Below are 144,179 nucleotides of genomic sequence, written 5' to 3' on the forward strand. Positions count from 1 at the left end.
ACCGAACCGAGTGGCATTTGGAGCAGGAGGCCCAGCACATGTGGCTGTGGCTCAGTGTGACTAAAAGGGCTTGTTAGAGGCAGTGTCCTGAAAGTGGGCTGTGACTGGCTCAGGGTATGGGCTCCAGGCAGGGCTTTTCTCCCTCCCCCTCAGGCCCACCCTACAGAACACAGGCACACAACAAGTTGAATGCTTTCAATTTAATTGCTCTGAGCCGTACACATGATTAAGGCGTTAAGTTCCCAGATCCCATTCTTTACAGCTTCTCAATGTAAAAATATTCCTGGACTCCATATCTCCTTGAGTCCTTCAATACTTTCTGGAAGAAAGAGAGATGAGAATGAGGCTTGAAGGCCTAAAGCACCACCCACCCATTCCATCCTCAACTCAACCTTTTTTCCAACCTCCCTGCTCCCCTGAGGGCCTGACACAGAAGTCAGAGGGAGGGAGGTTAGATTCACTGGAGTACAAAGGATGAGCCCTATTCCCCAACCTGGGCAGGAGTGAGAGGAAGAGAAATGAGCAAGCAGACACTGCAGTGGGAAGGTTGGGGGTAGAACCCCAGGGGCTTCTGATATCAGACAACCATGTATTTTGAATGTGGATGAGAAATTTGAGCCATTTGAAGGCACAAATGAAGGAAATTTCAATGGAGAGGATCTGAGGTAGTCCCAGATCTCCTGTGTAAGGTGCTGGTGAGGGCATGATCTTTCCCACCTCCCCAGTTGGCTGGTGGCTGGTGGCTGGTGAGTACTCCTGTTCCCACAAGGCTTTGTCTTAGGATGCACTTACTTGTAAGTAGTTGTTCAGCAACTTTAATTCTTTTTTCAGCGTCTCTAATTCTTTTTTCAGTACTTTTTTGTACTCTATCAATGACATTTTGTAGGTCCGATCTACCTTTCTCTATCACGGATTCTAATTTTGGAGCAGAAGAATCACATCAGCAGAAAAGCCATGTCATTTAAAGAGAGTTCCCACCTCTTCCCCTCTTCCCCCATTATCCTTGTATAAATTCCTAAAGTGCAGAAGTTTTGCTGAGGGGCCCAGCTTCTCTCTTATAGGAACGTGAGTGGGCCAGGAGAGAAACCATGTATAGTGCAGGCAGCAAAATCTACTATTGCAGAGACTCTGTGTTTGGGTGCAGTGTTCACCTCATTTGTGCGTTGTGTTCAGGTGAATGAATGGATGTCTACTTCTTCTGGGCTTGTCTTTGTGCACAGAGGCATCATGTAGACCTGCTGCCAGAGATTTCTTTGGGTTGTATCTGTTATAGAGACAGAGACTTACCCAGGAGACTTTGTCTTTCCTCGGTGCTTGGCTCCTCGGCTTCCGTCGGAGTCTCCTGGGCGGCCGCCGGAGTCTCCGCTGCTATGGTTGTCTCTTGGGGTGCATCAGATTGCACTGAAGTTACAAACACACAAATCTGTTGATTTTAGCAAAGTCAGGTGTGTTTTTTTCTTCCTTAGGAATGGGTCGCAGGGCCTCAGATACCTAATATGTGCTGGGTGCCAGGATACAGAAATGATATGGCATAAACTCTCCCTCTTAAGAGAAATGGGATTTCTACACACTATGTGTTCATTATAGATGAGTGTTTGTCTCTCCGCCCGCAAACCCCGCCCTGCCCCAATGCATCTGGTGAAATCTTAACATCCAACAGAATGGTATCAGGAGGTGGGGCCTTGGGGAGGAAATTAGGTCATGAGGTGAATCCCTCATGAATGACGTTAGTGCCCTTGTAGAGGGGACCACAGAGAGCGCTCTCCCCTTCTTTCCACCATGTGAGGATATGATGAAAAGTTGGCAGCCTTCAACCTGGAAGAGGGTCCTCACCAGAACCTCACCGTGCAGACACCCTGGTCTCAGACGTGTAGCCTTCAGGACCATGGGAAATGCCTTTCTGCTGTGAGAGCCAGTCTATGGTTGCTTATTGTAGCAGCCCGCCCGAATGGACTAAGACAGAGCCTCTCGGGAGATGGGCAGGCTGGGCACTTGCTCTGGGCAGGGTTGGGGAGGAATTGGGAGAGGAGTGTGCGGGCAATCAGGGAGCAGGGGAGAGAGAAGCTGGGTCTTGAATGCAGGATTTTGGCAGGGAGGTTGTTCTAAAGGGGCTTCCTTGGGGGCAGGAAGTGAGTCAGCAAGAGCTCTGGGGAAGGCATGTGTGGGACAGGTGGGCGGAATGCAAAGAAGTTAAGTTTAGCAGATATGGGTGGTACATGAGGGAGAGGCATTTGAAGAGGGTTGGAAATGGGGTCTGAGGCCAGATAGCGGGCACCCTGCAAAGGAGCTGGGAGTCACGAAAGCTGTTTACAGGTAAAGGTCTGCATACTGCATGGGACATTGCCCTTATTATTTTACCTTACCGTTTTCTCCCTTTTATTCACAAAAGCTTTTTCCCCATTAACCATGCCCGTATGAGTTCTCCTGCTTCTTCTCTACACCTGTCCCACCCCAATCCATGCTCTTTTATTACCACCAAGATCAGGACCCAGTCCCCTCTCCCTGAATTCCTCCCACAGCCTCCACTGACATCCCAGCTGTTTGACCCTTCCCCAGGGCAAGGACCAGAGGGAGAGAACTCACAGCTCGCAGGGTCCTCAGGAGCTTGTGCAGGACCAGTGGTGGCATCTTCTGTAACCGAGAAGAGAGACAATTATGAGGACTGAACCTGATCCACACCAGAGCCATCCTCCCTCTCATTCCCAATCCTGAGCTCTCAGGAATGTTTGTGGACACAGGAGGGCAGATTTCACTGTTGGCTGAACGGTCCTTCTGCCACACCAGTGGGTCCATCAGAGCATTCTTTCTGATGATTAACTCCTTCTGCAGTTTTTTGAAGCAGGTTCTCCTCAGAAAAGTGGGATATTCCTCTGAAAACTGCCCTCCTCCTGTGCCTCTAGCTTGTGAGGTACCCTAAGCTAGTGTCAGGGAACCAGCCATGGCCTGTGGTGGTGGAGGTTGGTGCAGAGGCCCTTGGGTCACGCTCATGTGGTTTATGGGATAGGACTCCAGCTCTAATTCCCCGTATTCTTTCAACACAACATTTATGCAAAGCTCTCTGCTAAGTGAAGGGGGTTCCATGATGAAGAAGGTAGATAAGACCCCGCCCTGACAGAGCTAACATTCTAATGTAATTATTTAGTTCCTGGTGAGATGGTGCAATATGGGCAAAAGAGGTCTAATTGATCCTTCATACATTTTTTTTTTTTTGAGGAAGACTTTCTTGAAGAATTCGTACCTAAAGTGGGATTTCACAGATGAGAAAGCACCTGGTTGGATGATATTCAGAGTTAGCTGGGGAAGGGGACAGGCAGAAGGAAGAGCAAGAAGGAAGGTCCCAAATTTTGAGGAGTGTCATGGTTGTCTTCGCCCAAATAGTGCTTTTGCGCAATTGGAAAAGGCATCCTGAGAGATAGCCATGGGCAGGTTACGCTGCTTGGCAAGTGGAACATGGGCTCCATCACCTTCTCTGCCTGCTACCCCTGTGCACGGGACAACCTGCTCAGCTATATTCAGTGGCCCGGGGGCCCTGCAATAAGGCCAGTGTGACCATTATAGGGGGTAAAGGAGGATGTGTGAGGAGATGGCCAGAGGTTTCCTGCCCCCCAACCCCCCAGCAGTGAGGTAAATAGGCCACATGTGGAGAATTGGGGCGGCGGGGGAGGGGGAGGGGAGGCAGGAGTCACTTGCAGAGGGAAGAGAAGCCAGCACAGCACTAGGAGATAAAGAGAGGAATAAAGGCAGGAGCTAAGGCTTCCCTGGATTATGACAGCTTTGGTGGGTGGAGGGAGAGGGCCATACTCACGGGCACAGACCAGGGCCCCAGCCAGAGCTGCCAGAAGGAGAAGAGCTGTGAATCTCATGGTTGACTCTCAGGAATGAGTATCACCACAGAATCCTCAGAGGGTCCCAAATACAGTGCTGGGACTGCTGGGCCCTTTTAAGGATACCAAGAGCCAATGGGAAACAAACTAGGAGGGGTGTGACTTCCTCCTCCTCCTCCCCTTCTTCCCCAGATTGTCACCTGCTAAATCCACAAGGAGGAGCTGGGGCTGGCAGATACCTGGCACCAGCCTTCTCTTTCCTTGTTCACCCCACCCGCCCTCTGGGTTCACATCTCTGGGATCTCAGGGACTGGAAGCAGCTGTTTGGTTTGGGTAGATTTTAAAATGTGTCTGTTGAGGGTACTGGTAGGACTCTTAGTCCTGGCATCTCTCCTGGAGGAAGTTGGGGGCTTGGGAGACCACATTGCCCACCTCTTGCCTAGATCTCCACTGGACTCAGTGCAGGGGCTTGAAGGTTTCTCCAGGCTAAGTGAGCCCTGTTCCGTGGGGAGGCCACACTCAGAACACACTTGGGGACTGAGTTCATGGCTCCTTTATCCTCTTGAGAACATGGCTTTGAAAGCACTGGTGCCTTCTCTGGAGTTGTCCTCTGTTCTTGCACTTAATCCCATAGGAAGAACTCCCCCAGCCCCACATGGGCCCCTGTGAGTCTCTATGCTCAGGTCCAAGCAATGGGATCCCACATTTCTGAGAGGATCTCCTGGTTAAAGGAAGCTGGTCATTCACTGAAGTTGGACTTTGGCTCTCCCTTCCAGTAGGGAGCTGACACAGTCAGAAAAGCAGATAATTCTCTTTGACTTGGGAATTCTTCTTGCCCTGAGTTGGTAACCAAGAAGGCTGGATTTTGAGTTCTGACTTTGTCATATACATAAGACAGTGTACTCTCATATACTAAAAATCTTTTGGATTTTCATTTGTCATTGAGGAGTTATGGGTCCTATATAGGAGAATGGTGAGATAACATATGGCAAAGCATTTTATAGACAATACATTTCTATGGAGATGTGTGGGATTCTTGAACTTTGAGAGGGTTCATCTTTTTGGGTAGGTTTGATTCAAGCTGGTGCTAAGAGCTAAATCGAATGGGGCTGAGGAGAAACAAGAGCCACTTGAGGAACTGACATGTGGAGAATAGGGTACTGGATATCAATTTGTGATTTTCCATTAGCTGGGTGCTTGTTCTCGCCAGCCCTGGGTGCTCCTCCAGGCTTCCCTGCCTCACAGCTGTTCTCCAGACCAGTGTGGACAAGGGGGTAGGACGGTTGCAGTGGTCCAGGTTCAGAGCATTAATCTTCTCAGGAGATAGAGGTAGGCTATTACTGGCATGAGGAGTGAGTTCTTTCAGGCCATTTCACCCATTCTTAACCTCCAGTAAGATAACCATCACATTCAGGCAGCTGATCTGCTCCACACATGGAGTGTGGGACCTGGGGTAAAGTAATTGTGCCCCCACTAACTCCCTGTGTGGTTTCATATTTGAAATTTATCGATATCTAATGGTGATCAGTAGGTGAAGAAGAGGAATGCATTAAATTAGCATAGGGACAGGACTTGCCAATTGACTGCCTACCTGAGGAGGCTTGAAGGTGATGGGGAAGGCTGAGGGACAGGAGAAAGTGCTCTAGGGTATGTGTGCATGTGTGTGTGTCTATGTATGCACTAGACAAGGAGAAGCTCTGACTCAAGAGCCCTTACTGTCTACCTGAGCACATTAAAAAAGCCAACAGAAGCAAACTATGATATTTGCACAAGTTTTTTCTAAGAGGAAATTAGAACTCTGGCATCAACATTAGTGCTGTCACAGAGCAAGGTCTTTCCAAATGTCACTGCTCATTCCCTTTCCTTTCCTAATCCCCCTCTTTGCTCCAGGCATTAAAAAGGCAAGTGTTGACATAAATGGCGTGGGGGGGAGAGGGGGTGGAGGTGTAAGGCAGGGACACTTGTTCTATAGAAAAATTTCATAACTTTATAATAGGGCCAGTCCAATGTTACCCCAAATTGTAGGGCCTTTGAAAGAATTGGATTTGTATATTAAAGAAAAGAGATGCATCCCATGTATGTGGGTGAGGGACTTGTCTTCTAGGGTGTTTGACCTCCATGATGACTGTCGGTTTGCCCATCTATCTTTTATCATGTGCTGGTAATTTTCTGTCCATCCTACTTCCCTTCCCTTTCTGTCTCAGATCCATTCTCTGATGATCTCTCCCCTGGTCTGGAAGGATGACCTTTGTGGGCGGTGTCACCTGGGCTTCCTTGCCCTCTAGCCTCTGGTTGAATTTGGTCAATGGCAGACAATGGTGGGTGATCAGAGGATGGGAAGAGAGATTGGTCAAGGATTTGTTCCTCCTGCTACCTCCCTGCTTTGTTATGTGCGGTAGGTAGACTGCTAACATACCCTGAGTAGTCCCTATTGCCTAAACTTGGGCTGGATCTAGTGATTTGCTTCTAACAAAAAGAAAATGGCAAAAGTGATGGGATGTCTGTCACTTTTGAGATTAGGTTATAAAACACTGACTGTTGGATGGACCTGGAGAGTTTAATGCTAAGTGAAATAATCCAGTCAGAGAAAGACAACTACCATATGATTTCACTTATTTGTTGAATCTAATGGACAAAACAAATAATGTAGAAACAGACTCACAGATAGAGAGAACGGACTGACAGCTGTCAGAGGAGAGGGATTTTGGGAGGTGGAGTGAAAAAGGAGAAGAGATTAAGCAACATTAGTATGATAGTTACCAGAGGGAAAGGGGGGTAAGGCAGGTAGAAGAGGGTAAAAGGGGGAATAAATGGAGACGGAAGGACACTTGATTTTGGGTGGTGAACTACAATACAATATATAGATGATGTATTAAAGAATTGTACACTTGAAAGCTATATAATTTCATTAACCAACATAACCCCAACAAATTCAATTAAAAAATTTCAGAAAACTATAACTGTTACCTTGCTTATTCCCTCTCTCTCTCTCTCTCTCTCTCTCTCTCTCTCTCTCTCTCTCTCTCTCCCTCTCTTCTCAGCTTGCTTTCCCCAGTGAAGTGAGATGCTATGGTGTGAGCTGCTGTATGGAGAGGGCCATGTAGTAAGGAACTGATTGCAGCCTTAGCCTGAAGCCAGGGAAGGATAGAGGCTCCCCAGTCCAGCAATCTTTGAGAAAGTGAATTCTGCCAACAAGTGTGAGTGAGCTTGGAAGTGGATCCTTTAGTAACTAACCTTGATAACTTCAAGCAGGCTTGTCAGTAGAGGACCCAGCTAAGCTGCACCTGGACTCCTGGCCCACAGCAACCGAGAGATAAGAAATGACGCTGTTTGAATAGCACTAGGCTTTGGAATAATTGGTTATTTAGCCACAAACATTAATACTGCATGGTGTGGCAATGGCGGTGTTCCTTTATGACTACAGCTTCTATCTAGTGGCCCTGGTTCCACAGTTCCTTCTCCTAACTGGTCTCAGGGAAAACCATTTCCTCCCTGTGCCACTTCAGTTATAGAGATGGTAATGGCTCCCTGCTGTTGTTAGTCCTTACTTGAATATATATATATATATTTTTTTTCCATTACAGAACCTCTTTAATAAGCTCTTCTGAATGGGCCATTCCTTTTCTTCTAGGACTCTCACTGATATACGCCACCTCATCTGACCTGTGCTGAATGTCTTTTCCCTGTTCCCCTTTGTGAAACCCTGTCCTGGGGTAGGAGGGATATCAGGGATTAAAAATGGAAGAAGTGACCCAGAGTTCTTGGGGTAGATAGTTCACACATACAAGACACCGTCATAAGCTGTGTCTATAAGACCATCTTATCCTGACTGCTATTGTTCACATGGCTGGTCTCTGCTGAGCTCTGTGGGCTTGCCCAAGCTCTACCGCACTCCCCTGTTGTATTTATTTGTTGAAGGAATTGGTTTTCACGCTTATGGACCCTGGCTAGTCCAAAACCTGTAGTTCCAGCTTGAAAGCTGTCAGGCTGAATACCCAGGAAAGAGATGTTGTGGTTCAAGTTGAAAGGCCACCTGCTGGCAGAATCCCCCCTTCTTCCAGGGAGGTCAGTCCTTTGTTCTATTCAGTCCTTCAACTGATTGGATGAGACCCACTCATATTATGGAGGGCAATCTGCTTTACTCAAAGCCCAGTGACTTAAATATTAATCTCACCCCAAAACACCCTTAAAGAAAAATCCAAAATAATGTTTGACCACATATCTGGGCACTGTGGCCCAGCCAAGTTGAGACATAAGATAAACCATCACAGCCCTGGCCAGTGTTACTCAATGGTTAGACTGTTTGCCGCGCACCAAAGGGTTTTGAGTTCAATTCCCAGTCAAGGGCATGCATATGGGTTGCTGGTTTGACCCTGGCCTGATCAAGGTACGTGTCAGAGGCCACCAATTGAAGCATCTCTCTCACATCGATGTTTCTCTCTTTTTTCCTCTCTCCCTTTTTCTCCCTCCCTTCCACTCTCTCTAAAAATCAATGGAAAAATATCCTTGGTTGAGGATTAACAAAACAAAAGAAAACAAGCCCCCACCCCACCCCCAACCATCACAGTACCCTTTAATATTTTCATTTTGGAAGGCTAGTGAGCATCAGGTAGGGCCCAGAGAGAAAAAGGTATGTTATGTGCAACTTCAGAAAGGCTTTTTCAGACCAAAACATGAAGAACTCCTATTTTCTCTTCCTGGTTCACAGGTGAAGTGGTAAGCTCCAGGAGCCACAGAGTAAGTCCTCAAAGAACCAAGAGCCAGCCCTCCTCCTGCCTGTGGTGGGGTTGCAAGAATGAGGAAAATGTATAGGCAATTTAGAAAAATCTCTGAGATTCAGAGGTGGTAGTATTAATATTGTTATTATTAGACTATTGTATAATGCAGGATAATGTAAATGGTTAATTATGGGGCCATTCCATCATCCTATGTTTTCAAGAACTAAGATTCTTTTTTCTCCAGGAGAAAAATTGACTGGGACTTTTATTGGGATAGGATTGAATCTATAGATCAATTTGGAGATAATAGACACCTTTACAATTTTGAACTTTTTGATCCATAAATATCATCTTTCCCTTCATTTATTAATATTATTGATTAATAATAGAATACTTAAAAAGATGTTGTGGTTTCTGTGTAGAAAATTTTCTTTAGATTTATTCCAGCAATTTTGACTTTTTGATGCTATTTTTAAAGTAAACATTGAAAAACTTTTACTTTCTAATTATTCACTTCTTGTATGTAAAAATACAACAGATTTTTCCAAATTGGCCTTATATCCAATGACCTTGCTAACATTACCCAAGTCTGACTGCAAGATTTTTTTGAGTTTTCTATACATACAATCATGTTGTAATTGTGTTGTGTGAGAATTACAGTTCTACTTTTCCTTTTCCAATTTTTATACTTTTACAATGGCTAGGACCTCTAGTAAAATATAAACAGACCTGGTGAAAGTAGGTCTTCTTTTTTTATTCTTGATCTCAGGTGGAAAACTTTCAATAATTCATCATAAATATCATATTTGATGTAGGTCTTTTAAAAAAGATACTCATCAGATTAAGAAAGCTCTTCTTTATTCTTAGTTTGCTAAAGCTTTTATTATGAATATGAAATTTTATCAGATGATTTTCTGCATCTATTAAGATGATCACATAATTTCTATTTATTCTGTTAATAGGATGAATTGATTTAAATAATTTCCAGCTGTATTGGGGGTATAATTGACAAATTGAAATTAAATATATTTAAGGTTCACAATGTGACGTTTTGATATATGTATATGTTGTGAAGTAATCAACATAATCAAGCTAGTTAACATATCCACCTCCTCACATAGTTACAATTTTTTGTTTGGTGAGAACACTGAAAATTTACTCTCTTTGCAAATTTTAAGTACACAGAATGGTGTTGATAACTACAGTCACTAAGCTGCGCATTAGATCTCAAGCAATTTATTTACCCTGCATAACAGATACTTTATACTCTTTGACTAAAATCCCCTGGCAACCACCATTCTACTCTGTGCCTCTATAAGATTGACTATTTTAGATTCCATATACAAGTGATACCATGGAGTATATATCTTTCTATGTCTGGCTTATTGAGAACTAGAGGCCGGTTGCAAGAAGAGATTTGTGCAATAGGCCTTCCTTTCCCCTGGCTGCTGGCACTGGTTTTCCTCCAGCACCCGGGGCCCAGGGCTTCGCTCTGGCCGAGTTCTGGCTGGAGACAGCCCTGGAAATGTCCGGCTTCGCTGCTCCTGCAGTCCTGGATTCATGAGGCCTCGCTGCTCTGCCAGCCCCGGGGCCATGAGGCCTCACTGTTCTGCCAGCCCCAGAAACATCAGGCCTCGCTGCTCTGCTGGCCCCAGGCCATCAGGCTTCGCTCCATGGCTTGGAGCTTACCTATGCAAATTAACCGTCATCTTTGTTGGTGGTTAATTTGCATATCATGCTGATTAGCCAATGGGAGGTGTAGCGAAGGTACTGTCAATTACCATGTTTGTCTATTATTAGGTAGGATGTTTGGAGGATGATAGGAAATTAATTTATTATCTTTAACACTGGTAAATAAAATGAGAGAATTGAGCATTTATTTTTCCTACATGAACTGTGTAACCAAATAGTAGATGAGGGAAGTGTCTGAATACAAGCATTCCAAGTAATAAATTTAAAAAAATGTTAGACTGTCACCACTTTGCAAACCCCAATTAATTAATGGTCTGTGACACTGGACAGCAATAACTGCTACCATCACACACCAAAAAGAGAGATTCAGATATTATCTGCTTCTTGTTAAAAGAACACACCACCACCTAGGTGGTTTTACTAAAAGGTCAAATATCAGTCTGACCCAGGCTCTGGATACATCTGTCAGTTTGCTGAAAATATAGAGGAGAGAAACATATTGAACTGAATCATGAATATGGAATCAACAAAAATCAAGACTGCTAGAAACTATGCAGGTCAAATGTGTATCTGCAGGTCAAATGTACATCTCCTCCTTCAATAGATATATTGAACGAAAAAGCAAGGAGTAGAAGGGGAATCTTTAGATTAAACAGGGCTTAAAGAGCATCTATAATAATAAAAGCATAATATGCTTATTAGACCGGACACCCTTCTGGATGACCTTCTGGACGAAGCCGAGGCTGCGAGGGCTGAGGCAAGCTGCCGTGACTGCGAGGGCCAAGCCCCTTGCATGAATTTCATGCATCGGGCCTCTCGTCTATATCTATATAGTAAAAGCCTAGGTGGCATCTCACCCTCGTGACATCATAAGATCGCCACCCCCACATCGTCACAAGATGGCCACCCCATGTCATTACAAGATGGTCGCCCCATGTCATCACACGATGGCCACCACAAAGATGGTTGCCCCATGTTGTCACAAGATGGCCACCCCCACCTCATCACAATATGGCCACCCCCATTTCATCATAAGATGGCCGCCACAGGATGGCGGGCTGGGGAGGGCAGTTGTGGGTGACGGGGCCTGCAGGGGAGTGCAGTTAAGGGCAATCAGGCTGGCAGGGGAGGGCAGTTGGGGAGATTAGGCCAGCAGGCGAGGGCAGTTGGAGGATAGGGCCTGCATGGGAGAGCAGTTGCGGGTGATCGGGCTGGCAGGGGGGCAGTTAGGGGTGATCAGGCTGGCAGGCAGAAGCATTTAGGGGCAATCAGGCTTGCAGGGAAGAGCAGTTAGGGGTGAGATCATGCCGGCAGGGGCGGACAGTTAGGAGTGATCAGGCTGGCAGAGGCAGTTGGGGGTGAGATCAGGCCAGCAGGGGAGAACATTGGGAGCAAGATCAGGCCGGCAGGGGAGGGGAGTTAGGGGCAATCAGGCAGGCAGGCAGAGAGGTTAGAGGCAATCGTGCAGGCAGACTGATCGGTTAGGGGCAATCAGGGAAGCAGGCAGAGGCAGTTAGGGTTGACCAGGCAGGCAGGGGAGCGGTTAGGAGCCAGCGGTCTCAAATTGCAAAAGGGATGTCCTACTGCCAGTTTAGGACATCCCCCAAGAGGTCCCTAATTAGAGAGCGTGCAGGTTGGACCGAGGACCCCCCCCCCCCACCTTCGTGAACAAAATTTATGCACTGGGCCACTAGTATATATATATATATCTCCTATATAATAAAAGGCTAATAAGCAAATTGACTGAATGGTGGAATAACCGGTCACTATGACACACACTGACCACCAGGATGTAGATGCAGGAGCTGCCCCCTGGTGGTCAGTGCCCTCCATAGAGGGAGCGCTGCTCAGCCAGAAGCTGGGTCACAGCTGGCGAGCGCAGTGGCGGTGGTGGTGGGAGCCTCCTCCACCTCTGCAGCAGCACTAAGGATGTCCAACTAATGGCTTAGGCTCATTCTCCATGCTAATGGTCCTAAGCTGTCAGTCAGACATCCCCCGAGGGTTCCTGGACTGTGAGAGGTGCAGGCCGGGCTGAGGGACCCCCTGAGTGCACGAATTTTGTGCACCAGGCTTCTAGTATATATATAAGCCTAAGAAGCCAGCTGGTAGCTATGACTTGCACTGACCACCAGGGGGCAGATGCTCAATGCAGGAGCTTCTGAGTGACAGCAACTTTGCAGAGTGCCCTCTCGCACTCAGGGACTCCTTGGGGGATGTCCGACTGCTGGTTTTGGCCTGATCCTCGCAGACCAGGCCGAGGGACTCCACCTGCTGGAGGGACCCCACTCACTTCACAGATGCCCTTTGAGCCCACGTGCCGTTCCAGGTGCTGCCATCCAGGGAGGGACCACTGGAGGTTGGCTCCTGGGCATATCCAGCCCATCTTGCCCAGTCCTGTCCTGACAGCCACCTTCTGATTAATTTACTTTCAATGTGCATGAATCTGTGCACCGGGCCTCTAGTTATAAGATAAAAAAAGAAATTTTAAACTATGGCAGACAGGGATGCACATATAGATGATAAAATCATAAACAAACATAAGGAAAATATCGTCAACATCAAGAAAGTGGGCACTTTTGTTTGGAAGAAGGCAGCTGTGATTGGGATGAGAGACCTGGAAAGGCTGCTACTGTGGCCAGCAAAGTTCTATGATGTGTGTGGTGGGGTAAGTGGTGTTTTAAAAATAACTCTGTAAGCTATGCATTTATTTTAAGTGGATTTCTGCATCTGTATTTTATTTTACAATAAAAAGTTTCAAATAAGTTTAGTCCTTTTCTAGGAAGTCCTTCTATCCATATCCAGTCTCCTCGCACCATTTCATTTCTCCATTCTGAGAACTCCTGCCTCTGAGAAGTCAGTGCTCTTTGACACTGAATGATCAAGTCGCCATCTTTGTGTGTCCATTTAGTATTATTCCCATTTGGGGTGAAGGTGGTAAGATGGCTGCCCGTCTCTATGCCCCCAAAATGGGTATCAGCCACAGCAAGAGGGGCAGTGTCAGTATGAGAGGCAGACTCTCCCCAAAGAAGAAATGGGATGCACAGAATGGGGGTATGGTGAGGTCGGGCAGTGTTTCTCAGGATAATCCAGTGGCGTCTGTTCTGGTGACATTTCAAGGTCCCTGGCACTACCAGTCCCACGTGTGTGCACTCCGCATATATGCGTGCACCGCACAAACATTAGCTGAGTCCATCTCTAGCTATTCCTGGTTCAAATGTGCAGGGTGCCAGCCGGCAGGCATGTCTGCTTCCTGTATGTGGGTGGGGCCCACCCTCCTCCTAGGAGGGGACTCCTCTCCAGTTCTCTCTTGCTCTGCGGGAGGGGCTGGCTGTGAAAGAGACAGGGAGAGGGAGGGTGCGGATTAGTGGGAGTTGGGAACCTGAGAGGGAGACTTTGAAAGGGCAGCAGGGTTCTGTGATCCCTTCCTTACCCAATTTCCTTGCCTTGGACAAGATTTCTAAGCACTCAGTGTCCTTGAGAATGGTGAGGGAACAAAGTCAGACTTCCCGAAGCACCTCCCAGACACCTGACCTATGCTCTTTTCTTTCTTCCACGCATCCCACATCTCAGCTCTCAAGGACACTTGGTGCCTTTGCCTCTGATTTCTCTTCAAACCTGTCACGCCAACGACCTGGTAGTTGTGGGCCCCTCACCCCCTGCTGACCTGTGCTCCCTAATGCAGATCTTCAGAGCGTTTTTTGCCTTCCCTTGTCAGTCTGGGATAGGAGCTCCTGCCAAACCTGGAGCTCTTTGCCTGCACACGTGGATAACACAGCAGGAGGGGTTGGGTTAGACTGCAGGTAAAATTTCAGGCTTGGCAGACAGATTTCTGAAGATTAGAGAAAAGCAGGCTCAAGGCCCAGCTCTCATTTTCCCTCTGGCTCCTTAGCACGGCCTTACCCTTCTCCTCTGCCCCTACACCCCCGAACCAGCTGGCCTCCCCCTCAATGCCCAACACACACTGCACCTGCCTCCTCTGACACCACACTGAGGCAGGTGTCACGTAGTGATACCTGTTTGTGCCAATGGAAGGCATATCTGCTGGAAACCTCACCCCTAACCCCCATGTTCCACACTCTTGGGCCCTTTCTTCCTGGCTCTGTGGTTATCTGTGCGAGTCCCCTGCCTGCAGGCACCATAGCCTTTCTCCTGACCCCAGCGAACACTCCCCATGCTCCTGGCTCTCCACTCTCCTCATCCTCAGGAGCTTGGAGGTCTCCCCACAGTCCCTCCCTCTACCATTCCACCTCAGAGATCTGGAGATGCAGCTCCCCCAGGCCAGAGAGAGGATGGGGACCCAGGGACCTAACCCCTTCCCACACTTGGGAAGCTGAAGTTATAGGGAGGGAGTGTGTACCTTCCATTCCCCTTCCCATCCAGACTTTGTTCTACCAACCAGCTGGATCAACAGGAGGAACACTGTCAGCCCCTCCTGAGAGGCCAGTGTTTTTTCAGGTGGGGAGGCCAACAGGGCCTGGCAGCCAGTTGGGGGACGTAGGGAACTGACCTTGTGGGAATGGATATTCTTTAGGAAGAGCGATGCCTAGGCAAATGGACAGAGGACACAAAGGAGATGGAGAAATGAACAATTATCTGGCAAACAGGCTGTAGTATGGACCACGGGTGGTCACCCTCTCCATTCACGCTCACTTGTCCCTGAGACACACACTTGCTCACACACTCTCATAGGCTGCTGCTGCCTCTGCCAGGCTGCTCAGAGCTAAAAATAGGCCAGGCCAGGAGGCTGGGCCGGGCTCTGGACTCCCACCCCTCGAGCAAAGGCCAGCACAGTGCTTCTCCCCTGCCTGTCGCTCAACTTGAACCCCAGTCCCTCCAAAGCCCCTGCCTGTGGCTTCCCAGTGCCGTTCTCTCCACGCCACCACTCACTCCACGCTCCAAACGGCAGTAGTTGGGGATAAAAGGACCCACGTGTCCAGACTTGCAGCCAGGGGAGCCTCAGTCTGCAGACGAAACCACCCCTAATGTTATGGGTTCAATCAGAGAGATAGACCACCAACTCAGAATTTAAATTTAAGAGCCTTTATTAAGCTGGCCAGCTGGCTAAAGCACGTACCTCTTCTCAGAGAGGCTCGCAGCTGCAGTAGTGACCAAGGGTACAGCAAAACTTTTATTTGCAGCAACTACAAATCATTTCATTAGCTGTTCCTAGTAGTGGCAGGGTAAAAAGTGCACAAAAAGTTCACAAGTACAAATGGGAGGAAAACGGGGTTATACCTGGCTGGGTTTAATCATAATACATTGTTTTTCTAAGACAGTCAATAATTTTTCTATACGACGGTCCTGCCCCTAGCACATTCCCTACCGGACCATGTCCAATGGGATGATTTATAAGATCAAAATAACATTTCTATTGTTAAGCCAAACAGCAGGGTTAAAGTGAAACTACAGTTTCCACCTGAGATGACTGCTACTATACTTCATTCCCCACTAGTTTTATGTACATGAGTCAAATCATGGACTCTTCCTTATTAGTTAGGGAATTTTACTGCCCCCCACTTCTTTTAGGGGCATTCTCTAATTTGTTCTTGCTCTCCTATCCCGTAGCACATCTAGCCCCACTTGGCCCTGGACTTTCTCACTGGCCAGCAAAAATGTTCTTACAGTTACCAAGTCCCCTAGTGCCACTGTCCCTGTCAGTACTTGTCCTCACTGAAGCCCATTTCCACTCCTGCAGTAGTCGAGCCTCCTCCTGGCCTGAGTGGAGCTCAGGCTAGGGATCTCATGGGTGAGGCCACTGGCTGCTAGGATCCAGGCCTCTTCCTGGTGCAGGAGCTGGGAGTGGTGTAGCCAGGTCTGGATGCCATCAGCAGGACGACAGTGTATAGTCCTTTCCAATTTTGGGTGAGACCTTGGGTAGTGAACTTCTTTGCCCATACTGAGTCCCCAGGCTGGAAAGGATGTACAGGGTCCGAGGTTGGCACTGGCAGGGCGTCTCGCACAAGCTTACGGGTGGCCCTCTGAGTATACTGCAGAGCCTGCAAGAACTTGAGCAAGGACTGGCTATGACTTTTAGCTTTTAATTCCTTCCCTAACTTTGGGTAGGATAGGGGGAGGTTTACCAAACATGATTTCAAAGAAGAGAACCCCTCCCGGTTGGGGGTACACCTGGCCTGTAAGTAGGCAAAGGGCAGGAGGTTGGTCCAGTTTTCACCGGTTTCTGGCAAAATGTACCTCCCAGTGCTCTCCTGGGGAGTTTCCCTGGGCCTAAATTCCTAGGGGGACCCCCTTACCTTGCATGTTACCTGTGACCTGCCTCACAAAAGTTCAGAAGTCTTGGTGACACCTGTATGGATAGCCTGGTGCAACTGGGAAACCAAAGTCTGACCTAGAGCCCCTGGGACCAACAGTCTGCCATCTGGTAGAGTCTACCAACCATTTGGTCTTCTGGTAGCTTGTTTCTGTTCTGCCAATTCCTCGTCTTGTAAAGGCCCCACTGGTTTTTGGGTGGCTTCCTTGGCAGCTTGGTCTGTAGCTTGGTTCCCTTGGGCGGTCTAGGGCGACTACCACCACCCACTGTATACCAGATTTCACAGGAGTTCAAATCTCGCTGGAGCCTCCAAATGTTATGGGTTTAATCAGAAAGATAGACCACCAATTCAGGATTTAAATTTAAGAGCCTTTATTAAGCTGGCCAGCTGACTACAGTGCGTTCCTTTTCGCAGAGAGCCTCGCAGCTGCAGTAGTGACCAAGGGTACAGCAAAGCTTTTATTTGCAGCAACTATAAAGCATTTCTTTAGCTGTTCCTAGTACTGGCAGGGTAAAAAGTGCACAAAAAGTTCACAAGTACAAATGGGAGGAAAACGGGGTTACACCTGGCTGGGTTTAATCATAATACATTGTTTTTCTAAGACAGTCAGTAATTTTTCTATGCCACGGTCCCTGCCCCTAGCACATTCCCTACTGGACCATGTCCAGTGGGATGATTTATAAGATCAAAGTAACTTTTCTATTGTTAAGCCAAACAGCAGGGTTAAAGTGAAACTACAGTTTCCACCTGAGATGACTGCTACTATACTTCATTCTCCCCAAAGCCCAGCCCTCTCAGTGTTCCCCAGCCCTTTGAGTTCTCACTCTCTGGGATCCAGTAGGCTCGCTCCTAGTTGAGAGAGCACTGGGCGGGCTATTGCTCTTCTTTCCACTCCTACACCTACAGCACAGGGCTCCCTCCATTACCCCCCTCTCCCTGGACCCCTCCCCAGTGGCTGCGAGGACCCTTCCATGCAGTGTCCCCGCAGAGCTCAGAAACCTGCAGGGTTGGCTGGGTGGAGGACCACACACTGGCAAAGGTCGAAGGCCAGAGGGGTCGTGTCCTCAGGCAGCCCTTCCTCTGGGCCTGGGAAGGCAGAGAGCAACTCTGGTGGGGACAAGCTTCCAGGGAGGCGCTGGTCCTTCTGTCCATCTCCAGAGAAGCAAGGATAGGGATGTGTGGCTCCAATAGTGGGGGAGGGGTTGGCCGGCTCCCAAACTGAGCGCATCTGTCCTTATAGGCGCACTGCTGGGGAGGACCACGCAGGTATCTGGGATCAGACAGTCCTGGGGTCCCTCGTCCTTGGCTAGGCGAGTCCCTTCCGCGCCGCTGTGCTCCGCACCTGCTCCGCCGCCTCGGGGTCAAGGTGCGGCTCCAGCAGCGGGACAGTGAACTGGATCTTCCGAGGGCTGTTGTCCGGTTCCATGGTTGGGCGGTGGCCGCTGGCCCGCGCTGTGGCGGGGAAGGCGGCTGGACTCGGGGCTGGGGCGGGCGCACTCCCTCTCTGCTCAGCTGCACTTTGGCCTGGCCCCAGCCTGGCGTGCTCAGCTCCAGGCTCCTGGATCTGCTCTCCCAGCTGGAGGCCTCAGGGACTCTGCAGCCGCCTATTGGCTCGGCACCGCCCCTCACCCCCCCGCCCCCCCCCGCCCCCCCCCCCCGCCCCTAGCCTTAACCCCATCGTGGCTGCTCCGCTAGTGGCGGGGGTCCCCACCCCAAGGGCGGGAGAGCAGCGTGTGGCCGGCGCCAGTTCTGGTGGACAGCCCAGGCGCTTGTGCAGGTGTCCCCGGAGTTCTGGACAGGGAGGGGTGTGGCTTGCAGCTACTTAGAACTTCTCCAGGCCAGGAAGGGTTTAGGGCTGGGAAGGTGGAGGGGCCCTGTGCAAGAGAGGAGGCAGTAAACGCAAAAGATTTCATTTCCTTTCATGAGAAAGGGGGTTGTCTCCTAAAGAAAAGCAGGAAAGGGGATTTGGGTATGCAGCAGGAAGGATTAAGGCTAGACATGGAGAGGGACTTTCCCCTGAGAGAAGACATTAGGGCGGAGGTGGAAACTTGGAGCGGAGGTGTGGGTCTGGGCACAGGTCCTGTGCTCCCTGGGTGGCAGGGAGGGGGACTGAACACCTTAGAGGGTCTCCAGGGACCAGAGCCTCTTCTCCAAGTGCTGATGGCAGTGGGTGCAGGGCCCAGGGAGAGAGGACCATCTGGGACTCAGCAGAAGGAGTAACGGGGGTGGTGAGCCAAGAGTGCTTGTGAAACAGATTTCTGTTTCTGCCTGCTAAATTATGGGGATGGAAAAGCAGGTGAAAGGCCTGCAAGAAGAGGATGCTGGGGAATGGAGAGGGAAACTCCTTGGTGGTGTGGCTTGCTTACAGATGGCCTGGGTTTCCACTTTCATTATTGGCAGAATATGAAATAATCTGCTGTAACTGAAGGGATGGGAGTTAGACTATGTGAAGAACTTACTAGTTTGATGTAGGACCAGCATGTCAATCAATACTAGAGAGTAAAGGAGATAGAATATTCATAGGAGCTGTGGGCGCTATGCTAGGTCTGGGGAACACTGGATAGATAGAGGAGAGGTGCCAGGGCACTGGAGAGGGGAGGGCTGGACATTCTGGGGGCGGGGGGATTGGAGCGAGGAGGAGAAGGACTGGGGTGGGGAGGACAAGGGACAGGGTATTCTAAGGGAAGGTTCCATCAGGGACTAGGGCTAGAGATCTGTTCCTTTCGCTTTAAACTGAACAACTGGAAAGTCCCATGCAATCCATGCCTGCTTCTCTGGGGACCACATGGTCAGCCTCTCCTGTAAAGGGTCAGCTGTAACCCTCAGTTGCCTCTTCTGCCAGGCAGCCCTTCTTTGGCCTGGATTTCACATGGTCCCTTCCCGTGTTACCTCCCAAAATAACCTCCTCTGCACCCCCCCCCACCCCCAGCCATATCACTTCATACATGCCAGGCCCAGCTCAGTTTTCTCAGGGCAGTGCTTGGTTTATAGGGGCTCAGTGAGCCAGCCAGGCCTCCTTTTGCCGTAACTAGCTCTGTTTTGCAGTCATTTGGACTCCAGGACACCCTACACCCAGCCTGCATTTGCAGGGCTCCCTTGCTCTCTCTTTGATCTAGCAGGGCCAGCCTGGGAAACCACTGATTGGAGTTCTCAGCCCCTCTTCTGATCAATTGCTACCCACTCCCTAGATGTGATAGCAGTGGGAGGGGGAGTGAGGCAAGAAGCCAAGAGAAAGATGGAATGGGAGATACAGGTGCTCGCTCTGACTTCCTTTGCACTCACGCACCTCCTAAGCACACATGCACAGAGCAGGGTCCAAATTATCCTATCTAATAAAAGAGAAACATGGTCATTGGCGTATGACCGCTACCCTTCCCATTGGCTAATCAGGGCAATATGCAAATTAACTGCCAGCCAAGATGGCGGCCGGCAGCCAGGCAGCTTAAACTGAACATGATGCTTGTTTGCTTCAGTGACAGAGGACTGCAACGTTCCCCGCCTGCCTTGCCGGCCTCTGAGCTTGCAGTTTAAGAAACATTGTAACATATAGAAGGTAAACAAAACCCCAGAAACCAGCTTTCAGCGAGTTGGGATCTCAGAGCTGGAGTTGATACAAAGTTTCGATTATAGAACGTAAACAAAGCAAATACCTGCTTTCAGGAGCAGAGGTCTAAGAGCTGGAGCCTCAGAGCTAAAGCTGGCCCAGAATAAAAAAAAAAATAATAAAGAAAAAAAGGATTAGTTGGGAGCTTCAGTCCTAGTGTGAAAACAGCCCTCAGCCCCTCACCCAGACTGGCCAGGCACCCCAGTGGGGACCCGCCCACCCTGAAGGGTGTGTGACCAGCTGCAAACAGCCATCATCCCCTCACCCAGGCTGGCCAGGCACCCCAGTGGGGACCCCCACCCTGATCCAGCACACCCTTCGGAGCAAACCAGCCAGCCCCCACCTATGCACCAGGCCTCTATTCTATATAGTAAAAGGGTAATATGCCTCCCAGCACCGGGATCAGCGTCACAGGGGGCACCGCCCAAACCCCCTGATCACCCTGCTGCTCTGTGTGTGACAGGGGGCGGGGCCACAACCTCCATGGCTGCCCTGCTCTGTTCCTGACAGGGGAAGGTGCCCCAACCCCCTGATCGGCCCTGCTCTGTCCCTGATAGGGGGGAGCTCCCCAGCCCCTTGATCACCTTGCACTCTGTGTGTGACAGGGTGCAACGCCCCAACCCCCCCACCCCATGGGCCCTGCTCTGTGTGTGATGGGGTAGAGCCATAACCTCCCCATCGGCCCTGCCCTGAGTGTGAGAGTGGCGGTGCCCCAACCCCCTGATTGGCCCTGCTCTGTGGGTGATAGAGGGTGGTGCCCCAACCTCCCCCCACACAAGGGCCCTGCTCTGTGTGTGATGGGGTAGAGCCATAACCTCCCGATCGGCCCAGCCCTGCGTGTGACAGTGGCAGCGTCCCAACCCCCCAATCGGCCCTACACTGAGGGTGACTGGGGGTGGCATTGCAACCTCCGGATCTGCCCTGCTCTGTGCATGACAGGGGACGGCACCACAACTCCCCAATCGGCCCTGCTCTGAGCCTGACCAGGTGCTGTACCTAGGGATTAGGCCTGCCCTCTGCCACCCGGGAGCAGGCCTAAGCCAGCAGGTCGTTATCTCCTGAGGGGTCCCAGACTGCGAGAGGGCACAGGCCAGGCTGAGGGACACCGCCTCCCCCCAAGTACACAAATTTTTGTGCACTGGGCTTCTAGTCCTATATAATAAAAGTGTAATATGCAAAGCAACCAAACAGTGGAACGTCCTGTCTGTGGGGGGCAGGGCCAGTGAGCAGGCGGTGCCAGCAGGCAGAGGGAGGGGATAGCACTTTCAGCTAATCCTTTCACCTCATTTTATCCATTTATCTCTTGGCTGGCTAGAGTTTATAATCGAATCGTTTTTTTTTAAAGCGTCATAGGAATGGAATGTCTTGAATTCTTGCATGCTGAAAATATCTGTCACTTTCAGACTGGTAAAATAATTTGAGGAAGTACAAAATGCTTGGGTCCCATTTTTCTTCTTCTAGAGGACTTTGTAAGGATTTCTCTATCCTTTTGGTGTTAGTTTGAAGCCAGCCTGAATATATATATACACTAGAGGCCTAGTGCACAAATTCATGTGGGCCTGTGGGATTGGGCCGAAACCAGCTCTCCAGCATCCTCCAAGGGGTCCTGGATTGTGAGAGGGTGCAGACCAGGCAGAGTGACCCCACCTGTGCAAGATCGGGGTTGGGGAGGGACCCAGGAGGTTGGCCAGCTGGGCAGAGACTGGGGGATGGCTCCAGAGCGTGTCTGGCCCATCTCACACAGTCCCGATTGGCTGGACCCCAGCAGCAAACTAACCTATGGGTCTGAGTGTCTGCCCCCTGGTGGTCAGTGCATGTCATAGCGAGTGGTTGAGCAGCCTTAGCATATCATTAGCATATTACGCTTTGATTGGTCGAACGGCCTACTGGTCGACAGGACACTTAGCATGTTAGGCTTTTATTATATAAGATTCTTCCCCTTCAGTTCCTCAGTAGCTATGGTGATAGTTTTACCTGAATGCCCAATGGTTCTCTTTTGTAAAATTTTAATTTTTTATTATAGTTGAAATGCAATAGGATATTAGTGTCAGGTGTACAACATAGTGATTAAACATCTTTATACCTTACAAAGCGATCACCACAATAAGTCTAGTATCCACCTATCACCGTACATAGTTATATTCCCTGTATTCCCTAGGCTGTACTTTACATCCTGTGACCTATTTTACTACTGGAAGTTTGTGCTTAATCTCCTTCCCTCTTTCTAATGATTCTTTTTTTAAATTTTGAATATAAGAAATTTTATTAAGCTAGTTCTAAGCATTTGTCTTTTTGAATCTGTTTTTCCTTTCAATCTGTAGATTCCCATTTTTTATTTTATATTTATTTTAAAAATATTTTTATTGATTTCAGAGAGGAAGCAAGAGGGAGAGAGAGATAGAAACATCAATGATGAGAATCATTGATTGGCTGCCTCCTGCATGCCCCCTACTGGGGATTGAGCCTGCTACCCGGCCATGTACCCTTGACCAGAATCCAACCTGGAACCCTTCAGTCCTCAGGCCAAGGCTCTATCCCCTGAGTCAAACCGGCTAGGGCTCACATTTTTATTATTAATTTTAGGTTTTTTTTTTGTGGTAAAATACATATAACATAGAATTTACCATCTAAACCATTTCTAAGTGTACAGTTCAACAATGTTAAGTACATTTATGTTGCTGCACAACCAATCTCCAGAACTTTTTCAACTTGCAAAACTGAAGCTCTTCATCCATTAAACAACTCTCCATTTTCCCCTTACCCCAGCCAGATTCAAATTTTCTTTTATTTTTAAGGAACACTTTAATTATGTCTTTAATTCTGCTTTTCTTTTCTAGGTGCTCAGTTCTCTTTCTCAGGAGCAGTCTCATACATGTGGTGGATCTAGTTACAAACAAGGTGTCTTTGATTTTGTTCCTCTGAGTATATCATGCACTTTAGAGAAGTTGTATTTGTCTGCTGTGCCCATGAGCTGTCATCATGGGACATTGTGTCAGCATCTTCCCTCAATCTGGTTCCAGTTTCACTGGAATGGGCAGAAGTTCTTCATAGAAAGTGTTATTTGGGCCCAGCTGGTGTGGCTCAGTGGTTGAGCATTGACCTATGAACCAGGAGGTCATGGTTTGATTCCCAGTCAGGGCACATGCCAGGGCTGCAGGCTTCATCCCCAGTGTGGGATGTGCAGGAGGTGGCCAATCAATGATTCTCTCTCATCATTGATGTTTCTATTTCTCCCTGCCTCTCCCTTCCTCTCTGAAATCAATAAAAAAATATTTTTTAAAAAGGGAAGTATTATTTGGGGTTGTAAGTCCTGTCAATTTTCATTCAAAATGGAATTTATAGATCTGTATTTATTTTTCTTGTGGTAAATCAGTTCAATTGGTGTCAGAGATAAGATGATGGTGGATGTATCTTTATTCCTTCTCATTATATTTGGAATTGTGTTATTGAGTGTTTCTCTTATTAATTTGTATATAACTTATTTAGAACCGTGATTTTCAGCTCATGGAACATATAAACTAATTACTCAAATTCTGCAGCATACCGAAAAATATATATTTTGTCCATCTGACCAAAAAAAAAAGAGATATATTTTGATTCACTCACACTGGATGGCTGTTGTTGTGTTAGCCATTGTTATTTTTTTTTATTTGACAATTTAAGGGAAAAGAGGTTAGTGCTCTTGACTAAATAGTCAGGTATTGCATGTTTTAAAAATTCTTTTGGCATACCAGTTGAAAATCAATGATTTGGAAGATCACTCATAGCTGAACATCAAACTTCCATAAACTTAGACTTCGGAAAACAATTGCAAACCCAGAAATAATCCTTTGAAAATTGTTTATTATTTCTTGTCATTTCATGAAATTGGAGGTGGGAAGTGGGGTGGAAAGCTATGCTTGGCCTTTTAGCTGGACACAGATGCGTTTGTATGTGTCTTGAGTGGTTTGTGTCAGAGAGACCACCTTCTGCTCCCCACACCCCAACAAAGGTAACGTGTTAAAGTAACATCCACAAGGGGAAGCTGCCTATGCCTTTTTTCCTTGTTGGCCTGCTAGGGCCTTTGGACTGCTGCCGTTGTCTGTGGGGATGAAAGATTTCACTGGACCTGGGTTCTTCTCTGAAACAGTATCTGGGAAACTGCTTCCTCTTTACCAGGCTTTGTTATGGTCACTGTAGCTTCCAAAGCACAGAGATTAGGGTGTGAGGTGGTTAAAGTTTTCTCTCCTTGGAAGGGGGAGGACCTGGGGTGTGTTGGAGTGCGGGAGGGCAGATATCACCAGAGCCTGGGGGGTGCTGTCAGTGGGGAGGATGGGAGAAGAGTTGTGCGCAGGTATGGGCCTGAGTGGACAGTGGCTACATGGATCTCCATCGTTCAATACACAAGCCATTTGTGAAGTAAGCATCTATTATCCATTGAGTATCAGGATATTGAGATGGATCGCACATAGACTTGATTCTGAAGAGTTATATATCTGGTAAGAGGTAGCACAAGTGGAGACATTAATTTCACAGGATGAGAATGGAGAGGTGGGTGGAAGTGGTGTAATACTTTCAATAATAAAGATAAATTAAAAAAAACATACTGAAAAAAAGAATTAAATACTGAGAAATAAATTTAACCAAAGAGATCAGTGCAGTAAAAACTAAAAGACATGTATATCAATGTAATGGACTATTATTCAGCCATGAGAAAAAGGGAAATCCTGCTATTTGCAACAACATGGGTAGAGTTGGAGGATATTGTGCTAAGAGAAATACGTCATAGTAGGACAAATACTTTATGATCTCATTTATATGTGGAATCTAAAAAACCCCAAACTCATGGAAACAAAGTAGATTGGCAGTTGCCAGGGCTTAGGAGGTGGGGGAACTGGTGATGGTGGCCAAAGGCTGTGACCTTCCAGTTATAAGAAGAACCAGTAGCCTGCTGAGATGTTGAATATGGGAATGGGGGTGTGTGTTAGTTTCCTACCATAAACTGGATGGCTTAAAACAACATAAATTTATTGTCGCTTAGCTTTGGAGGCTAAAAGTTCAAAATCAAGGTGTCAACAGGGCCGTGCTCTCTCTGAAACCTGTAGGGAAGAGCCCTTCTCTACCTCTTCTTGTTCCTGGTGTTGGCATCACACCAGTCCCTGCCTCCTTGGTCACATGGCCATCTATCCTTGTGTGTCTTTACATAATCTTCCCTCTGTGTATGTCTGTGTCCCAATTCTCTCTCTCTCTCTCTCTCTCTCTCTCTCTCTCTCTCTCTCTCTCGTTCTCAACTTTTTTTTAATTGATTTATAAAGAGAGAGGAAGCGGGAGGGAGAAACATTAATGTGAAAGTGACACATCAAACGGCTGCCTCCTGCACACCCGCATCAGTGCACAGGACGATGCCCAACTCACTGACAACACCAGCCAGGCTCAGTAAATTAATCGGCCCCGTGTGGAAATTGTGAGTGGAAGGCAGGAGGGATGCATTTTTTTACTAATGCCACAAGGAAGTGGCTTTTGTAGCAATAACTCAGGATTTGACTATTTTCAGGATGACAAATCCTGGCTCTTTGGGGGTTGATTTAATTTTTGGAACTGCTCAGATGTCACTAGGAACCGTGTGTGAAAAAGAAGGAGGCAGACCGAACCGAGTGGCATTTGGAGCAGGAGGCCCAGCACATGTGGCTGTGGCTCAGTGTGACTAAAAGGGCTTGTTAGAGGCAGTGTCCTGAAAGTGGGCTGTGACCAGCTCGGGGTATGGGCTCCAGGCAGGGCTTTTCTCCCTCCCCCTCAGGCCCACCCTACAGAACACAGGCACACAACAAGTTGAATGCTTTCAATTTAATTGCTCTGAGCCGTACACAGGATTAAGGCGTTAAGTTCCCAGCTCCCATTCTTTACAGCTTCTCAATGTAAAAATATTCCTGGACTCCATGTCTCCTTGAATCGTTCAATACTTTCTGGAAGAAAGAGAGATGAGAATGAGGCTTGAAGGCCTAAAGCACCACCCACCCATTCCATCCTCAACTCAACCTTTTTTCCAACCTCCCTGCACCCCTGAGGGCCTGACACAGAAGTCAGAGGGAGGGAGGTTAGATTCACTGGAGTACAAAGGATGAGCCCTATTCCCCAACCTGGGCAGGAGTGAGAGGAAGAGAAATGAGCAAGCAGACACTGCAGTGGGAAGGTTGGGGGTAGAACCCCAGGGGCTTCTGGTATCAGACAACCATGTATTTTGAATGTGGATGAGAAAATTGAGCCATTTGAAGGCACAAATGAAGGAAATTTCAATGGAGAGGATCTGAGGTAGTCCCAGATCTCCTGTGTAGGGTGCTGGTGAGGGCATGATCTTTCCCACCTCCCCAGTTGGCTGGTGGCTGGTGGCTGGTGAGTACTCCTGTTCCCACAAGGCTTTGTCTTAGGATGCACTAACTTGCAAGTAGTTGTTCAGCAACTTTAATTCTTTCTTCAGCAACTCTAATTCTTTCTTCAGCCTTTTGTTGTACTCTATCAATGACATTTTGTAGGTCCGATCTACCTTTCTCTATCACGGATTCTAATTTTGGAGCAGAAGAATCACATCAGCAGAAAAGCCATGTCATTTAAAGAGAGTTCCCACCTCTTCCCCTCTTCCCCCATTATCCTTGTATAAATTCCTAAAGTGCAGAAGTTTTGCTGAGGGGCCCAGCTTCTCTCTTATAGGAACGTGAGTGGGCCAGGAGAGAAACCATGTATAGTGCAGGCAGCAAAATCTACTATTGCAGAGACTCTGTGTTTGGGTGCAGTGTTCACCTCATTTGTGCGTTGTGTTCAGGTGAATGAATGGATGTCTACTTCTTCTGGGCTTGTCTTTGTGCACAGAGGCATCATGTAGACCTGCTGCCAGAGATTTCTTTGGGTTGTATCTGTTATAGAGACAGAGACTTACCCAGGAGACTTTGTCTTTCCTCGGTGCTTGGCTCCTCGGCTTCCGTCGGAGTCTCCTGGGCGGCCGCCGGAGTCTCCGCTGCTATGGTTGTTTCTTGGGGTGCATCAGATTGCACTGAAGTTACAAACACACAGATTTGTTGATTTTAGCAAAGTCAGGTGTGTTTTTTTCTTCCTTAGGAATGGGTCGCAGAGCCTCAGATACCTAATATGTGTTGGGTGCCAGGATACAGAAATGATATGGCATAAACTCTCCCTCTTGAGAGAAATGGGATTTCTACACACTATGTGTTCATTATAGATGAGTGTTTGTCTCTCCGCCCGCACCACCCGCCCTGCCCCAATGCATCTGGTGAAATCTTAACATCCAACAGAATGGTATCAGGAGGTGGGGCCTTGGGGAGGAAATTAGGTCATGAGGTGAATCCCTCATGAATGACGTTAGTGCCCTTGTAGAGGGGACCACAGAGAGCGCTCTCCCCTTCTTTCCACCATGTGAGGATATGATGAAAAGTTGGCAGCCTTCAACCTGGAAGAGGGTCTTCACCAGAACCTGACCATGCAGACACCCTGGTCTCAGACGTGTAGCCTCCAGGACCATGGGAAATGCCTTTCTGCTGTGAGAGCCGGTCTATGGTTGCTTATTGTAGCAGCCCGCCCGAATGGACTAAGACAGAGCCTCTCAGGAGATGGGCAGGCTGGGCACTTGTTCTGGGCAGGGTTGGGGAGGAATTGGGAGAGGAGTGTGCGGGCAATCAGGGAGCATGGGAGAGAGAAGCTGGGTCTTGAATGCAGGATTTGGCAGGGAGGTTGTTCTAAAGGGGCTTCCTTGGGGGCAGGAAGTGAGTCAGCAAGAGCTCTGGGGAAGGCATGTGTGGGACAGGTGGGCGGAATGCAAAGAAGTTAAATTTAGCAGATATGGGTGGTACATGAGGGAGAGGCATTTGAAGAGGGTTGGAAATGGGGTCTGAGGCCAGATAGCGGGCACCTTGCAAAGGAGCTGGGAGTCACGAAAGCTGTTTACAGGTAAAGGTCTGCATACTGCATGGGACATTGCCCTTATTATTTTACCTTACCGTTTTCTCCCTTTTATTCACAAAAGCTTTTTCCCCATTAACCATGCCCGTATGAGTTCTCCTGCTTCTTCCCTACACCTGTCCCACCCCAATCCATGCTCTTTTATTACCACCAAGATCAGGACCCAGTCCCCTCTCCCTGAATTCCTCCCACAGCCTCCACTGACATCCCAGCTGTTTGACCCTTCCCCAGGGCAAGGACCAGAGGGAGAGAACTCACAGCTCGCAGGGTCCTCAGGAGCTTGTGAAGGACCAGTGGTGGCATCTTCTGTAACCGAGAAGAGAGACAATTATGAGGACTGAACCTGATCCACACCAGAGACATCCTCCCTCTCATTCCCAATCCTGAGCTCTCAGGAATGTTTGTGGACACAGGAGGGCAGATTTCACTGTTGGCTGAGCGGTCCTTCTGCCACACCAGTGGGTCCATCAGAGCATTCTTTCTGATGTTTAACTCCTTCTGCAGTTTTTTGAAGCAGGTTCTCCTCAGAAAAGTGGGATATTCCTCTGAAAACTGCCCTCCTCCTGTGCCTCTAGCTTGTGAGGTTCCCTAAGCTAGTGTCAGGGAACCAGCCATGGCCTGTGGTGGTGGAGGTTGGTGCAGAGGCCCTTGGGTCACGCTCATGTGGTTTATGGGATAGGACTCCAGCTCTCATTCCCCGTATTCTTTCAACACAACATTTATGCAAAGCTCTCTGCTAAGTGAAGGGGGTTCCATGATGAAGAAGGTAGATAAGACCCCGCCCTGACAGAGCTAACATTCTAACATAATTATTTAGTTCCTGGTGAGATGGTGCAATATGGGCAAAAGAGGTCTAATTGATCCTTCATACATTTTTTTTTTTTGAGGAAGACTTTCTTGAAGAATTCATACCTAAAGTGAGATTTCACAGATGAGAAAGCACCTGCTTGGATGATATTCAGAGTTGGCTGGGGAAGGGGACAGGCAGAAGGAAGAGCAAGAAGGAAGGTCCCAAATTTTGAGGAGTGTCATGGTTGTCTTCGCCCAAATAGTGCTTTTGCGCAATTGGAAAAGGCATCCTGAGAGATAGCCATGGGCAGGTTACGCTGCTGGGCAAGTGGAACATGGGCTCCATCACCTTCTCTGCCTGCTACCCCTGTGCATGGGACAACCTGCTCAGCTATATTCAGTGGCCCAGGGGCCCTGCAATAAGGCCAGTGTGACCATTATAGGGGGTAAAGGAGGATGTGTGAGGAGATGGCCAGAGGTTTCCTGCCCCCCAACCCCCCAGCAGTGAGGTAAATAGGCCACATGTGGAGAATTGGGGCGGCGGGGGGGGGGGGAGGCAGGAGTCACTTGCAGAGGGAAGAGAAGCCAGCACAGCACTGGGAGATAAAGAGAGGAATAAAGGCAGGAGCTAAGGCTTCCCTGGATTATGACAGCTTTGGTGAGTGGAGGGAGAGGGCCATACTCACGGGCACAGACCAGGGCCCCAGCCAGAGCTGCCAGAAGGAGAAGAGCTGTGAATCTCATGGTTGACGCTCAGGAATGAGTATCACCACAGAATCCTCAGAGGGTCCCAAATACAGTGCTGGGACTGCTGGGCCCTTTTAAGGATACCAAGAGCCAATGGGAAACAAACTAGGAGGGGTGTGACTTCTTCCTCCTCCTCCCCTTCTTCCCCAGATTGTCACCTGCTAGATCCACAAGGAGGAGCTGGGGCTGGCAGATACCTGGCACCAGCCTTCTCTTTCCTTGTTCACCCCACCCGCCCTCTGGGTTCACATCTCTGGGATCTCAGGGACAGGAAGCAGCAGGTTTGGTTTGGGGAGAATTTAAAATGTGTCTGTTGAGGGTACTGGTAGGACTCTTAGTCCTGGCATCTCTCCTGGAGGAGGCTGGGGGCTTGGGAGACCACATTGCCCACCTTTTGCCTAGATCTCCACTGGACTCAGTGCAGGGGCTTGAAGGTTTCTCCAGGCTAAGTGAGCCCTGTTCCGTGGGGAGGCCACACTCAGAACACACTTGGGGACTGAGTTCATGGCTCCTTTATCCTCTTGAGAACATGGCTTTGAAAGCACTGGCGCCTTCTCTGGAGTTGTCCTCTGTTCTTGCACTTAATCCCATAGGAAGAACTCCCCCAGCCCCACCTGGGCCCCTGTCAGTCTCTATGCTCAGGTCCAAGCAATGGGATCCCACATTTCTGAGAGGATCTCCTGGTTAAAGAAAGCTGGTCATTCACTGAAGTTGGACTTTGGCTCTCCCTTCCAGTAGGGAGCTGACTCACAGTCAGAAAAGCAGATAATTCTCTTTGACTTGGGAATTCTTCTTGCCCTGAGTTGGTAACCAAGAAGCCTGGATTTTGAGTTCTGGCTTTGTCATATACATAAGACAGTGTACTGTCATATGCTAAAAAACTTTAGGATTTTCATTTGTCATTGAGGAGTTATGGCTCCTGTACAGGAGAATGGTGAGATAACATATGGCAAAGCATTTTATAGACAATACATTTCTATGGAGATGTGTGGAATTCTCGGACTTTGAGAGGGTTCATCTTTCTGGGAAGGTTTGATTCAGGCTGGTGCTAAGTGCTAAATCAAACGGGGCTGAGGAGAAACAAGAGTCACTTGAGGAACTGACAGATGGAGAATAGGGTACTGGATATCAATTTGTGATTTTCCATTAGCTGGGTGCTTGTTCTCACCAGGCCCTGGGTGCTCCTCCAGGCTTCCCTGCCTCACAGCTGTTCTGCAGACCGGTGTGGACAAGGGGGTAGGAGGGTGTTTGCGGTGGCTGGGTTCAGAGTATTAATCTCCCCAAGAGATAGAGGTAGGGCATTACTGGTATGAGAAGTGAGTTCTTTCATGCCATTTCACCCACCCTTAACCTCCAGTAAGATAACCATCACATTCAGGCAGCTGATCTCCACACATGGGGTGTGGGACCTGGCTAAAGTAATTGGCCCCCACTAACTCCCTGTGTGGTTTCATATTTGAAATTTATCGGTATCTAATGGTGGTCAGTAGGTGAAGAAGAGGAATGCATTAAATTAGCACAGGGACAGGACTTGGCAATTGACTGCCTACCTGAGGAGTCTTGAAGGTGATGGGGAGTGCTGAGGGACAGGAGAAAGTGCTCTAGGGTGTGTGTACATGTGTGTGTGTCCATGTATACACTAGAGAAGGAGAAGCTGTGACTCAAGAGCCCGAACAGTCTACCAGAGCACATTAAAAAAGCCAACAGAAGCAAACTATGATATTTGCACAAGTTCTTTCTAAGAGGAAATTAGGACTCTGGCATCAACATTAGAGCTGTCACAGAGCAAGGTCTTTCCAAATGTCACTGCTCATTCCCTTTCCTTTCCTAATCCCCCTCTTTGCTCCAGGCATTAAAAAGGCAGGTATTGACATAAATGGGGTGGAGGGGGGGAGGTGTAAGGCAGGGACACTTGTTCTATAGAAAAATTTCATAACTTTATAACAGGGCCAGTCCAATGTTACCCCAAATTGTAGGGCCTGGGAAAGAATTGGATTTGTATATTAAAGAAAAGAGATGCATCCCATGTATGTGGGTGAGGGACTTGTCTTCTAGGGTGTTTGACCTCCATGATGACTGTCGGTTTGCCCATCTATCTTTTATCATGTGCTGGTAATTTTCTGTCCATCCTACTTCCCTCCCCTTTCTGTCTCAGATCCATTCTCTGACGATCTCTGCCCTGGTCTGGAAGGATGACCTTTGCGGGCTGTCTCACCTGGGCTTCCTTGCCCTCTAGCCTCTGGTTGAATTTGGTCAATGGCAGACAATGGTGGGTGATCAGAGGATGGGAAGAGAGATGGGTCAAGGCATTTGTTCCTCCTGCTGCCTCCCTGCTTTGTTATATGTGGTAGGTTGACTGCTAACATACCCTGAGTAATCCCTATTGTCTAAACTTGGGCTGGATCTAGTGATTTGCTTCTAACAAAAAAGAAAATGGCAAAAGTGATGGGATGTCTGTCACTTTTGAGATTAGGTTATAAAACACTGACTGTTGGATGGACCTGGAGAGTATTATGGTAAGTGAAATAATCCAGTCAGAGAAAGACAACTACCATATGATTTCACTTATATGTTGAATCTAATGGACAAAACAAATAATGTAGAAACAGACTCACAGATAGAGAGAACAGACTGACAGCTGTCAGAGGTGAGGGGTTTTGGGAGGTGGAGTGAAAAAGGAGAAGAGATTAAGCAACAATAGTATGATAGTTACCAGAGGGAAAGGGGGGTAAGGCAGGTAGAAGAGGATAAAAGGGGGAATAAATGGAGACGGAAGGACACTTGACTTTGGGTTGTGAACTACAATACAATATATAGATGATGTATTAAAGAATTGTACACTTGACACCTATATAATTTCCTTATCCAATATAACCCCAACAAATTCAATTAAAAAATTTCAAAAGAACTATCTATGACTGTTACCTTGTTTATTCTCTCTCTCTCTCTCTCTCTCTCTCTCTCTCTGTCTCTCTCTCTCCCTCCCTCCCTCTCTTCTCAGCTTGCTTTCCCCAGTGAAGTGAGATGCTGTGGTGTGAGCTGCCCTATGGAGAGGGCCATGTAGTAAGGAACTGATGGCAGCCTTAGCCTGAAGCCAGGGAAGGACAGAGGCTCCCCAGTCCAGCAATCTTTGAGGAAGTGAATTCTGCCAACAAGTGTGAGTGAGCTTGGAAGTGGACCCTTTAGTAACTAACCTTGATGATAACTTCTTGCAGGCTTGTCAGAGATTCTGAGTAGAGGACCCAGCGAAGCTGCACCTGGACTCCTGGCCCACAGCAACCGAGAGATAAGAAATGACGCTGTTTGAATAGCACTAGGCTTTGGAATAATTGGTTATTTAGCCACAAACATTTAATACTGCATGGTTTGGCAATGGCGGTGTTCCTTTATGACTACAGCTTCTATCTAGTGGCCCTGGTTCCACAGCTCCTTCTCCTAACTGGTCTCAGGGAAAACCATTTCCTCCCTGTGCCACTTCAGTTTTATAGATGGTAATGGCTTCCTGCTGTTAGTCCTTACTTGAACATATATATGTTTTCATTAAAGAACCTCTTTAATAAGCTCTTCTGAATGGGCCATTTATTTTCTTCTAGGACTCTGACTGATATACCCCACCTCATCTGACCTGTGCTGAATGTCTTTTCCCTATTCCCCTTCTGTGAAACCCTGTCCTGGGGTAGGAGGGATAGCAGGGATTAAAAATGGAAGAAGTGACCCAGAGTTCTTGGGTAGATAGTTCACACATCCAAGACACAGTCATAAGCTGTGTCTATAGGACCATCTTATCCTGACTGCTATGGTTCACATGGTTGTTCTCTGCTGAGCTCGCTGGGCTTGCCCAAGTTCTACTGCATTCCCCTGTTGTAATTATTTGTTGAAGGAATTGGTTCCAGCCGTGGGCATACTATGGCCCGCGGGCCTGATGTGGCCCGTTTGAAATGAATAAAACTGAAAAAAAAAAAAAAAGAGAGACCGTACCCTTTTATGTAATGACTAGAGGCCCGGTGCACAAAAATTTGTGCACTCAGGGGGAAGGAGAGGTCCCTCAGCACGGCCTGTGCCCTCTCGCAGTCTGGGACCCCTTGGGAGATAACGACCTGCTGGCTTAGGCCTGCTCCCGGGTGGCAGAGGGCAGGCCCAATCCCTAGGTGCAGCCCCTGGTCGGGCTCAGAGCAGGGCCGATCAGGGTGGTTGGGGAGCTCCCCCCTGTCATGCACAGAGCAGGGCGGTTCAGGAGGTTGCGATGCCACCCTCAGTCATGCTCAGGGTAGGGCCGATTGGGGAGTTGGGGCGCCGCCCCCTGTCATGCACAGAGCAGGGCGGTTCAGGAGGTTGCCATGCCACCCTCAGTCATGCTCAGGGTAGGGCCGATTGGGGGTTTGGGGCACCGCCCCCATCACACTCAAGGCAGGGTCGATGGGCAGGTTGCGGTGCCATCCCCTGTCACCCACAGAGCAGGGCCAATCAGGGGGTTGGGGCACTGCCACTGTCACACACAGGGCAGGGCCAATGAGGAGGTTATGGCTCTACGCCGTCACACACAGAGCAGGGCCCATGGGGGGGGGGGTTGGGGTGCCGCACCCTGTCACACACAGTGCCACAGGGTGATAGGGGGTTGGGGAGATCCCCCCTATCAGGCAGAGAGCAGGGTTGATCAGGGGATTGGGGTGCCTTCCCCTGTCATGAACAGAGTAGGGCCGATAGGAAGGTTGTGGCCCCGGCTCCTGTCACACACAGAGCCGCAGGGTGATCAGGGGGTTTGGGCGCTGCCCCCTGTCACACTGATCCCGGTGCTGGGAGGCATATTACCCTTTTACTATATAGAATAGAGGCCTGGTGCACGGGTGGGGGCTGGCTGGTTTGCCCTGAAGGGTGTCCCGGATCAGGGTGGGGTCCCCACTGGGGTGCCTGGCCAGCCTGGGTGAGGGGATGATGGCTGTTTACAGTTGGTCACACACCCTTCAGGGTGGGGGTCCCCACTGGGGTGCCTGGCCAGTCTGGGTGAGGGGCTGAGGGCTGTTTTCAGGCTGGCGGGTGACTGAAGCTCCCAACCCCTCCTTTTTTTCTTTTTTTTTATTCTGGGCCAGCTTTAGCCCTGGCTCCAGCTCTGAGGCCTCCACTGCTGAAAGCAGGTTTCTGGCCTTTGTTTACCTTCTGTATTTGAAACAATGTTGCGACCCTGCTGGCTGAAGCCCGGCAGACTAAAGCAGGTTTCTGGGGTTTTGTTTAGCTTCTATATTTGTAACATAGTTGCTTAGAGTTGCAGCTCAGAGGCTGGCAGCGGCAGGCGGGGAACGTTGGAGTCCTCCATCACTGAAGCAAGCAAGCCTCATGTTCACTTTAAGCTGCCTGGCTGCCGGCCTCCATCTTGGCTGGCAGTTAATTTGCATATTGCCCTGATTAGCCAATGGGAAGGGTAGCGGTCGTACGCTAATTACCACGTTTCCCTTTTATTAGATAGGATGTTTACTTTGAATTTATATTAGTTCACACAAACACTCCATCCATGCTTTTGTTCCGGCCCTCCGGTCCAGTTTAAGAACCCATTGTGGCCTTCGCGTCAAAAAGTTTGCCCACCCCTGGTTTCCGTGTTTATGGAGCCTGGCTATTCCAAAACCTGTAGTTTCAGTTTGAAGGCTGTCAGGCTGAAGACCCAGGAAAGAGATGATGTTGTGGTTCAAGTTGAAAGGCCACCTGCTGGCAGAATTCCCCCTTCTTCCAGGGAGGTCAGTCCTTTGTTCTCTTCAGTCCTTCAACTGATTGGATGACACCCACTCATATTATGGAGGGCCATCTGCTTTACTCAAAGCCCAGTGATTTAAATATTAATCTCACCCCAAAACACCGTTAATGAAATATCCAAAGTAATGTTTGACCACATATCTGGGCACTGTGGCCCAGCCAAGTTGAGACATAAGATAAACCATTACAGCCCTGGCCAGTGTTACTCAATGGTTAGACTGTTTGCCCCACACCAAAGGGTTTTGAGTGCAATTCCCAGTCAACGGCATGCACCTGGTTTGCAGGTTTGATCCCTGGCCTGATCAGGGCAGGTGTCAGAGGCCACCAATTGATGCATCTCTCTCACATCGATGTTTCTCTCTTTTTTCCTCTTTCGCTTTTTCTCCCTCCCTTCCACTCTCTCTAAAAATCAATGGAAAAATATCCTTGGTTGAGGATTAACAAAACAAAAGAAAACACCCCCCCCAAAAAAACCATCATAGTACCCTTTAATATTTTAATTTTGGAAGGCTAGTGAGCATCAGGTAGGTCCCAGAGAGAAAAAGATATGTTATGTGCAACTTCAGAAAGGCTTTTTCAGACCAAAACATGAAGAACTCCTATTTTCTCTTCCTGGTTCACAGGTGAAGTGGTAAGCTCCAGAGAGCCACAGAATAAGTCCTCAAAGAATCAAGAGCCAGCCCTCCTCCTGCCTGTGGTCTTAGCAATTCTCATTGACCCCATGTGGTTCTGCCACTTCACTTGGTAATGTCTAGATAGGGACTTGGAGTCAGAGGGCAGAGTTTGGGGATGCAAATTTCAATGCCTATAGGAATTAGGCAAGTAACAAAAGTGAGCCAGGCAGGCTAGGTGTAAGGCTGACAACAGTGCAGGTGCAATGATACATGATAAATGTCCCTTCCTACTGCCAGACATTCCAATTCTTCAAGTAAAATTAGGTATCTGGATTTCCAGGTGAATTCTCCCAGTTTTCTTCCTTATTCTTTTTATACATTTTATGTAATATTTTTACTTTTTATTTTTAAATATCTTCAGACTTACAGAGAATTTGCAACCTCCCCCGCCCCCCTTTCTAGATCCACTGGGGACTGGAGTCCCATATGCTAACATTTACTCATGCTTGTGTTATCATTTTCTATCTTTGTCCTTGTCTCTTTCTCTGTTTTTTTCCTAAAATTTCTTGAGAATAGAAGCTGGATTTTTTTTATTTCTTAAAGTATTACAAAGAGTATTACACATGTCTCATTTTTTCTCTCCCTTGACATTTCCCCGGCTTCCCCCACCCCTCAGTGTCTTGTGTCCATTAGTTATTCCCGTATGCATGCATATAAGTCCTTCAGTTGATCTCCTACTCCCCCCAACCCTCCCCAGGGTTCCCACAGTAGTTTGACATTCTGCTCAATGCTGCTCTGCCTCTGTATCCATTTTTGTTCCTTAGTCTATAATGTTTCTTATCATCCATAAATGAATGAGTTCTTGTGGTATTTTTCTCAGCTTCCCAGGGGCTGTCTCAGTCTCACAAGGGCCATCTCAGCCTCACAGGGGCCGACCCCACCTCACATGGGCCGTCACAGCCTCACAGGGGCCATTTCAGCCTCACAGGGGCCACCTCAACCTCACAGGTGCAATTTCAACCTCATCGGGGCGATTTCAATTCCACTGGGGCCGTTGCAGGTTCATTGGGGCTGTCCCAACCTCACCGGGGCTGTCCCAACCTCACTGGGGCTGAATCAGCCTCACCGGGGCCGTTTCAGCCTCACTGGGGCTGTTTCAACCTCACCAGGCCCGTCTCAACCTCACTGGGGTCGTCTCGACCTCACCGGTGCCATCTCGACATCACCAGGGCCATTTCGACCTCACCGGGGCTGTTGCAACCCTACCAGGGCCATTTCAACCTCACTGGGGCTGTCTCAGCCTCACCGCGGCTGATTCAGCCTCACCAGGGCCGATTCAACCTCACTGGGGCCGTTTCAACCCCACCGGGCTGTCTTGACCTCACTGGGGCCGTCTCCATCTCTCCAGTGCCAATTCAATCTCACCGGGGCCGTTTCAACCTCATTGGGGCCGTCTCAGCCTCACCGGGGCTGTCCCAGCCTCTCTGGGGCTGTCTCAGCCTCACATGGCTATCTCAACCTCACATGGGCCATCTCAGCCTCACTGGGGCCATTTCAGCCTCACCAGGGTCATTTCATCCTCACCGGGGCTGATTCATCCTCACTGCGGCTGTTTCAACCACACTGGGATGGTCTTGGCCTCACCGAGGCTGTCTTGACCTCACTGGTGCTTTCTTGACCTCACTGCGGCTGATTCAACCTCACCGGGGCCATCCCAGCCTCACTGGGTCTGTCTAGCATCTCAGGGGCCTTCTCAACCTCTCAGGGGCCGTTTCAACCTCACTGGGGCTGTTGCAACCTCACTGGGACCTATTCAACCTCACCAGGGCCATTGCAACCCCACTGGGGCCGTTGCAACCCCACCGAGGCCGTTGAAATCCCACCGGGGCCATCTCAACCTCCCTGGGGCTGTCTCAGCCTGACTGCGGCTGTTTCAGCCTCACCGGGGCCGATTCAACCTCACCGGGGCCATCTCAGCCTCACCGGGGCCATCCCAGCCTCACCAGGTCGGTCTCAGCCTCACAGGGGCCGTTTCAACCTCACAGGGGCCATCTCAATCTCACAGGGGCTGTTTCGACCTCACAGGGGCTGTTTCAACCTCACTGGGGCCGTTCCAACCTCACCGGGGCCATTTCAACCTCACCGAGGCAGTTGCAACCTCGCCGGGGCTGCTGAAACTTTACCGGGGCTGTTGCAACCTCATCAGGGCAATCGCAACCTCACCGGGGCCGTCTGAACCTCACCGGGGCCATTTCAGCCTCACTGGGGCTGTTTCAGCCTCACTGGGGCCGATTCAACCTCACCATGGCCAATTCGACCTCACTGGGGTTGTCTCAACCTCACCAGGGCCATCTTGACCTCACCGAGGCCGTCTTGACCTCACAGGGGCCGTTTGAACCTCACAGGGGCCATCTCAACCTCATGGGCCGTTTCAACCTCACTGGGGACGTTTCAACCTCACTGGGGACGTTTCAACTTCACCAGGGCTATTTCAACCTCACCGGGGCAGTTGCAACCTTGCTGTGGCCGTCATAACCTCACTGGGGCCATCTCGACCTCACCGGGGCCGTCTCGACCTCACCAGTGCCGTCTCAACTTCACCGGGGCTGATTAAACCTCAACGCGGTCGTCTCAGCCTCACTGGGGCCATCCCAGCCTCACCGGGGCTGTCTCAACCTCACAGGGGCCGTTTCGACCTCACCAGGGTCGTCTCAGCCTCACCGGGGCTGTCCCAGCCTCACCAGGGCCGTCTCAACCTCACAGGGGCCGTTTCAACCTCACCGGGTCAGTTGCAACATCAGCGGGGCTGCTGCTACCTCACCAGGGCTGCTGCAACCTCACCAGGACTATTTCAACCTCACTGGGGCGTCTCAACCCCACGGGGGCCGTCCCACCCCTGCTGGCCATCCCAGCCTCACCGGGGCTGTCTCAGCCTCACCAGGGCTGTCCCAGCTGCTCGGGGGCTGCCTCGGCCTCACGGGGGCTGTCTCAGCAACAGGAAGTTTGGCATTCGGTCCTTTGTTGGGCGGTTCCTTGCTGGGCAAAATCTCCAGGCGTTCCTGGTGGCTGAATATCTGGTATGATTGCTTGGATTTCATTTTCTACCAAATGCACAGATTGCCTGTCTGCCGTCTCCCAGCATCCCATGTGAGACTGGATCTGGTGGGCCTGCCTGTGTGTTTGCTGGTACAGCGGTTCCATGTCGCCGGCCCAGGTGGGTCAGGCTCTGGCTTCCTCTGAACCTGATTCTCCTTCTTTATTGTGTCCCTTTTGTATGCAAGGAGTTGAAATCTGCATTCTGCTGGGCTGGGCTGCAAAAGTGCCTGTGGTTCTCTTTGTGCCACTAGCACAGTTTGGTTTGGGATGTAATTTGAGTAGGGCGGGGTCCCCGGGAATCACCAGGGCGGGGCCAAGGGCAATGGCATCTCCCCATCTATTCGCCTCTCCACGAGTGCCAGTGAGCAGTTCCGAGAGGCAGCCACTCTTGCTCTTCGGGTCATTGCAAAGCCATCCCGCTTCTCCCCGTAGGGGTCTGGGACCATAGGATCCACCCCCAAACACGCTCAGTGGATTTGAGAGTCCACATCCCCTTCTGGTTGAAAAAAACCACGCATCCAGTTGCAGCCAGCCTGGTGTGCGATTCCGTACCTCTGTTCTTGGATCTTCTGCCCAATCTACTCAGTCTCAATGCTCTTCTTTCTTTCCTTCCAGTTGTAGAGCTTCCACTGGGCCAGCTTTCCCATGGTTCTGAATGACAACTGTTTCTTTTATAGTTGGTAGTCTCGATGATGTTGTGGGAGGCAGCATGCACAGGTCTGTACCTCACGCCGCCATCTTGGTTCCCCAAGCTGAATTTTTAGTAGACATGACAGATGACCCCTTTGGAAATGGGTGTGCAGCTCTTGACTGTCTCCATGATGGCAAATCCTGGCCCTTGTGTGTTAACATTATCTTTGGAAACAATGGTTTATTGACTAGTCAGGACTTGCCGGATTTTTTTTTTTTTCAGATAGTGCTTCCATATATGCACTGTCTAATCTCCCTTTCCCATTTTTGAGGACACATGAAGCAGATTCCACACTTTTTAAAAAATATGTAATTTATTAATTTTTTTACTGAGAGGAAGGGAGAGGGATAGAGAGTTAGAAACATCGATGAGAGAGAAGCATCAATCAGCTGCCTCCTGCACAACCCCTACTGGGGATGTGCCGGCAACCAAGGTACATGCCCTTGACTGGAATTGAACCTGGGACCCTTCAGTCCTCAGGCCGGTGCTCTATCCACTGAGCCAAACCAGTTAGGGCAGATTCCACACTTTTACAGTTCTTTTTGGTTATAAAGAATCCACCTAGTTTAAAACCCTTAAGGGGAGGTGAGACAGGGCAGGCAGAGATTCTGAGATACCGGTTACTGCAATGTGGGGAGAAGTCCTGATCTCTTTCTGTCCGGGTCTCCATTCATCGACTCCCCTGAGGGCCTCCACTGATGCATGGTATGCTCATCTTCAGGTGGCTGGTGTTCAGTTTTACCTGAGCTCCAGCCATTGCTGTGGAACCCCTCAAAGGTGGCAGTTCCCTTAAGCCCTGTCAGGGACCCACACTTCAACTTTCTCACCAGGTGCTCCCTCCCCTCATCTGGCCTGGAGACCCCATGCAGCCTCTGGGCGTCTGACCCCTCTCCCACATGCATTCATAGACGCAGTGGGAAATCCCAAGGTCTCTTCCTTTCCCTCCAAAGCCTCAGGCCATTGAGGTATGTCTCTTGGTATCTCTTCCATGGCCTATCATGAAAACATCCTGCCTCCAGAAGTTTCAGATGAAAAACACACACTAGTTTCTTTATTCTTTCTGCCCTGTGGCAGAAGTTGCTACAGGGACACCAACCATCATTCTGATCATCTGTCTGAGAGACATTTAAACATCCCTCAGAGTTAAGTGTGGTCATGAGACTGCGTTCTTGCCAACAGCATGCATCACCTGCTAGAGTAGTCCAGACAAACCTCCAATCTGTTGCATGTTTCTTCCCCACATTTGTGATTGGAATGGTGGTGAAGGTGAAACAATGACTTTGATGCCGTGTATTGAAGATGTAGAACAATTTCCAGCCTGAATCCCTAAACAATTACATGGAGAAGATTACTACTGTTCCCTTATCCCAAATCTGGTACATAAGAAAGATAGAAATTTTTACTGTCTTAGAGTCATTATACTCCAGGTTATTGTTTTTAGTAGTTAAGTCTTTCCTAGTTAACATATTCCTGATGCCTGTGGACATAGGTCGGCTTTAGTCTGGGCAGCTCCTGGTCAGTCTAGTAGTGGTTCTCAACCTTCCTAATGCCATGACCATTTAATACAGTTTCTCATGTTGTGGTGACCCCCAATCATAAAATTATTTTCGTTGCTACTTCATAACTGTAATTTTGCTACTGTTATGAATCGTACTGTAAATATCTGATATGCAGGATGTATTTTCAGGGGTTGCGACCCATAGGTTGAGAACCGCTGGAGAGCAAACATCCCTCTGGGGAGGGTGACTCCAGTCTCTTCTTGGACGGGAACCTCCAATCTATGAGTGATTCTGATAACCCCTCACTCAACTTGGAGGGTGGGAGAAGCATCTCCTTCCCTTCCTCCATGGGGGCCATCAAGAAAATCCTCTTTGGATTCTCACATAGCCAGTCTCCTTCTCCACAGGGCAGGCAATGGTAGTCCTGAGACTGATTTGGGTAGGGCTGGCTTTTTAAACTCAGTCAGTTTCAGGTTGGAAGTCAGGGTGGTATAAGGTTTCAGGTATCAAAGTTCTCCGTGGAATGCGGGGTACTTGTGCATGGCCTGTGGTATCTGGCTGTGCGCTCTAGTGCTAGTGCCCGGTGTGCTAGGGTGAGGGACTGCGGCATGGAAGGGTTACAGAATGTTACAGAATGTGCTGTGAGGAGGGACTGACGTATGGAGGATTGTGTCAGGATTAGGAACCTTAGAAGAAAAATTGCTAGATTGTCTTAGAAAAACAATGTGTTATGGTACGCTCCAGCCAGGTGTGACTCTGTTTACCCCCCCTCCCCCCTTTGTGCTTATGAACTTTCCATGAACTTCTAAGGTAACACTGTTGTGCTATAAAGGATCATACTGCACCCTTGATCTCTGCCACATGCTCTGAATCTCCCAGAGGGGGAGATAGGTGCTGTGGTCAGCTGGCCAGCTTAATAAAAGGCTCTTAAATTTCAATTCTGAGTCAGTGGTCTATCTCGTTGAGCCAACCCATAACATTTGGAGGCCCACAGCGAGATACCCGGCAGGGAGGAGAGGGACCCCTTGTTTAGGGCTGGAGGCTCTCCCCTGACGGGGAGGAGAGGGACCCCCTATTCAAGGCAGGAGGCTCTCCCCCGGCAGGGGTGAGAGGGACCCCTTGTTTAGGGCAGGAGGCTCTCCCCCGGCAGCGGTGAGAGGGACCCCCTATTCAAGGCAGGAGGCTCTCCTCCGGCAGGGGTGAGAGGGACCCCTTGTTTAGGGCAGGAGGCTCTCCCCCGGCAGGGGTGAGAGGGACCCCCCTATTCGAGGCAGGAGGCTCTCCCCCACTTGCCGCCGGGCACTCAGCGAGATACCCCACACCTGTGGAGAACGACTACCAAGGAGGCCTCCAGTCCACCCAAAAACTTTCAATTCGGAAACCGAGCCACCTGGACTCTCGAGAGAGGTAAGGACCGGTCATTAAACAGGAATTGGGACGTCCCACGGAAGGACCTATATGGAGGGCTGGACGCAGCGGTACTCCTGGTCCTGACCCGCGGCCACGACGGTGGCCGGGGTCCCTGGTTCGTGCGGCTGTAGGCTGCACTGGGTTTGTCTGTCTGGTATTTGTTTGTCTTGGTGTTTATTGTCAAAAAGTTGTCTGCTTCTGTGTACACCCTGCTGCAATGTTTTTTGAAAATTTTCAGGACTTCAAGGAGCGAGCTGCAGGTTCCGGGCAACCTTGGGTTGCATTTGGCTGATTTATTTTGTCTTTGTCCTTTGTTGTCTTTGTCTTTGTCAAATGCAATAGGGTCAGTCATCTTCGTCGACCTCCTATCAGTCAGGCCCACTCCGGGTGAGTGGAAGGGGAGCTTGATCACCTCCCGGGAAGCTATAGAGCTCCCTCAGGAATTGGGAAATTGTTAGGAATTGGGTGGATTGTTTAAACTCTGAGTGAATGTCTGGTGAAAGTGTGTGAGTGTGGAGGGAGGGGGCCTGCCCTTTCCTCTCCTTTATGTGGCTCCACGACTTCGGTTACGGAGTCCGAGTGGGCCCCAACCTGCGGTTCCGCGATTCGTCATATGGCATAACGGTGACTCACCCCCATGTGGAGGTGACCAGGCCTGGGGTTTATACGGGTGCACCTTAGCTACGACGAATCTAAGCTCCCAAGGGACACGGCCAGGCGGGCATCTGCGTGAGGATCTGTGAAAACAGGTCACCCCCTCCCTTGTCTGTCTCTCGCCACCGATCATCATGGGGTCGGGAAAAAGTTTGTTTGCCAAATTACTACAGAGAAGGAGGACTAGATACAGCTCCAGCCTGGGTTGGTCTACCAAGAAAGTGTAAATCATTACTGGTCTGTGTAAAGTAAAAGCTACTTTGATTTATTCTGCTTTCTGTTGATATGCTTGGCTGAACGTTTGGGCTGGCCCCTTTAATAGTCTTCAAAGCCTCTTGCAGCTGCGAGTATTATTTTTTCTCAGAGTCTTTTGCTCCCTGTTAAAGGGGAATCAGCCTACTTAGTTAATAAAGATTTCTGTCTATCAGTTGCTCTTACCTAGGTTGTAATTTACTGTATTAAACTGAAGTTCTGGGGTAGATTTAAAAGTTATAATGTTAATGCTTTTGATTTACAGCGATTCTGTGAATAGGAGTAGCCCACTTTCCAGGAGGGGTGGCCGGATGCAGGGTCTTTTGATCTGACCGCTGCCTACTGGGTCCATTATGTCATATACAGCCGCCCAGGGCATCCTGATCAAATTCCTTATATTCAGGTTTGAATTGACATATTGTCCAAGAAACCCCGGTAGATGAGGGCATGCCTCCCGAGGGGAAAATTGGGACAGAGACAGACAATTCTTTTGGCCGGGCCCCAGAAGGGAAAGGCTCCCCCGGTCCTTCAGGGAGAGCAGGAAGAACCCATTAGCCGGCCGCCCCCTATGGTCCCCAGGCGCCGGATCTGGGTGAGCCCTGGCCTCAGGCCCAGGCCACGCCACCAGCTCTTGACAGAGAGAGAGGGGAGAACCTGCAGGACCTTGCGACATCTGCCAGTCCTGCAGTTCCTATGTTGCCACTACGGCAGGCCAGCCCTCTATAGATCTGGGGCCAGACAAGCAGCCCTCTGGCGATGCAAGGTGGATGGAGGTGCTATTCCCCAGCTCCAGACCAGATTGGGGAATGAATGATCAAAGAAGGGGGGCTGGATGCCTGAGCTGCCTGCAGTGGCCCTGAAAAAAAAAAAAAAAAGAAGCAGCAGCAGCAGCAGCGAGAAAGTACTTGGGCCTTTGGCTTGCAGGCTACAGCAGTTAAGCCATAAGCCAGTGATTGGTACTAGCCTTCCTACAGCCCCAGAAATAGAGTAGCAAGCCTGAGATCTATGAAAACTGCAGATAGAGCTAGTAAAAGCTCCCTGCTTGCAAATGTTCTGAAAGGGTTTAGTACCTGTTGCTGCTGGAAGAGGAGGGGCTTATATCCCCTTCCAGTACACTCCCTTCAAAGAGGCCTGGTCGCTGCTCTGCCATAAAGGGGACTGGTGGGAAGACAAGGAAAGCAGGGCCCTGTAACTAATAAACAGAGTTAAGAAAAGGGCACTCTCCCTGGACCTGGGAGCCATCAGGACTTTGAAATTCTCCAAGAGAGGAGGAGTCTGACTCAGAGACTGGCCGAAACCTCATTGGGTTAGGAGGACCGGAGGCTGCATATTGAACTTATAGACTGCAGTTTGCTAGGCAGAGGTCTGAGCCCAGTTGTATAAGGGTTAAGCTACCTATGTACAGCAAAACAACTTTCTCCTGTGCCAGAATACATTTTAAGGAAATTGGACAAACTGTATTTATGGCTAGAAAGAAGAACTGGCCTATGTGTAAACTGTCCTGGAAGAAGGCTATATGGGGTGAACCCAAAAAGTAAAGGGTGTCTAGCTGCTGAGAGGGCAGTTGCCCAGGTGGGCAAAGAAGAATACCCATTAAATTTTGGTCTCTATTGAGAGACAGTTGACAGTTAGCAACCTGTATACTGTCTTACAGGCCTGTGCGACCATGCCCATGTCAGGGGTGGCACAAAACCTCAACTGTAGGAAACTGGGGAAGGCCTGTCTAGAACAGAGGGGGTTAATAAAGTGGTAAATACTAGCCCTCTGTTACAGGAATTACAGACCCTGTGAGGTCCTGTGACATGTAAGACCCTGTAAGGAAATAAAGCTCCTTTAGTACAGATTAAGGGCTGTGTTTCCCTCCAGGCAACCCAACTGGAACCCCTATAGTGACAGGGGAAAGGAGGCTCTCGATCCGTATCGCCAGACTCTATTAGGGGGCATCCGAGCTACTGCTCGGAGACCCACAAACCTCTCTAAAGTGACAGAGACAGTCCAGGGGCCTAACCCTGAGGCCCAGAAAGTCGGAGGGCTGTCAATGTTGCATTTGTTTCCCAGTCGGCCCCAAATATTAGGAAAAAAATGACAGAAGTTAAAAGGCTTTGAGGGGAAATCAATCTCTAAGTTGGTTGAGGTGGCCCAGAAGGTTTTTGACAATCGGGAGGACCCGATGGCAGATTTAAACACCCGGATGGCCAAGGTCCTCCTGGCCCTGAGCGAGGAGGGAGGCCCAAGAGGCCGGAGAGACAATAAGGACAAAGAAAAGCCTCGCAGAAGAAAAGGAGTCCAACCCAGGCTTGGGAAAAATCAATGTGCATTTTGCAGAAAGGAAGGACATTGGAAAAGGGAGTGGCCTGAACATGCGGGGGAACCGACTCCCTCCCATGCTGGTGGAGGAGGTGTATTGGGGTTGTCGGGGCTCAGCTAGCCCCCAGGAGCCCAGAATGACCCTGACAATGGGGGGTCAAAAGGTGGACTGCCTTGTGGAACTCATAGCACTCACTCAGGCCCTCTGATGGGGAAAGGAAAAAAAAGTAAACATTTTAGCTTCCTGAAAACAGCTGCCTTAAACCCGGTCACACTCCTCCCTGAGGAGAAGGCAGAGGCCCCTATGCATGACTGCGAGGAGACACTGACTACCCTCACTTCCCTCCGCGAGGACCTTGTGGACCAGCCCCTGCAGAATCCGGATGAGACCCTCTACACCGATGGGAGCAGCTTCGTAGAGGAAGGTACCCGGTATGCGGTATGCGGGGCGGCAGTAGTGACATGAGGAGGAGCCAGGGGAGATCTAAGAAGCCCTGGTGAGTGCCCCGGCACTCGTCCTGCCAGACCTACGCAGGGACTGCAAGGATATATCTCCTCACACTGCCCTTACAGGAGGCCAAGGAAGTGGCTAAAAGACCAGTAGGGCCCCTAGAAGTTCTCGTAGCCCTGCCAGCAGGAAGGCTCCCAGAGAAGCCTACTCATCTGCCGGAGGAGCAGAGGCTAGCTGAGAAACTAAGGGCCCGGGAAGGAGAGGCTGGATGGCTAATTCTGCCAGACGGGAGGCCTATAGTGCCAGAAGCCCTGGGGTGGACCATTGCTTCCCAGACCCACTAGAGCACCCAGCCTGGGGGGGGGGGGGACGAAGCTATCAGAACTACTGGGAAGAGAATTTTACATCCCAGGGCTCCAGAAAATATCGCAAGACTTGGCTAGAAGGTGCCAAGTGTGTGCCCGGGTAAACCAAGGGCCCCCTGTTGTGGCTGCGCCGGGACAGCGATTCTGAGGACAGAACCCTGGAGAACACTGGGAAGTGGACTTCACCGAGATACCAGGAGGACAAGGAGGATATAAGTACCTGCTGGTTTTCATTGATACCTTCTCTGGCTGGCCTGAGGCATACCCAACCAAGGCAGAGACAGCATAGGTAGTAGTTAGAAAACTCCTCACTAAAATTGTCCCCCGGTTTAGCCTACCACTATATATGGGGTCCGACGATGGCCCGGCGTTTATCACCAAAGTTACAATCCATAGTTAAGGCCCTGAGAGTTACTTGGAAATTGCATTGTGTTTACAGACCACAGAGTTCTGGACAGGTAGAGAGGATGAATCGGACCTTAAAGAAAACATTAACTAAGTTAAAATTAGAGACTGGCGAAAACTGGGTAAGTCTCCTTCCTTTTGCCCTCCTCAGAGCTAGGTGTATTCCGTATATAAAAGGACTCACCCCTTTTGAAATTATGTTTGGCAGGCCGCCACCTCTTCTTCCCCGCCTAAGGGAGGAAGAAATTGCCCGGCTGTCTACCCGAAATTTGCTTAAGTCCTTACAGGCTTTGCAGAGCAGCGCCATGTCAGCACAACGGGTGATGAAAGCCATACGTGAGGAGGACGTGCTGAGATCCAATCCAACACAGCCTGCTTTCTCCCTGGGTGATCTCGTCTGGGTGCAGTGCCACGACCCTAGCAGCCTGGAACCTAGATGGGATGGACCCTACCAGGTGGTGCTGTGCACTCCAACCGACATCAAAGTCGCAGGAAAGAGGCACTGGAAATTGTAACCCCGTCCTCCTCATGCCTCTCACCTGGTGAACTGACCAATGGGAAGGAGAAAGACATGGGAACTAAGACTCTATGTCAGCGGCCGAGCCAATTCTTCACCATCAAATGCCGAACTCTTCCCCGGTGGCTCGACCCCTACATTGCCAAATGCCTCCTCAATTTCATATTGTAGAGGAGGGCACTGAATTAAAGATTTGATTCGGGCATAAGACCAGTAGGGAATGTGCTAGGGTGAGGGACTGCGGCATGGAAGGGTTACAGAATGTTACAGAATGTGCTGGGAGGAGGGACTGACGTATGGAGGATTGTGTCAGGGTTAGGAACCATAGAAGAAAAATTGCTAGATTGTCTTAGAAAAACAATGTGTTATGATATGCTCCAGCCAGGTGTGACTCTGTTTACGCCCCCCTTTGTGCTTATGAACTTTCCATGAACTTCTAAGGTAACACTGTTGTGCTATAAAGGATCATACTGCACCCTTGATCTCTGCCACATGCTCCGAATCTCCCAGAGGGGGAGATAGGTGCTGTGGTCAGCTGGCCAGCTTAATAAAAGGCTCTTAAATTTCAATTCTGAGTCAGTGGTCTATCTCGTTGAGCCAACCCATAACACCAGGGCCATGGAAAAAGTCAACAAATGGTGATGCACTATAAAATGGTATTAGCCCTGTTGACATGGGTGAAGGGATAACTGCGCATCAACTTTATGTTCTTACCATCCTATAATTTTCCACCACTATCTCTGGGACAGAAACAATCCTTGCCAAGGCACCCAAATGCAATCTCTACTTTCCAGCCTGGAGGTTTGTGACACTGCTAACAACCACTTATCTTTTGAAAGGTTGGGTGCATTCTCTCTCTCTCCTTCCCATTCCCCTCCCTCCCTCTTTTTATCTCTATTTCCCTCCCCCTCTGACTTACCTTCCCCTGCCCCTTAAACATTCTCCAGTGTTCTATTCTTAGCCATTTCCTCCCCTCCACTTACCTACTCTACTGTGTGACTCATTCTTGGAGTCATGCTTATGGCTCCCACATCTTCATTTCAGCCTTTCCCCTGAACACTAATATCCACCAGCTGCTGGGCAATCATAGGATGTACTGAGTGTATCAAACCCTACAGGTGGAAAACCGGTCTCATCCAGCTTCCCCATCTCTCTCATCACCTCCTCATCCTCCTCCACTGTTTTCTGTTCTAACAACACCAGCATTCACCCAGTAATCTACAAAGAGATGGGAAAGTGATTTTATATTTCTCCTCCCTGACCACCTATGTTACAAGGACATGGGTCTGTCAATTCTCCTTTTGGCCTGCCCCTTTATCATTTCCAGGGCTTCTGCTTCAGCTCAGGGCCTGGCCATTTCTTATCTCCACTAAAGAAACAGCCTCAGTAGTGTGGGGGAGTGCTGGGGTTGGGTGGGGACTGGGTGGAGCGGGGCAAAAGAGAAAATTGGGAACATCGGCAATACTATCAACCACAGAAAAGAACAGCCTCATCACTGACTGTCCCCCTGACTGCCTCAGCTTTCATCTAGCCACTGTCCACGTGATTTCTAATACACAAACTCTGAGCCAGAGCTGACATGTTTTCTCAGGAGCAGGCTCCTATGTGTCCCTTTCATTTCCACCCCTCCTCACTCCCTCGTCTGGACTCTGCCTTGGTCACATCAAATTTCTGGCATAGATTTTGTTTTTTTCTTGCCTTTGTCTCATCACATATTTTCCTCCACATACACAGATGGCTTCCTGGCGATTCCTTGAGTCAGGAAAGAGCTTGCATGTTCCTAAAGGCATGGAGACTCTCGTTAGGGTTCCAAGGTGAAGAGGGCTGGTAGCTGGCACTGGGCCTTAAATTCCTAAGTAGTCCATGGCAGGAAGGGCCTTGAGGACAGGTTAAGATTTGGGGAATGTTTGGCTTGTGAGATTGTGGTGCTGCTCTGTTTAACTGGTGGCTTCCCAGAGGGTCTTCAGAAGGAAGGTCAGGAAGTTCCCAGTGTCCAGGGTGGGAATAAAGTGGCAAAGGGTTGAGAGTCATGGGGTGAATTAATTACATATCAAAAGTGGGTGTAGAGGCCTTTGGTAGGACAAGCATGGGGGATTCAGAGGAAGGTAGGCTGGAGCACCCGTCCTGCAGATATTGGGCACTGGTATCGGAGGGAAGTGTAATGGGGTGTCTGCCCTCATGGAGCTCACAGTCGAGGCTCGGTAATCAAGTTAAATCGAAGAATTTGATATAAATATGGCCTGTAGTGGGGAGTACCTACAAAAGAAGAAAATGAAGGTTTGAAGTAGTACTGGGATATTGGGAGGGGAGAAAGGGGAAATGTTAGATAAAATACTCAGGTGTTATGATCAGCAGAGTAGAGAGAGGAAGTGTTACCTATGTTCCTGAAGATGTGAAACCAAGGAAGTGAGAGGGTCTGATATGGGGAGGGCTTGAACTGGGCGAAGGCTTTCTCCGGACCACAGGGTGTGTGTGTGTGTGTGTGTGTGTGTGTGTGTGTGTGTGCGCTGGGGTTCAACCCCAGCAGGTCCAGGGGTCCCCAAACGTTTGGATGGAGTCGGCGAAGAAGGAATGACACGGAGACAGTATTCAGTTGATCAGCAGCCTAGCCAGGATCTCTAGCCAGGATCTCCAGCCAAGTTCTGGTCTGGATCTCCAGCGAAGTTCTGGTCTGGATCTCCAGCGAAGTTCTGGTTAGGGTCTCCAGCCAGGTTCTGTGTCCATGTTCTCTTGCTAGCTTCTCCAGGTTCTCCAGCCAGGTTCTGTATCCATGTTCCCTCTCTAGGTTCTCCAGCCAGGTTCAGTCACCAGGTTCTAGTCAGGTTCTCTTGCCAATTTCTGTAGTCAGGTTCAGTCCAAGATCTTTTGCCATGTTCTCTCGCTAGGTTCTGTCTCTAGGTTCTGAGGCCAGTTTCTGTCCAGGATCTTTTGTTCTCTCCAGCGAAGTTCTTCTGTCTCTAGATTCTGTGTAGGTTCTGTGTAGGTTCTGTGCCTAGGTTCTGTCTCTCTTGGTTCTGTCTTCTAAGTTCTGTGTTCTTAGTTCTGTCTTCTTACATCTGTATTTATACCAGTTGATTCCAATCCTATCAATCTCTATTCCAAAGGTTAGGGCGTTTCTTATCTCCATTCCAGGGAGTAAAGATTATGTTGCTTAAGCATGATTGTTCATAGTTAAAGTGATTAATTACCCGCCTGGCACTTAGTTAAGAGGTTTTATTCCCTCCCTAACTTCAGGGGGAAATCCCAACCTGGGGAAACAACCTTTCTCAGAGACCTTGGTTAAAACACATAGTGCCAAGAAGGTGAGCAAACATATTAAGAACAGTATGCCATATATGCCAGGTCCCTTGAAACAGGAAGCATGGACCGGCTCCCGGCATGTGTGTGTGTGTGTGTGTGTGTGTGATGTGTTTGTGTGGTGTGTGGTGTGTGGTGTGTGTGGGTATATGTGTGCATGTGTGTATATGGTATTGTGTGTGTGTGTGTGATATGTGCTATAGTGGTATATGGTGAGTGATATGTAGTGTGTGTCTCTCTGTGTATAATACGTGGGCTGTGTGGTATGTGTGCTGTGTGCATGGGAGGTGTATGTGGTGTATGGTGTAGTGGTATATGGTTTGTGTCTGTGTGTGTGCACGTGGGGGTTGTAATTTGTGTGTGTTTTTCTGTGTGTGGCTATGATGTGTGTATGTGGGTGTAGTAGTTATGTACTGAGTGATGTAGTGGTGTCTAGTGTTTCTCTGTGTGTGATGCATGTGCTATGTGGTGTGTGTGTACATGGGGGTGTATGTGGTGTGTGGTGTAGTGGTGCATGGTATGTGTGTGTGTCTCTGTGTGCATGTATGTGGTGTGTGGTGTAGAAGTGTGTGATGTAGTGGTGTGTGGCATGTGTGTGTATGGGGTGTATGTGCTGTATGACTTCACTGGTCTTGTGCAATCACCCACGGGCACAGTAGTAATGAATTGTTTCCCTGAGCTGGTAGAAGTTTGGTCAAGTGCACTAAGTATGGCCAGAAGGTAAAGCAGCTGAAGTTTATATGTTCCTGCCAGGAAGATGTCCTCAGAGTCCATGCCCCAGGCTTGAAATAATGTCAAAGGGACACCATGTACCTCTGAAAGGTGAAAAGTGGTCAATTATCATTAAGAACCAAGGTTGAGGAATAAAGTGGAGAGAGGCGTGGGCTGAAAAGCTCACTTTGTTACTTCTTCACAAGGCTCCCTTTCTTATCCAGCTCCTGAACTGGTTCTAAAAATCAATTTAAAAGGGGAGACAATTTGGAGCATTGGACATCCATTTGGGATGATTTATGGCTTTACAGGGTGACTAGTTTGAAGAATGTGGTGCTTGTTCCGATGGAGAAGTTCTAGTTTATTTGAGATAAATGTGTTCTCTCTTTATTACCATCAAGCTGGGTGTTAGCCAGGTCTTTGGAACACTCAGTACTGTATGATCTAAATTCCCGTATCCTGATGGGCTGGGGAGTTGAGGCGTTTCAGACCTCAGGAAGTTGCAGGGGAGGGAATTAATCTGGGGAGACTTCGTAGACCAAGAGGCCTGTGGTAAGGAGATGGAAGTGAGGGCTTTCAGTGTTGGGGACCTGTTAGTGTAAGTTTGAATGCAGAATTGGGGCATATGAATTGAGTGGAATTGACTTTGGGGACGCTTAAAATAAGGGAATAAAAGAGATGAGTGGGCCAATTGGTAGAAAGCTAAGATAAGTTACAATGGCATTTTAAAGTTCAGAAAAGAGAAGTCTTCTTGGTTGCCGGGCCAGTCCCTGATTCTGGATAATCAGAGCCAGTTCTAAAGTACTGAAGGGGTCCCAGTTGACCTCCAACTCTTGTAACAACCCCTTAATTTCCAGAGGTGCTGGCAGTCAGGCCTGGCTGCACGGAGAGCCAATTTCTTCATGGAGAGTACTGGGACAAGAAAGAATTTTATGTCTTTCCTAATTCATGTGATTCTGGAGGTTGAGGAAAGGAGTTTCCAGTGAGGGTTGCAGAAGGCAACTGGTCCTGTTCTTTGCTGAGATTCTAAGAAATCTGGGAGGCCACTTTGCTAAAATACTCCGAATTGGGCACATGTCCTGGCTCCCTCTGGTCCTCTGGTTCTCTCCTGGGTAGAATTTCAACCTCTTCCCTGCTTCCTGTTCTGAGTTAATGACAAGGAAGGAGGCTGCAGGGTAAGTGGGAACATTTGACCTCCTTAGAGACCTAGAGACACTGAAGGGGGAGGGTCTTAGGGAGAAGTCATTCCATCTACAGTGGGGCCTTGACTTAAGAGTGTCCCGACTAACGAGTTTTTTGAGATATGAGCTGATTTTTTGCTTTGAGTTGCGAGCTAAAATTCGGGTTATGAGCCAGCTTCAAATACCCCACCGCTAGTTGGCGCAGTGAACATCATAGTGAATGCTACAACATCAGCCCAGCATCACGTGTCTCACTTGTTCACTTTAATGATTTGACATATGAGTAATTTGAGTTATGAGCACCGTCACGGAACGAATTAAACTCGTAAGATAAGGCCCCACTGCACTAGTATATCCATCAGACTGGCAGAGAGAAGGGAAGCACATGAACCAGGTTGAGGGTGTAAAAGAGAGGGCGAGAGTCATTCCTTCCCTTAGACTCTGCCATATACTGCAAATGTGTAATTCTTGCTGTATCATCTGTTCTCTGTTTCATGCACTTGTAGCTCAACTTTCTCAATGTGGGCACAGGGAAGGAAGTTTCTAGCTCTATATGCTTCTCAAATACTTATTTTTATACCCAACAAACTGACTTGACACCCCTACCCCTGGGAGAACTCCAACTCCCTTGTGTGTGTGGATTCCCAGGTGCTTCTTACCTTTTGATCAGTTATTTCTTGTGATTTCCTCTGCCTGCTAAAGCTGTCAGTATCAATTCATGGTTTGATTCCTTGAGCTCTCCTCTGTGCCCTGAATCTCCCCAAATGTGGGACACAGCCCCTTTCTCTGAATTTCTCTGAGTACCACCGACATAAGGTTTTTGTCTTTGCTGAAAATTTGGGATTAAATTCCAGAACAAAAACAAGTTAATAGTGAACACTAATCATTTATGTCCCAAATATCATTGGCCCTCACTACCAAAGGAACCTGCATACCATCCCTGGCTCCTTAGGCCTTATCTCTCCTCTGCCATTCTCTTTACCCTGGTACCCCTTATCCATTTATCTAACCTTATTCTTCATTTGTTCTCAAAAACTGTGTATTGAGTGCATACCATGTGCCAGGCATTGCTCTGGCCACTGATTAGTTGAAATAGTTTGGTTCTCTTTGACTCCTACCAATCAGGGAAACCTATCTGCCTCTACTGAGAAAAAAATCTGAGAACTACATAAAAAATGTTTTGGTTTTAGACAGAGAGAGGAATTGAGAGGGAGAGAGTGAGCGAGAGAAATATCGATGTGAGAGGTGAGAAAGAAACATTGAATGGTCGCCTCCTGCAAGAACCTTGACCAGGGAGTGAACCTGCAACCGGGGCATGTGCCCTTACTGGGTATCAAACCTGCAACATTTTGGTGCATGGGATGATGCTCAACTGATCACATCTGCCAGTGCCTGACAATAATCTTTGACCAAGTGTGCACATCACATACCACCTTAGCCAGAGAATTTTGTCTCCTGTGATAAACCACAGCTCAGTCAAGCATCATCCCTTTGTACTGTGAGTTGCTGATTCCTCAGTGAAAAGAAACATACCTTTGACATTACAATACCAGTGGCTGCAGATGATATAATGACCTTTGCTGATATGATAGTCATGTGAGGAACTGCTCTTTTTCTACCAATAAATAAGGAACAGACGAACTGTGATTTTGCTATTATCCTTTACCTTCTGTGAGTCTTATTCAGAGAGCCCAGTTCTTCTAAAGGCATTCCCTGCAGACACTGTAAATAAAAATATTTTCTTTTAAATGTTCAAATTTGCCTCTGAGTTTTCTTTTGATATCACCCAAATGTTCTTTCTTTTGACATTACCTGAAACTCACTGAACTATTGTCTTCAGCACAAAACCATGTATACCTGGATAAATCAGGCCATTACTTTGGAGGGCAGGAGGTCTGGGGCCATTGTTTTTGTCATAAGTTATTCTATCATAAGAATGATGTAGGAGATTAAAAATGGCGGCAGAGTAGGAGGATGCTGCATGGTCATGCTCCCAGGAACAAGCTGGAATTACAATTGAAATACGAGAAGGCTTCCTGAATCATCAACAGAAAACTCACAGGAGAGAACCCTGATACGGAAGGACCAAAGGTGGAGCCGGCATAGAGACTGGTACGAGGGGCAGAGACATGACCCAGAGAGGGGAACTGAAGTCCCAGAGAGATATTTCAGCCGGTGGTGGAGTAGGGTGAGGTGCCACTGAGAATTCTGGGATCTAATCTAGTAGCTGGGCTCCCCAACAGAGAGCACCAAACTGAGGAAGGTATCCACATAACATCAAGCTGTGAAAAGCAGTGGGGTGCTGTCTGCCAGGGAGTGGCAGCTGAAAGTTCAGCCACCCTCTTAAAGGGCCAAAGCACAAACATTCCCTGTGGAGCCACCCACCTTGTGCTCTGGCAGAGGGAGGGTGAAGTGAACTGTAGCTGAGAGAGCAGAAGCCAGCACTGGGGACTTGTGGGGCAGAGCTCAGAAGGCAGACACCCCCAGTTTCCTTGGCAAAGTCATTCCCTCACACAGCCACATAGACATCTGCCTTGCCTGGGGGGATAGACATCTGCCTTGCCTAGGGGGATAGACATCTGTCTTGCCTAGAGGGAAGACAGTTGACAGAGCCTATTAGAAAACACCTTGCCCAGAGGCTGCTTAAGAGATTAAAAGTAACAATTCACCGAAACCGGTTTGGCTCAGTGGATAGAGCATCGGCCTGCGGACTGAAAGGTCCCAGGTTCGATTCTGGTCAAGGGCATGTGCCTGGGTTACATGCACATCCCCAGTAGGGGGTGTGCAGGTGGTGGCTGATGGATGTTTCTCTCTCATCGATGTTTCTAACTCTCTATCTCTCTCCCTTCCTCTCCGTAAAAAATCAATAATATATATATATATTTTAAAAAAGTAACAATTCGAAGGAGTAGCAGCTGCTTGTGTAGCCTGCCCCTATCCAAGGAACAGCAGCCTCCTGATCACCACACCCTCTGTCTGAGGAACAGCAGCTGTGTGTGAAGCCTCCCCCCACCAGCCAGAGGAGCCACCACAACTGTGAACAGCAGCCACAAGAGGAGCTGCTACCAACTGAGGAGCAGCTGCTACCACAACTGCCCGAGGAGCAACCGCAGCCCGAGGAGCCACTGCCACCCAAGGAGCAGCCACTGAACAACTAAACATCTAGATATGGCGGTATGAATAAACATGGGTAGACAAAGAAACCCCCAAAGGAAAGCAAAGGAGGATTTGCCACAAAAGCAGCTAAGTGATACAGAGGCATGCAACATGACAGAAAAAGAATTCAGATTAAGGGTCCTAGAGTGAATAAACCGAATGGAGGAAAAAAATCAACAACTTATGCAAGAAGCAAAAAGAAACAGATGAAAAAATCAATAAATTATGTAAGAACCAAGAAGAAATGAAGAGTGATATAGCTACAGTAAAAAACACCATTGAAATTTTCAACAATAGACTAGGAGAAGCAGAGGTCCGAATTAGCGAATTAGAAGAGAGGGAAACAAAACACACCAAAACTGAACAGCAATTGGAGAAAAAAAAAAAAAGACAGGAGGAGAGCCTAAGGGAGCTATGGGACAACATGAAACGGACCAATATGTGAATAATAGGGGTACCAGAACAACAGAAAGAGGAACAAGGGTTAGAAAACCTACTCGAAGAAATAATATCAGAAAATTCCCCTGAGGTGGGGAAGAAAAAAATCACAGAAGCACAGAGAGTCCCAAACAAAGTGAACCCGAAAAGATGCACACCAAGACACATCATAATTACCATGGCAAATGTTCAGGACAAAGAGAGAATCTTACAGGCTGCAAGAAAGAGACGGAAAGCTACATTCAAGGGATCTCCCTTTAGATTATCCAATGATTTCTCAAGAGAAACACATCAGGCCAGAAAAAGAATGCACAGAAATTTACAAAGTGATGCAAAGCAAAGGACTGAATCCAAGAATACTCTATCCAGCAAGGCTATCATTCAAAATTGAAGGGGAAATAAGAAGCTTCACAAACAAAAAACGGCGAAGGGAGTTTATCACCACCAAGCCAGCAATGCAAGAAATGCTAAAGGGAGTGGTATAAAAAGAAGAAACAAAAAGCTCAGAAAGAAAACAGCCACACAAATAAAGAAGTACAAACAAGTACCTTTAAATAATACCTTTAAATGTAAACAGACTAAATGCTCCAATCAAAAGACACCGAGTGGCTGAATGGATAACAAAACATGACCCATACATTTGCTGTCTACAACAGACCCACCTCAGAAGAAGGGACTCACACAGAAAGTGAAGGGATGGAAAAATATCTTTCAGGCAAATGGAAATGAAAACAAAGCTAGGGTAGCAATACTTATATCGGACAAAATAGTCCTCAAAGTGAGGGACATAACAAGAGATAAGGAAGGCCATTTGATAATACTAAAGGGATCAATACAACAAGAAGATATAACCCTGATAAACATATATGCACCCAACGCAGGAGCACCCAAATACATAAAAAAACTCCTGGAAGATATGAAAGGAGAGATCGACAACAATACAATCATTGTAGGGGACTTTAATACACCACTGACATCACTGGATAAATCCTCTAGACAAACAATCAGCAAAGAAAAAGCAATCCTAAATGACTCACTAGATCAGATGGACTTAATTGACATCTTCAGAACACTTCATCCCAAAGCCACGGAATATACATTCTTCTCAAGTGCTCATAAGAAACATTAAAAAATAGACCATATATTGGGACACAAGCAAAGTACCCCAAATTCAAGAAGACTGAAATCATACTAAGCATCTTCTCAAACCACGATGGCATAATATTAGAAATAAACTACAATAAAAACAACCCAAAATACTCAAACACGTGGAAGCCGAATAGCATGTTATTAAATATTGATTGGGTTACCAATGAGATCAAAGAAGAAATTAAGAACATCCTGGAAAATAATGACAAAAACACAACAATCCAAAACCTATGGGACACAATGAATGCAGTCCTGAGTGGGAAGTTTATAGTTCTACAGGCCTATCTCAAAAAACAAGAAAAAATGGTAGTCAATCATCTCAAAGAATTAGAAAGACAACAACAAGAAAAGCACAGAGTGAGCAGAAGGATGGAGATAATAAAGATTAGAGCAGAAATAAATGACATAGAGACCACAAAAAAAACCAATACACAAAATCAATGAAACCAAGAGCTGGTTCTTTGAAAGGATAAAAATGATTGATGAACCACTAGCCAGGCTCACCAAGAAGCAAAGAGAGAGCACCCAAATAAACAAAATCAGAAATGATAGAGGCAAAATAACAACTGACCCCACAGAAATACAAATGATTGTTAAAAAATACTATGGACAACTCTACTCCAACAAATTAGACAACCTGGAGGAAATGGACATATTCCTAGAAAAATACAACATTCCAAAACTCAATCAGAAAGAATCTAAAAATCTCAACAGGCCTATAACTATGGAAGAAATTGAAGCAGTCATCAAAAAGCTTATAGCAAACAAAAGCCCAGGACCAGATGGCTTCACAGGGGAGTTTTACCAAACATTCAAGGAAGAAATAAAACCTATCCTCCTCAGACTACTACAAAAAATTCAAGAGGAAGGAACACTTCTAAGCTCAATCTATGAAGTCAGCATCACCCTAATACCAAAACCAGGTAAAGACAACACAATGAAAGAGAATTACAGGCCAATATCCCTCATGAACATAGATGCCAAAATCCTCAACAAAATCTTAGCAAATCGGATCCAGAAGTACATCAGAAAGATCATACAGCATGACCAAGTAGGATTTATCCCAGGGATGCAAGGATGGTACAATATCCGCAAATCAATAAAAGTGATACATCACATAAACAAATTGAAAGAAAAAAACCACATAGTCATATCAATTGATGCAGAAAAAGCATTTGACAAAATCCAACACCCATTTTTGATAAAAACTCTCAGCAAGCTGCGAATTGAAGGATCATACCTCAACATAATAAAAGCCATGTATGACAAGCCCACAGCCAACATCATACTCAATGGACAAAAACTAACACCATTTCCCCTAAAACGGGAACAAGACAGGATGCCCACTCTCACCACTCCTGTTCGATATAGTACTGGAAGTATTAGCCATTGCAATTAGACAAGAAGAAGAAATAAAAGGCATCCAAATTGGAAAAAAGGAGGTAAAACTGTCCTTATTTGCAGATGACATGATATTATACATACAAAACCCTAAAGACTCCATAAAAAAACTATTAGACTTAATAAATGAATTCGGCAATGTAGCAGGATACAAAATTAACCCCAAGAAATCTATGGCATTTCTATACACCAATAGTGAACTTTCAGAAAGAGAGACTAAAAACAAATCCCATTTACCATTGCATGAAAAAAATTAAGCTACCTAGAATAAAATTAACTAAGGAGGTAAAGACCTCTACTCAGAAAACTACAGGACGTTGAAAAAAGAGATAGAGGAAGACATAAACAGATGGAAGAACATACCATATTCTTGGATTGGTAGAATCAACATCATTAAGATGTCCATACTACCCAAAGGAATCTATACATTCAATGCACTTCCCATTAAAATACCAACAGTATATTTCACAGGCTTAGAACGAACTCTCCAAAAATTCATCTGGAATAAAAAAAGACCCAAAATAGCTGCAGCGATCCTGAGAAAGAACAAAGTAGGTGGGATCTCAATACCAGATATCAAGCTGTATTACAAAGCCACTGTTCTCAAAACTGCCTGGTACTGGCACAAGAACAGACATATAGATCAATGGAATAGAATAGAGAGCCCAGAAATAGGCCCAAACCAACATGCTCAATTAATATTTGACAAAGGAGGCAAGAACATACAATGGAGTCAAGATAGTCTTTTCAATAAATGGTGTTGGGTAAATTGGACGGATACGTGCAAGAAAATGAAAGTAGTCCAGCAACTTACACCATACACAAAAATAAACTCAAAATGGATAAAGGACTTAAATGTACAACGGGAAACCATAAAAATTCTAGAAGAATCCAAAGGCAACAAAATCTCAGACATATGCCGAAGAAATTTCTTCACCAATACAGTTCCTAGGGCATTGGAAAATAAAGAGAAAATAAACAAATGGGGCTACAGCAAAATAAAAAGCTTCTTCACAGCAGAAGAAACCATCAACAAAACAACAAGAAAGCCCACTGCGTGGGAAAACATATTTGCCAATATCATATCTGATAAGGGCCTAATCTCCAAAATTTATAGGCAACTCATGCAACTTAAGAAAAGGAAGATAAACAATCCAATCAGAAAATGGGCAAAGGACCTAAATAGACACCTTTCAAAAGAGGACATTCAGAAAGTCAAGAGACATATGAAAACATGCTCAAAGTCACTAATCATCTGAGAGATGCAAATCAAAACAACAATGAGGTACCATCTCACACCTGTCAGAATGGCTGTCATCAATAAATCCACAAACGACAAGTGCTGGAGAGGATGTGGAGGAAAAGGAACCCTTCTGCACTGCTGGTGGGAATGCAGACTGGTGTAGCCACTATGGAAGACAGTATGGAGTTTCCTCAAAAAACTAAAAATGGAACTCTCATTTGACCCTGTGATCTTACTTCTAGGAATATATCCCAAGAAACCAGAAACACCAATCAGAAAGGATATATGCACCCATATGTTCATAGCAGCACAATTCACCATAGCTAAGATCTGGAAACAGCCTAAGTGCCCATCAGTGGATGAATGGATTAGAAAACTGTGGTACATCTACATGATGGAATACTATGCTGCTGTAAAAAAGAGGGAACTCTTACCATTTGCAAGGGCATGGATGGAACTGGAGAGCATTATGCTAAGTGAAATAAGGCAGTCAATGAAGGACAAGCACCACATGATCTCACTCACTGATGGATAATAAAGACCATTATAAACTTATGAACAAAAATAGATACAGATGCAGAGCTGCCTTGAACAGAGTGTCTAACTATAGTGGGAAAGCCGGGAGGGTTGGGGGGCAGGAGGTAGGGGGTAAGAGATCAACCAAAGGACTTGTATGAATGCATATAAGCATAACCAATGGACATAGGACACTGGGTGATAGGGGAGGCTAGGGAACTGTCTAGGGTAGGGGGGATGGGGGGAAAATGGACACATATGTAATACCCTTTGTAATACTTTAAGCAAAAAAAAATAAATAAAAGAAAAAAAAATTAGCCCCCTTTTAGGGGATTCTGAGAAAATGGGGCAGCTGTGACATAGATTTAGAATTTTTCTGAACCTTCACTTAAAGACAGAGTAGCTGGATAGCAAAACCCCAAAGTCGTGAACAATATTTAAACAAAAGTAGTGATAAGTATCCTTACAAACCCGAAAACACAAGAGGGTGAGGGCAGGTCACCTCTGACACTGAGTGTGATTGATGTCTAGGAGGGAGAGAGCAGGACAAGTGATAGGAAATCCTGTAAACTCAAGAGCAGGAACAACCCTAGATACCCACAGTAATTCCCTGGAAGGCATTGCAGACCAACTTGAGAACAGCAGCTGGAAATGGGAAGGATTTTTCTCACTCCATTAGTGGTTGGGGCCTGTGGTAAATCTGAGGGGAGTGGCTGGAGCAGTTTAGCACTCAAAACTGCTGACATGAAAGTATCAGAGCTCCTTTCCAGGAGAAACCTCTAGGAGTGGAATAAAAATTGAGCAGGCTAGGGACAAGAGAGGCAAATATAGTGAAGAAACGGTAAAGGTGGGGTGGGGGACAGAGCTGGGAAACCTAAGTAAGCATCTATCTCTATCTCCAACTCTATCTTCATCTCCATCTCCATCTCCATCTCTATCTCTATATCTATCTACATATCTATCTATCACCATCTTCATCATCTATCTTTATCTCTATCTCTATCTATCTCTATCTCTATCTCTATCTCTTTCTCTATCTCATATATGTATATGTTGTGAAGTAATCAACATAATCAAGCGAGTTAACATATCCACCTCTTCACATAGTTACAATTTTTTGTGTGGTGAGAACACTGAAAATTTACTCTCTTTGCAAATTTTAAGTACGCAGGATAGTGTTGATAACTACAGTCACTAAGCCGCGCATTAGATATCAAGCGATTTATTTATCCTGCATAACAAATACTTTATACTCTTTGACTAAAATCTCCTGGCAACCACCATTCTACTCTGTGCCTCTATAAGATTGATTATTTTAGATTCCATACACAAGTGATACCATGGAGTATATATCTTTCTATGTCTGGCTTATTGATATCTAGAGGCCGGTTGCAAGAAGAGATTTGTGCAATAGGCCTTCATTTCCCCTGGCTGCTGGCACTGGTTTTCCTCCAGCACCCGGGGCCCAGGCCTTCGCTCTGGCCAAGTTCTGGCCGGAGCCAGCCCTGGAAATGTCTGGCTTTGCTGCTCCTGCAGCCCCGGAGACATGAGGCCTCACTGCTCCGCTGGCCCCAGAAACATCAGGCCTCGCTGCTCTGCTGGCCCCAGGCCATCAGGCTTCGCTCCACAGCTTGGAGCCTACGTATGCGAATTAACCTTCATCTTTGTTGGTGCTTAATTTGCATATCATGCGGATTAGCCAATGGGAGTTGTAGCAAAGGTACTGTCAATTACCATGTTTGTCTATTATTAGGTAGGATGTTTGGAGGATGATAGGAAATTAATTTATTATCTTTAACACTGGTAAATAAAATGAAAGAATTGAGCATTTATTTTTCCTACATGAACTGGGTAACCAAATATTAGATGAGGGAAGTGTCGGAATAAAAGTATTCCAAGTAATATATTTACAAAAATGTTAGACTGTCACCACTTTGCAAACCCCAATTAATTAATGGTCTGTGACACTCAACAGCAATAACTGCTAAGATCACACACCAAAAAGAGAGAATCAGGTGTTTTCTGCTTCTTGTTAAAAGAACACACCACCACCTAGGTAGTTTTACTAAAGGGTCAAATATCAGTCTGACCCAGGCTCTGGATACATCTGTCAGTTTGCTGAAAATATAGAGGAGAGAAACATATTGAACTGAATCATGAATATGGAATCAACAAAAATCAAGACTGCTAGAAACTATGCAGGTCAAATGTGTATGTGCAGGTCAAATGTATATCTCCTCCTTCAATAGATATATTGAAAGGAAAAGCAAGGAATAGAGGGGGAATCTTTAGATTAAACAGGGCTTACAGAGCATCTATAATAATAAAAGCATAATATGCTAATTAGACCAGACATCCTTCTGGATATCCTTCTGGATGACCTTCTGGACGAAGCCGAGGCTGCGAGGGCTGAGGCAAGCTGCTGTGACTGTGAGGGCCAAGCCCTTTGCGTGAATTTCATGCATCGGGCCTCTAGTCTATATCTATACTAGTAAAAGCCTAGGTGGCGTCTCACCCTCGTGACATCATAAGATCGCCACCCCCACATCGTCACAAGATGGCCACCCCATGTCATTACAAGATGGCCGCCCCATGTCATCACACGATGGCCATCACAAAGATGGTTGACCCATGTTGTCACAAGATGGCCACCCCCACCTCATCACAATATGGCCACCCCCATTTCATCATAAGATGGCCGCCACAGGATGGTGAGCTGGGGAGGGCAGTTGGGGGTGACCGGACCTGCAGGGGGGTGCAGTTAAGGGCAATCAGGCTGGCAGGGGAGGGCAGTTGGAGCATCGGGCCTGCAGGGGAGGGCAGTTGGGGGTGATTGGGCCGGCAGGGGAGCAGTTAGGGGTGATCAGGCAGGCAGGCAGAGCCAGTTAGGGTTGACCAGGCAGGCAGGTGAGTGGTTAGGAGCCAGCGGTCTCAAATTGCGAAAGGGATCTCCTACTGCCAGTTTAGGACATCCCACAAGAGGTCCCCAATTGGAGAGGGTGCAGGCTGGACTGAGGAACCCCCCCGCCCCCCTTCGTGCACAAGATTCATGCACTGGGCCACTAGTGTGTATATATATCCTATATAATAAAAAGCTAATATGCAAATTGACTGAATGGTGGAATAACCGGTCACTATGACACACACTGACCACCAGGGTGCAGATGCAGGAGCTGCCCCCTGGTGGTCAGTGCACTCCTATAGAGGGAGCGCTGCTCAGCCAGAAGCTGGGTCACAGGTGGCAAACGTAGTGGCGGTGGTGGTGGGAGCCCCTTCCGCCTTTGCGGCAGCACTAAGAATGGTCCTAAGCTGTCAGTCGGATATCTCCCTAGGGTTCCTGGACTGTGAGAGATGCAGGCCGGGCTGAGGGACCCCCTGAGTGCAGGAATTTTGTGCACCAGGCTTCTAGTATATATATAAGCCTAAGCAGCCAGCTGGTAGCTATGACTTGCACTGACCACCAGAGGGCAGATGCTCAATGCAAGAGCTTCTAAATGACAGCAACTTTGCAGAGTACCCTCTCGCACGCACTCAGGGACCCCTCGGGGGATGTCGGACTGCTGGTTTTGGCCTGATCCTTGCAGGCCACGCTGAGGGACCCCACCTACTGGAGGGACCCCACTCACTTCACAGACGCCCTTTGAGCCCAGGTGCTGTTCCAGGTGCAGCCAGCCAGGGAGGGACTGCTGGAGGTTGGCTCCTGGGCGTATCCAGCCCATCTTGCCCAGTCCTGTCCTGACAGCCACCTTCTGATTAATTTACTTTCAATGTGCATGAATCTGTGCACCGGGCCTCTAGTTATAAGATAAAAAAAGAAATTTTAAACTATGGCAGACAGGGATGCACATATGGATGATAAAATCATAAACAAACATAAGGAAAATATCATCAACCTTAAGAAAGTGGCCACTTTTGTTTGGAAGAAGGCAGCTGTGATTGGGTTGAGAGACCTGGAAAGGCTGCTACTGTGGCCAGCAAAGTTCTATGATGTGTGTGGTGGGGTAAGTGGCTATTTTAAAAATAACTCCGTAAGCTATGCATTTATTTTAAGTGGTTTTCTGCATCTGTATTTTATTTTACAATAAAAAGTTTCAAATAAGTTTAGTCCTTTTCTAGGAAGTCCTTCTTTCCATATCCAGTCTCCTTGCACCATTTCATTTCTCCATTCTGAGAACTCCTGCCTCCGAAAAGTCGGTGCTCTTTGACACTGAATGATCAAATCCCCATCTTTGTGTGTCCATTTAGTATTATTCCCATTTGGGGTGAAGGTGGTAAGATGCCTGCCCGTCTCTAGGCCCCCAAAATGGGTATCGCCACAGCAAGAGGGGCAGTGTCAGTCTGAGAGGCAGACTCTCCCCAAAGAAGAAATGGGATGCACAGAATGGGGGTATGTTGAGGTCGGGCAGTGTTTCTCAGGATAATCCAGTGGCGTCTGTTCTGGTGACATTTCAAGGTCCCTGGCACTACCAGTCCCACGTATGTGCATGTCACATATATGCATGCACCGCACAAACATTAGCTGAGTCCATCTCTAGCTATTCCTGGTGCAAATGTGCAGGGTGCCAGCCGGCAGGCATGTGTGTTTCCTGTATGTGGGTGGGGGCCACCCTCCTCCTAGGAGGGGACTCCTCTCCAGTTCTCTCTTGCTCTGCAGGAGGGGCTGGCTGTGAAAGAGACAGGGAGAGGGAGGGTGCGGATTAGTGGGAGTTGGGAACCTGAGAGGGAGACTTTGAAAGGGCAGCAGCGTTCTGTGATCCCTTCCTAAGCCAATTTCCTTGCCTTGGACAAGATTTCTAAGCACTCAGTGTCCTTGAGAATGGTGAGGAAACAAAGTCAGACTTCCCGAAGCACCTCCCAGACACCTGACCTATGCTCTTTTCTTTCTTCCACGCATCCCAAATCTCAGCTCTCAAGGACACTTGGTGCCTTTGCCTCTGATTTCTGTTCAAACCTGTCAAGGCAACGACCTGGTAGTTGTGGGCCCCCCCACCCCCTGCTATCCTGTGCTCCCTAATGCAGATCTTCAGAGCGTTTTTTGCCTTCCCTTGTCAGTCTGGGATAGGAGCTACTGCCAAACCTGGAGCTCTTTGCCTGCACACGTGGCTAACATAGCAGGAGGGGCTGGGGGTAGACTGCAGGTAAAATTTCAGGATTGGCAGACAGATTTCTGAAGATTAGAGAAAAGCAAGCTCAAGGCCCAGCTCTCGTTTTCCCTCTGGCTCCTTAGCACAGCCTTCCCCTTCTGCTCTGCCCCTACACCCCCGAACCAGCTGGCCTCCCCCTCAACGCCCAACACACACTGCACCTGCCTCCTCTGACACCACACTGAGGCAGGTGTCACATAGTGATACCTGTTTGTGCCAATGGAAGGCATATCTGCTGGAAACCTCACCCCTAACCCCCACATTTCACACTCTTGGGCCCTTTCTTCCAGGCTCTGAGGTTATCTGTGCGAGTCCCCTGCCTGCAGGCACCATAGCCTTTCTCCTGACCCCAGCGAACACTCCCCATGCTCCTGGCTCTCCACCCTCCGCATCCTCAGGAGCTTGGAGTTCTCCCCACAGTCCCTCCCTCTACCGTTCCACCTCAGAGATCTGGAGATGCGGCTCCCCCAGGCCAGAGAGAGGATGGGGACCCAGGGACCTAACCCCTTCCCACACTTGGGAAGCTGAAGTTATAGGGAGGGAGTGTGTACCTTCCTTTCCCCTTCCCATCCAGACCTTGTTCTACCAACCAGCTGGATCAACAGAAGGAACACTGTCAGCCCCTCCTGAGAGGCCGGTGTTTTTTCAGGTGGGGAGGCCAGCAGGGCGTGGAAGCCAGTTGGGGGACGTAGGGAACTGACTTTGTGGGAATGGATATTCTTTAGGAAGAGCGATGCCCAGGCAAATGGACAGAGGACACAAAGGAGATGGAGAAATGAACAGTTATCTGGCACACAGGCTGTAGTATGGACCACGCGTGGTCACCCTCTCCACTCACGCTCACTGTCCCTGAGGCACACACTTGCTCACACACTCTCATAGGCTGCTGCTGCCTCTACCAGGCTGCTCAGAGCTAAAAATAGGCCAGGCCCTGAGGCTGGGCCGGGCTCTGGACTCCCACCCCTCGAGCAAAGGCCAGCACAGTGCTTCTCCCCTGCCTGTCGCTCAACTTGAACCCCAGTCTCTCGAAAGCCCCTGCCTGTGGCTTCCCAGTGCCGTTCTCTTCGCGCCACCCCCCACTCCCTGCTCCAAAGGGCAGTAGTTGGGAAAAAAAGACCCACGTGTCCAGACTTGCAGCCAGGGGAGCCTCAGTCTACAGACGGGACCACCCCTAATGTTATGGGTTCAATCAGCGAGATAGACCACCAACTTCGAATTTAAATTTAAGAGACTTTATTAAGCTGGCCAGCTGACTACAGCGCGTACCTCTTCTCAGAGATCCTCGCAGCTGCAGTAGTGACCAAGGGTTCAGCAAAGTTTTTATTTCCAGCAACTACAAATCATTTCATTAGCTGTTCCTAGTAGTGGCAGGGTAAAAAGTGCACAAAAAGTTCACAAGTACAAATGGGAGGAAAACGGGGTTACACCTGGCTGGGTTTAATCATAATACATTGTTTTTCTAAGACAGTCAGTAATTTTTCTATGCCACGGTCCCTGCCCCTAGCACATTCCCTACTGGACCATGTCCAATGGGATGATTTATAAGATCAAAATAACTTTTCTATTGTTAAGCCAAACAGCAGAGTTAAAGTGAAACTACAGTTTCCATCTGAGATGACTGCTACTATACTTCATTCCCCACTAGTTTTATGTACATGAGTCAAATCATGGAATCATTCTTATTAGTTAGGGAATTTTACTGCCCCCCACTTCTTTTAGGGGCATTCTCTAATTTATTCTTGCTCTCCTATCCCCTAGCACATCTAGCCACACTTGGCCCTGGACTTTCTCACTGGCCAGCAAAAATGTTCTTACAGTTACCAAGTCCCCTAGTGCTATGGTCCCTGTCAGTACTTGTCCTCACTGAAGCCCATTTCCACTCCTGCAGGCGTCGAGCCTCCTCATGGCCTGAGTGGATCTCAGGCTAGGGATCTCATGGGTGAGGCTGCTGGCTGCTAGGATCCAGGCCTCTTCCTGGTGCAGGAGCTGGGAGTGGTGTAGCCAGGTCTGGATGCCATCAGCAGGACGATAGTGTATAATCTTTTCCAATTTGTGGTGAGTCCTTGGGTAGTGAACTTCTTTGCCCATACTGAGTCCCCAGGCTGGAAAGGATGTACAGGGTCCGAGGTTGGCACTGGCAGGGCGTCTCACACAATCTTATGTGTGGCTCCCTGGGTATACTGCAGAGCCTGTAAGAACTTGAGCAAGGAATGGTTATGACTTTTAGTTTTTAATTCCTTCCCTAACTTTGGGTAGGATAGGTGGAGGTTTACCAAACATGATTTCAAAGAAGAGAACCCCTCCCGGTTGGGGGTACACCTGGCCTGTAAGTAGGCAAAGGGCAGGAGGTTGGTCCAGTTTTCACCGGTTTCTGGCAAAATGTACCTCCCAATGCTCTCCTGGGGAGTTTCCCTGGGGCTAAATTCCTAGGGGGACCCCCTTACCTTGCATTTTACCTGTGACCTGCCTCACAAAAGTTCAGAAGTCTTGGTGACACCTGTATGGATAGCCTGGTGCAACTGGGAAACCAAAGTCTGACCTAGAGCCCCTGGGACCAACAGTCTGCCATCTGGTAGAGTATACCAACCATTTGGTCTTCTGGTAGCTTGCTTCCGTTCTGTCAATTCTTCCTCTTGTAAAGGCCCCACTGGTTTTTGGGTGGCTTCCTTGGCAGCTTGGTCTTCAGCTTGGTTCCCTTGGGCGGTCTAGGGTGACTACCACCACCCACTGTATACCAGATTTCACAGGAGTTCAAATCTCGCTGGGGCCTCCAAATGTTATGGGTACAATCAGCGAGATAGATCACCAATTCAGTATTTAAATTTAAGAGCCTTTATTAAACTGGCCAGGTGACTACAGCACGTACCTCTTCACAGAGAGCCTCGCAGCTGCAGTAGTGACCAAGGGTACAGCAAAGCTTTTATTTCCAGCAACTACAAAGAGTTTCATTAGCTGTTCCTAGTACTGGCAGGGTAAAATGTGCACAAAAAGTTCACAAGTACAAATGGGAGGAAAACGGGGTTACACCTGGCTGGGTTTAATCATAATACATTGTTTTTCTAAGACAGTCAGTAATTTTTCTATGCCATGGTCCCTGCCCCTAGCACGTTCCCTACTGGACCATGCCAATGGGATGATTTATAAGATCAAAATAACTTTTCTATTTTTAAGCCAAACAGCAGGGTTAAAGTGAAACTACAGTTTCCATCTGAGATGATTGCTACTATACTTCATTCTCCCCAAAGCCCAGCTCTCTCAGTGTTCCCCAGCCCTTCGGGTTCTCACTCTCTGGGATCCAGTAGGCTCGCTCTTAGTTAAGAGAACACTGGGAGGGCTATTGCTCTTCTTTCCACTCCTACACCTACAGCACAGGGCTCCCTCCATTACTCCCCTCTCCCCGGACCCCTCCCCAGAGGGGTGGGGACCCTTTGTCGTGGCGCCCCCGCAGAGCTCAGAAACCCCCAGGGTTGGCTGGGTGGAGGACCCCTGACTCGCGAAGGCCAAAGGCCAGAGGGGTCCTGTCCTCAGGCAGCCCCCTCCCCCTGGGCTGGGGAGGCAGAGAGCGACTCCTGTGGGGACCAGCTTCCAGGGGAGGTGCTTCACCTTCCATCTGTCTCCAAGAAGCAAGGATAGGGACCTGTGGCTCCCACAGTGTGGGAGGGGGTGGAAGACCCCCAAACTGAGCGCATCCGCCCTTAGAGGCGCACTGCTCGGGGCGGACCAGGCAGGGATCAGACAGTCCTGGGGTCCCTCATCCTTGGCTGGGCGAGTCCCCTGCTGCCCTGCCCTGCTCCGCACCTGCTCCGCTGCCTTGGGGTCAAGGTGCGGCTCGAGCACCCGGACCTTGAACTGGATTTTCCGAGGGCTGTTGTCTGGTTCCAGGGTTGGGCAGTGGCCTCTGGTTGGGCGCTGTGGCAGGGAATGCAGCGGGACTTGAGGCTGGTTTGGGCACGCTCCTTCTTTGCTCCGCTCCAGCCTGGCCCCAGCCCTGGGCGCTCAGCTCCTGGCTCCTGGCTCCTTGCTCCCAGCTCCCAGCCTTGGGGACTCTGCAGCTGCATATTGGCTCTGCACTGCCCCTCACAGCCCTCCCCCCCCCCGCCCCCCCCCCCCCCAGCCCCTAGCCTTAACCCTGTCATGGCTGAGCCTCTGGGCTGGCAGCTGGGGTCCCCACCCTGAGGGCGGGAGAGCAGGGTGTTGCAGGCTCCAGCCCTGGTGGACAGCCCAGGCGCCTGTGCAGGTGTCCCCAGAGTTCTGGGCAGGGAGGGGTGTGGCTAGCTGCTATGAAGAACTTCTCCAGGCCAGGAAGGGTTTAGGGCTGGGAAGGTGGAGGGGTCTGTGCAAGAGAGGAGGCAGCAAACTCAAAAGATTTCATTTCCTTTCATGAGAAAGGGGGTTGTCTCCTAAAGAAAAGCAGGAAAGGGGATTTGGGTATGCAGCAGGAAGGATTAAGGCTAGACGTGGAGAAGGACCTTCCCCTGAGAGAAGACATTAGGGCGCAGGTGGAAACTTGGAGCGGAGGTGTGGGTCTGGGCACAGGTTCTGTGCTCCCTGGGTGGCAGGGAGGGGGACTGAACACCTTAGAGGGTCTCCAGAGACCAGAACCTCTTATCCAAGTGCTGATGGCAGTGGGTTCAGGGCCCAGGGAGAGAGGACCATCTGGGACTCAGCAGAAGGAGTAATGGGGGTGGAGAGTCAAGAGTGCTTGTGAAACAGATTTCTGTTTCTGCTTGCTAAATTATGGGGATGGAAAAGCAGGCGAAAGGCCTGCAAGAAGAGGATGGTGGGAGAGGGAAACTCCTTGGTGGCGTGGCTTGCTTACAGATGGCCTGGGTTTCCACTTTCACTATTGGCAGAATATGAAATAATCTGCTGTAACTGAAGGGATGGGGGTTAGACTATGTGAAGAACTTACTAGTTTGATGTAGGACCAGCATGTCAATCAATACTAGAGAGTAAAGGAGATAGAATATTCATAGGAGCTGTGGGCGCTATGCCAGGTCTGGGGACCACTGGATAGATAGAGGAGAGGTGCCAGGGCACTGGGGAGGGGAGGGCTGGACATTCTGGGGGCGGGGAGGGGAGGAGGGAGGAGAAGGACTGGGGTGGGGAGGACAAGGGACAGGGAATTCTGAGGGAAGGTCCCAGCAGGGACCAGGGCCAGAGATCTGTTCCTTTCGCTTTAAACTGAGCAACTGGAAAGTCCCATGCAATCCATGCCTGCTTCTCTGGGGACCCCATGGTCAGCCTCTCCTGTACAGGGTCAGCCGTAACCCTCAGTTGCCTCTTCTGCCAGGCAGCCCTTCTTTGGCCTGGATTTCACATGGTCCCTTCCCGTGTTACCTCCCAAAATAACCTCCTCTGCAAACCCCCCACCCCCACCCCCAGCCATATCACTTCACACATGCCAGGCCCAGCTCAGTTTTCTCAGGGCAGTGCTGGGGTTATAGGGGCCCTGTGGGCCAGCCAGACCTCCTTTTGCCATAACTAACTCTGTTTTGCAGTCGTTTGGACTCCAGGACCCCCTACACCCAGCCTGCATTTGCAGGGTTCCCTTGCTGTCTCTTTGATGTAGCAGGGCCGGCCTGGGAAACCGCTGATTGCAGTCCTCAGCCCCTCTTCTGGTCAATTGCTACCCACAGCAGAGGGAGGGGGTGTGAGGCAAGAAGCCAAGAGAAAGATGGAATGGGACATACAGGTGCTCGCTCTGACTTCCTCTGCACTCACGCACCTCCTAAGCACACATGCACAGAGCAGGGTCCAAATTATCCTATCTAATAAAAGAGAAACATGGTCATTGGCGTATGACCGCTACCCTTCCCATTGGCTAATCAGGGCAATATGCTAATTAACTGCCAGCCAAGATGGCGGCCGGCAGCCAGACAGCTTAAACTGAACATGAGGCTTGTTTGCTTCAGTGACGGAGGACTGCAACGTTCCCCGCCTGCCTTGCCGGCCTCTGAGCTTGCAGTTTAAGAAACATTGTAACATATAGAAGGTAAACAAAACCCCAGAAACCAGCTTTCAGCAAGCTGGGATCTCAGAGCTAGAGCTGATACAGAGTTTTGATTATAGAACCTAAACAAACAGGATACCTGCTTTCAGGAGCGGAGGCCTAAGAGCTGGAGCCTCAGAGCTAAAGCTGGCCCAGAATAAAAAAAAAAAAAAATAAAGAAAAAAAGGATTAGTTGGGAGCTTCAGTCCTAGCGTGAAAACAGCCCTCAGCCCCTCACCCAGACTGGCCAGGCACCCCAGTGGGGACCCCCACCCTGAAGGGTGTGTGACCAGCTGCAAACAGCCATCATCCCCTCATCTAGGCTGGCTAGGCACCCCAGTGGGGACCCCCACATTGATCCAGGACACCCTTCAGGGCATACCAGCCAGCCCCCACCCATGCACCAGGCCTGTATTCTATATAGTAAAAGGGTAATATGCCTCCCAGCACCGGGATCAGTGGAGCAGGGGGCAGCGCCCAAAGCCCCTGATTGCCATGTGGCTCTGTGTGTGACAGGGGGCAGGGCCACAACCTCCTTATCCACCCTGCTCTGTTCGTGACAGGGGAAGGGGCCCCAAGCCCCTGATCGGCCCTGCTCTGTGCCTGATAGGGGGGAGCTCCCCAACCCCCTGATCACCTTGCAGCTCTGTGTGTGACAGAATGCGATGGCCCAACCCCCCCACCCCACAGGCCCTGCTCTGTTTGTGATGGGGTAGAGCCATAACCTACCCATCAGCCCTGCCCTGAGTGTGAGAGTGGCGGCGCCCCAACCCTCTGATCGGCCCTGCTCTGTGGGTTATGGAGGGCGGCGCCCCAACCCCCTCCCCATGGGCCCTACTCTGTGTGTGATAGAGGGTGGCGTCCCAACCCCCCCGCACCCCTCCCCCCACGGGCCCTGCTCTGTGTGTGATGGGGTAGAGCCATAACCTCCCCATCGGCCCTGCCCTGAGTGTGACTGGGGGTGGCATTGCAACCTCCCGGTCTGCCCTGCTCTGTGCATGACAGGGGGCAGCACCCCAACTCCCCAATCGGCCCTGCTCTGAGCCCGACCAGGGGCTGCACCTAGGGATTAGGCCTGCCTTCTGCCACCCAGGAGCAGGCCTAAGCCAGCAGGTCGTTATCTCCCGAGGGGTCCCAGACTGAGAGAGGGCACAGCCAGGCTGAGGGACCCCCCCCACCCCGCCACCGAGTGGACAAATTTTTGTGCACTGGGCCTCTAGTCCTATATAATTAAAGTGTAATATGAAAATCAACCAAACAGTGGAACGTCCTGTCTGTGGGGGGCAGGGCCAGTGAGCAGGCGGTGCCAGCAGGCAGAGGGAGGGGATGGCACTTTCAGCTAATCCTTTTACCTCATTTTATCCATTTATCTCTTGGCTGGCTAGAGTTTATAATCTAATCAGTTTTTTTAAAAGGGTCATAGGAATGGAATATCTTGAATTCTTGCATGCTGAAAATATTTGTCACCTTTAGACTGGTAAAATAATTTGAGGAAGTACAAAATGCTTGGGTCCCATTTTTCTTCTTCTAGAGGACTTTGTAAGGATTTCTCTACCCTTTTGGTGTTAGTTTGAAGCCAGCCTGAATATATATATATACACTAGAGGCCCAGTGCACAAATTCATGTGGGCCTGTGGGATTGGGCCGAAACCAGCTCTCCAACATCCTCCAAGGGGTCCCGGATTGTGAGAGGGTGCAGACCAGGCAGAGTGACCCCACCTGTGCAGGATCGGGGTTGGGGAGGGACCCAGGAGGTTGGCCAGCTGGGGAGAGACTGGGGGATGGCTCCAGAGCCTGTCTGGCCCATCTCACACAGTCCCGATTGTCTGGATCCCAGCAGCAAACTAACCTATGGGTCTAAGTGTCTGCCCCCTGGTGGTCAGTGCATGTCATAGCGAGTGGTTGAGCGGCCTTAGCATATCATTAGCCTATTACGCTTTGATTGGTCCAACGGCCTACTAGTCGACAGGACACTTAGCATATTAGGCTTTTATTATGTAAGATTCTTCCCCGTCAGTTCCTCAGTAGCTATGGTGATAGTTTTACCTGAATGCCCAGTGATTCTCTTTTGTAAAATTTTAATTTTTTATTATAGTTGAAATGCAATAGGATATTAGTGTCAGGTGTACAACATAGTGATTAAACATCTTTATACCTTACAAAGCGATCACCACAATAAGTCTAGTATCCACCTATCACCGTACATAGTTATATTCCCTGTATTCCCTAGGCTGTACTTTACATCCTGTGATCTATTTTACAACTGGAAGTTTTACTTAATCTCCTTCCCTCTTTCTAATGATTCAATTTTTTAATTTTGAATATAAGAAATTTTATTAAGCTAGTTCTAAGCATTTGTCTTTTTGAATCTGTTTTTCCTTTCAATCTGTAGATTCCCATTTTTTATTTTATTTTATATTTATTTTAAAAATATTTTTATTGATTTCAGAGAGGAAGCAAGAGGGAGAGAGAGATAGAAACATCAATGATGAGAATCATTGATTGGCTGCCTCCTGCATGCCTCCTACTGGGGATTGAGCCTGCAACCCAGCCATGTACCCTTGACCAGAATTGAACCTGGAACCCTTCAGTCCTCACGCCAAGGCTCTATCCCCTGAATCAAACCAGCTAGGGCTCACATTTTTATTATTAATTTTAGTTTTTTTGTGGTAAAATACATATAACATAGAATTTACCATCTAAACCATTTCTAAGTGTACAGTTCAACAGTGTTAAGTACATTTATGTTGTTGCACAACCAATCTCCAGAACAATTTTCAACTTGCAAAACTGAAACTCTTCATCCATCAAACAACTCCCCATTTTCCACTTACCCCAGCCAGATTCAAATTTTCTTTTATTTTTAAGGAACACTTTAATTATGTCTTTAATTCTGCTTTTCTTTTCTAGGTGCTCAGTTCTCTTTCTCAGGAGCAGTCTCATACATGTGGTGGATCTAGTTACAAACAAGGTGTCTTTGATTTTGTTCCTCTGAGTATATCATGCACTTTAGAGAAGTTGTATTTGTCTGCTGTGCCCATGAGCTGTCATCATGGGACACTGTGTCAGCATCTTCCCTCAATTTGGTTCCAGTTTCACTGGAATGGGCAGAAGTTCTTCATAGAAAGTGTTATTTGGGCCCAGCTGGTGTGGCTCAGAGGTTGAGCATTGACCTATGAACCAGGAGGTCATGGTTTGATTCCCAGTCAGGGCACATGCCAGGGTTGCAGGCTTCATCCCCAGTGAGGGGTGTGCAGGAGGTGGCCAATCAATAATTCTCTATCATCATTGATGTTTCTATTTCTCCCTTCCTCTCCCTTCCTCTCTGAAATCAATAAAAAAATATTTTTTAAAAAGGGAAGTATTATTTGGGGTTGTAAGTCCTGTCAATTTTCATTCAAAATGGAATTTATAGATCTGTATTTATTTTTCTTGTGGTAAATCAGTTCAGTTGGTGTCAGAGATAAGATGTTGGTGGATGTATCTTTGTTCCTTCTCATTATATTTGGAATTGTGTTATTGAGTGTTTCTCTTATTAATTTGCATATAATTTATTTAGAACTGTGATTTTCAGCTCATGGAACATATAAACTAATTACTCAAATTCTGCAGCATACCAAAAAATATATTTTTTGTCAATCTGACAAAAAAAGAGATATATTTTGATTCATTCACACTGGATGGCTGTTGTTGTGTTAGCCATTGTTAGTTTTTTTTATTTGACAATTTAAGGGAAAAGAGGCTAGTGCTCATGACTAAATAGTCAGGTATCGCATGTTTTAAAAATTCTTGGGGCATACCAGTTGAAAATCAATGATTTAGAAGATCACTCATAGCTGAATATCAAACTTCCATAAACTTAGAACTTAGGAAAACAATTGCAAACCCAGAGATAATCCTTTTAAAATTGTTTATTATTTCTTGTCATTTCATGAAATTGGAGGTGGGAAGTGGGGTGGAAAGCTGTGCTTGGCCTTTTAGCTGGACACAGATGCGTTTGTATGTGTCTTGAGTGGTTTGTGTCAGAGAGACCACCTTCTGCTCCCCACACCCCAACAAAGGTAACGTGTTAAAGTAACATCCACAAGGGGAAGCTGCTATGCCTTTTTTCCTTGTTGGCCTGCTAGGGCCTTTGGACTGCTGCCGTTGTCTGTGGGGATGAAAGATTTCACTGGGCCTGGGTTCTTCTCTGAAACAGTATCTGGGAAACTGCTTCCCCTTTATCAGGCTTTGTCATGGTCACTGTACCTTCCAAAGCACAGAGATTTGGGTGTGAGATGGTTAAAGTTTTCTCTCCTTGGAAGGGGGAGGACCTGGGGTTTGTTGGAGCTCGGGAAGGCAGATATCACCAGAGCCTGGGTGGGTGCTGTCAGTGGGGAGGATGGGAGAGGTGTTATGCGCAGGTATGGGCCTGAGTGCACGGTGCCTACATGGATCTCCATCATTCAATACACAAGCCATTTGTGAAGTAAGCTTCTATTATCCATTGAGTATCAGGATATTGAGATGGTTTGCACATAGACTTGGTTCTGAAGAGTTATATATCTGGTAAGAGGTAGCACAAGTGGAGACATTAATTTCACAGGATGAGAATGGAGAGGTGAGTGAAAGTGGTGTAATACTTTCAATAATAAAGATAAATTAAAAATCATACTGAAATAAAAGAATTAAATACTGAGAAATAAATTTAACCAAAGAGATCTGTGCAGTAAAAACTAAAAGTCATATATATCAATGTAATGGACTATTATTCAGCCATGAGAAAAAGAGAAATCCTGCTATTTGCAACAGCATGGGTAGAGCTGGAGGATATTGTGCCAAGAGAAATACGTCAGAGTAAGACAAATACTTTATGATCTCATTTATATGTGGAATCTAAAAAACCCCAAACTCATGGAAACAAAGTAGATTGGCGGTTTCCAGGGCTTAGGAGGTGGGGGAACTGGTGATGGTGGCCAAAGGCTGTGACCTTCCAGTTATAAGAAGAACCAGTAGCCTGCTGAGATGTTGAATATGGGAATGGGGGTGTGTGTTAGTTTCCTACCATAAACTGGATGGCTTAAAACAACATAAATTTATTGTCGCTTAGCTTTGGAGGCTAAAAGTTCAAAATCAAGGTGTCAACAGGGCCGTGCTCTCTCTGAAACCTGTAGGGAAGAGCCCTTCTCTACCTCTTCTTGTTCCTGGTGTTGGCATCACACCAGTCCCTGCCTCCTTGGTCACAGGGCCATCTATCCTTGTGTGTCTTTACATAATGTTCCCTCTGTGTATGTCTGTGTCCCAATTTCTCTCTCTCTCTCTCTCTCTCTCTCAACTTTTTTTTTTTTATTGATTTATAAAGAGAGAGGAATGGGGAGGGAGAAACATTAATGTGAAAGTGACACATCAATTGGCTGCCTCCTGCACACCCGCATCAGTGCACAGGACGATGCCCAACCCACTGACAACACCAGCCAGGCTCAGTAAATTAATCGGCCCTGTGTGGAAATTGTGAGTGGAAGGCAGGAGGGATGCATTTTTTACTAATGCCACAAGAAAGTGGCTTTTGTAGCAATAACTCAGGATTTGACTATTTTCAGGATGACAAATCCTGGCTCTTTGGGGGTTGATTTAATTTTTGGAACTGCTCAAATGTCACTAGGAGCCCTGTGTGAAGAAGAAGGAGGCAGACCGAACCGAGTGGCATTTGGAGCAGGAGGCCCAGCACATGTGGCTGTGGCTCAGTGTGACTAAAAGGGCTTGTTAGAGGCAGTGTTCTGAGAGTGGGCTGTGACCGGCTCAGGGAATGGGCTCCAGGCAGGGCTTTTCTCCCTCCCCCTCAGGCCCACCCTACAGAACACAGGCACACAACAAGTTGAATGCTTTCAATTTAATTGCTCTGAGCCGTACACATGATTAAGGCGTTAAGTTCCCAGATCCCATTCTTTACAGCTTCTCAAGGGAAAAATCTTAGATTCATTTCCTTCCCAGTAGGTCTGGAAGAAAGCAAAGATAAGAATGAGGCTTGAAGGGCCAAAAGCACCACCCACCCATTCCATCCTCAACTCAATCTTCTTTCCAACCTCCCTGCACCCCTGAGGGCCTGACACAGAAGTCAGAGGGAGGGATGTTAGATTCACCGGAGGCCAAAGGATGAGCCCTATCCCTCAACCTGGGCAGGAGTGAGAAGAAGAGAAATGAGCAAGCAGAATCTGCAGTGGGAAGGTTGGGGGTAGGACTCCAGGGGCATCTGGTATCAGACAACCATGCATTTTGAATGTGGGTGAGAAATTTGAGCCATTTGAAGGCACAAATGAAGGAAATTTCAATGGAGAGAGGCTGAGGTAGTCCCAGATCTCCTGTGTAGGGTGGTGGTGAGGGCATGGTCTTCCCTACCTCCCCAGTTGGCTGGTGGCTGGTGAATACTCCCGTTCCCACAAGGCTTTGCCTTAGGATGCACTTACATTTAAGGTTGTGTTTTTGTTCTTTTAATTGCTTTTTTCACAGTTTCTTTTGCTTTTCCAATAACATTCATTAGGCCTGAGATACCTTTCCCTAATTTTGGAGCAGAAGAATCATATCAGCAGAAAAGCCATGTCATTTAAAAAGAGTTCCCACCTCTTCCCCTCTTCCCCCATTATCCTATCTAATAAAAGAGAAACATGGTAATTAGCTGTACATCCGCTACCCTTCCCATTGGCTAATCAGGGCGATATGCAAATTAACTGCTAGCCAAGTTGGCAGCCAGCAGCCAGGCAGCTTGAAGCTAACATGAGGCTTGCTTGCTTCAGTGATGGAGGAAACCAATGTTCCCCACTTGCCGCTGCAGGCCTCTGAGCTTGCATTTTGAAACATTGTTACAAATGTAGAAGCTAAACAAAAACCCAGAAACCTGCTTTCAGCCAGCCAGGATCTCAGAGCTGGAGTTGATATAGTGTTTCGATAATAGAATCCAAACAAACCAGATACCTGCTTTCAGCAGCGGAGGCCTCAGAGCTGGAGCCAGAGCTAAAGCTGGCCCAGAATTTAAAAAAAAGAAAAAAAGGAGCAGTTGGGAGCTTCAGTCACCCACTAGCCTGAAAACAGCCCTCAGCCCCTCACCAAGACTAGCCAAGCACCACAGTGTGGACCCCCACTCTGAAAGGTGTGTGACCAGCTGCAAACAGCCATCATCCCCTCACCCAGGCTGGCCAGGCACCCCAGTGGGGACCCCCACCCTGATCCAGAACACCCTTCAGGGCTAACCAGCCAGCCCCCACCCATGCACAAGGCCTCTATCCTATATAGTAAAAGGGTAATATGCCCTCCAGCACCAGGATAGTGGAGCAGTGGGCAGCGCCCAAACCCCCGATCGCCCTGTGGCTCTGTGTGTGACAGGGGGCGGGGCCACAACCTCCATATCCACTGTTCTCTGTTCGTGACAGGGGAAGGGGCCCCAACCCCCTGATCACCCTGCGGCTCTGTGTGTGACAGGGTTTGGCGCCCTAACCCCCCCTTCCCCGCCCACGGGCCCTGCTCTGTGTGTGACGGGGTAGAGCCATAACCTCCCCATCGGCCCTGCCCTGAGTGTGAGAGTGGTGGCGCCCCAACCCCCTGATCGGCCCTGCTCTGTGGGTGATAGAGGACGGCGCCCCAACCCCGCCCCCCCCTTCGGGCCCTGCTCTGTTTGTGATGAGGTAGAGCCATGATGTCCCCATCGGCCCTGCCCTGAGTGTGACAGTGGCGGTGCCCCAACCCCCTGATCCGCCCTGCTCTGTGTGTGACAGGGCACGGAGCCCCAACCCCCCTGATGGGCCCTGCTCTGTGCATGACAGGGGGCAGCGCCCCAACCCCCTGATTGGTCCTGCTCTGTGCGTGACAGGGGGTGGGGCCGCAACCTCCCCATCGACCCTGCCTTGAGTGAGACAGGGGGCGGTGCCCCAACCCTGCAATTGGCCCTACCCTGAGCGTGACTGTGGGGTGGCATCGCAACCTCCCGATCCGCCCTGCTCTGTGCATGACAGGGGGCAGCGCCCCAACTCCCCAATCGGCCCTGCTCTGAGCCCGACCAGGGGCTGCACCTAGGGATTGGGCCTGCCCTCTGCCACCCGAGAGCAAGCCTAAGCCAGCAGGTCATTATCTCCCGAGGGGTCCCAGACTGCTAGAGGGCACAGCCTGGGCTGAGGGACCCCCCTCCCCCCCGAATGCACAAATTTTGTGCACCGGGCCTCTAGCCCTATATAAATTCCTAAAGTGCAGAAGTTTTGCTGAGGGGCCCAGCTTCTCTCTCATAGGAAAGTGAGTGGGCCAGGAAAGAAACCATGTATAGTGCAGGCAGCAAATCTACTATTGTAGAGACTCTGTGTTTGGGTGCAGTGTTCACCTCATTTGTGCGTTGTGTTCAGGTGAATGAATGAATGTCTGCTTCTTCTGGGCTTGTCTTTGTGCACAGAGGCATCATGTAGACCTGCTGACAGAGATTTCTTTGGGTTGTATCTGTTATAGAGACAGAGACTTACCCAGAAGACTTTGTCTTTGCTTGGTGGTTGGCTCCTGGGCTGCCGCCGGAGTCTCCTGGGCGGCTGCCGGAGTCTCCTGGGCTGCCGCTGGAGTCTCCTGGGCTGCCGCCGGAGTCTCCTGGGCTGCTGCCGGAGTCTCCTGGGCTGCTGCCGGAGTCTCCTGGGCTACCGCCGGAGTCTCCTGGGCTGCCGCCGAAGTCTGGGCTGCTATGGTTGTCTCTTGGGGTGCATCAGATTGCACTGGAGTTACAAACACACAGATTTGTTGATTTTAGCAACGTCAAGTGTGTTTTTTTTTCCTTAGGAATTGGTGGCAGGGCCTTAGATACCTAATATGTGCTGGGTGCCAGGATACAGAAATGATATGGCATAAACTCTCCCTCTTAAGAGAAATGGAATTTCTACACACTATGTACTCATTATAGATGAGTGTTTGTCTCTCCCCCCACACCCCCCGCCCTGCCCAATGCATCTGGTGAAATCTTAACTTCCAACAGAATGGTATCAGGATGTGGGGCCTTGGGGAGGTAATTAGGTCATGAGGTGAAGCCCTCATGAATGACATTAGTGGCCTTGTAGAAGGGACCACAGAGAGCTCTCTCCCCTTCTTTCCACCATGTGATAATATGATGAAAAGTTGGCAGCCTTCAACTTGGAAGAGGGTCCTCACCAGAATCTGACCATGCAGACATCCTGGTGTCAGACGTGTAGCCTCCAGGACCATGGGAAATACCTTTCTGCTGTGTAAGCCAGTCTATGGTTGCTTGTTGTAGCAGCCCGCCCGAATGGACTAAGACAGAGCCTCTCAGGAGATGGGCAGGCTGGGCACTTGTTCTGGGCAGGGTTGGGGAGGAATTGGGAGAGGAGTGTGGGGGCAATCAGGGAGCATGGGAGAGAGAAGCTGGGTCTTGAATGCAGGATTTTGGCAGGGAGGTTGTTCTAAAGGGGCTTCCTTGGGGGCAGGAAGTGAGTCAGCAAGAGCTCTGTGGAAGGCATGTGTGGGACAGGTGGGCGGAATGCAAAGAAGTTAAATTTAGCATATATGGGTGGTACATGAGGGAGAGGCATGGGAAAGAGAGTTGGAAATGGGGTCTGAGGCCAGAGGGCGGGCACCTTGCAAAGGAGCTGGGAGTCACGAAAGCTGTTTACAGGTAAAGGTCTGAATACTGCATGGGACATTGCCCTTATTACTTTACCTCACTGTTTTATCCTTTTTTATACACAAAAGCTTTTTTCCCATTAACCATGCCTGTATGAGTTCTCCTACTTCTTCCCTACGCCTGTCCCACCCCAATCCATGCTCTTTTACTACCACCAAGATCAGGACCCAGTCCCCTCTCCCTGAATTCCTCCCCCAGCCTCCACTGACATCCCAGCTGTTTGACCCTCTCCAGGGCTGGGACCAGAGGGAGAGAACTCACAGCTCGCAGGGTCCTCAGTAGCTTGTGCAGGACCAGCGGTGGCATCTTCTGTAACCGAGAAGAGAGACAATTATGAGGACTGAACCTGATCCACACCAGAGCCATCCTCCCTCTCATTCCCAATCCTGAGCTCTCAGGAATGTTTGTGGACACAGGAGGGCAGATTTCACTGTTGGCTGAACGGTCCTTCTGCCACACCAGTGGGTCCATCAGAGCATTCTTTCTGATGTTTAACTCCTCCTGCAGTTTTTTGAAGCAGGTTCTCCTCAGAAAAGTGGGTTATTCCTCTGAAAACTGCCCTCCTCCTGTGCCTCTAGCTTGTGAGGTGCCCTAAGTTAGTGTCAGAGAACCAGCCATGGCCTGTGGTGGTGGAGGTTGGTGCAGAGGCCCTTGGGTCACGCTCCTGTGGTTTATGGGATAGGACTCCAGCTCTCATTCCCCGTATTCTTTCAACACAACGTTTATGCAAAGCTCTCTGTTAAGTGAAGGGGGTTCCATGATGAAGAAGGTAGATAAGACCCCGCCCTGACAGAGCTAACATTCTAAGGTAATTATTTAGTTCCAGGTGAGATGGTGCAATATGGGCAAAAGAGGTCTAATTGATCCTTCATACATTTTTTTTTGAGGAAGACTTTCTTGAAGAATTCATACCTAAAGTGAGATTTCACAGATGAGAAAGCACCTGGTTGGATGATATCCAGAGTTGGCTGGGGAAGGGGACAGGCAGAAGGACGAGCGAGAAGGAAGGTCCCAAATTTTGAGGAGTGGCAGGGTTGTCATGGCCCAAATAGTGCTTTTGTGCAAGTGGAAAAGGCATCCTGGGAGATAGCCATGGGCAGGTTACGCTGCTCGGCAAGTGGAACACGGGCTCCATCACCTTCCCTGCCTGGTACCCTTGTGCACGGGACAACCTGCTCAGCTATATTCAGTGGCCCAGGGACCCTGCAATAAGGCCAGTGTGACCATTATAGGGGGTAAAGGAGGATGTGTGAGGAGGTGGCCAGAGGTTGCCTGCCCTCCAACCCCCCAGCAGTGAGGTAAATAGGTCACTTATGAAGAATTGAGGGGGAGGGGCAGGGCCAGGAGTCACTTGCAGAGGGAAGAGAAGCCAGCACAGCATTGGGAGAGAGAGGAATAAAGGCAGGAGCTAAGGCTTCCCTAGTTTATGAGGGCTTTGGTGGGTGCAGGGGGAGGGCCATACTCACGGGCACAGACCAGGGCCCCAGCCAGAGCTACCAGAAGGAGAAGAGCTGTGAATCTCATGGTTGACGCTCAGGAGTGAGTATCACCACAGAATCCTCAGAGGGTCCCAAATACAGTGCTGGGACTGCTGGGCCCTTTTAAGGATACCAAGAGCCAATGGGAAACAAACTAGGAGGGGTGTGACTTCTTCCTCCTCCTCCCCTTCTTCCCCAGATTGTCACCTGCTAAATCCACAAGGAGGAGCTGGGGCTGGCAGATACTTGGCACCAACCTTGTCTTTCCTTCTCCACCCCACCCGCCCTCTGGGTTCATGTCTCTGGGATCTCAGGGACTGGAAGCAGCATGTTTGGTTTGGGGAGATTTTAAAATGTGTCTGTTGAGGGTACTGGTAGGACTCTTAGTCCTGGCATCTCTCCTGGAGGAGGCTGGGGGCTTGGGAGACCACATTGCCCACCTCTTGCCTAGATCTCCACTGGACTCAGTGCAGGGGCTTGAAGGTTTCTCCAGGCTAAGTGAGCCCTGTTCCGTGGGGAGGCCACACTCAGAACACACTTGGGGACTGAGTTCATGGCTCCTTTATCCTCTTGAGAACATGGCTTTGAAAGCACTGGTGCCTTCTCTGGAGTTGCCCTCTGTTCTTGCACTTAATCCCATAGGAAGAACTCCCCCAGCCCCACATGGTCCCCTGTCAGTATCTATGCTCAGGTCCAAGCAATGGGATCCCACATTTCTGAGAGGATCTCCTGGTTAAAGAAAGCTGGTCATTCACTGAAGTTGGACTTTGGCTCTCCCTTCCAGTAGGGAGCTGACTCACAGTCAGAAAAGCAGATAATTCTCTTTGACTTGGGAATTCTTCTTGCCCTGAGTTGGTAACCAACAAGGCTGGATTTTGAGTTCTGGCTTTGTCATACACATAAGACAGTGTACTGTCATATGCTAAAAATTTAGGATTTTATTTGTCATCGAGGAATTATGGCTCCTGTATAGGAGATTGGTGAGATAACATATGGCAAAGAATTTTATAGACAATACATTTCTATGGAGATGTGTGGGATTCTTGAACTTTGAGAGGGTTCATCTTTCTGGGAAGGTTTGATTCAGGCTGGTGCTAAGTGCTAAATCCAATGGGGCTGAGAAGAAAGAAGAGCCACTTGAGGAACTGACAGGTGGAGAATAGGGCGCTGGATACCAACTTGTGATTTTCCATTAGCTGGGTGCTTGTTCTCACCAGGCCCTGGGTCCTCCTGCAGGCTTCCCTGCCTCACAGCTATTCTGCAGACCGGTGTGGACAAGGGGGTAGGAGGGTGTTTGCGGTGGCTGGGTTCAGAGCATTAATATCCTTAGGAGATAAAGAGGTAGGACATTACTGGCATGAGGATTGAGTTCTTTTAGGCCATTTCACCTATCCTTAACCTCCAGTAAGATCACCATAACATTCAGGCAGCTGATCTGCTCCACATATGGGGTGTGGGACCTGGGTTAAAGTAATTGGGTCCCCACTAACTCCCTGTGTGGTTTCATATTTGAAATTTATCGGTATCTAATGGTGGTCAGTAGGTGAAGAAGAGGAATGCATTAAATTAACATAGGGACAGGACTTGGCAATTGACTGCCTACCTGAGGAGGGTTGAAGGTGATGGGGAGGGCTGAGGGACAGGAGAAAGTGCTCTAGGGTTTGTGTGCATGTGTGTGTGTCCATGTATACACTAGACAAAGAGAAACTCTGACTCAAGAGCCCAAACAGTCTACCGGAGCACATTAAAAAAGCCAACAGAAGCAAACTATGATATTTGCACAAGTTTTTTCTAAGAGGAAATTAGAACACTGGCATAAACATTAGTGCTGTCACTGCTCTTCCCTCTTTCCAAATGTCACTGCTCATTCCCATTCCTTTCCTAATCCCCCTCTTTGCTGCAGGCATTAAAAAGGCAGGTATTGACATAAATGGGGTGGGGGGGGAGGTGTAAGGCAGGGACACTTGTTCTATAGAAAAATTTCATAACTTTATAACAGGGCCAGTCCAATGTTATCCCAAATTGTAGGGCCTGGGGAAGAATTGGATTCGTATATTAAAGAAAAAAGATGCATCCCATGTATGTGGGTGAGGGACTTGTCTTCTAGGGTGTTTGACCTCCATGATGACTGTCAGTTTGCCCATCTGTCTTTTATCATGTGCTGGTAATTGTCTGTCCATCCTACTTCCCTCCCCTTTCTGTCTCAGATCCATTCTCTGACGATCTCTGCCCTGGTCTGGAAAGATGACCTTTGTGGGCGGTGTCACCTGGGCTTCCTTGCCCTCTATCCTCCGGTTAAATTTGGTCAATGGCAGACAATGGTGGGCGATCAGAGGATGGGAAGAGAGATGGGTCAAGGCATTTGTTCCTCCTGCTACCTCCCTTCCTTGTTATGTGTGGTAGGTAGATTTCTAACATACCCTGAGTAATCCTGATTGTCTAAACTTGGGCTGGATCTAGTGATTTGCTTCTAACAAAAAGAAAATGGCAAAAGTTTTGGGATGTCTGTCACTTTTGAGGTTAGGTTATAAAACACTGACTGATGTATGGACCTGGAGAGTATTATGCTAAGTGAAATAATCCAGTAAGAGAAAGAAAACTACCCTATGATTTCTCTTATATGTTGAATCTAATGGACAAAACAAATAATGTAGAAACAGACTCACAGATAGAGAGATCAGACTGACAGCTGTCAGAGGTGAGGGGTTTTGGGAGATGGAGTGAAAAAGGAGAAGAGATTAAGCAACAATAGTATGATAGTTACCAGAGGGAGAGGGGGTAAGGCAGGTAGAAGAGGGTATAAGAGGGAATAAATGATGACGGAAGGACACTTGACTTCGGGTGGTGAACTACAATACAATATATAGATGATGTATTAAAGAATTGTACACTTGAAAGCTATATAATTTCATTAACCAATATAACCCCAAAAAATTCAATTTAAAAAAATTTCAAAAGAACTATGACTGTTATCTTGCTTATTCTCTCTCTCTCTCTCTCTCTCTCTCTCTCTCTCTCTCTCTCTCTCTCTCCCTCCCTCCCTCTCTTCTCAGCTTGCTTTCCCTAGTGAAGTGAAGTGAGATGCTGTGGTGTGAGCTGCCCTATGGAGAGGGCCATGTAGTAAGGAACTGATGGCAGCCTTAGCCTGAAGCCAGGGAAGGATAGAGGCTCCCCAGTCCAGCAATCTTTAAGGAAGTGAATTCTGCCAACAAGTGTGAGTGAGCTTGGAAGTGGATCCTTTAGTGACTAACCTTGATAACTTCTTGCAGGCTTGTCAGAGATTCTGAGTAGAGGACCCAGCGAATCTGCACCTGGACTCCTGGCCCACAGCAACCAAGAGATAAGAAATGACGCTGTTTGAATAGCACTAGGCTTTGGAATAATTGGTTATTTAGCCACAAACATTTAATACTGCATTGTGTGGCAATGGCGGTGTTCCTTTATGACTACAGCTTCTATCTAGTGGCCCTGGTTCCACAGCTCCTTCTCCTAACTGGTCTCAGGGAAAACCATTTCCTCCCTGTGCCACTTCAGTTTTAGAGATGGTAATGGCTTCCTGCTGTTGTTAGTCCTTACTTGAATATATATATATATATATATATATATATATATTATTAAAGAACCTCTTTAATAAGCTCTTCTGAATGGGCCATTCCTTTTCTTCTAGGGTTCTGACTGATATACTCCACCTCATCTGACCTGTGCTGAATGTCTTTCCCTGTTCCCCTTCTGTGAAACCCTGTCCTGGGGTAGGAGGGATAGCAGGGATTAAAAATGGAAGAAGTGACCCAGAGTTCTTGGGGTAGAGAGTTCACACATCCAAGACACAGTCATAAGCTGTGTCCACAGGACCATCTTATCCCGACTGCTATGGTTCACATGGCTGTTCTCTGCTGAGCTCTGTGGGTTTGCCCAAGCTCTACCATGCTCCCCTGTTGTATTTATTTGTTGAAGGAATTGGTTTTCACGCTTATGGACCCTGGCTAGTCCAAAACCTGTAGTTCCAGTTTGAAGGCTGTCAGGCTGAAGACCCAGGGAAGAGATGATGTTGTGGTTCAAGTTGAAAGGCCACCTGCTGGCAGAATTCCCCCTTCTTCCAGGGAGGTCAGTCCTTTGTTCTTTTCAGTCCTTCAAGTGGATGAGACCCACTCATATTATGGAGGGCAATCTGCTTTACTCAAAGCCCAGTGATTTAAATATTAATCTCACCCCAAAACACCCTTAAAGAAAAATCCAAAATAATGTTTGACCACATATCTGGGCACTGTGGCCCAGCCACGTTGAGACATAAGATAAACCATCACAGCCCTGGCCAGTGTTACTCAATGGTTAGACTGTTTGCCCCACACCAAAGGGTTTTGAGTTCAATTCCCAGTCAAGGGCATGCACCTGGGTTGCAGGTTTGATCCCTGGCCTGATCAGGGCACATGTCAGAGGCCACCAATTGATGCATCTCTCTCATATCAATGTTTCTCTCTTTTTTCCTCTCTTCCTCTTCCTCCCTCCCTTCCACTCTCTCTAAAAATCAATGGAAAAATATCCTTGGTTGAGGATTAACAAAACAAAAGATAACAACACCCCCTCTCCCCAAAATACCATCACAGTACCCTTTAATATTTTAATTTTGGAAGGCTAGTGAGCATCAGGTAGGGCCCAGAGAGAAAAAGATATGTTATGTGCAATTTCAGAAAAGCTTTTCCAGACCAAAACATGAAGAACTCCTATTTTCTCTTCCTGGGTCACAGGTGAAGTGGTAAGCTCCAGGGAGCCACAGAATAAGTCCTCAAAGAACCAAGAGCCAACCCTCCTTGCCTGTGGTCTTAGCAATTCTCATGGACCCCTGTGATTCTGCCACTTCACTTGGCAATGTCTAGATAGGGACTTGGAGTCAGAGGCCAGAGTTTGGGGATGCAAATTTCAATGCCTATAGGAGTCAGGCAAGTAACAAAAGTGAGCCAGGCAGGCTAGGTGTAAGGCTGACAACAGTGCAGGTGCAATGATACATGATAAATGTCCCTCCTTACTGCCAGACATTCCAGTTCTTCAAGGAAAATTAGGTATCTGGATTTCCAGGTGAAATCTCCCGATTTTCTTTCTTATTCTTTTTATACATTTAATGTAATATATATTCTTTTTATTTTTATTTTATTTTTCTTTATTTTTTATTTTTATTTTTTATTTTTATTGCTTAAAGTATTACAAAGGGTATTACACATGTCTCCTTTTTTCCCCCACCCTTGAAAATCCCCTGGCCTCCCCTACTCTCCAGTGTCTTATGTCCATTGGTAATTCTTATATGCATGCATATAAGTCCTTCAGTTGATCTCTTACTCCCCGCTTCTGCCCCCCTCCCCTCCCCAGCCTTCCCACTGCAGTTTGACAGTCTGTTTGAGGCAGCTCTGCCTCTGTATCTATTTTTGTTCATAAGTTTATAATGCTCTTTATTATCCATGAATGAGTGAGATCATGTGGTATTTTTCCTTCATTGACTGACTCATTTCACTTAGCATAATGCTCTCCAGTTCCATCCATGCCCTTGCAAATGGTAAGCATTCTTTCTTTTTTACAGCAGCATAGTATTCCATCATGTAGATGTACCACAGTTTTCTAATCCATTCATCTACTGATGGGCACTTAGGCTGTTTCCAGATCTTAGCTATGGTGAATTGTGCTGCTATGAACATATGGGTGCATATATCCTTTCTGATTGGTGTTTCTGGTTTCTTGGGATATATTCCTAGAAGTGGGATCACAGGGTCAAATGGGAGTTCCATTTTTAGTTTTTTGAGGAAACTCCATACTGTCTTCCATAGTGGCTGCACCAGTCTGCATTCCCACCAGCAGTGCAGAAGGGTTCCTTTTCCTCCACATCCTCTCCAGCACTTGTCGTTTGTGGATTTATTGATGATAGCCATTCTGACAGTTGTGAGATGGTACCTCATTGTTGTTTTGATTTGCATCTCTCAGATGATTAGTGACTTTGAGCATGTTTTCATATGTCTCTTGGCTTTCTGAATGTCCTCTTTTGAAAGGTGTCTATTTAGATCCTTTGCTCATTTTTTGATTGGATTGTTTATCTTCCTTTTGTTAAGTTGTATGAGTTCCCTATAAATTTTGGAGATTAGGCCCTTATCAGATATGACATTGGCAAATATGTTTTCCCACGCAGTGGGCTTTCTTGTTGTTTTGTTGATGGTTTCTTTTGCTGTGCAGAAGCTTTTTATTTTGATGTAGTCCCATTTGTTCATTTTCTCTTTCGTTTCAAGTGCCCTAGGAGCTGTATCGGTGAAGAAATTGCTTTGGCATATGTCTGAGGTTTTGTTGCCTTTGGATTCTTCTAGAATTTTTATGGTTTCTCGTCATACATTGAAGTCCTTTATCCATTTTGGGTTTATTTTTGTGTATGGTGTAAGTTGGTGGTCTAGTTTCATTTTCTTGCATGTATCTGTCCAATTTTCCCAACACCATTTATTGAAGAGACTATCTTGACACCATTGTATGTTCCTGCCTCCTTTGTCAAATTATTAATTGAGCATATTGGTTCGGGTCAATTTCTGTGCTCTCTATTCTATTCCATTGATCTATATGTCTGTTCTTGTGCCAGTACCAGGCAGTTTTGAGAACAGTGACTTTGTAATACAGCTTTATATCTGGTATTGATATCCCACCTACTTTCTTCTTTCTCAGGATCGCTGAAACTATTCCTGGTCTTTTTTTATTCCAGATGAATTTTTGGAAAGTTCGTTCTAGATCTGTGAAATATGCCATTGGTATTTTAATGGGAAGTGTGTTGAATTTATAGATTGCTTTGGGTAGTATGGACATTTTAATGATGTTGATTCTACCAATCCATGAACACGGTATGTTCTTCCATCTGTTTATGTCTTCCTCTATCTCTTTTTTCAATGTCCTGTAGTTTTCTGAGTAGAGGTCTTTTACCTCTTTAGTTAAGTTTATTCCTATGTAGCTTATTTTTTTTGATGCGATGGTAAATGGGATTGTGTTTTTTAGTCTCTCTTTCTGAAAGTTCACTATTGCTGTATAGAAATGCCATAGATTTCTTGGGGGTAATTTTGTATCCTGCTACATTGCCAAATTCATGTATTAAGTCTAGTAGTTTTTTGATGGAGTCTTTAGGGTTTTGTATGTCTAATATCATGTCATCTGCAAATAAGGACAGTTTTACTTCCTCTTTTCCAATTTGAATGCCTTTTATTTCTTCCTCTTGTCTAATTGCAATGGCTAATACTTCCAGTACTACGTTGAACAGGAATGGTGAGAGTGGGCATCACTGTCTTGTGCCTGCTCTTAGGGGAAATACTTTTTATTTTTAAATAACTTCAGACTTACAGAGAATTTGCAACCCCCCCCCCCCTTCTTTCTAGGTCTACTGGGGACTGGAGTCCCATATTTTAACATTTACTCATGCTTGTTTTATTATTTTCTATCTTTGTCCTTGTCTCTTTCTCTATTCCACCCCCCCCCCCAAACTCTTTTGAGAATAGAAGCTTAATTTTTAGTAGACATGACAGACGACCCCTTTGGAAATGGGTGTGCAGCTCTTGACTGTCTCCATGATGGCAAATCTTGGTCCTTCCATTTTAACATTATCTTTGGAAACAAAGGTTTATTGACTAGTCAGGACTTCCTGGATTTTTTTCTTTTTTCTTTCAGATAGTGCTTCCAAATATGCACTGTCTAATCTCCCTTTCCCATTTTTGATGACACATGAAGCAGATTCCACACTTTAAAAAAATATATAATTCATTGATTTTTTACAGAGAGGAAGGGAGAGGGATAGAGAGTTAGAAGCATGATGACAGAGAAACATGAATCAGCTGCCTTCTGCACACCCCCTACTGGGGATGTGCCCGCCACCAATGTACATGCCCTTGATTGGAATCGAACCTGGGACCCTTTAGTCTGCAGGCCAGAGCTCTATCCACTGAGCCAAACCAGTTAGGGCAGATTCCACACTTTTACAGTTCTTTTTGGTTATAAAGAATCCATCTAGTTTAAAACCTTTAAGGGGAGGTGAGACAGGGCAGGCAGAGATTCTGAGATACCGGTTACTGCGATGTGGGGAGAAGTCCTGATCTCTTTCTGTCTGGGTCTCCATTCATCTGCTCCTCTGAGGGCCTCCACTGATGCATGGCTGGTGTTCAGTTTTACCTGAGCTCCAGCCATTGCTGTGGAACCCCTCAAAGGTGGCAGTTCCCTTAAGCCCTGTCAGGGACCCACACTTCAACTTTCTCACCAGGTTCTCCCTCCCCTCATCTGGCCTGGAGACCCCATGCAGCCTCTGGGCCTCTGACCCCTCTCCCACATGCATTCATGGACGCAGTGGTAAATCCCGAGTTCTCTTCCTTTCCCTCCAAAGGCCTCAGGCGATTGAGGTGTGTCTTCTTGTATCTCTTCCATGGCCTATCATGGAAAACATCCTGCCTCCAGAAGTTTCAGATGACAAACACACACTAGTTTCTTTATTCTTTCTACCCTGTGGCAGAGGTTGCTACAGGGACACCAACAATCATTCTGATAATCTATCTGACAGACATTTAAACAACCCTTGTCAGGATGATATAAGGTTCCAGGTTAAGTGTTGTCATGAGACTGCGTTCTTGCCAACAGCATGCATCACCTGCTAGTGTAGTCCAGACAAACCTCCAATCTGTTGCATGCTTCCTCCCCACATTTGTGGTTGGAATGGTGGTGAAGGTGATACAATGACTTTGATGCCAGGTATTGAAGATGTAGAACAATTTCCAGCCTGAATCCCTAAACAACTACATGGAGAAGATGACTACTGTTCCCTTATCCCAAATCTGGTACATAAGAAAGATAGAAACTTTTATTGTCTTAGAGCCATTATACTCCAGGTTATTGTTTATAGTAGTTTAGTCTTTCCTAATTAACATATCCTGATGCCTGTGGACATAGGTTGGCTTTAGTCTGGGCAGCTCCTGGTCAGTCTAGCAGTGGTTCTCAATCTTCCTAATGCCGTGACCATTTAATACAGTTCCTCATGTTGTGGTGACCCCCAATCATAAAATTATTTTCGTTGCTACTTCATAACTGTAATTTTGCTACTCTTATGAATCGTACTGAAAATATCTGATATGCAGGATGTATTTTCAGGGGTCGCGACCCATAGGTTGAGAACCGCTGGAGAGCAAACATCCCTCTGGGGAGGGTGACTCCTGTGTCTTCTTGGACTAGAACCTCCAATCTATGAGTGATTCTGATAACCCTCACTCAACTTGGAGGTTGGGAGAAGAATTTCCTTCTCTTCTACCTTTGGGCCGATTAAGAGAATCCTCTTTAGATTCCCACATAGCCAGTCTCCTTCTCCACAGGGCAGGGAATGGTAGTCCTGAGACTGATTTGGGTAGGGCTGGCTTTTTAAACTCAGTCAGTTTCAGGGTGGAAGTCAGGGTGGCATAAGGTTTCAGGTATCAAAGTTCTCCGTGGAATGCGGGGTACTTGTGCATGGCCTGTGTTATCTGGCTGTGGGCTCTAGTGCTAGTGCCAGGGCCATGGAACAAGTCAACAAACGGTGATGCACTATAAAATAGTATTAGCCCTGTTGACATGGGTGAAGGGATAGCTGTGAATCAACTTTATGTTCTTACCATGCTATAATTTTCCACCACTATCTCTGGGACAGAAACAATCCTTGCCAAGGCACCCAAATGCAATCTCTATTTTCCAGCCTGTAGGTTTGTGACACTGCTAACCACTCATCTTTTGAAAGGTTGGGTGCATTCTCTCTCTCTCTCCCTCCCATTCCCCTCTCTATCTCTCTGTATCTCTATTTCCCTCCCCCTTTGACTCACCTTTCCCTGCCCAATAAACATTCTCCAGTGTTCTATTCTTAGCCCTCCCCTCCACTTACCTACTCTAATGTGTGACTCATTCTTGGAGTCATGCTTATGTCTCCCACATCTTCATTGCAGCCCCTCCCCTGAACATTAATATCCACCAGCTGCTGGGCAATCATAGGATGTACTGAGTGTATCAAACCCTACAGGTGGAAAACCGGTCTCATCAAGCTTCCCCATCTCTCTCAACACCTGCTCATCCTCGTCCACTGTTTTCTGTTCTAACAACAGCAGAATTCACCCAGTAATCTACAAAGAGATGGGAAAGTGATTTTATATTTCTCCTCCCTGACCACCTATGTTACAAGGACATGGGTCTGTCAATCCTCCCTTTGATTTGCCCCTTTATCATTTCCAGTGCTTCTGCCTCAGCTCGGGGCCTGGCCATTTCTTGTCTCCACTAGAGAAACAGCCTCAGTAGTGTGGGGGAGGGCTGTGGTTGGGTGGGGACTGGGTGGAGCGGGGCAAAAGAGAAAATTGGGGACATCGGTAATACTATCAACCATAGAAAAGAACAGCCTCATCACTGACTGTCCCCCTGACTGCCTCAGCTTTCATCTAGCCACTGTCCAAGTGATTTCTAATACACAAACTCTGAGCCAGAGCTGACATGTTTTCTCAGGAGCAGGCTCCTATGTGTCCCTTTCATTTCCACCCCTCCTCACTCCCTCGTCTGGACTCTGCCTTGGTCACATCAAATTTCTGGCATAGATTTTGTTTTTTTCTTGCCTTTGTCTCATCACATATTTTCCTCCACATACACAGATGCCTTCCTGGCGATTCCTTGAGTCAGGAAAGAGCTTGCATGTTCCTAAAGGCATGGAGACTCTCGTTGGGGTTCCAAGGTGAAGAGGGCTGGCAGCTGGCACTGGGCCTTAAATTCCTAAGTAGTCCATGGCAGGAAGGGCCTTGAGGACAGGTTAAGATTTGGGGAATGTTTCGCTTGTGAGATTTTGGTGCTGCTCTGTTTAACTGGTGGCTTCCTGTAGGGTCTTCAGAAGGAAGGTCAGGAAGTTCCCAGTGTCCAGGGTGGGAATAAAGTGGCTAAGGGTTGAGAGTCATGGGGTGAATTAATTGCATATCAAAAGTGGGTGTAGAGGCCTTTGGTAGGACAAGCATGGGGGATTCAGAGGAAGGTAGGCTGGGGCACCCGTCCTGTAGATATTGGGCACTGGCATCGGAGGGAAGTGTAATGGGGTGTCTGCCCTCATGGAGCTCACAGTCAAGGCTCGGTAATCAAGTTAAATCGAAGAATTTGATATAAATATGGCCTGTAGTGGGGAGTACCTACAAAAGACGGAAATGAAGGTTTGAAGTAGTACCCGGATATTGGGAGGGGAGAAAGGGGAAATGTTAGATCAGCAGAGTAGAGAGAGAAAGTGTTACCTATGTTCCTGAAGATGTGAAACCAAGGAAGTGAGAGGGTCTGATATGGGGAGGGCTTGAACTGGGCAAAGGCTTTCTTTGGACCACAGGGTGTGTGTATGTGCGTGCGTGCGTGCGTGCGTGCGTGTGTGTGTGTCTGTGATGTGTTTGTGTGGTATGTGGTGTGTGTGGGTATCTGTGTGTGTGTGTGTGTATGGTATGTTGTGTGTCTGTGTGTATGTGATATGTAGTATACTGGTATGTGGTGAGTGATATGTAGTGTGTGTCTCTGTGTATAATACGTGTGCTGTGTGGTGTGTGTACTGTGTGCGTGGGAGGTGTATGTGGTGTATGGTGTAGTGGTACATGGTTTGCGACTGTGTGTGTGCATGTGGGGGTTGTAATTTGTGTGTGTTGTTTGTCTCTGTGTGTGTGGTATGATGTGTGTATGTGGGTGTACTAGTTATTTACTGAGGGATGTAGTGGTGTCTAGTGTTTCTCTGTGTGTGATGCATGTGCTATGTGGTGTGTGTGTACATGGGGGTGTATGTGGTGTGTGGTGTAGTTGTGCATGGTGTGTGTGTGTTTCTCTGTGTGCATGTATGTGGTGTGTGGTGTAGAAGTGTGTGATGTAGTGGTATGTGGCATGTGTGTGTATGGGGTGTATGTGCTGTATGACTTCACTGGTCTTGTGCAAGCACCCATGGGCACAGTAGTAATGAATTGTTCCCTTGAGCTGGTAGAAGTTTGGTCAAGTGCACTAGGTATGGCCAGAAGGTAAACCAGCTGAAGTTTATATGTGCCTGCCAGGAAGATGTCCTCAGAGTCCATGCCCCAGGCTTGAAATAATGTCAAAGGGACACCATGTACCTCTGGAAGGTGAAAGTGGTCAATTATCATTAAGAACCAAGGGTGAGGAATAAAGTGGAGAGAGGCGTGGGCTGAAAAGCTCACTTTGTTACTTCTTCACAAGGCTCCCTTTCTTATCCAGCTCCTGAACTGGTTCTAAAAATCAATTTGAAAGGGGAGACAATTTGGAGCATTGGACATCCATTTGGGATGATTTATGGCTTCACAGGGTGACTAGTTTGAAGAATGTGGTGCTTATTCTGATGGAGAAGTTCTAGTTTATTCGAGACAAATGTGTTCTCTCTTTATTACCATCAAGCTGGGTGTTACCCAGGCCTTGGAACACTTAGTACTGTACATTCTAAATTCCTTTATCCTGATGGGCTGGGGAGTTGAGGAGTTTCAGACCTCAGGAAGTTGCAGGGGAGGGAATTAGTCTGGGGAGACTTCTTAGACCAAGAGGCCCGTGGTAAGGAGATGGAAGTGAGGGCTTTCAGTGTTGGGGACTTGTTAGTGTAAGTTTGAATGCAGAATTGGGGCATATGAATTGAGTGGAATTGACTTTGGGGACGCTTAAAATAAGGGAATAAAAGAGATGAGTGGGGCAATTGGTAGAAAGCTAAGATACGTTACAATGGCATTTTAAGCCCCAGGAAAGGGAAGAAGTCTTCTTGGTTGCCGGGCCAGTCCCTGATTCTGGATAATCAGAGCCAGTTCTAAAGTACTGAAGGGGTCCCAGTTGACCTCCAACTCTTGTAACAACCCCTTAATTTCCAGAGGTGCTGGCAGTCAGGCCTGGCTGCACGGAGAGCCAATTTCTTCATGGAGAGTACTGGGACAAGAAAGAATTTTATGTTCTTGCTACTTCATGTGAATCTGGAGGTTGAGGAAAGGAGTTTCCAGTGAGGGTTGCAGGAGGCAACTGGTTCTGTTCTTTGCTGAGATTCTAAGAAATCTGGGAGGCCACTTTGCTAAAATACTCCGAATTGGGCACATGTCCTGGCTCCCTCTGGTCCTCTGGTTCTCTCCTGGGTAGAATTTCAACCTCTTCCCTGCTTCCTGTTCTGAGTTAATGACAAGGAAGGAGGCTGCTTGGTAAGTGGGAACATTTAACCTCCTTAGAGACCTAGAGACACTAAAGGGGGAGGGTCTTAGGGAGAAGTCATTCCATCTACTAGTTACTATATATATATACTAGTAACTAGTATATCCAACAGACTGGCAGAGAGAAGGAAGCACATGAACCAGGTTGAGGGTATAAAGGAGAGGGCGAGAGTCATTCCTTCCCTTAGATTCTGCCATATACTGCAAATGTGTAATTCTTGCTGTATCATGTGTTCTCTGTTCCATGCACTTGTAGCTCAACTTTCTCAATGTGGGCACAGGGAAGGAAGTTTCTAGCTCTATCTGCTTCTCAAATACTTATTTTTATACCCAACAAACTGACTTGACACCCCTACCCCTGGGAGAACTCCAACTCCCTTGTGTGTGTGGATTCCCAGGTGCTTCTTGCCTTTTGATCAGTTTTTTCTTGTGATTTCCTCTGCCTGCTAAAGCTGTCAGTATCAATTCATGGTTTGATTCCTTGAGCTCTCCTCTGTGCCCTGAATCTCCCCAAATGTGGGACACAGCCCCTTTCTCTGAGTTTCTCTGAGTACCACTGACATAAGTTTTTTGTCTTTGCTGAAAATTTGGGATTAAATTCCAGAACAAAAACAAGTTAATAGTGAATTCTAATCATTCTTGTCCCAAATATCATTGGTCCTCACTACCACAGGGACCTTCATATCATCTCTGGCTCCTTAGGCCTTATCTCTCCTCTGCCATTCTCTTTACCCTGATACCGCTTATCCATTTATCTAGCCATATTCTTCATTTGTTCTCAATAAATGTTTATTGAGTGCATACCATGTGCCAGGCATTGCTCTGGTCACTGATTATTTTAAATAGTTTAATTCTGTTTGAGTCCTACCACTCAGGGAAACCTGTCTACCTCTACTGAGAAAAAAATCTGACAACTACTTAAAAAATGTTTTGGTCTTAGAGCAGTGGTTCTCAAACTTCTGGCCCTTTAAATACAGTTCCTCCTGTTGTGACCCAACCATAAAATTATTTCCATTGCTACTTCATAACTGTAATATTGCTACTGTTATGGATCGCAATGTAAATATCTGATATGCAGGATGTATTTTCATTGTTACAAATTGAAGATAATTAAAGCATAGTGATTAATCACAAAAACAATATGTAATTATATATGTGTTTTTCGATGATCTTAGGCGACCTCTGTGAAAGGGTGTTTCGACCGCCAAAGGGGTCGCGACCCACAGGTTGAGAACCACTGTCGTAGATGAGAGAGAGAGAGAGAGAGAGAGAGAGAGAGAGAGAGAGAGAGAGAGGAACTGAGAGGGAGAGAGTGTGCGAGAAAAACATGGATGTGAGAGGTGAGAAAGAAACATTGAATGATCGCCTCCTGCAAGAACCTTGACCAGGGAGTGAACCTGCAACCTGGGCATGTGCCCTTACTGGGAATCAAACCGGCAACATTTTGGTGCATGGGATGATGCTCAACCGATCACACCTGCCAGGGCCTGAAAACCATTTTTGACCAAGTGTGCACATCACAAACCACCTTAGCCAGAGAATCTTGTCTTCTGTGGTAAACCACAGCTCAGTCAAGCATCATACCTTTATCCTGACCCTTTGTACTTTGAGTTGCTGACTCCTCAGTGAAAAGAAACTTACCTTTGACATTACAATACCAGTGGCTGCAGATGATATAATGACCTTTGCTGATATGATAGTCATGTGAGGAACTGCTCTTTTTCTACCAATAAAAAAAGAACAGACCAACTGTGATTTTGCTATTGTCTTTACCTTCTGTGTGTCTTATTCAGAGAGCCCAGTTCTTCTAAAGGCATTCCCTGCAGACACTGGAAATAAAAATACTTTCTTTTAAATGTTCAAATTTGCCTCTGAGTTTTCTTTTGATATCACCTTAAATGTTCTTTCTTTTGATATTACCTGAAACTCACTGAACTATTGTCTTCAGCACAAAACCATGTATACCTGGATAAATTAGGCCATTACTTTGGAGGGCAGGAGGTCTGGAGCCGTTGTTTTTGTCATAAGTTATTCTCTCATAAGAATGATATAATTTGGTTTGTATATATGAGAAGGGCCTTGGGAAAGGGAACAGGGTCTCCCTGAAGGCTGAGGCAATTCCCTGGGCAGTGGTTGATCCTCAGGGCCCTACTGGTTCTGACACTGAGTCTCAGGGTCTGGCATATTCTCTGCCTCTCCTCCATCCCACCCCTGTGGCCCACCACCCCTCCCCAGCTGTCTAGTTGACTGTCATACAGAAACTAGAAGTGACTAACTGATCCTAGATCTCATGAGTTTATGGAAGGCAGCACTTGGTTCTGTCATTGCTAATTTTTTGAATCGTGGTGTGGAAGAGTGTTCTTTGGAATGAACACGGTTCTCTGGAGTTCTCTAGGGACCCCGGAGGGTCAGAACCCATACTTCTGCCAGTTGTTTCAGCAGCAGTCTTGTGAGGCAGCAGGGAGCAGGGACAGCCTGTGAGCCCTGGCAATGAGTGCTCCTGGCAGGTTCATGATTCTGCTAGTTAAACTGCTTGAATACTGCTTTTTTTTTTTAAAGTTCCCTGTTTATTCTCCTTTCATAAAATCATGCCGAACATTCCAAGCTACTTGTGCTGTGCTAAATGAATTAAACAAAGTGTATTTTTCCATGCATGAGCCAGGGAGGATTTCATGGGCCAGAATGAGGTGGGACGACAGTGAGATTCTCCGGAACAAGTTATGGGGGCAGATTCTGGCTGCCTGGCCTGGCTCTCTCTCCTCCAGCGTAAAACTCTGTTTTTTAAAATATAGATATTTTATTGATTTTTTACAGAGAGGAAGGGAGAGGGATAGAGAGTTAGAAACATTGATCAGCTGCCTCCTGCACACCCCTTACTGGGGATGTGCCTGCAACCAAGGTACATGCCCTTGACCAGAATTGAACTCGGGACCCTTCAGCCCACAGGTTGATGCTCCATCCACTGAGCCAGTTAGGGCCCAGCATAAAACTATTACACAGTGTTTCTGAGTTTAGAGTTAAGAAAGGAAGACAGTTTCTCTATCCAGGGCTTGTTTGAAGGTTGAGTTTTCAAAGAAGGTCAGAGGTGTGGCGAAGAGCAAAAAACCTAGCTTTGTTTGAGTAGAGCATTTGTGGACATATTTTGGGTCTGGATGGGGGTTTCTCTAGGCCCCCAGCCTGGATTCCCGTACCCATGAAGCAGAATTACCTGGTACTCCCTCCCTTCCCTTTGTCTTAGAATGTTTTTCACTTTGGCCATAGCTAAATGCATATGAGCTGTGCCTTTCGGGTCCCTGGTTATATCACATCCATGGGAAGCATCTTACCATGTGTCTGGTTCACCTTTGGTCTGTGAAGGTCATTCCCTGGGAACATTACCTCTAAGTGGCTGGGAGAATCTGGAATTCTCATAGCTTTGCTATGGCTCACTATGTCTCCTTGGAAAGTCACTACCCCTCCCTTGATCTCTGTGCCCTCCTTTGTCCAACAAGTGGGCTTCATTAGATCTCTCGTAAGCCCTGGCCAGTTCCACCACTCAGTGTGTGGGTTGGCCCCGCCTCAGGTCTCCCAGGGCTCTCTGGCTGATAAAACACTGCCTGAGGTTAGGGCCTGGAGCCCTGCCTGGGTGGAAAGTTCCCTTCCCAGGGAAGATTCCAAGTCCATGCTTTGGACTGACACCCACTACCATCCCCTTGCCCCCAGCCTCAGGTTAGGTTTGCCTGAGAGAAACACTAGATTAAGAACAGTTTTCTACCATCTTTGTGTGTTTTTTGCTTCTCCCAGGTCCCAAGATCCACTCTCAAGATGTGGAACCTGCCCTCTGTGTGAATGAGGATCCAAGTCTTTTGGGGAAGGCACCTCCCAGCTGGATCAGGAACTCCATATTGACAGCCACTGGCAAATCTGGGACAGCAGAGGGCGCTGTGGGAGCAGCCTGATGGGTCCCAAGGCTTTTCCTTTTCTTCAGAAGTCATCTCAATCCACCCCTGCCTTCAAACCAGACTCTATAGCATCCAGCCCATTCCAGTCTCTGTCTTTCAAAAATTATTGTCATTTCACAGCTGCTTCCTGCTGCCTAAGAGCAGCAGCCTCATGTGGCCTGCCCCTGTCCAAGGAGCAGAAGCTTTTTCACGGCTGGCTTCCCCATCCGAGGAGCAGCGACCAAATGAGAAGTCCGTCCTGTCTGAGGAGCAGCAGCTGCGCACAGCCCGCACCCTGCACTAGTCCGAGGAGCAGCAGCTGCCCAAGCATCTTGCCCTCATCCAAGCAGCAGCAGCCACATGAGCAGCCTGCCCAATCCAAGGAGCAGCAGTTCTGCGAGCAGCCCATCCCCATTCGAGGAGCAGCAGCAGCCCACCCGGGTCTGAGGAGCAGCAACCATACGAGCAGACCGCCCACGTCTGAGGAGCGGCAGCCCTGTGCAGCACGCACCGGTCCGAGGAGCAGAGCCACACACAGCCTGCACCTGTCCGACGAACAGCAGCCGGGTGAGTGGCCCGTCCTCGTCAGAGGAAGAGTAGCCACGCGTGCAGCTCACTCCTGTCCAAAGAGCAGCAGCTGCACAAGCAACCCACCCCCATCTGAGGAGCAGCAGACTTGCAATCAACCTGTCCAAGTCCAAGGGGCAGTAGCCCCAGAAGCAGCCCACCACATCAGAGGAACAGCAGCAGCATGCAGCCAGCCCCCATTCAAGGAACAGCAGCCACGTGAACAGTCCGCCCCAGTTCAAGGAGTAGCAGTTGCGTGTGTAGCCCACCCGCATCCAAGGAACAGCAGCCTCCTGATCACCACACCCTCCCTCTGAGGAACAGCAGCTGTGTGTGAAGCCTCCCCCCACCAGCCAGAGGAGCCACCACAGCTGTGAACAGCACCCACCAGAGGAGCTGCTTCCAACTGAGGAGCAGCTGCTACCACAACCACCCGAGGAGCAACTGCAGCCCGAGGAGCCACTGCCACTCAAGGAGCATCCCCTGAATGACTCAACATCTAGATATGTCAGTGAGATCAAACATGGGTAGACAAAGAAACCCCGAAAGGAAAGAAGAGGACGACTTGCCAAAAAAGCAGATAAGTGAAAAAGAGGAATGCAACATGACAGAAAAAGAATTCAGATTAAGGGTCCTACAGTTCATAAACCGGATGGAGGAAAAAATCAACAATTTATGCAAGAATCAAGAAGAAACTGATGAAAAAATCAACAACTTATGTAAGAATAAAAAAATGGATGAAAAAATCAATGACTTATGTAAGAACCAAGAAGAAATGAAGAGTCATATAGCTGCAATAAAAAACACCATTGAAAGTTTCAACAGTAGTCTAGGAGAAGCAGAGGACCGAATTAGCGAATTAGAAGACAGGGAAGGTAGAAGAAACAGATGAAAAAATCAACAACTTAAGTAAGACCCAAGAAGAAATGAAGAGTGATATAGCTGCAATGAAAAACACTATTGAAAGTATCAACAGTAGACTAGGAGAAGCAGAGGACCGAATTAGCGAATTAGAAGACAGGGAAGCAAAACACACCCAAACTGTACTGCAATTGGAGAAAAACATTAAAATATAGGAGGAGAGCCTAAGGGATCTATGGGACAACATGAAATGAAACGGCATACGAATAATAGGGGTGCCAGAACAACAGAAAGAGGAACAAGGGTTAGAAAACCTATTTGAAGAAATAATATCAGAAAACTTCCCTGAGGTGGGGAAGAAAAAAGTCACACAAGCACAGAAAGTCCCAAGCAAGATGAACCTGAAAAGACCCACACCAAGACACATCACAATTACCATGGCTAATATTCAGGACAAAGAGAGAATCTTAAAGGCTGCAAGAGAGAGACGGAAAGTTACATTCAAGGCATCTCCAATTAGATTATCAAATGACTTCTCAACAGAAACACTTCAGGCCAGAAGAGAATGGACGGAAATTTACAAAGTGATGCAAAGCAAGGGACTGAATCCAAGAATACTCTATCCAGCAAGGCTATCATTAAAATTAAAGGGGAAATAAGAAGCTTCACAGACAAAAGAAGGCTAAGGGAGTTTATCACCACCAAGCCAGCAATGCAGGAAATGCTAAAGGGACTGGTGTAAAAAGAAGAAATAAAAAAACCCAGAAAGAAAACAACCACACAAAAAAAGAAATGGCTACAAACAAGTACCTTTCAATAATAACTTTAAACGTAAATGGACTAAATGCTCCAACCAAAAGACATCAAATGGCTGAATGGATAAAAAAACATGACCCATACATCTGCTGTCTACAAGAGACCCACATCATTAGAAGGAACTCACACAGACTGAAAGTGAAGAGATGGAAAAATGTCATTCAGGCAAATGGAAATGAAAAAAAGCTGGGGTAGCAATACTTATATCAGACAAAATAGGCCTCAAAGTGAAGGCCATAACAAGAGATAAGGAAGGCCACTTTATAATACTAAAGGGATCAATACCACAAGAAGATATAACCCTGATAAACATATATGCACCCAATGCAGGAGCACCCAAATACATAAAAAAACTCCTGGAAGATATCAAAGGAGAGATTGACAACAATACAATCATAGTAGGGGACTTTAATACACCACTGACATCACTGGATAAATCCTCTAGACAAAAAATTGGCAAAGAAACAGCAATCCTAAATGACTCACTAGATCAGAGGGACTTAACTGACATCTTCAGAACATTTCATTCCGAAGCCATGGAATATATGTTCTTCTCAAGTGCACTTGGGACATTTTCAAAAATAGACCACATATTGGGTCACAAACAGAATCTCCCCAAATTCAAGAAGATTGAAATCATACCAAGCATCTTCTCAGACCACAATGTCATAATATTAGAAATAAACTACAATAAAAACAACCCAAAATACTCAAACACTTGGAAACTGAATAGCATGTTATTAAATATTTATTGGGTTACCAATGAGATCAAAGAAGAAATTAAAAGCATCCTGGAAACTAATGACAATGAAAACACAACAATCCAAAACCTATGGGACACAATGAAAGCAATCCTGAGAGGGAAGTTTATAGTTTTACAGGCCTCCCTCAAAAAACAAGAAAAAATGGTAGTAAATCATCTAACTCTACATCTCAAAGAATTAGAAAGAGAGCAACAAGAAAAGCCCAGAGTGAGCAGAAGGAAGGAGATAATAAAGATTAGAGCAGGAATAAATGGCATAGAGACCAAAAAACAATACGTAAAATCAATGAAACCAAGTGTTGTTTTTTTTTTGTTTTGTTTTTTTTATTGCTTAAAGTATTACAAAGGGTATTACATATGTGTCCATTTTTTCCCCCTGCCCTAGACAGTCCCCTAGCCTCCCCTATCCCCCGGTGTCTTATGTCCATTGGTTATGCTTATATGCATGCATACAAATCCTTTGGTTGATCTCTTACCCCCCTACCTCCTGTACCCACCCTCCCGGCCTTCCCGCTGCAGTTTGACAATCTGTTTGAGGCAGCTCTGCCTCTGTATCTATTATTGTTCAAAAGTTTATAATGGTCTCTATTATCCATGAATGAGTGAGATCATGTGGTATTTTTCCTTCATTGACTGGCTTATTTCACTTAGCATAATGCTCCAGTTCCATCCATGCCGTTGCAAATGGTAAGAGTGCCTTCCTTTTTAGAGCAGCATAGTATTCCATCGTGTAGATGTACCAAAGTTTTCTAATCCATTCATCTACTGATGGGCACTTAGGCTGTTTCCAGATCTTAGCTATGGTGAATTGTGCTGCTATGAACATATGGGTGCATATATCCTTTCTGATTGGTGTTTCTGGTTTCTTGGGATATATTCCTAGAAGTGGGATCACAGGGTCAAATGGGAGTTCCATTTTCAGTTTTTTGAGGAAATTCCATACTGTCTTCCATAGTGGCTGCACCAGTCTGCATTCCCACCAGCAGTGCACAAGTGTTCCTTTTTCTCCACATCCTCTCCAGCACTTGTCGTTTGTTGATTTGTTGATGATAGCCATTCTGACAGGTGTGAGATGGTACCTCATTGTTGTTTTGATTTGCATCTCTCGGATGATTAGTGACTTTGAGCATGTTTTCATATGTCTCTTGGCTTTCTGAATGTCCTCTTTTGAAAGGTGTCTATTTAGGTCCTTTGCCCATTTTTTGATTGGATTGTTTATCTTCCTTTTGTTAAGTTGTATGAGTTCCCTATAAATTTTGGAGATTAGGCCCTTATCAGATATGTCATTGGCAAATATGTTTTCCCACACAGTGGGTTTTCTCGTTGTTTTGTTGATGGTTTCTTTTGCTGTGCAGAAGCTTTTTATTTTGATGTAGTCCCATTTGTTCATTTTCTCTTTCGTTTCAAGTGCCCTAGGAGCTGTATCAGTGAAGAAATTGCTTCGGCATATGTCTGAGATTTTGTGGCCTTTGGATTCTTCTAGAATTTTTATGGTTTCCTGTCGTACATTTAAGTCCTTTATCCATTTTGAGTTTATTTTTGTGTATGGTGTAAGTTGGTGGTCTAGTTTCATTTTCTTGCATGTATCTGTCCAATTTTCCCAAAACCATTTATTGAAGAGACTATCTTGGCTCCATTGTATGTTCTTGCCTCCTTTGTCAAATATTAATTGAGCTAATTGGTTCGGGCCGATTTCTGGGCTCTCTATTCTATTCCATTGATCTATATGCCTATTCTTGTGCCAGTACCAGGCAGTTTTGAGAATAGTGGCTTTGTAATACATCTTGATATCTGGTATTGAGATCCCACCTACTTTGTTCTTTTTCAGGATTGCTGCAGCTATTCGGGGTCTTTTTTTATTCCAGATGAATTTTTGGAGAGTTCGTTCTAGGTCTCTGAAGTATGCTGTTGGTATTTTAATGGGAAGTGCGTTGAATTTATAGATTGCTTTGGGTAGTATGGACATTTTAATGATGTTTATTCTACCAATCCATGAACACGGTATGTTCTTCCATCTGTTTATGTCTTCCTCTATATCTTTTTTCAACGTCCTGAAGTTTTCTGAGTAGAGGTCTTTTACCTCTTTAGTTAAGTTTATTCCTAGGTAGCTTAATTTTTTTGGTGTGATGGTAAACGGGATTGTTTTTATAATCTCTCTTTCTGAAAGTTCACTATTTGTGTATAGAAATGCCTCAGATTTCTTGGGGTTAATTTTGTATCCTGGTACATTTCCAGATTCATGTATTAAGTCTAGTACCTTTTTGATGGAGTCTCTAGGGTTTTGTATGTATAATATCATGTCGTCTGCAAATAAGGACAGTTTTACTTCCTCTTTTCCAATTTGGATGCCTTTTATTTCTTCTTCTTGCCTAATTGCAATGACTAACACTTCCAGTAGTATGTTGAACAGGAGTGGTGAGAGGGGGCATCCCTGTCTTGTTCCTGTTCTTAGGGAAAATGGTGTTAGTTTTTGTCCGTTGAGTATGATGCTGGCTGTGGTCCTGTCATATATGGCTTTTATTATGTTGAGGTATGATCCTTCTACTCCCACCTTACTGAGAGTTTTTATCAAAAATGGGTGTTGAATTTTGTCAAATGCTTTCTCTGCATCAATTGATATGACCATGTGGTTTTTTTCTTTCAATTTGTTTATGTGATGTATCACGTTTATTGATTTGCGGATATTGTACCATCCTTGCATCCCTGGGATAAATCCAACTTGGTCATGGTGTATGATCTTTCTGATGTACTGCTGGATCCGATTTGCTAATATTTTGTTGGGGATTTTGGCATCTATGTTCATGAGGGATATTGGCCTGTAATTCTCTTTCATTGTGTTGTCTTTACCTGGTTTTGGTATTAGGGTGATGCTGGCTTCATAGAATGAGCTTGGAAGTGTTCCTTCCTCTTGAATTATTTGTAGTAGTCTGAGGAGGATAGGTTTTAGTTCTTCCTTGAATGTTTTGTAAAACTCCCCTGTGAAGCCGTCTGGTCCGGGGCTTTTGTTTGCTAAAAGCTTTTTGATGACTGCTTCAATTTCTTCCTTAGTTATAGGCCTGTTGAGATTTTTAGATTCTTCCTGATTGAGTTTTGGAATGTTGTATTTTTCTAGGAATTTGTCCATTTCCTCCATGTTGTCTAGTTTGTTGGAGTACAGCTGTCCATAGTATTTTTTAACAATCATTTGTATTTCTGTGGGGTCTGTTGTTATTTCTCCTCTTTCATTTCTGATTTTGTTTATTTGGGTCCTCTCTCTTTGCTTCTTGGTGAGTCTGGCTAGAGGTTTGTCAATCTTGTTTATCCTTTCAAAGAACCAGCTCTTGGTTTCATTGATTTTCTGTATTGTTTTTTTTGCTTTCTATGTCATTTATTTCTGCTCTAATCTTTATTATCTCCTTCCTTCTGCTCACTCTGGAGTTTTCTTGTTGCTCTCTTTCTAAATCTTTGAGTTGTAGAGTTAGATGATTTACTACCATTTTTTCTTGTTTTTTGAGATAGGTCTGAGCGCTATAAACTTCCCTCTCAGGACTGCTTTCATTGTGTCCCATAGATTTTGGATTGTTGTGTTTTCATTGTCATTAGTTTCCAGGATGTTTTTAATTTCTTCTTTGCTCTCATTGGTAACCCAGTCAATATTTAATAGCATGCTATTCAGCTTCCAGGTGTTTGAGTATTTTGGGTTGTTTTTATTGTAGTTTATTTCTAGTATTATGCCATCGTGGTCTGCGAAGATGCATTTTATGATTTCAATCTTCTTGAATTTGGGGATACTTTGCTTGTGACCCAATATGTGGTCTATTTTTGAAGATGTCCCATGAGCACCTGAGAAGAACGTATATTCCCTGGCTTTGGGGTGAAGTATTCTGAAGATGTCTATTAAGTCCATCTGATCTAGTGAGTCATTTAGGATTGCTGTATCTTTGCTGATTGTTTGTCTATAGGACTTATCCAGTGCTGTCAATGGTGTATTAAAGTCCCCTACTATGATTGTATTGTTGTTGATCTCTCCTTTGATATCTTCCAGGAGTTTTTTTTATGAATTTGGGTGCTCCTGCATTGGGTGCATATATGTTTACCAGGGTTATATCTTCTTGTTGTATTGATCCCTTTAGTATTATGAAGTGGCCTTCCTTATCTCTTGTTAAGGCCTTCACTTTGAGGTCTATTTTGTCTGATATAAGTATTGCTATCCCAGCTTTCTTTTCCTTTCCATTTGCCTGAAAGATATTTTTCCATCCTTTCACTTTCAGTCTGTGTGAGTCCCTTCTAATGAGGTGGGTTTCTTGTAGACAGCAGATGTATGGGTCATGTTTTTTTATCCATTCAGCCACTTGATGTCTTTTGGTTGGAGCATTTAGTCCATTTACGTTTAAAGTTATTATTGAAAGGTACTTGTTTGTAGCCATTTCTTTTTTTGTGTGTGTGGCTGTTTTATTTCTGAGCTTTTTATTTCTTCTTTTTATACCAATCCCTTTAGCATTCCTTGCATTGCTGGCTTGGTGGTGATAAACTCCCTTAGCCTTTTTTTGTTTGTGAAGCTTCTTATTTCCCCTTCAAGTTTGAATGATAGCCTTGCTGGATAGAGTATTCTTGGATTCAGTCCTTTGCTTTGTATCACTTTGTAAATTTCCATCCATTCTCTTCTGGCCTGATGTGTTTCTGTTGAGAAATCATTTGATAATCTAATGGGAGATCCCTTGTATGTGACTTTCCGTCTCTCTCTTGCAGCCTGTAAGATTTTCTCTTTGTCCTGAACATTTGCCATGGTAATTATGACGTGTCTTGGTGTGGATCTTTTTGGGTTCACCTTGTATGGGACTCTCTGGGCTTGTGTGACTTTTTTCTTCCCCACCTCAGGGAAGTTTTCTGATATTATTTCTTCGAATAGGTTTTCTAATCCTTGTTCATCTTTCTGTTGTTCTGGTACCCCTATTATTCGTATGTTGTTTCGTTTCATGTTGTCCCAAAGCTCCCTTAGGCTCTCCTCCTGTCTTTTAATTTTTTTCTCCAATTGCAGTACATTTTGGGTGTGTTTTGCTTCCTTGTCTTCTAATTCACTAATTTGGTCCTCTGCTTCTCCTAGCCTACTGTTGATACTTTCAATGGTGTTTTTTATTGCAGCTATATCACTCTTCATTTCTTCTTGGGTCTTACTTAAGTTGTTGATTTTTTCATCTGTTTCTTCTTGCTTCTTGCAGAGGTTGTCGATTTTTCCCTCCATCCGGTTTATGCATTCTAGGACCCTTATTCTGAATTCTTTTTCTGTCATGTTGCATGCCTCTGTATTACTTAGCTGCTTTTCTGGAGAGTCCTCCTTCTCTTTCCTTTGGGGGTTTCTTTGTCTACCCATGTTTGATCTCATTGACATATCTAGACGTTGAGTCGTTCAGTGGCTGCTCCCTGGGTGGCAGTGACTCCTTGGTCTGTGGTTGCTCTTCGGGCGGTTGCGGTAGCAGCTGCTCTTCAGTTGGCAGCAGCTCCTCTGGTGGGTGCTGTTCACAGCTGTGGTGGCTCTTCTGGCTGGTGGGGGGCGGTTTCACGTACAGCTGCTGTTCCTTAGCAGAGGGTGTGTTGCTCAGTAGGCTGCTATTGCTCGGATCTGCTGCGTTGATTTAAGGGCGCAAAATACAACACAACAAGGCACCACGTACCAGGCACTAAACACAAATATATTCACAATATTAATAACCCCAAATAAAGGTGACCACCCTAATAAAGAGAATTAGGGGATAAGGAAGAAGGAAGAGATAAAGATAAAAGAGAAAAAAGAAAAGAAAAGTAGGGATCAAAAAAGGGAGTACAAAAATGACATTGGGAAAAAGAAGGGGGGAAAATAAAAGCGAGAAAAGAAAAGAAAAAAAAGAGCGAAAAAAGAGAATGAAGTGGAAGAGGGGAAGAGACTTTTTATATGAGGCGATTACTCCTATAGAACCGCCACTATTCCCAGCAAATTCCAGCAACAGCTCCCTGTAGATGGATGCAAACTAGAAATAACCAATAATATAACGATGAAAATAGAATGGAGAACACTAATCCCAAAATAAAATAAAGAGAAAATAAAATGGCACTTTAAAAGATGGTAAAATGGTAGCAGTAATAATGCTGGTTAAAAATAAGAAGGTAGTAATTAAAAGGGTAAAATCAGGAAAAAGAAGATGGAAAAAGAAGAAAAAGAAGAAGAAGAAGAAAAAAAGGAGAAAAAAAGAGAAAAAAATTGGTTTCTTAGTTAAAAGGTGAAAAAAGAAAAAAAAATTGCAGTAGTGAAGGTCCTTTGGTTCTTCTATTCTTCAGTCTGGCTCGCCTTTAGTCCTGTCAGGTATTCAGGAGAGTGTTGAGTTTACCTGTTATACACTGTTCCTCTGTGTTGTAAACCACAGTCCTTATTTCAAAGCAGGCCTTATTTGTTTCTCAGACTGCCTTATTTTGTGTTTAGCAAAGAGTCAATTTGTGGCTCAGCCTCTGGGTGGCAGTGTTCTGGGGTTGTCCTCTGAGGCTATACGGCATTGAAAATCCTTCTCTAGGCCAGACCCTGTTAACTCCCAGGGACTGATCAGATTATTTTAATCCTTGATCTTGTTCAGGGTGGAATCTGGGTGTGGCTGTGCTCCTTGCCTGGGGGCTGGGGGGAGGAGTCTCACTCTCTGGAGAGAATGGCTGCCCCAGTCCTGGGCTAAGGAGTGTCTCAGCACTCAACACTCAATTCGCTGCCACCTCTCCTGGCCCCCCTTCTCTCCTCATTCTCTCCCCAGATTCCACTCCTCCGCACCCTCTCCCTCTCTTCAGCACAGGTGAGTGTCTGTATCCGAAATGTCCCATGAACAGGATTCAGTGAAAACAAACAAACAAACGCAGGCCGCGGAAACGGGGAAGGCTTAGGTTCTGTAAGCTCCTCTCTTACTGGCACTGCATGGTCAGGTCAGCTCTTCAGGCTGCCTCCTTTAGGCTCAGTCCTCCGTGGTCACAGAACCCAGTTCTCAAATCCCCTGACAGCACCAGGAATCCCGCAGATCTCCTTTCCCCTGTCAGGGGCTATGCCTGTCCCAGGGGACGCGGCTGTCTGCCACGCGGTCTCCCTCCGACCCTCTGGGCTCAGAGGTCTGGCAAACTTTCCTGCCCAAATCCCTGTTTTTGTTTTTTTTTTTACCTTTCCAGGGAGTTCTGCCCTTCCCGGCTGCAAACCGTCTCACCAGCTGAGCAATTTCGCCAATTCGGGGTGGGTGTTACTAGTTTCAGCTGCTCACTCCATTTGCTCCAGGACACTACCTGGGATGCATCTCAAGTGTTGTTTTTTTGAAAGGATAAACAAGATTGATAAACATCTAGCCAGGCTAACCAAGAGGCAAAGAGAGAGGACCCAAATAAACAAAATCAGAAATGAAAGAGGAGAAATAACAACAGACCCCTCAGAAATACAAATGATTGTTAAAAAATACTATGGACAACTCTACTCCAACAAACTAGACAACCTGGAGGAAATGGACATATTCCTAGAAAAATACAACCTTCCAAAACTTAATCAGGAAGAATCTAAAAATCTCAAAGGCCAATAACTAAGGAAGAAATTGAAGCAATAATAAAGAAGCTTCCAGCAAACTAAAGCCCAGGGCCAGAAGGCTTCACGTGGGAGTTTTACCAAACATTCAAGGAGAAACTAAAACCTATCTTCCTCAGACTATTACAAAAAATTCAAGAGGAAGGAACACTTCCAAGCTCATTCTATGAAGCCAGCATCACTCTAATACCAAAACCAGACAAAGACAACACAATGAAAGAGAATTACAGGCCAATATCCCTCATGAACATAGATGCCAAAATCCTCAACAAAATCTTAGCAAATTGGATCCAGCAGTACATCAAAAAGATCATACACCATGACCAAGTAGGATTTATCCCAGGGATGCAAGGATGGTACAATATTCGCAAATCAATAAATGTGATACATCACATAAACAAATTGAAAGAAAAAAACCACATAGTAATATCAATTCATGTAGAATAGGCATTTGACAAAATCCAACACCCATTTTTGATAAAAGCTCTCAGCAAGGTGGGAGTAGAAGGATCATGCCTCAACATAATAAAAGCCATATATGACAAACTCACAGCCAACATCATACTCTATGGACAAAAACTAACAACTTTTCCCCTAAGAACCGGAACAAGACAGGGGTGCCCACTCTCACCACTCCTGTTCGATATAGTACTGGAAGTATTAGCCATTGCAATTAGACAAGAAGAAGAAATAAAAGGCATCCAAATTGGAAAAGAGGAAGTAAAACTCTCCTTATTTGCAGACGACATGATATTATACATAAAAAACCCTAAAGACTCCATCAAAAAACTATTAGGCTTAATAAATGAATTTGGCAATGTAGCAGGATAAAATATTAACGCCAAGAAATCTATGGCATTTCTATACACCAATAGTGAACTTCCAGAAAGAAAGACTCAAAAAACAATTCCATTTACCATCGCACCAAAAAATTAAGCTACCTAGGAATAAACTTAACTTAAGAGGTAAAGGACCTCTACTCAGAAAAGTACAGGACGATGAAAAAAGAGATAGAGGAAGACATAAACAGATGGAAGAACATACAATGTTCTTGGTTTGGTAGAATCAACATCATTAAAATGTCCATACTACCCACGGCAATCTATAAATTCAATGCACTTCCGATTAAAATACCAACAGCATATTTCACAGACCTAGAATGAACTCTCCAAAAATTCAGCTGGAATAGAAAAAGACCAAGAATAGCTGCAGCGATCCTGAGAAAGAACAAAGTAGGTGGGATCTCAATACCAGATATCAAGCTGTATTACAAAGCTACTGTTCTCAAAACTGCCTGGTACTGGCACAAGAACAGGCATATAGATCAATGGAATAGAATAGAGAGCCCAGAAATCGACCCAAACCAATATGCTCAATTAGTTTTTGACAAAGGAGGCAAGAACATACAATGAAGTCAAGACAGTCTCTTCAATAAATGGTGTTGGGAAAATTGGACAGACACATGCAAGAAAATGAAATCACATACTTACACCATACACAAAAATAAAATCAAAATGGATAAAGGACTTAAATGTACGACAAGAAACCATAAAAATACTAGAAGAATACAAAGGCAACAAAATCTCAGACATATGCCGAAACAATTTCTTCACTGATACAGCTCCTAGGACATTTGAAACTAAAGTGAAAATAAACAAATGAGACTGTATCAAAATAAAAAGCTTCTGCACAACAAAAGAAAACATCAGCAAAACAACCAGAAAGCCCACTGCGTGGGAAAACATATTTACCAATGTTATCACAGATAAGGGCTTAATCCCCAACATTTATAGGGAACTCATACAACTTAACAAAAGGAAGATAAACAATCCAATCAAAAAATGGGCAAAGGACTTAAATAGACACCTTTCAAAAGAGGACATTCAGAAAGCCAAGAGACATATGAAAACATGCTCCAAATCACTAATCAAAACAACAATGAGGTACCATCTCAAACTTATCAGAATGGCTATCATCAACAAATCAACAAGCGACAAGTGCTGGTGAGGATGTGGAGAAAAAGGAACACTTGTGCACTGCTGGTAGGAATGCAGACTGGTGCAGCCACTATGGAAGACAGTATGGAATTTCCTCAAAAAATTAAAAATGGAACTGCCATTTGACCCTGTGATCCCACTTCTAGGAATATATCCCAAGAAACCAGAAACACCAATCAGAAAGGATATATGCACCCCTATGTTCATAGCAGCACAATTCACCATAGCTAAGATCTGGAAACAGCCTAGGTACCCATCAGTAGATGAATGGATTAGAAAACTGTGGTACATCTATATGATGGAATACTATGCTGGTGTAAAAAAGAAGGAACTCTTACCATATGCAACGGCATGGATGGAACTGGAGCATTATGCTAAGTGAAATAAGCCAGTCAATGAAGGAAAAATACCACATGATCTCACTCATTTATGGATATAAAGACCATTATAAACTTATGAACAAAAATAGATACAGAGGCAGAGCTTCCTCTAACAGACTGTCAAACTACAGCGTGAAGTCCAGGGAAGGTTGGGGGGTGGGAGGTGGTGGGTAAGAGATCAAGTGAACGACTTGTATGCATGCATATAAGCATAGCCAATGGACTTAAGACACTCTGGGGTAAGGGAGGCCAGGGGATTGTCAAGGGCAGGAAAAAAAGGAGACATATGTAATACTCTTTGTAATACTTTAAACAATAAAACAATTTAAAAAAAAAGAAATCCAAAAAGAGAGAATAGTACAAACTAAAAACTATACTTCAAGAAAACTTTCCTCAAAAATAAGGACATTATTGAGATTTTTTAAAAAGAAAACTTTCCTGAAATTGGAAAGATTTGAAGTTACAAATGTAAAGAGGAACCCTGTACTTGAGACTATCAGTCCAGAGTGACCAACATCAAGACAAAATGTAATAAGGTTGCTCGACTTCAAAGTAAGATGAAACCTTTGAGCTGTAGGTAAAAACAGTAAGTGACTTAAAAGGAAATGAAAATTAGATTATCATCAGGCTTCTCTGACAGAAGTGCAAGAAGAAAATGAAGTTATATATTTAAGACTACAAGGAAAAAATGTGATGCAAGGATTTTATATCTAGCAAAACTGATTTTAAAATATAAAAGCACACAATATTATCAATGTGCCCTTCCTGAAGAATCTACCAGAGAATGAGCTTCAGACAATCAAAATGACAATATGGGATATTACCATAAGGAATGGTGGCAAGCATCCTATCTAATAATAGACAAAGATGGTAATTGACCATTCCTCCTCTACGCCTCCCATTGGCTAATCAGCAAAATATGTAAATTAGCTGAAAACAAAGATGATGGCTAATTTGCATACTGCAGGCAGGGAGGGACAGCATGAGCTGCCATCCGGGCCTGTGTACAGTCCTGCTCCCAGCCGGGACCTACATGTGCCCCCTAAGCCCCTCGCTGCCTAAGCCCTGCCCCCAGGCGGGACCCCATGTGCCGCCTAAGCCCTGCTCCCAGCCAGGACCCCATGGTGATTAGACAGCAGGAAAGGGTGCCCACAGGCAGCACCCAGCAGGGCCTGACCCTGGGTGCCCTGGTGATCCAGCGATCGGTGTGCAGGAAAGGGCGGCCTGCAGGCAGCCCATGTGGGCCTGCTTCTGGGTGGCTGTGGTGATCCCAGAGCAGGAAAGTGCAACCGCCAGGCAGCCCCCAGGTGTGCCTGCTCCTGGGTTGCCATGATGATCTGTGAGCAGGAAAGCCTTGCCTGCAGGCAGCACCCCACCCTGGCCACAGCTCAAGGAAGAGTACAACACGCAGTGGAGGCCAAGAGCCTGAGAGATCAACAGAGAGGGGCGCCTGCTCCAAGCCTCCACGGTGTGGCTGGGAGCAGGCCTCCAGCAGACACACACGCACATGCACACACACACACACACAAACACCACCTACTCTGAGCCTCCAATGTGGCTGGGGGAAGGCCCCCAGCGGGGACACACACACACACACATACACACACACAAACACACACATGGGACGCCTGCTCTGAGCCTCTGCTCCCAGACTGTGGCCGTCAGTAGGACATCCACTGAGTGCTACCGGACTGAGGGGCAGGCTGGGCTGAGGGAACCCCACCCCAGTGCATGAATTTCGTGCACCGGGCCTCTAGTTAAAAATATAGTTACATGTAGAACTAATTAATGAGAGTTAAAAAGGAGAAGGTAGCATGAAATGATTATAGGTTCAGTCAATTGAGATATGGGGTTGCAAGAATGAGGAAAGTGTATAGGCAATTAAGAAAAATCTCTGAGATTCAGAGGTGGTAGTATTAATATTGTTATTTTTAGACTGTTGTATAATGCAGGATAATGTAAATGATTAATTATGGGGCCATTCCATCATCCTATGTTTTCAAGAACTAAGATACTTTTTATTCCAGGAGAAAAATTGGCTGGGACTTTTATTGGGATAAGATTGAATCTATAGATCAATTTGGAGATAATAGACATCTTTACAATATTGAATCTTTTCATCCATAAATATGATCTCTCCCTTCATTTATTAATATTATTGATTAATAATATAATACTTAAAAAGATGTTGTGGTTTCTGTGTAGAAAAATTTCTTTAGATTTATTCCTGCAATTTTGACTTTTTGATGCTATTTTTAAAGTAAACATTGAAAACATTTTATTTTCTAATTATTCACTTATTGTATATAAAAATACAACAGTTTTTTTCTAAATTGACCTTATATCCAATGACCTTGCTAACATTACTTAAGTCTGACTGCAAGTTTTTTTTTTTTTGAGTTTCCTACACATACAATCATGTTGTAATTGTGTTGTGTGAGAATTACAGTTCTACTTTTCCTTTTCCAATTTTTATACTTTTTTACAATGGCTAGGACCTCTAGTAAAATATAAACAGACCTGGTGAAAGTAGGTCTTCTTTTTTTATTCTTGATCTCAGGTGGAAAACTTTCAATAATTCATCATAAATATCATATTTGATGTAGGTCTTTTAAAAAAGATACTCATCAGATTAAGAAAGCTCTTCTCTATTCCTAGTTTGCTAAAGCTTTTATTATGAATAAATATGAAATTTTATCAGATGCTTTTCTGCATCTATTAAGATGATCTTATAATTTCTATTTATTCTATTAATAGGATGCATTGATTTAAATAATTTCCAGCTTTATTGGAGTATAATTGACAAATGGAAATTGAATATATTTAAGGTTCACAATGTGATGTTTTGATATATGCATATGTTGTGAAATAATCAACATAATCAAGCTGGTTAATATATCCACCTCCTCACATCGTTACAATTTTTTGTGTGGTGAGAACACTGAAGTATTACTCTCTTAGCAATTTCAAGTACACAGAATAGCGTTGATAACTACAGTCACTAAGCTGCACATTAGATCTCAAGCAATTTATTTATCCTGCATAACAGATACTTTATACTCTTTGACTAAAATCTCCTGGCAACCACCATTCTACTCTGTGCTTCTATAAGATTGATTATTTTAGATTCCACATACAAGGGAGACCATGGAGTATATATCTTTCTATGTCTGGCTTATTGATAATGTTTGGAGGATGATAGGAAATTAATTTATTATCTTTAACACTGGTAAATAAAATGAAAGAATTGAGCACTTATTTTTCGTACATGAACTGTACCACTGGGTAACCAAATAGTAGATGATGGAAATGTCTGAATAAAAGCATTCCAAGTAATAAATTTACAAAAATGTTAGACTGTCACCACTTTGCAAACCCCAATTAATTAATGGTCTGTGATACTGGACAGCAATAACTGCTAACATCACACACCAAAAAGAGAGATTCAGATATTATCTGCTTCTTGTTAAAAGAACACACCACCACCTAGGTAGTTTTACTAAAGGGTCAAATATCAGTCTGACCCAGGCTCTGGATACATCGGTCAGTTTGCTGAAAATATAGAGGAGAGAAACATATTGAACTGAATCATGAATATGGAATCAACAAAAATCAAGACTGCTAGAAACTCTACAGGTCAAATGTGTATCTACAGGTCAAATGTATATCTCCTTCTTCAATAGATATATTGAACAGAAAAGCAAGGAATAGAGGGGGAATCTAGATTAAACAGGGCTTAAAAAGCATCTATAATAATAAAAGCATAATATGCTAATTAGACCGGACGTCCTTCTGGATATCCTTCTGGATGACCTTCCGGACGAAGTTGGGGCTGTGAGGACCGAGGCAAGCTGCCGTGACTGCGAGGGCCAAGGCCCTTGCATGAATTTCATGCATCAGGCCTCTAGTCTATATCTATACTAATAAAAGCCTAGGTGGTGTCTCACCCTCGTGTCATCATAAGATCGCCACCCCCATGTTGTCACAAGATGGCCGCCCCATGTCATTACAAGATGGCCACCTCCATGTTGTCACAAGATGGCTGCCACAAGATAGCGGGTTTGGGAGGGCAGTTGGGGGTGATCAGTCCAGCAGCGGAGGGCAGTTAGGGGTGATCAGGCCAGCAGGGGAGGGCAGTTAGGGGCAACCAGGCCTTCAGGTGAGGGCAGTTGGGGGCAACCAGGCTAGCAGGGGAGGGCAGTTGGGGGTGATCAGGCTGGCAGGGGAGGGCAGTTGGGGGTGATTGGGCTGGCAGGGGGGGAGTTAGCCATCAATTAGGATGGCAGGGGAGCTGTTAGGGGTGATCAGGCTGGCAGGCAGAAGCATTTAGGGGCAATCAGCCACGCAGGCAGGCAAGCAGTTAGGAGCCAGAAGTCCCAGACTGTGAGAGGGATGTCCGACTACCTGCAGTCAGACATCCCCTGAGGGTCCCAGATCGGAGAGGGTACAAACTGGGCTGAGGGACACCCCCCAGTGCATGAATTTTGTGCACCGACCTCCAGTTCTAATGTATAAAAACCCTGGGTCTGTCATGACCAGAGGCTCGACCAACTGGAAGTCAGTCCTGCAGTCAGTGCTGGGTTGCTGTGGCAACCCAGCAGTGACTGCTATGGCTGCAGACGTGGTGACCCAGCACTCACTGCTGAGGGGGCTGCGAATCAGGCCTGGAGAGAGGCCTGAAGAGAGAAGCAGGGTCTGATCCGTAGCCTATGTGGCAGCTGTTGATCAGCACTTGCCTCTCTCATTCTCTCCAGGCCTCCACTAGGGCTGCTGATCAGCCTCACCTTTCTGATTAGGCTCTGTTGATAGGCCCAGAGACGCTGACTGGCATAGAAACCGACCAATCAGAATCAAATCTGGGTGAAGTGTGAGAAGCCAATGGCTGCCTAGGAGGCAGAGCTTTTGATGCTGACTGGCATAGAAACTGACCAATCAGAGCCAAATCTGGGTGAACAGTGAGGAGCCAATGTCTACCTCAGAGGTGGAGCTTTTGACACTGACTGGCATAGAAACCAACCAATCAGAACTAAATTGCCCAGCAGAGGAGGGCAGTTGGGGGCAAGATCAGGCTTGCAGGGGAGGGCAGCTAGGGGGTGATCAAGCAAGCACGTAGAGGCAGTTAGGGGTGATCAGGCAGACAGGCAGAGAGGTTAGGGTGATCAGGCAGGCAGACAGAGGGGTTAGGGGCAATTAGGCAGGCAGACAGAGGCAGTTAGGGTCAATCACGCAGGCAGGTGAGCAGTTAGGAGCCAGCAGTCCCAGATTGTAAAAGGGATTTCCAACTGCCAGTTTAGGCCCGATCCCTGTCAGACATCCCCCAAGAGGTCCCCAATTGGAGAGGGTGCAGGCTGAGCTGACGGAACCTTCCCTCTGTGCATGAATTTCGTGCACTGGGCCACTAGTACACACACACACACACACACACACACACACACACACACACACACACACACACACACACAAACACACGGCCGGCTGGGAGCTATGACTTACACTGACCACCAGGGGGCAGACGCTCAATGCAGGAGCTTCTGAATGACAGCAACTTTTCAGAGTGCCCTCTCACACTCCAGTACCCCTCTGGGGATGTGGGACTGCTGGTTTTGGCCTGATCCTCGCAGGCCAGGCCGAGGGACCCCATCTGCTGGAGGGACCCCACTCACTCCACAGATGCCCTTTGAGCCCAGTGTTGCTCCAGGTGTGGCTGTCCAGGGAGGGACCACTGGAGGTTGGCTCCTGGGCGTATGCAGCCCATCTTGCCCACTCCTATCCACCTTCTAATTATTTTACTTTCAATGTGCATGAATCTGTGTACCGGGCTTCTAGTTATAAAATAAAAAAAGAAATTTTAAACTATGGCAAACAGGGATGAACACATGGATGATAAAATCATAAACAAACATAAGGAAAATATCGTCAACATCAAGAAAGTGGCCACTTTTGTTTGGAAGAAGGCAGCTGTGATTGGGATGAGAGACCTGGAAAGGCTGCTACTGTGGCCAGCAAAGTTCTATGATGTGTGCGGTGGGGTAAGTGGTGTTTTAAAAATAACTCCGTAAGCTATGCATTTATTTTAAGTGGTTTTCTGCATCTGTATTTTATTTTACAATAAAAAGTTTCAAATAAGTTTAGTCCTTTTCTAGGAAGTCCTTTCCACATCCAATCTCCTTGCACCATTTCATTTCTCCATTCTGAGAACTCCTGCCTCTGAAAGGTCGGTGCTGTTTGCTCTTCCACAGCTTTGCCTAGAATAACTCTTCCAAATCACTCAGCTAATAAATTGCAGAGTTGGCACTGAACTCCTGGCTAGCTGATTCTTATCTGGCAGACGGTTCTACTTTCATTATCCAAATTGATTCAGAAATCTGCCATTACCACTTCTTAGGTGATAAGTCTCCTGGGTTTGGTAGGGATCTTTCATTACCTGCTTAATTCTTGGAGACCTCCATCTTCTTTTACCTTCTGGCTTTGGAACTTCGGATATATTCTCTCTACTGATTTCCTTATGAGTTTATGGTCGTTGGCATTGCTCTCCTTCCTCTTGGCAACCTGGGGAGTTTTAGTCTTCCTAATCTTAACTTTAGGTAAGGTCACACCATATGTAATTTGGCCTCCTTTTCAGTCTTTAGCCCACTTATTTAGCCTTTGGGAAGGCTAATAAATCCAAGAGAAGGTAGTACCTGGCTTTAAGTTCTTGCATTAGAGAGGCAGCCAGTGTAGTGAATGAAAAGCCAGCACAATAGTAGCGGCAGGCTCAGATACAAGGTTATAGTTCTTTCTGTTGACCTCATGCCCTGTCCTTGTTCCTAAAACCTAGGCTGGAGTTTCTGGTCATAGGGGTTTTTTATTATAGCCACATGTTGGGCTGGAAGAGACTTCCCCCATATCCTACCCTGGGCCTTGTATAGTGAACTGCCCTTTGGGGGCTCTTGGTATTCTTTTCTATCAATGGACATCATTGGGATAACCTCAATCAATGCAAGGGGAGTTTAGTACTATTTAATCCTGGGGTGGAGTCAGTGCCTTGATCTCTTTCCTCTTAGAAGCCTTGTTGAACTCTGCATATTCACCTACTTTTCCCCCAGAGATCTGCTTTAGCTATAGAGGATCTTAAATAAACTAGCCTGTCCAGCTACATATCAAAGGTCTGATGATACCATTTCCCCAGGAGAGTGAAAACCTACCCACCAGGCAACTCAATTAAAATAACTATTTGATGTTTTCTACTGTAATAATGATAATCTGCTCAGAGGTCACCCTCTTCTCTTTAGACATAGAAGAGGCTGGTGAAATCTTAAGTTCTGTATCACTAAGCATTACACTACTTAAGTAATAATCAATTCCAATATTTGTATTAACTATGACATACAACTTGACTGATATATATGCTAATTAGGGTTATCACATTGACTTTATATAACTTAAAATGAGAGGTGTATTTTATATTTTGTTTCCTATATATTCTCATTAGTTACATATGTATAAATTATTATTAGAATTGTTGAAAGGCTGAAAATAGCAGCCCTACATTACCACCCTCATGGACACCAGGGATCTGAGTAACCCAGGCAGAGAATCTCTGCTTTATGTGACATAGGCCTAGAATATACTCTGTCTCAGGGCTTCCTGAAAGGATGCTCCACTGGGCCTGAAAGACACATGTCCTGCTCTGCATGTTTGTTCATGTCTATCATGGGCTCTTCTGGGGCTTTCTTACTGGATACACAAGCGTGTGTGTGTGTGTGTGTGTGTGTGTGTGTGTGTGTGTGTGTGCATATATGTGTCTCCATATACCAGAAGGTTCACTGAGAAGGGTATTACCCACATGGTGAGGTGGCAGGGACTGTAAAAGATCCACTTGAGATCAAAAGACACATGGTGAAGACTCCCTTTATTCCTCCTTTTCTTCCACAAATGGTGTAAAATTATTGAACTGCTATAGGCTAGACATTGTTTTGGTCCTGGGGCTTCAGAGATTAAAAAAGGACTTATTTCTTGACCTCAAAAGTCATAGTCTAGTGGTAAAGACGGACAAGAGAACTCATGATAATAGTACCACTTGACAGAATGGTGATAAGCTATGTAGACCATATAGGTCTGAATCCTGACTCTACTACTTACTAGGTGGGCAATCTTACAATCTTAGAAAGGTTATTTAATCTTTCTATGATTGTGGGCAAAATATAGATCATAGTAGCATCTATTTCTAAATGTTTATTTTCAAGGGTAGAATAAAATAATGTGTGTAAAATACTTACCAGAGTACCTGGCACATGGTAAGAACCCAATAAATATTAGGTATTATATTATATGCTAAGGTCCTACAGGTGTGTTGAATTATGGGAGGATAGGGAATGTGTTTAAGGTGAGTTATTGCTTGACATTCATTTATTCATGGCCAAGTCATCTAGCCTTTAGCATCTCAGTCTCTTCATCTATAACATATAAGTAAGATACCCATCTCATTAGTGTTGTTATGCCATTTAAATGAGATAACAAATGTATCTGACAGAGTAGGTGCTCAATACATGGCAACTTTTTTCTTTCCTCCTTCCCCCTCTTCTGCTTCTTTTAGGAAGAGACTCCTGGATTTTGTGGTGATGAGAACTGTGTACATGGGAGCAGGTGTCTTGAGGAAAGAGGTTTTCATACACTGTGGCTTCAGGTAGCCATGGCTTACTAACTGTGATGCAGGAACTGTGGTACCTTTGACCATGCTAGAAAACTCTGGAACTGTTGTTAATCTCCCTACACTTATCACTATTAGCTTTACTTCTATTTGTTTATTCAGTAAAATCTTTTTTAAAAAAGTATTTAGGTGTCAACATAAAAATGGATAGCTGAGGAGATGGGACCCCATTCCATGGCCAGACTTGGGGCAAGAAGACCTGGCCAGTGATGGTACCTGAAAGAGGAGTCTCCATGGCCCAGAAGAGCCTGCAGAGCACCAGAAACCATACCAGGAGGTCTATCATGTGAATTCCCTACCTCCTCAGTTTCCAGAGTGGCATTTTGTTGGAGGGAGGGCTGGTCCTAGGGATTCAGGTGACTTGGAAGATATGTTTATTACGCCCCAATCCATGTACCTACCACTTCCCAGCCTCCCAGCCCAGTGCTGCTCTGAACTTGGCCACAGCCAACCACAGGCCTGTGGGAATGCCAAGGTAAATACCAGCTTGGCCTTGGGGCCTGGAAGACAGTTGACAAAGAGTGAAATAAGTGCACTCAGAAAGCCAGAGGAGAATCAAAGGATTATTCTGGGAGTGGGAGTGGTGTGGTTGAGATATTGGGGGGGGGGGCAGTGGGGAGAGCCTACTTGCATCATCTGGACAGTGTCCTTCCTGGTCCAGGACACAGTCCCTGGGGGAGATTCTCTCAGGCTTCTGAAGAACAGTTGGTAATGAATGTGTGTGCTCATAGCAGGAAATGTTTGAAGGAATCAGGAGAGAAAACATAAACAAGGTTTGGGATCAGGGTGAGTGTTAAGAAGTGTGGATGGACAGAAACATGCAGAAAGACAGGGACCCATGTAGAGAGAGAGAGAGATAGTAAGAGAGGCAAATGGACAAAGTGAGTGGAAGAGATGTGGGGATGGAAACAGATGGGATCCCAGAGGTAGAGATTCAGTATGGAGAAGAGTAAAAGGAAGATCCTGAGAAACACCCACCACTTCAGGTTTGCCTTGGTGATGGGGAATGTTGTAATTTGTCCTAAGGATTTCAGCTCTCACAGGCTTCCCAAAATCTATGGAAATTAGGACAGAACTGGAGGGAGGAAGAGATCCCATTCAAGGCTCTAGTGGCTGGAAGAGAGATGATGGAGTTGGAGATGAGTGAATCATTCCACTTAGGGTGAGGTCCTGCTCCCCAATCTCCAGGAGGACAATGCTATATAGAGTAGAGGTGGGCTTAAGGGATACACTTCCTTGTTTTGATGACAGGGAAATACAGACCCTGATGGTTGAAGGGGGCGATGATGGCACCTTCCTCGCCATGGTGGTGGTGATGGTGGTGGTACTCAAAAGGTTACCCTGTGATATTTTCCCCTTTTCTCTAGTGGTTCTCGGGGACAGCTTACAATGATCAGTGCTTACTGTATATGTAATATGTCCCTGTGTCTGTGTACCTGACCTGCCTGTGCCACTTGTACCTGGATAGGTTTGTAACACAATTAGCAGGCCTCCTCACATTCCTGGGAGAGACAGACTGATGAGGCTCCAATGGAAAAAGAGCCTATTCCCATAATTTTTTTTGCAACATTTTGAACTTATTCCTCTCCTAGCAGTGTCTCCTTAGCCCATAATTTTTTTTTTTTTTGTAGAGAAATATTTAATCCTGTGGTTCCCTCTACCTGCTCTGTCACCTTTTAACCTTTTACCCAAACTTTTACATACTTTTATTTTCTCCCTCATCTCTCCATTTACTCCTACATCAATTTTTCTGGGTTCTGATCTAACACTTCTTCAGGAAAAAAAAAATCCTTTACTCTTTATTTGATACTAGTGGCCTTGTGCACGGATTTGTGCACATTGAAAGGAAAATAACTAGAAGAAATATTTTAATATTGCTATTTGCCCTTTCTCTGTAATGGACTCTGGTCACTATCTGAGGGGCGATCAGTGGGACAATCAGGCCCCCTGGCACCCGCTTTGGCCTGATGCCACCTGCTCACCTGCTCCACCATCCTGCTGAGGTACCCGCTCTCATTGGAGCTCATCCGGGCACTTTCACTGCCACCTGCTGCCAGTGCTGCATCACTGATGCCCACCATGTTCCACGCTGCCCCCTGGTGGTCAGCGCACATAATAATAAGTGGTCGAACTCCTGGTTGAACTCTTGGTTGTGGGAACAATTTGCATATTAGGCTTTTATTATACAGGATTTCTTTCATGAATTTAATTTTTCTGACAAGTTTTCTTTTTTTTAAAAAATATATTTTATTGATTTTTTTTACAGAGAGGAAGGGAGAGGGATAGAGAGTTAGAAACATCGATGAGAGAGAAACATTGATCAGCTGCCTCCTGCACACCCCCTAACTGGGGATGTGCCTGCAACCAAGGTACATGCCCTTGACCGGAATCGAACCTGGGACCCTTCAGTCCATAGGCCGATGCTCTATCCACTGAGCCAAACCGGTTAGGGTAAGTTTTCTTTTTATAAGTAAAATTACTTTTCACTATACATGTTGACTTAAAATATTTAAAAATATACAAAGATAAACAAAATAAAGAGAAAACCCATCTTTAAAAACATTTTTTTGAACACTGGAGGAAGCACAGGCTGGAGGGTGGATTAAAATAATGAATTTGGTTTCCAAAGTGTTACATTGAGCTGGCTGGGTTTTAGGCAAGATACTATTTAAGAAGTTCAATACCTAGATATGGAATCTAGGAGAGAATTTTGGGTGGCAAGACAGTGATAACAAGAGTAATAACATCTATAATAATAAAAGCATAATATGCTAATTAGACCAGATGTCCTTCTGGACGACCTTCTGGATGAAGCTGGGGCTGCGAGGGAAGCCCAGGTCCCAGGTGTCAGAGGGAAGCCAGTGCCAGCAGTCGAGGAAAGGAAGGCCTACTCTTGCATGAATTTTGTGCATCGGGCCTCTAGTTAGTCTATATCAGGCACTGAACTAGAAGTTTCACAATTATTTTCTTAGTTAATTCTGTTAACATCTGTATTAAAAAAGGGGCTGTAATGCAATTTGTTCAGGTTAATAAGTAGCATTGATGGCATTTGAATCCAGATCACCTATCATCAGAGTCCACACTCTAACTTCTCTCTAGTGTACTTCCTTCTTCAATTTCAATCTCTCTTATTCTTAATTTGGATATGAGGCTTGTTTGGTTTATTTGTTGAAAAGATGTTTATATTTAAATTCATGTTCTTCTTGCTCCTGCAAAACTATTAAGGGATTTAGTCATAGTATTAATATTTCATTTGTTCTCTCCTGTTTGGAACTTGTGGCTTGACTTTTTTTTTTTTTTTTTTTAGCCAGATATGGGTTTTCCAAAAGCAAAAATAACAATCCCAGTCACATGCCATCCAAACAAGAGAATCGTTCTTAGTCTTGATTAGAAGGATACTTTAAGCCCCAGGAGTTCCCTGTGTATCGGGTCAGGCCATGTCCCAGTTGGTGTTCAGTAGACCATCTGGCCTCCCTGATACTCCTGTGTGACTGTGGTAGTCAATGTGAGAAGCACATCTGCACTCTGAAGTGTAGCCATGAAGGGAACATTAGAAGCGGGTGTTCTTCTGGTGAGCTGATAAAGGGGTCAATGGGAAATGAGGAAGTGAGGACAGTGAGTAGAGCCACTTTCAAGAAGTTTGGCCTGGGTGGTGACAGATCTGTGTGTTCAGGGATATGGTGTTGAGATAGGTTTGCTGTTTTGTTTTTTTTCCCCCCAAAATGAGAGAGGCTTGGTTATATTTAAATACTGATAGAAAAGAGCCATCAGAGAAACACTGTTAATATTTTCTTGCTTACCCTTTCAGATAATGTTTTAAAATATATTTCACATAAATAGATATTATGATACTTTTAAAAAAACAAAACAAAACAACAACAAAACCATATAAAAAGTCAAAAGATAAAAGGAGAATGAAAAAAAAAAATCAATTGGAATGTTACCATCCAAGATAGCTATGAGAAACTTCTTGTTTTTTTGTTTGTTTGTTTGTTTGTTTGTTTGTTTGTGGGTGTGGCAGGGCTTTATCTCCTTCAGTTCTCTTAGTCGCACCACAAGGGGAAGTAGTACCCTTCCCCTAGTCCATCCTGCAGAAGATGGAAAAATTTAAATATCAGGCAGAAAGATACAGGTGCATGCTTGCAGAGCTAGGGTTTCCAAATCAGAGAAGGCAGGGATGGAAGAGAGAGGAGGGGTTGGAGTGGAGTCAGAGAAGAGGAGGGATCAGAGTCCTTGGCTGACATGGACAGTCTTCTACCTTCCATGTTCAGGATCTAGAAGTAGCCTATCAGAACCCAGTGCTGAGCCCCCTGAGCAGACAGTGTTGAGCATACATATCTAGGATGAGGCTGAGCCTGAAGAGAAATTCTCACTTCTGGACCAAGGGTAACTATGCAGAACTGTTGAGAATGTGCTGCAGTGGCAGTGGAATCCCTGGCACTATTATATGTGTACTAGAGGCCTAATGCACAAAATTCGTGCAAGAGTAGGCCTTCCTTCCCCCGGCTGCTGGCCCTGGCTTCCCTCTGGCACCCAGGACCAGGCTTCCCTCCAGCACCTAGGACTGGGCTCTCTCCAGCCGCCAGCAGGCACCCAGGACCCGGGCTTCCCTCACAGCCCCAGCTTCATCTGGAAGGTCATCCTGATGGACGTCTGTTCTAATTAGCATATTATGCTTTTATTATTATAGGCTAGAGGCCCGGTGCACAAAAATTTGTGCACTTGGGGGGGAGGGGAGGGTACCTCAGCCGGGCCTGTGCCCTCTCGCAGTCTGGGGCCCCTCGGGAGATAACAACCTGCTGGCTTAGGCCTGCTCCCGGTTGGCAGAGGGCAGGCCCAATCCCTAGGTGCAGCCCTTGGTCGAGCTCAGAGCAGGGCCGATTGGGGAGTTGGGGCGCCGCCCCCTGTCATGCACAGAGCAGGGCCAATCAGGGGGTTGGGGCACTGCCCCCTGTCACGCACAGAGCAGGGCCGATCAGGGGGTTGGGGAGCTCCCCACTGTCAAGCACAGAGCAGGGGCCATCAGGGGGTTGAGGAGCTCCCCACTGTCACTCACAGAGTAGGGCCGATAGGGGAGTTGGCACACTGCCCCCTGTCACACACAGAGCAGGGCGGATCAGGGGGTTGGGGCGCTGCCACTCTCACACTCAGGGCAGGGCCGATGGGGAGGTTATGGCTCTACCCCGTCACACACAGAGCAGGGCCCGTGGCGGGTGGGGGGGGACCCTGTCACACACAGAGCCGCAGGGTGATCAGGGGGTTGGGGAGCTCCCCCTATCAGGAACAGAGCAGGGCTGCTCAGGGGGTTGGGGCGCCTTCCCCTGTCACAAACAGAGCAGGGCGGATAGGGAGGTTGTGGCCCTGCCCCCTGTCACACACAGAGCCGCAGGGCGATCGGGGGTTTGGGCACTGCCCCCTGTCACGCTGATCCCGGTGCCGGGAGGCATATTACCCTTTTACTATATAGGATAGAGGCCTGGTGTATGGGTGGGGCTGGCTGGTTTGCCCTGAAGGGTGTCCTGGATCAGGGTGGGGGTCCCCATTGGGGTGCCTGGCCAGCCTGGGTGAGGGGATGATGGCTGTTTGCAGCTGGTCACACACCCTTCAGGGTGGGGGTCCCCATTGGGGTGCCTGGCCTGCCTGGGTGAGGGGCTGAGGGCTGTTTTCAGGCTGAGACTGAAGCTCCCAACTGCTCCTTTTTTTCTTTTTTTATTCTGGGCCAGCTTTAGCTCTGGCTCCAGCTCTGAGGCTTCTGCTGCTGAAAGAAGGTATCTGGTTTGTTTCGGTTCTATAATCGAAACACTGTATAACTCCAGCTCTGAGATCCCGGGCTCGCTGAAAGCAGGTTTCTGGGGTTTTGTTTAGCTTCTATATTTGTTACAATGTTTCTTAAACTGCAGGCTCAGAGACCAGCAAAGCAGGCGGGGAACGTTGGTTTCCTCAGTCACTGAAGCAAGCAAGCCTCATGTTAGTTTCAAGTTGCCTGCCTGCCGGCCGCCATCTTAGCTGGCAGTTAATTTGCATATCTCACTGATTAGCCAATGGGAAGGGTAGCGGTCGTATGCCAATTACCATGTTTCTCTTTTATTAGATAGGATGCCCAAGTGTATGGACGTGCCTGTTTCCTGTACCCTGATCACCACTAGATGCTGTCAGGAATTAAAATTTGGGCCACTCAATGGCCAAAAAATAAATAAATAAATAAATAAATAAATAACATTTTGTTGTTACTTTAATTTGTATTTCCCAGATTACCAGTGAGTTTGAACATCCTTTGCTAGGATTACTAGTCTTTTTGTGTTTTTTCTTCTTCTGTGAATCATTTGTTTATGTCCTTTGGCTTCTTTGCTATTTTAAAAACTTCATTATCTCTCTGACAGTAACTCCTTAGATACTTTCATTATGAAAACCTTTTTTTTTGGTCATATGTTGTTAAAAGATTGATCAGTTTTCTTCTATTTATGTTTCTTTTCACATTGAGAAAACTCCTTGCATAACACGCATGGCTTCAATTCACTTCTAAGTAAGAACGACTTAAACTAATTGAGGATCTTGGAAGAAGAGACGGTAGGTGTGGCCTTGTTCTCCTCTTTTCCTTGAGACACAACCCGCCCATGGAGAGCATGTGCTCTGCTGTTCTTTTCTGTGCTCGGAGCCTCCTGTGTGCGATGGCCTGTGGGGGCCCAGCACTATCTGTAGGTACATGGGCAACTGTGTTTAATCCTGGGATCTAGTGGTAGAAAGTTTCTTTCATATAGATATGCACCTTATTCTCTACTACAAAATTTATCAGTAGGAAAGACAACATCTTGATCATCCTTTGCCAAGTTCTTTAAAAATAAGGTATCTTTTAAATTTTGAACTACTTTCATACTCCAAGAAAGCTTACACAAATAAACAAAGACCACCCACTTATTAATAATATGCCACATTCACCTTAACATCTTCTCACTTATTATTTTTAGCCAATTGAAACATGATGCGCAATTGCCCTTAAATAATAGTGTGTATTTCCTAAAGATAAGGACATTCTTCTTCTAAATAGCCATAATATACATAATATAGTTTTCAAAACTAGAAAATTAACACTGATACAACATTAGCATCTAATCCATATTAGATGTCAGCGGTCCCCGTCATATCTCTTATAACAAAACAATGAAACAAAACAAACAAAAAACAACAAACCAACAGCAACAACTTTTTTTCACTTTTATGCCTTGACTTTCTTTGCATGATATTTAGTCTTCATATCTTCTTAGCCTCCTTTAATATGGAAAAGCTCATTGCTGTAACTCCAGGGCCCTCATAAATATTTGCTGAATGAATTAATACCAAATAGTTTTCCAGTTAAAAAGCTAAAAGAAACTGTCTGGGGCCAAGTGGTGGAGAAACTCAACCAGAAACAAAAGCAGGAGAGGGCTACTGCAGAAATGAAACCTGCTCTTCCCTAGGAACCCTGGAGAGTTCTTGAAGCCAGGAATCAATAAGCCCGAGGAGAAACTAACCAAGGGGAGGATCTTTTTTAAAAAATTTTTTTCCCTTTATTGAATAAGATATTACAAATGTGTCCTTATCTGCCCAATGTCCCCTCATCTCCCCAATCCTGCCCTCACCCTCACCCCCTGTTGTCCACATCCATCGCTTTTGTTTATATGCATGCATACAAGTCCTTTGGTTGGTCTCTCCCCCTCACCACCACCCTCCCCTACTTTCCCTCTGAGTTTTGAGCAAGGGGAGGATCTTAAAGGTAAATAAGCACATGACTGTTCTCTAATATCCAGGCTAGTCATTCCCTCCCTTCTTCCCTGATGTTTATGCAATGATTGAATGAACATTTTGTCCTGGAGTGAGCCAACAAAGGACTGGGCCAAGACCTGTGGGAACTGTGGGCCTTCAGATGGTTACAGAGGAGATACAAAAGGAAAGAGTGTTCTTTAGGAGGAGACACCAGCTTGACTGTTGACTCCACTTCCATACACCCACATACCTTAACAGGAAACTCTTGTGTCAGTATCCTCATCCCGTTTGTCCCCATAGGCCTTCCAGGAGAAGGGGAGAGAACTAAGAGAACTATTGTGGAAGCAGACATATCGAAAGTTGTAGAACCTTATGCTAAATCACTATAGCATTAAAAAGTGCCAAGAGAGAAGGTGTAAAGGTATCTCATTTAAAACGAAGAATTAATAAATATCTGAGGAAAACAAACAATTTGAAAAAGAAGACCCAAGATGAATATACTGACAACTGATTCACAAGGAAACAAACTTTCATTTTTCCATTTCATGCAAAAATTATAATCACTTAGAAAACATTGAGTGGATGTTAAATCCTCACAACTAACACAGATTTCCAAGAAGAAGAGCCAATAACTAAACAAGAAAGACTTATGGTTTTAAAAGATGATTACAAAAAGAAAGCAATAATAGGAGGGCTGAATAACTCAAAGTACATGACTAAAGGATAAACCAGTGATTTGGAAATTGTTTTTTGTAATGTTTAACAAGAAGGCAATAGACATTATGAGACTAAAGTTAAGAGATATAACAGAAAGGAGACCAAAATGTCAAAAAAATAATAGGAGAAAATTTCCCTGAGGGAAACATATATTCAAGACTTTGAATCCTAAGTGCCTCCTAAGGGCTTGGTAGGAGTGCTGCAAGGAGACACCCATGTTTCAACACACCATGGTAAAATTTGTGAATTTCAAGGGTAAAAATTTGTTATTACTTTATGGAGAAAAAAGTCACTCTCAAAGGAAAGCAAATCAGACTAACACCAGGTGTCTTTTCTGCTACACAGAAAGCTAATACGTGCCATGGTCTTAAGCTACAGTTCAGTAGCCAGTGTAATATTGTGAAGGCAAGATAAAGAGCTATAAAAGTATATCCCTCTTTCTGGGAAAAATTTGTCTGTAAAAATATAATTTCAAGAAAGGAGAACAGGATGTACAGGAAAGAGTGCTAAGCAGAGAAAAAATGTAAAAAATTATCATTGTGTTCAATATAATTATTAAGAAATGATTTCTAAAGTAGAAATACAGTCTCAATTATATTGACATTATTACATAATTATTATATGTTATATAGATATTTTTAAATTATGCATAAAATAATGTATAGTAACAACAAAATGAACAATAATAATAACAAAATTAACAATATTAGAAATAAAATTACAGATAATTTTATTAAACTCTTGGAAGACAATGATAAAGAGGGGTAAATTATATAAAAAATAATACATTATGCAGGTCTCATCTTTTGGGAGGGAAAGTCATGGATATTCATTGTTAATACTGATAAAAATAGATTAAAATAGGCTTGTTAGAAGTTTAGGTATATTTACTAGTAGAGTGAGTGTAGTATAGCAGTATGTCACTTCCCTACTCAGCATCCATCCTGGCTTTCTTCCTTAGCAATAGAGTTCTGATTTCATTTAGGGAGGTAATGTCTAGTTAAAGACAACATTTCCCAATCTCTTGCAGTAAGTAGTAGCTACATTACTAAATGTAAATAGTGTGAAATCTCAGGAAACGCTTCTTAAGAGGAGCTGACAGCTGACACATGCCCTTTTTGGCCTTTTCTTCTTTCTTCCTGCTGCTTGGAAATTGGACTTGATGGCTAAAGCCTTACCTAGCAGCTGCATTATGACCTTGAGAAATAGGAGTTATTTTCTAAGAGTAGTGAAGCAAAAAGAGAAAAGGGGGCTGGATTCCTGAGGCCATTGGAGCCTCCATACCAGTCTTGGACTTTCTCTAGACTTTTTTTTTTGGGGGTGGGGGGACGGGGTAGAGGGGAGGGACAACAAAAAAAGTATGTCTTTAAGCTGTTTATTTTGGAGTTTTTATTCCATGCAGCCGAACTAAATCTTAACTGATACATAGGTCTTCCAAGAAGGTAGAGGGAAAATAAGAACAACAACAAACTTGATCAATTCAGAAGAGGTAAGAAGACAAAGGGAAAAAAAGAATACCAAGAAAAATAAATACATGGCAAGGTTAGAAAGTGAACTGAAGTTATAGATTTCTATTATGAGACACACACACTCACACTCACACAAAAAAGACACACAAAAGTTGATAATAAAGGTATGATTAAAGGAATGCTAGGTAAATGGGATGGCATTATCAATAGCTGGCAAAATAGAATTCAAGGCCTAAATATTTTTAAAAAAGTAAAACGCTATTTTAAACGTAGATAGAAAAAAGGTAAAATTCACCAAGAAGATAGAATAGTTACAAGCTTTTATGCACTGAACTTGTATGGAACAAGGCAAAAACTGTCATAAATGTGAGGGCTACCTGCCAATACCACAGTCTCTGTAGGAGACATCAATCTATACATCTTGGGAAAGGGCAGTTTATGTGGACCAAATATAATTTTGTATGGAGGATTTGAATAACACAGTGAACACACTTGCTTTGAGTTTAATACCAAATGAAAAGAGAATAAACATTCTTTTCAACACCCATAGTCTTCACAAAATTGAATAAATATTATGTACCAAAAACATCTGAATCAATTCTCCAAAGAAGAAAGTATAAAGGCCACATTCTCAGAAATGAAAAATGAAACAGAACTAATGATAATTTATAAAAAATTTTACCACTGAGGAAAAAGTACAATCTTCTTAAAAGTTTTTGGGTCAAGAAGAAAACTAAATCTTAAGTTATGGTTGTTTGGAAATGGACATTATGTGAACACTACACATCTTTACCTGGTTTGCAGCCAATGCAGTTCTTAGAGGATCCCTGGTGTTTAGTGTATTTTATGAAGAAAGAATACCTAGCAAATATAAATTCAAGTTTAGTAGCTAGAAAATGAATACCCTGAATAAAAAGGGCAAAAGGAGGGAATTGATAGATATGAAAACAAAAATTATTTGACTAAATTTAAAAAGAAGCAATCCCAGCAGAGAAAACAGCTCTCCCTATGCATCCCCCTTTCCCTCTGAAGTATAGCTCACTCACATTCCCACAGCTGTGCTCCACAGGTTGGGCAGTAGCTACACGAACATGTTGATCACCTTCAACTCTACTGCAGTGTCCACATGCATCACTAACGACCCTTCTCTGAGGAGTTCTGGTCGTCTATTCCCCATTCCCCCTTATTGTAACTAGAGGCCTGATGCACAAAATTCGTGCAAGAGTAGGCCTTCCTTCACCTGGCTGCCAGAACTGGCTTCCCTCTGGCACCCAGGACTGGGCTCCACTCGCAGTCCTGGCTTCATCCGGAAGGTCATCCTATTTAATTAGCATATTATGCTTTTATTATTATAGATCTCCTGAGCTTTCAGTTACTCCCATTCCTTCATGGAAGACTGACTTCCCTTTTATCTCAAGATTCTGGACAACTTGAAAGATCATGAACATCAGTTTGGGATCCCATTTCCTCATTATGACTCCCACCCTTCTACAGGCAAGCTATAGACCTGGTCATTACTAAGAACTACTCTACTTCTAAAACCGTTCACTCTCTGACCACAATCTCCCATCCTTCCAATTCTCTCAATTACTTCCTTTATATTTATTTTCCAAACTTCAATTCCTCGACTTTTTTTTATTCTCTCTTTATATCTATGTCTACTCTAATCTTCTCTTGTGTCCCTCCTCAGGTTAAATGACATGGTCTATCACTTAGACAACTCTTTTGCCAATACATGCTAGACTCTGGGCATATTTTTACAAAGTATGGCAAAATCCCCATCCTTTGTGAATCCAGGTATTTACTTTCTCTAGTGCTATTCTAGGCTTATTGAGCACATCTAGAAAAAAAACAGATGCAAAATTATAATGGTGATACATTTAAACTTCTGGTTTATAACCTTAACTAGCCCTCAACTCTGTTCAAGCAAATCCACAATGCTTTTCTAGTTAGTGCTGTCTCCCATTCTCCTTAAAAGGTATAGCAGACCTTCTTCTAGCTCCTTAAACCACCCATCTCACCACATCCTGCTTTACCCACCGCAGGTAACCTCATCAGCATCACTGAGAAAATGGAAGGGTTTTGATTTGGATATCCTGGTAATATCTGCAATCTTACATGTATTTACATCCCTTTCCCCCCCTTTTCTACAGTGAGACTTTTTTCTTCTCTAGTCTAATAGTTAACCCTTCTTTCAGGCTCTTAATCCCATTTTCTGCCCTCTCATAAATCTTGCCCTGTTGATTATTTCCATTCTCTCCGGCACTTTAAAATTTCCTGACACTTTTAATAACAGCAATTAAACACGACTACAAGGCCCTTTATAATCTGGCCCCCACTTTCACTTTTGACTCTTCCATTTCTCACCTCCTAGTCTATGTCCTAGCCATGTAGGTTTTCTTTCAGTTCCTTCAGCATGTCTTGCTCTCATTTATCCTGGGATTTTTCACATGCTGATCCTTATAGCTGGATCAGCTCCTTCATCTCCAATCCCCATATTTAAGTAATGCTTTTTACGTCTTTCATCATATATAACTTTTCTCTGGGGAATCTATCACTTAAGTTTTGATTAGGCATAGTTCTGACAGACTTATCTTGTATTCTATAATAGCCTATCATAGCACTTACCATTTTTATTATATTTATTTTTCTAAGAGGTTTTTTTGACCTTTCCAATTCTTATTTCTCCAACAGGACCAAGACTGTCTTATTCAATGTTGAATTCCTGGCATCTGGAACATGTCTGGCATATAAGATCCACTCAATATATTTTTTACTGGACTGATTCAATCCTTTCACTGAACTTATTTGGCCTCAGTTCATAATGCAAAACTTTAGGAAGCATAATTGGATCATATGGGAAATGCATTTTGCGTGGTTTAGAGTCCTAAATAGTGGCATTTTCTAAGCCAGAATTTAAATATTAGAATTTGTTAATCATGAGATGAAATCCACAACCACCAGTGTCAAAGGAAAATGAGCCAGAGAGAGGTTTTTGTTATACCTAGAGTTATTTATCCTGCCTGACTCTAGAAAGCGGCTATAGGGTTAAGCCTCAGACTGACCAGTGGCAGAGCCACATACAAGTCCCAGCTTGGAGGGCAGAGCCCTCATAGCATAATTAAGCTTGACCTTATAGTCCTTGTTCCTAGGTAGTAAATGGGTTGTGGGAGGTGGCGCAAGTGCTGCCAAAACAAGGCTTGAGTAACGAAATAGATTTGAAACTTGCAAGAACATTGTAAACATGTTGACCACTCCCTTGTTTGCTTTGTGTGATCTGACTATAAAATAAAGCTTCAGCTTACAGGCTGTGTCACTGTTTCCTCATCCAGGCAGTGATCCTACCTGGCCCCAACTGTATTCTCTTGTCTGTCTTTTTTAATCCTTCACCGCGCCTGCTCAGGTTCACCCCTGGCTGTGCTGGATGTGGTTCACCTGACTCCCACCCCAACTAGAAAATATGGCCTGATGAGGGTCTGCAATCTGATCTGGCTTCTTTCTCCATTCTTCCCTCTCTTTGAAATAGTAAAGAGGAATCTTGTGCTTCATTCCCTAGAATCCAATCCAATGATATACTTCAATGAAGAAGCTTAATCAATGACACTGAGAAATAATATTTGAGCTCTATTAATGCACTTTTCTTTGGACATCTTATCTCATTTGGGCATCTTATCCAGTTTGTGTATATTCTTAGCAAATACCCCTTATTGGAATAGTTTTTTTTAAAATTGAGGAATTTGATTATTACTGTGGAATTTTATATTTTCTGTGGTGGAAGCAGACAGTATAAAATGCTTATGGTAGGTATTGAGTAGGGTGGTCATATGGCCTGCTCTGCCCAGGGCAGTCTAGTTTAGGTCTGTTTTTTTCCAGTGTCCAGTCTAAGTTAGTAGGTCACCTGGATTTTTCATATTTTTATGAAGCATTAATATTACTATTATTGGCTATCTATAGTAATAAAAGGGTAATATGCTAATTAGACTGGACATCTTCCCGATGTCCTTCTGGACAAAGCCATGGGGGCGGGGCCAAGGCAGAGGCAGTTAGGGGCCATCAGGACAGCAGGGGAGCAGTTAGGGGTGGTCAGGCTGGCAGGCAGAGGTGGTTAGGGGCATCAGGCCGGCAGGTAGAGGTGCGGGTGCTTAGGGGTGATCAAGCAGGATAGGAGCCAGCAGTCTTGGATTGCAAGAAAGATGTCCGACTGCCAGTTATCTCCCGAGGAGTCCTGGATTGGAGAGGGTGCAGGCTGAGCTGAGGGACCCCCACCCTTGCATGAATTTTGTGCACTGGGCCTCTAGTAATACGATAATGTGAGATAGTGTGGTAGAACTTTACTTTGCATTTCTGCCATGGTTTCATCTAGTTGTGTGAGAATCTTATGCTCCCACTTTAACGTTTTGCGCTCCAACATTGAGGCTGACTCGATAGACCAGGCGCTAGTAGCAGGTCCAATGTCAAGCTGAGTTGGTGATTGAGCTAATTGGCAATTTCCGCCAGGGAACTACTGCAACCAAGAGAGGAAGGACTTCTAATTTGGACCAGACTGTTTGAATTCCAAAAATAAAATTGGAGCACAAAGGGTTAACATGTGGCTAAATTTAAAAAACAGCTAGTGATAACTTTTTCTTCTACTTGAAGCTTTTGCTAAAGTTCTCTGTGGGTTTCCATGGCACCCCATGGAGTATGGCTTGTGTGAGGCTCTGTAGGACTGGCCCTATGAGACATGTCAGAGGAAGGTTAAGTCACCATGCCTGGCTTGGTTGAGAGCAGCCCTACCCCACTGAATGGCTGCATCTTGTAGGAGCTAGTCTGCTGGAAGGAAGGTCAGATAGGTCTGCAGGAGACAGTGGGCTTGATATAAGGGGAAAATAAAGTAATCAGGAATTGAAGGGTCTGGGGGGATGGTCAGTTGGTTCTGGAATCAAGAGTGTTCAGGAGAGATTCCTGGAGGGGAAGGGTAGAGTGGGGGAGATAGTGGGAGATGGGACAGGATAAGTAGGTATGAGTTCTACCTATCCATCAGAAAAACTCAATATCAGGCACTGGTCATAGAGAGATGAATATGGCAGATTCCTATCCACAGGGGATTTACAGGTCTGGGATTGAATTTGAGGTTTCAAAAAGTTTTTGCACAGCAAAGGAAACCATCAACAAAACAAAAAGACAATCTACTGAAAGAGGAGAGGGGCTATCTGCTTGACTCTCTGCCTTTATCTACCTTTGGTAATTGGAGCCAGTTCTAAAGTACTGATGGGACCTGAATTGGATCTGGGTCCTCACCAACCCCCAGTCCTCATGACCTACCTCTTTACTTCCTGGAGGCACCAGGGAGGCAAGCCCAGATACATAAATTGCCAATTCACTCATGGAAATGACTTGGACAAATAGGACCTTTATGTTCCTGTTAGTTCATGTGTGAGCAGGAGTTGGGAAAAGGAGCTGCCCAGTGGAGTATGAAGGACACAAGTTTTCCTGTTTCCTGCTGAGATTCCAGAAACCTGAAGAGGTCATTGTGACCTCAAATGCCCCAAATGGCCATAATCCTGGTTCCCTCTGGTTCTCTCCTGGGTAGAATTCCATTCTCTCCTTCTCTTCCTGCTCTGAGCTGGCAATAGGAAAGTGGCTAGCTGGTTACATGGAGGGATTTAGTTTCCTTAACAATTCAGAAACACTCAGAGGAGAAGGGGCTTACATGGATGTCATTCCATCCAGATCTGTTATACTGGCAGGGAGGAGGGAAGCAAATACACCATGTGGAGCTGGGGTGAGAGAATAATCCTTTATTCCGGCTTTACCTTTTGTTGTAAGTATGTAACTTTGCTCTATGTGCTATGGTTGTGTATTCATAAATATCAAGGCTGGAAGTCTCCTGGTTCTCCAACCTTCTTTAACACATGAAAATAACATATGGGTGAAGTCTAGTACATTCCCCCAAATATCAGTAGATCCCCAGAAGGCTTCTAGTCTCATGATCATCTCTCCCTATGATTTCTGTTTCCTGCAGAACTGCCCATCACGTTGGTATCTTGTTCTAGTGACTTTGAATCTTCCCAAACATATGACGTAGTCCCCTGCTCTGGATTCCGCCAAGCACCTTCAACATGAAGCTGCTGTGTGAAACTGGCATTTGTGGGGGGCTTGGGTTGACATCATGAGATGACAAGCAGTCTTATATCAACTATTCATTATCCACAATGTGTGTTCATTGGCTATGGCTGACACAGAATTTCTCCCTATCTAATCTCCTCTTCGGGTCTCTGTCCTCCCACAGTGCTTTGCTTCCTGGACTTCCACTGTTCCCTGGCTATTGCCTTTCTCTCCAGGCCCCACCTTATTATTTTCAACTTTTTTCTCATTCACAAAAGATGTTGTTGTTTTTTGAGTGGTCACCATGTGCCAGGCACTGTTCTGCAGGTCGGTTAGTTTAGTTTTCCTTGCCTAGGGGAGCCTTACCTTTTCAACAAAGGTCTTTCAGAGGTTCTGAGGCTATACTTTTAAGCAACAAAACAAACAAAACACTATCTGGTCCTGGATGGAAGTTGTCAGTATAAGGCAGGAGTCAGTTATTTTTGTCACAGAGTTTACTTATTCTCTGGGGTCTATAATCAGAATGAAGCTACCAAGAATAGTGTGTGTGTGTGTGTGTGTGTGTGTGTGTGTGTGTGTGTGTGTAAGGACTGGGAGAACAGGGAGGACCCATGGGGAATCCCATGACTCAGTAATATATAACCTCAGTGGTAGACAATATATGCCAAAGCAAGGTTCTGACATTGAGCCTCTGGCTCTGGCTCTCTCTCCCAGGCTCCCCGTGGCCTCCCCATCCTCTAGTCACTGCTGGGTAGCTGGTCCTATGTGGGGAAACAAAGGGCTCTTTTGACATTGGAGGGGAGTACGCTGTGTCACTGTCAAGCCCCTGGGTGGAGGGGTGTGAGAGAATTTCCAGGCAGGGAGTGGAGCAGGATCAGGAGGCTTGGGAGCAGTCATCTAGGGAGGCAGGAGGTGGGATGGGATGGCCTGTGAGGTATAGTTGTGAGCTCATCACAGGAAGCCAGGACCATTCCTGAAGCCTCACAGCACATGTTCTAAGGCCAGGGCGACAGGGTTTCAATCCCAAAACTGCCCCTTATTTTCTCACTGACCTAGAAGAGATCCTGGCTCTAGTGTCTGAGACGGGTATGACGGGCTTCTTATCCTCTCATCCTGATTCAAGTGAAATAAAACAATTGGAGGTTAATCTAGCCTGTAATGCAAGAGAGAAGGGAGAGATTAAGGGTTGGATGTAGTCTGAGGGCAGCAGGTGTGGAGAGAGGGGATGCATTAGGTAAATTCTGCAGCGTCAGCAAGGACAGGACTTGGCAGCATGAGAGACAGGGAGGAGGAGAGGTGCTGCCAGCCTCAGAGTTTAGTGCAAGAGCATATGTGTGTGTGTATGTGTGTCTTATATGTGTGACTGTGTGCGTGGTATGATATTTCTGTGTGTGGTATGTGTATATTGTGTATCTGTTTTGCCCGTGTATTTGTGCACAAGTTGTATGTTTAACTTAATTTAAACTTTCCAAGGACAGTCCTAGGGGAAGAAGTGCCTAAAGGAGCAGGACAGGTCTGGGAGCCTTGAAGGGGGGTTGTCAGCAGCCTCATGATCCAGAGGAGTGTATGGCGTGTGTGTCAGGGACTGAATCCAAAGGGGTACTCACATGGTTTCCCAATGCTCCCCTGCCTTTCTGAGTCTCCTGACTGACATTCAGGGCTCAGAGCTTGGAGCCCCATCTATTGAGGGGAGGCTGGCACCCAGGTGATTTGGAAAAAGCTTCTCTTATAAGGTCCATGTCTCTACCCCTGCCCACCCGCCCCCCTCCCCAGCCTGCTTTCACCATGACCTTGGGAGAGTGTCCTACAGGGCAACAGCAATGTCAGAGTAAATAACAAGCTGGTGCTGGCACAGCACCCTGGGAAAACACTTGTAAAGAACAAAGTAAATGCCCTCGGGCAGCAAGAGGCGGATTAGGGGATTTGGAGACAGATGGAGGATAGAGGGAGAAAGGTAACTGAACGAGGGTTCTTCTGTCAAGGTGGTCTGAGTCCTGTCTGGGTTACTGAGGATGGTCTCTCTGAATTTCCAGGATGAGGCCCTGGTACAGCATATCCAGGTTTCATGGTGAAGATTTTGGAACCTATAGTAATGCTTCTAGCAAGGAATGTTGACCGAGTCAGGAGAGAAGAAAGAAAGGGCTGGGTTTGGATGGATGGGTAGAGACACACAGAGAAGGAGACACATGCAAACATGTAAAGGAAGAGAGAGAGAAAAAGGCCAGTAGGAAGAGGGAGAGATTTGGAAAGATATAAAGTTAAGAGAGATGTAGAGTGAGGAGAGAGAGAGAAAGAGAGAGAGAGAGAGAGAGAGAGAGAGAGAGAGAGAGAGAGAGAATTAAAATATCATACTGAGAAACTTCATCACTTCATCTTTCGTGTTTGGGTTTATGGAGAGATTGTGGTTTGCCCTGTGGCTGCAGTTTGGAAAGGTTTCCTAAGGTATCTGGGCATTAGTGTAGAGTAGCAGCCCATATCAAATACAGTGGCTGGAGGAGAGAAGTTGGGGTTCAGATAAGGTGAGTCATTCTTCTGAGGGGGGTTGCCCTGTTTCTCTATCCCCAGAAAGGAATGGTCTGAGGTTTCAGGCAGACAACTCCCTACTCGGATGACAGGGAAGTATAGACCCGGGCAAGGGAGGGAGGCCATGAAGTCATTTTCCATGGCTCAGGTGGGAGGTTGAAATGGAGTCTTAGGTGGTTTCCTCTTCTCTTAGGGATAGTAAAGGATAGCTGAGCAATGATAACAAACACTGCACATGTGAAGATGGCTTATCTGCACACCTGTACCTGTCTGTGCTACCTGGAGTTGAGGCTGTGAGTGTGGCACATTCCGAAGATCTGGGAGAAACACACACTGTGAGCTATAGTGAGCTCAGGGAAGAATGAAGGACTATATTATGGACTAGATATTCTGAAAGTTTTTTTCACTACAAGACAAGTAGAACCTGCATAGAATATATATATATATATATATATATATATATATATATATATATATATATATATATATAATTATTGAGCTTGCAAGAAGTCAAGGAATTCTCCATGAGGCAAAACTCCTCAAACAGACCAGAGTGATGAGCAGTAGCGGCTCTTTCTTTGCAAGGAGATTCAGGGGAATCTGAAGTTTCAAAATTCTTGGCTTTAACCATGTCTACCCAAATACTCTCATTCTAAGACCTTACTTCTTTCTCACAAGTGCCCTAGTTTTAGCACAAGAGACCTGGAAAAGTGTTGTAACCAAAACCTTTCTAATCATACTCAGTTGGTAATCCTCAACCATATTTTCTCTGACCACAGGAAATGAGAGCATCCTTCAAAGCTGCCATGAAGGTTTCTGGTTCTCCACGTGTATTCCCAATTGTAGATTCATAGCCTCCCTTTCTCTCTCTCACCCACACAACTCTCTCTCTCCCTCTCTCTCTCCTTTCTCTCCTGTGTACACATTCTAGTACTGTAAGAAGAAGTCACTCTATGATATTTATAAAACACTAGTGTTGTCATGGTAACTAAGTGCCAAAGCCACTTGATCTCCTGTTGCCTTCCTTGCCCTCCACCTGTACTTCCTCCCGTCTGAGCATTAGTTATACTTGGAGTAATATGATGCAGTGAGCTAAAAACATGGATTACTGGTGTCCCAATTCCACACCCCAAGGAAGATAATCCTACCTCCTGTTGAGAAAACCACCAGCCCTGAGTGACCTTGCTAGGTCTGATGCACAAAACCTCAGGAAAGTAATAAATCAACAAACTCTAATTGGAACTCCATGGGTGAAAGAATCATGCAATTGTATATTGGGCTTTTCAACAGGAAGAAATAGTTTCTTACCTTGCCTTATGTATAAAGTATATTTCATATGATCCAAAAAATCTAAACACAAAATAAAACAAAAAGGTACATGAATATTGGAGAACACGAAGATACCTGGGGTGTGGAAAAGACCTTACACAAGAGATAAAAACAAGAGAAACTGAAAAAGAAAAATATTCATGATCACATATAAATTTAAAAGTTATTTATGTCAAAAGATCCTACAAATGTCAAAAGATAGAAGACATATCAGAAAATATTTTTTGTTGTGTGTATGATATTCAATGGGTCACTATCTTTTCTATACAAAGAATGTATAGAAAACTAGAGGCCTAGTGCATAAATTCGTGCATGGGTGGCATCTCTCAGTCTGGCCGGCAATCATGGCCGATTGGGGCCATCTTGCACGGTCCTGTTGATCGGGGCCAATGGAGGCCAGCCCGCTGGGAAGGGACCATGGGAGGTTGGCCAGCTGGCTGGGAGGAGGGACCATGGGAGGGCTCCAAGGTGTGTCTGGCCCTTTCACCCAGTCCCAATTGGCCAGACCCCAGCAGCAAGCTAACCTACTGGTCAGAGAATCTGCCCCCTGGTGGTCAGTGCACGTCATAGTGACTGGTCGAGCGGTTGACCAAATGGTCTACCGATTGGTCAGACACTTAGCATATTAAGGTTTTATTATATAGGATGGCAAAAAAGGGAAAATATCAGCAACCACAAAAACAGCCAAGACTGTGAAGAGGGAATCTGTTGAAGGGAAATACAGATCACCAATAAAAATATAGAAATCTTCTCTACCTCTCTAGGGAAATGAAAATTAAAGCACCAAGAAGGAACTATTTTTCACCACCCTATTGGCAAAAATTAGAAAATTCTGGGGAAATGGGCAGGCAGATCCTGTCAGTGGAAACATAGTTTCCCATGCCTTTTTGGAAAACAATCTGACAATATCTATTAAAATATTTTAAATGTAAATTATTTGCCCTAGTATTCTGAATTATGGGAATCTATGCTACAGAAAAAAGCATCCATACATAGAATGAATGGACAAGGATATTTATCAAGAATATTTATCAAGGATATTTTTCAATAGCAAAAATACATGCAGACATACATATGTTTAATAAAAAAAAACTAAAACTACATCAACAAAATACTTGTCAGTCTATCAGGAGGGGGATAGCAGTATAGGTTATGGTACAATATCAATATGGAATATTATGCAGCTGTTAGGAAAATGAATTGGATTGATGTAGGGGATCTGGAAGGATGTTTATACCAAATTAAGTGAAAAAAACAAATTGTAGATAGCACCCAGAGTAAGATTCCACATTTGAAACAAAACAAAACAGCACATATTTTTATATGATCTTACAGAAATATGTGGAAAAAATATATAAAACTATTCACATATGCTTCTTTAGAGAATGTGGGAGAGGGCTTATGACTTTTTTCTATCATTGTAATGTTGACTTAGTACAAGTGAGCTCCACAAGGACATGGATTTTTGTCTTGTTCATTGCTGTCGGTTTAGCACCAAAAAATGTAATAGGCATCCCTGGCCAGTGTTGCTTAGTGGTTGGAGTGTTGGCTGTGCACCAGAGGGTCTCGGGTTCAATTCCCATTAATGGGTGTGTACCTGGGTTGCAGTTTCAATCGCTGGCCCTGGTCCCTGTCATCTCTCTCTCTCTTTCTCTCTCTCTGTTTCTCTCTCTCTCCCTCCCTCCTTCCCTCCCTCCCATTCCTCTCTAAAAAGTTAAAAAAAGATAGGTATATTAGATCATTCAATAAGGCTTATTGAATAAATAAACATTTATTGTTTCTTTAATTTAAAAAGAAAGCATATGTGGTCAGGTAATGGAGAAATTAGGTTCTAAATAAGAGCAACCCAAGAGAGATGTGGCCATTACAGAAATGAAAGCTCTTACCAGAGAAACCTGGGTGGACTTTTAAGTCGGGAGTTAGAAAGTACAGGGGAAAAGCTGGCCACAGAGGTGATTACAGGGGCATTTAAGCAAATAACTCTCCCTGGAACAGCTGGGTCACTTCTTCCACCCTCACTTGTTCACAGAGTGGCTGGTTCAAGGGTTTGCTCTCAGGCCCATGTGACAGGATCAGTGAGTGTCTCATCAGCAGGAGGCACCATGCAATCTGATGTAACTCTGCATCTCCCCAGTGGTCACAGGAAGAAAAGGACTTTGTTCCAGAACAACCAGATATTCTAAAGCCAGTTGCTTAGAGCAAAGTCGTCCCCAGGTTGTCTGCTAGCTCTTCATCCACACGCTCTCCCCAGCTGTGCTGTCCCCATTTCCTGAGACTGCAGTTGGTTAACTCCAGGGAGAGACAGTCCTCCTGTATAAACTCTGAAGGATCCCGTGCCTGGTGCCTATAAATTCAACTTAGCCTGTCATTTGAAACAAGGCATTAGCAAACATTTGAGGGAAATTAACATTATAAAATAGAAGGGCCAAAAAGAATCAATGAGATAACTAGGTAAGGATGAAACACAGAAAAATGAAAAAAAAAAAAAACCTTAAAAATTATAATTACCATTTTCAGAAAATGTTGAGAGGACATTATATTCAGATATCAAGGGCTCCTTCAAAGGCAAAAGTGTTCTTACAAATTAAAGAATTGCTTATCAAAAGAAAGTTCCAAATGGAAGACATGGCTGTA

General features: G+C 46.0%; 1 protein-coding gene and 1 long non-coding RNA gene across 2 annotated transcripts; both read right to left on the reverse strand.

The window, feature by feature from the left end:
• Window positions 1-1,348: 1,348 nt before the first annotated feature.
• On the reverse strand, window positions 1,349-3,894 carry LOC132226119 (uncharacterized). Its single transcript, XR_009451007.1, has 3 exons — window positions 3,806-3,894; window positions 2,584-2,631; window positions 1,349-1,401 (listed from the first exon to the last, which is right to left on the reverse strand). It is a non-coding gene; the product is annotated as an uncharacterized LOC132226119 (long non-coding RNA).
• A 22,623-nt stretch (window positions 3,895-26,517) lies between these two features.
• Window positions 26,518-83,028, reverse strand: LOC132225755 (dermcidin-like). Its single transcript, XM_059680734.1, has 4 exons — window positions 82,925-83,028; window positions 81,720-81,767; window positions 80,299-80,538; window positions 26,518-26,645 (listed from the first exon to the last, which is right to left on the reverse strand). The coding sequence occupies exons 1-4, from the start codon at window positions 82,980-82,982 to the stop codon at window positions 26,518-26,520; spliced, it is 474 nt and encodes a 157-aa protein (XP_059536717.1). The 5' UTR covers window positions 82,983-83,028.
• Between the last annotated feature and the right edge of the window lie 61,151 nt (window positions 83,029-144,179).

This window comes from Myotis daubentonii, chromosome 2 (assembly GCF_963259705.1).
Source record: "Myotis daubentonii chromosome 2, mMyoDau2.1, whole genome shotgun sequence".
Taxonomy (NCBI): Eukaryota; Metazoa; Chordata; class Mammalia; order Chiroptera; family Vespertilionidae; genus Myotis; species Myotis daubentonii.

Excerpts from the sequence above, each read along its gene's own strand:
- LOC132225755 (XM_059680734.1), bottom strand. The coding sequence starts at position 82,982 with ATGAGATTCACAGCTCTTCTCCTTCTGGTAGCTCTGGCTGGGGCCCTG. Across the intron at positions 81,768-82,924 it reads TGGGGCCCTGGTCTGTGCCC|AAGATGCCACCGCTGGTCCT; the intron begins GTGAGTATGGCC and ends TCTCGGTTACAG. Across the intron at positions 80,539-81,719 it reads TACTGAGGACCCTGCGAGCT|TGCAATCTGATGCACCCCAA; the intron begins GTGAGTTCTCTC and ends TTGTAACTCCAG.